The 133,757-nt window shown below is 35.4% G+C and overlaps 6 protein-coding genes and 1 non-coding gene across 8 annotated transcripts; 4 read left to right on the top strand and 3 right to left on the bottom strand.

Annotated features, from left to right (window-relative positions):
- Positions 1 to 8,513: 8,513 nt before the first annotated feature.
- On the bottom strand, positions 8,514 to 18,440 carry Smp_017660 (putative proteasome subunit). Its single transcript, XM_018799038.1, has 5 exons — positions 18,269 to 18,440; positions 16,678 to 16,889; positions 13,714 to 13,895; positions 12,026 to 12,167; positions 8,514 to 8,840 (listed from the first exon to the last, which is right to left on the bottom strand). The coding sequence occupies exons 1-5, from the start codon at positions 18,402 to 18,404 to the stop codon at positions 8,760 to 8,762; spliced, it is 753 nt and encodes a 250-aa protein (XP_018650868.1). The 5' UTR covers positions 18,405 to 18,440; the 3' UTR covers positions 8,514 to 8,759.
- An 18,653-nt stretch (positions 18,441 to 37,093) lies between these two features.
- Positions 37,094 to 67,655, top strand: Smp_017650.1 (family U48 unassigned peptidase (U48 family); the record flags this gene model as incomplete). Of its 2 annotated transcripts, XM_018799036.1 has the most annotated exons (8): positions 37,094 to 37,175; positions 37,208 to 37,297; positions 37,336 to 37,396; positions 40,386 to 40,556; positions 43,349 to 43,417; positions 52,041 to 52,103; positions 56,849 to 57,058; positions 67,513 to 67,655. In XM_018799036.1, the coding sequence occupies exons 1-8, from the start codon at positions 37,131 to 37,133 to the stop codon at positions 67,653 to 67,655; spliced, it is 852 nt and encodes a 283-aa protein (XP_018650867.1). In that variant the 5' UTR covers positions 37,094 to 37,130. The 2 variants fall into 2 exon arrangements, with proteins under 2 accessions (XP_018650867.1, XP_018650866.1); XM_018799037.1 differs by lacking the exon at positions 37,094 to 37,175 and having other exon boundaries at positions 37,182 to 37,297.
- A 2,323-nt stretch (positions 67,656 to 69,978) lies between these two features.
- On the top strand, positions 69,979 to 78,737 carry Smp_017640 (putative nucleolar complex protein; the record flags this gene model as incomplete). Its single annotated transcript, XM_018799035.1, has 7 exons — positions 69,979 to 70,125; positions 71,162 to 71,255; positions 71,720 to 71,805; positions 72,799 to 73,124; positions 74,706 to 74,907; positions 75,383 to 75,586; positions 78,512 to 78,737. 7 exons carry the CDS (start codon positions 69,979 to 69,981, stop codon positions 78,611 to 78,613), a joined length of 1,161 nt encoding a protein of 386 aa, XP_018650865.1. The 3' UTR covers positions 78,614 to 78,737.
- A 6,414-nt stretch (positions 78,738 to 85,151) lies between these two features.
- Smp_131870 (putative syntaxin binding protein-1,2,3) lies at positions 85,152 to 98,213 on the top strand (the record flags this gene model as incomplete). Its single annotated transcript, XM_018799034.1, has 11 exons — positions 85,152 to 85,265; positions 85,301 to 85,432; positions 85,469 to 85,542; positions 85,576 to 85,651; positions 88,011 to 88,266; positions 89,379 to 89,489; positions 90,703 to 90,814; positions 92,286 to 92,492; positions 93,127 to 93,387; positions 96,569 to 96,685; positions 97,824 to 98,213. The coding sequence occupies exons 1-11, from the start codon at positions 85,238 to 85,240 to the stop codon at positions 98,211 to 98,213; spliced, it is 1,764 nt and encodes a 587-aa protein (XP_018650864.1). The 5' UTR covers positions 85,152 to 85,237.
- A 4,046-nt stretch (positions 98,214 to 102,259) lies between these two features.
- Smp_017620 (hypothetical protein) lies at positions 102,260 to 106,943 on the bottom strand (the record flags this gene model as incomplete). The annotated part of the gene is made up of 3 exons (XM_018799033.1): positions 102,260 to 102,328; positions 105,566 to 105,730; positions 106,935 to 106,943. 3 exons carry the CDS (start codon positions 106,941 to 106,943, stop codon positions 102,260 to 102,262), a joined length of 243 nt encoding a protein of 80 aa, XP_018650863.1.
- On the top strand, positions 106,649 to 106,715 carry Smp_tRNA_01780_Gln_TTG.1.1. Its single transcript has one exon. It is a non-coding gene (tRNA).
- Positions 106,944 to 112,209: 5,266 nt separating the features above from the next.
- Positions 112,210 to 132,239, bottom strand: Smp_017610 (putative copper/topaquinone oxidase; the record flags this gene model as incomplete). Its single annotated transcript, XM_018799032.1, has 4 exons — positions 112,210 to 113,499; positions 117,609 to 117,798; positions 125,684 to 125,880; positions 132,234 to 132,239. 4 exons carry the CDS (start codon positions 132,237 to 132,239, stop codon positions 112,210 to 112,212), a joined length of 1,683 nt encoding a protein of 560 aa, XP_018650862.1.
- Positions 132,240 to 133,757: the final 1,518 nt, after the last annotated feature.

The raw sequence follows: 133,757 nt of genomic DNA, 5'->3' as shown, positions 1-133,757 counted from the left end.
TGCCGACCGGATTCTGGAGATCATCAGGATCGCTGGCGCAGAGGTTTATTCCGTCAAACAAAAGCTTCAAACAACACAAAATGACGTTACGGACCTCTGTCATACTCTCACTCATCATATAATTATTCGTCCTAGTCATAGACGCTCCCAGACTCCTCGATGAAGCTCATCATGCAACAGGTCTGTCTCTAGATTAGGAGGGGCAGGTAATCTTGATTGATGTTGGTACCACAATAAGCACGGAAAGTCCAGAAATCGCAGGAAATTCTTTAGTTTCCTAAACTTCGAACCGTACAACACGAAAAATGTACCGGGAAACTTCCCAGCCTGTACGCGCCAACTGCAACCGTAGCCGGTGGACATAGCAATTTGATGTACACCACTGACGTGATCACGAAAGCTCTCTACCTCGTCGACACGCGCAGAATTTAGTGTTCTTCTAGCAACTTCTGACGACCGTCTCCAGGATCTGAATTTCAGCTTGCAGGCAGCAAAGAGAAAATATACGGTAGGTTTTATATGTATCTTAACGTATGTTTACTCGAACTCATTCACTGGGTCTTCGTTGTTGCATATGTTTCTATGCTAATCATCAGTACAGAACTGCTGCAACACCATAGTCTACCGATCAACACATACAAACGGAAGTTAGTAGACGGCAATATTGAATTATCTGTTTAACTTCATTTTCCGGATGTAGATTATCCGCAGTCACTGTGAAGCACATAAAAGACAGATGCTTCGACAGATACTCGATAAGTTCCCCGAACTATGCCAAATGCGGCCGAAATAACCGTGTAACCAACAATGTTATACACCACATCACGGCTACAGGACCATATCTATTCCCGAAAGCGCGCCAATCTGCTTGCGAAAAACGAATTCAGGCACATGATAGACTTGGTAATTATTCGGCCATCGAATAGCCCATGAGTATCGCCTATTCAAATGGTCCGGTGAGACTATAATTTACGGACAAACCAATCACATTTACGATAATAGGTCTTGGATTTTGGCGCGAAATTCACTCAAATACTGGTCATAATGGCGTTTTGGCATTTTAACTGATGTCAGTTCGTGATGTAAAACATAAATCTAAATCCTAACCCTTACCATCAACTGTAAATCATGATCCGTATGCTTCACACTGCTTTATAACACTCATTTAGCCCTGTTAGGTAAATGGATTTTCTCAAGATCACTTTAGCGTCGCTCGAAGGTCTCCCATAAATTATAGTTTCACCCATAGTCCTTAAAATGAACAGTGACGACTGATGTCCAACTGCTGATTATCGTTGACTGAATAAGAAAACCACTCCCGATCACTACCCCTTGCCGCACATTCACGATTTGACAGCTACCTTAAAAGATACAACTGTTTTTCCGTAAATCGGCCTGGGTAAAGTACATAACCAAATTCCCACTGCTGAAGACGATAGTCCTAAAACGAATATCATTACTCCCTTTGGACTCTACGAATTTTTGGGTGCGCCCTTCGGTATAAAGAATGCTGCTCAAACTTTCCAAAGGTTCATATATGACAATTTTCGAGGTCTCAACTTCGTCCGTGCGTATATTGATGACTGCTTGATCACAATTCCGAACATACAATTTCATACCCAGCATCAGGACCGTGTTTTTAATGGCTGCAAAAAAGCACAGAATTACTGTAAACATTCGGAAATGTCTTAAGGAAACCGACTCCCTAAATTTTCACGGACACACTTTTGATGTTCAAGGCAGATGACCTCTGAAAGGCAAAGTGGCGACCAGTCTGAATTATCCAGAACCGATCACAGTCAAGGAAATATGTACGTTCAACAGCCTCATAGGTTTCTACCGACGGCTGATATCGAATTGTGCGTCTCTGATGAGACCCAGTAGGCCAACTCCATCGAAATGCAAGATCCATCAATTTGGATGACAACTCGAAATAAGCATTCCTCGTAGCTAAAAAACTTATTGAACAAGCATTATTGCTCATACATGAAGACACCGAAGCACCCATCGGTATCACAATACACGCATCTGACTCGACAATCGGGAGACTCTTACAACAATGGGTTAACCACACCTGGCAACCATTGAGATTCTTCTCAATACTGTTGTTCAACACCGAATCGAGGCATAGCACTTTCGGTAGGGAACTCTTAGCTATGTATTGTGCTGTATGGCACTTTCGACACTCTATTTAATGTAAAGAATTAACTCTCTTCAACGATCACAAACCTCTTACCTTAGCTCATCTTCAGACGAGTACTCACCTCGTGGGTCTCGACAACTGGACTACATTTAACAGTTTACTTCAGTTATACAACACATTTCTGGAGCAAACAATGTAGCCGCAGACGCTTTGTCTCGTCTAACTCCCTTGGACAGGTTTCAAGGAATCGACCCTCTTAAGGTTACCCAACTTCAAAAAAAGACACTGATCTTCAGCACAAGTTATCTTCGACAACCCTCAAACTGCGCATCAAACAGATGAGAACAGGTAAAAAAACCTTACTAAGTGACACATGCACAGGTAGGGATCGTCCAATCGTGCTGAAACATTATCGACGCAACGTCTTCAATTCGTTGCACAATCTATCTCATCCCGGTGTTCGAGCAACCACCAAGCCCATAGCAGCACGGTTTTGCTGACCTGATATGAATAACGACGTAAGGGAGTGTTCACGCTCCAATGTAAAGTCAGAAATCTACGGTGATTAGGCACAATAAATGTCATCTAGGCTCTCTCAAAATTCCCGATGCTCGTTTCGACTATTTTCATCTGGATTTGATAGGATTTTGCTGGAAGCAATACCCATCATGGACATTACTACCGGAACGGCAGACTGCGCTTTCGTCGAATGGTGGGTAGAAAACTTCGACTGCCCTTCAACTATCATCAAAGACCATACATACCAAATCGAGCCCAGACATTTCCGTTGGCTTATTACAATACTAGGAATCACACGATTTCGAGGGGCCACCTACCATCCACAAGCAAACGTGTCGTTAGGGACACTTTCACCGACAATTGGAAGCTTCACTCACAGCTGTGAGCGTTTCATAGTGGATTGACGCTCTTCCACTCGTTTTGCTTGGTATACAGCAACCATCCTACAATCAATTTCGATTGTAGTCAATTTTGGTTAAGCCCTTTTTATTAACTTACTTAACAGATATTGTCATTCGGATAGTAACAGTTTGCATATATCTTTGCACTGTTATATCACTAGAGCACATGACATTCTAGCCAAAATGTTGACTGCTTAAATATAGTTCGATGACTAATACTCCTTCCCATATATGTATGCATGCAAATACTATTATCAGCCTTTGTTTTGTTTCGCTGTGCCTTTATTAAATCTGACTACAAATTGCCTATGTAATTGCTTGCTATTTGCTCCTTCGTTTCTTCGCTTGATCGCCTGTTCATTCGCTCGCTTGCCGCTCGCTCTTTGATATTCGCTCCGGTGTTGATAACTTTCCGACCTGAGTTATTCGACAATAAACTGTAGTTGCTGCTTTCCTTTGTCTTCTGATTTTACGTACCGTTAAGATTGTAATTATAACGGTTATCGAAATGAACGATTAACGAATCGCGGCACTACAGGTATTTGCTGTGCAGTGAAAGCTGACGTTGGATATGGCACAGCATAACTCGTTCATGGGGCGACACTTGGACCTTCAAGAGAATTGATGGATCCTCCATTTCACTCACTGAGTGTGGACCTAAACTCTTAAACGATCAGTCTTGCGAACACTATGCCTTCAGTTAAGCCTGTTTCCACTCGACCACAATCAACTTGTCTTACGACATATTACACTCGTTTTTGCCAATCTCGATTCTTTACGATGACCTCTCGAAGTGGCATATGAATGAATTGTAGTGGTATTGGTCCTAACCACACAATCCTCAAGGCTGAACATGAGATAACTAGGAAGAAAGATATTTAACGTTTAACACGGACGGAGGCCAATATTAGTGAGCGCGGAGATATTCATTCGGTTGCATGACATGACTGGTCCTTGCAGACGTGTGTAACCTGTTTCAACTCATGCTAAATATATCATTCTATCTTTGGCCTAAATGTATTCTTTACAAAGACCAAACCTTATGTAGCGGATCGCTATCATACGACGAGTCAAAATAGAAAATGGTGTGACCTTCACATGAGAGCTTATGGATTAGGTTTTCACACCGTGACAAATCTACAACTTTAGGATTAAAACTACTATTGGAACAGTACTGATAATGAACTAGACCATAATTTTACAGACTCCTCAAAGTCCATCTCAAATCTAAATACAATATCATCGATAAAAACGGAGCTAACGACAACGTCTTAAAGCCGCGTATTTATAAGGAAATCCTAATAATGTGGATTTTCTTCCTCTACACCTAAATGACTTGAGCCTCACAATTAAATACTTTACTCGATAATCAACAACCACGATGAAACTTCGTTGATATCTGACAACCGGCCTATAACAACGCGCTCTGGAAGAAGACCAGGGTTTTCAGAGCACTTAAACGACTACGTCGTGTAGGACAATGCATAACCTTTTGTTTCATCTCGCCTGTTTGCAATGCTACGTCAAAAAAACATTATTTTCTATACTGTGCTTATATATTTGTGTATGTATACTTCTCTTTGAAAACAATTTTTAATAAATCGATGTGTAAATTTTTTCACGCTATTGCATGTTATCATTATGCATGTATACTTGCATTTTTTTCGTTTTCAGCATGTTTTGTATCTTCACACACTTACGAGTGTATTTTTACATAAACTTACCATTTCCTTTCTTTTCCAGGACGAATGGAATAGATGAAAAACGGAAAACTACAATTAATATAAATTTTCACTGTGCTTTTTTTGCACTGCTATATTATACCACATGTCCTTCTATATTAGGAAAAGATGTCCAGATGCCTCTTGACACAGGAAACTGTCAGAGGAATTCTTACCAATGAAAAGCCCGTTGGGTTTAAACTTCTATATGTCCATGTCACATGGTCATCAATTCCTCACAAGTGATCATTTGTAGCGCTAAATGAATCTCATACAAAGGTTGGTTGACCCAACTTAATACAAATTAACCCAAAGTCTCACTTCTTGTACAAAATCTGGTTATTCCTTACTCAATAGTTGTTGATGCATACTTTTAACTAACTGTAATGATGATGATGAATAGCAACGTAGCATAATTTGCTCTTATTGAATTTATGAATCTTAAGTCAATGATTACTAATTGACTAGATCTCTACATAGTAGTTATTATTGTGCTTGTAAGTGACTTTGAATAAAGAAAGCATTATAGACATACTGCACTTATTCTGGCTTTGGTCCTCCTAGCGGACACTAGTAGCTGAAGCCGGTCGGCTAAGCACCCTGTTGTATACAGGCATAGCTCATGTGGTACCTCCCATCTCCATCTCACCAACTTGAGGTTTCATCTCACTCCAAATCTATCCGAATTCTAATCCACTGTTCCTACTGGTTATCAACACCCTCTTCGAAACACTGTTCGTTGAATGTTCAAAAACAACATTGATTGACTCTGCTGTATAATGTTGCTGAGCCCGTTACTTGATAACCTGAAAAGCATGCCATGCGTACGCCTCTTGTGTTAGTCTATACATATGTATATAAGTATACATAAATTGGTCTTTACGTTCTGATATACACTGTTTAAGCTCGTTGTGACTGACGAAACTCTAAAACTAAGCCAGTGAAAACTCCTATAGCATTACCCTGCAACTTGTGCTTGAGCACGCTAATACAAAAGTGAAGCTCCTCTGTCGAGAGACAAAATTTGGAGAATGTTGGGGAATATTATGTACCGAATTCTCTAAGCTAATATTGGATAGATGAGGGAAACAAAACGATGTGTGGCAACTAAACTGTTCAGGTCTGATATTCTTACGAACTACTTGAGAGATATATGATTAATAGAAGAGATCCGGTTGATCGGCAAAGATTAAATTGACTATTCCATAATAACCATCTAAGACATTGTTTGCAACAGAAAAGAATGGAAAGAAGTTGTTGGACAACCGTGGTCTTATTACGCTTTTAAGTGACAAGTTTTGCCATTCCATCTATTACAGCCTGCCCCTCTACAGATTAGAATACAGAGGCCACAAGAACCTCCCCACTAAAGTAAGCCTAATCATGGAAAAGCCGCAGACATTACACAAAGAAAAAGTCGTTCTCCAGTTTCCTTCTCGTTGCTTACAAAATAATGCTGAACTGCAGGAAACTCAACGTATAGAAGTCTCAGCTAAGAGATTATTTTCATGACGAAATTAAAAATGAGACTTCTGAATGCTGTTAGTACAGTATCACATCGATAGAGCGTCTGGAACATGCAGAAAAATCTGTAATTACTACTAAAGCTTAGAAAAACCACTACGCTGAACGTATTGACAGCAGACTTAGCTGGTAGAGATAGAGGCGTGTTAGGAATCATATACGTAACAAAATATTCAACCTAGCCGCCGATACTAGAGCACGAGTCGGATTACTTGCCGCAACTTTAAATGACCATCAAGACGAAGTTGTTTCCAGCTAATGGATAACTAAACGTTGTGCAGGATGACCTGTAGGTTCATTCCAAAAAGACTTTACATAAAGCGACACACTGGATTCTCGTTAAACTGGACATTTCTTCATCCACTCGAACAAATACTAATTAAGTGTCTGAGAATTATCACGGCAAATGTTTTTTAGTGTTCAATGAATCCAATGCTCGAGCATTTTTTCGTACACTTAGTGAGTGCTGTAAATAAAATAATCATTCTCACTGAAGATTCGGTTTTAAGCTTTAAAGTTCGCTTTGTTTAATTTTTAAATCTTGCAAAATGAGATGTATTATAAGGTCAAATTTACATATAGCATAAGTGCAGATATATACACATAACTGAAGAAAATCCCCCATCAAAACTCACTGACCAGGCGAGAGGAAGAGGAGCAAAAAACGTCAGATATTGTACTTTAATTGAACAACAAAAATGGATGGTTAGCCACACGCTTTGAACATCACAACTTACTTATGTTCAATTTAGACTGCGTAAACACTGATCATTATCCATATATATCTCCCAGTCCCTTCACTCCTGCCTTCTGGGTTAATGTTTTTCAGGACCCTCATATTAGAAGTCCCGGAGGATAGTGTTGTTAAGCATTGTATACCTGTGACATCATTTAACATATTCCACCGCATGCTTAACTTCAGAATAAGTTATCCGCAAATACTTCATGGACGCACCTATTGCACACGGTCCCCGAGAAAAGTAGCGATGATTTGTGTCCTACATGTAGTCATAAAGGACGACAAAAAGCCACTTTGTACAGTCGCTCAGCGCCGTATCCGCAACTTGGTTGTTATGCGGAAAATCCTTAATAATTTTTTGAAACTAGAGTTAGAACCAGATCTCTGTGCCTTATAGTTATACCACTAAAATAGCTATTAAAAACTCATGTGTTCTCTAGAAATATTCCTCAAGTCATTCAAACTGAGAAGCGCGACCTACATTTTTCAATGGTTTGTCGACCACGTATCCCCAGACTTTTATTTACCGCATGCATATGCTGAAAATTTTTTGATTACAAGTTTGGATACATCAATATACCGAAATCACTATTTTAAGTCCAAAAAATTTCAAAATACTGGAATATCGTAAACATTCAGAAATGCAAATTGTAACTAAATCATAGGACATTCCCGACCACTTTTTTGATACCTAAAGTATCTGCCTTAAAAAAGGCAATTATTCTGAAACAAAATTAGGATTGTATTTTGAGGTTTATCCATACAATGTAACAATTTGAACTCCAGAAAAGAGTTTATGTTCTTTCCTTGTAGAATCAATGGTGATGTAAGCAAAATGTGATCCTACCAGAAGAATTGAAAAAACTTTCTGTTATAATTAATGTTCCCAACCAAACATAAACATCTAACTACGAAAGTCCTCAATAACATTGGATCAATCATAACCGGCCAAATTAAATAGGTTTGTGTAGATGTGAACATTGTATTATAACAACCCATTATGGCCATCAATTCGTCCAGACATTCTAAAAACCAACTATTTTACAGCTGATGATAACTCTCTTCTCCTCAGACCTAATCAGTCAACAAGAGGGTAGGAAACTGTCATTGGATCAAACGACTGCAATTCTTCTCATTACGAGCCCACTGTTATGGAACTGTGGAGAGCATCTGGATCATTTATGACAACAGGAATCATGATAGTGAAGTTAGTTTATAATTGGTCAAAAACGTAGACCCCATAGCTAGCTACGATTGTATCCCTTAATTGTAAATTGAAAATACGCTGAACGGTATGTCACAAGCAGACAGTCAATATAGCAACCTGTACCAAAAAAACCCCACCATTTTCAGACTTTTATGGAACCCATAGTTAAGCCGCAATTAGAACGGATCGCTTAATCTTAAGATAAGTGTTTTTCCTTAGTTCGTGGATTATTTACTAGTGAAAAGCCATTTGACGAAACTTAAAGTATGAAACGTTTGTTATAACTTATATGAAAACAAAAATGTTAAATGCTGAAACTGTCTTCGTTTTATAAGCTATATAAATACATGTGTACGATCTTTGTTTCAGCTTGCAAATAAAGATCGCAAGCAGAAAACGCATATAGAAACAAAAGCTTTAAAAATACGTTTAGAACGTATGTATTTACATACAATCAAAATTTCATAATATGAGCAAACACAGAACTAAATCTGGGTTTTATCAATTAGTACATATTGATTGCATTATTGGAACGAGGCATTTTTATACGATCCAAATTTTTTATTATTATATCATGTAAGGTAGCCTGTAAATTTTTAAACAATAGAAAAATAGGCATGATAAATATTAAAATAAATTTACGTCATCATTCTTGAATGAAAAAAAGTTCTCGTGTCGTAAGCTACATTCAATTGATAATCATTAATATGGTTATAAATCTCTTGTATATTGAATAATAATCAGCAATTATTGAATTTACTATCTACTTTCGAGTTCAACATATTTTACAAATCCAGTTTCTACCTGAATACATACGTTAATAAGAGAAGTTATTTATTTTATTTATTTATTTAAACACATAAATATTGGTACAAAGAAGCATCAGATAAATATGCGCCTCACAAATCTCATTCGATTTGTGTGAGGGCTGTGATACTGCCCAGGTGCCCAAACTGAAGCAGGTGGTTTTCTAAGGGGGTCACACCTGGAGCCTTTGACCTAAAGGTCTAGTCCACAAGGCAGTGGAGCATCGTATGGAGATGCAGTCCCATGGTAGCCGGTGACAAACGATCGGTTCATACGCCATTTGTTCCTTCAGGATACTGGAGCCCATGTGCACCATTGGTTTGGAATCAGGGTTTTCCAACTCCCCTAGGTGGATCCTCCACATCCACCAACCCGGTTAAAGCGCCGGACATTCGCTTTTCGTCCTCTCACTTTTGTGAACAACACCCCCGCCACGAGAAGGCAGTGAGTAGGACTTCCCTGGCAGAGGCTATATATTCGCGTGGCCATATGAGAGCATTTTGAGAGGGAGATCAGACTCTCCCCACTCTCGGCCGTACCAGGGCATTTGGGGGCTAATAAGAGAAGATTCTATCTTGATTTTGTAACTTGTAAATTCACAACAAACATATTCGTTAATCTTAGCTACAAGGTGCCTAGATGTCTTCTGATTAGAAAAAAAGAATTAGATGAAGACATACGTTTTTCATACTTTACAAAAAAAATTCAATCACTGGATACCACTGAATAAAATGGAAATCTTCAACAAAGCATTTTGTGAAAATGAATTGACCGAACAATAAATACATGTTATATACAAAACAGCTAGTCACTTGGAAACATACTGGGAAAACAATTAATTGTCAATGTTAGACATTTACTTTGTGAGTAGTTAACTTATACTTTCAAGAAACCAGATTAAAACTTCTTATTTTTTTGTTTGAAGGCACTGACCAATAACTGTAAACAAGATCTTAGACGCAAACAAATGAAATTAGATAGACAGAACATAATTTAACATTTATGCGGATTGACAACATGAAGTCTGAAATAATAACAGATTTTATGCTACAGTAAGAAAATATCAGTATTATTGACCAACTACTAACGAATGATATTTTTTGGTACAAACTACTAGAACGACGCCAATCAAGCCTTTTTTTAATAAATAGTCAGATGAGATATTCATGAGACTGACTTGAGATGAAAGTTCCACTAAAGTCATAGATAATCATTATGTATTAAATAAATCACAAGTAGAAATAAATAATATATTTGTAATATCCCAATGAGTAGAAAAATTAGATTTTCTGACGTTTCGTGACTCAGTGTAAGCCACTTCTTCAGAGAATAAATAACCAAATTAACATTAATCCAAGTTTAAATAGTACAACGGAACAATCCAAGAATATTAGGTGATCAATCAAAAACAGGTCTGAATAAATCAATGTCACTTCATTTCATTTCGGTCAAGGTGATGCATAAGCGACATGTATGTAATTTTGTGTGTATGTATGCACTGTTAATAATGAGAAATGTGTGACCTTCATAATGACAAAGGATAGAGTTTAATTTCACGAATGAAAATGAACATGGTGAGCTACCTTTCTTAGATTGCTTAGTGAAAAGAAATATAAATGGAGTTCTAAATTTATCCATCTACCGAAAGCCTACACACTTTAATCGTTACATCGACTTCCATTCAGCACATCCTTTCAGCACTAAAATCTTGTTAGCCTTAAATCTTTTTAGAAGAGCTGACAAGATCATCACTTCAGAAGAGGACAAACAAAAAGAATGTAATTAGCATCTTACAATTTAATAATTTTCCTATGAAGATTATTAGAAGTATATTAAAACAAGACAATTCAGTATGTAATAATAATAATAATAATAATAGTTCGAATGAAATACCATGGATTGGTACTGCAGTTTTACCATACCATCATGGCACAACTGAAGAACTCCAAAGGATCATAAGACAACACAGAATTAAAGTATATTACAAAACAAAGAACACACTTCGAAATACTTTAGTTCGAGTAAAAGAAAAAAATCCCATTCATGTCTACACAGAACTGCGTCCACAAATTAGGTTGTGTCGATTGTGATGTCTCCTATATTGGAGAGTCATCTCGCGAAATCTTAACTCGCGCCAAAGAACATATCAGGTACACAAAGAAAACTCCTAATAATCCTGTAGAATTAGATAGACTTCAAATTAAATCGGCAATAGCAGTTCACGCCATTTTCAACAATCATCAAATTGATTTCAAAAATATCAAAATACTACAGGAACGTTTTTCCAACTACAAAGAAAGAAGAGTAGCTGAAGCTTTCCATATAATGCTTAATCCCACAGCTCTCAATAGAAAGGAAGGCCTCACCATACATCCTACTTGGACTATCTATCCTAGTCACCTAATCTGATATTATTTACAATTCACACCGTTACATTACAAATTAATCTCTATCCTTTGTCATTATGAAGGTCACACATTTCTCATTATTAACAGTGCATACATACACACAAAATTACATACATGTCGCTTATGCATCACCTTGACCGAAATGAAATGAAGTGACATTGATTTATTCAGACCTGTTTTTGATTGATCACCTAATATTCTTGGATTGTTCCGTTGTACTATTTAAACTTGGATTAATGTTAATTTGGTTATTTATTCTCTGAAGAAGTGGCTTACACTGAGTCACGAAACGTCAGAAAATCTAATTTTTCTACTCATTGGGATATTACAAATATATATTATTTTTATTTATAACAATCTACCCAATACTCAATTTATTCAAAATTATCAAATCAAAACTTGGTAATGATACCTATAAAATCAAAAGTAGTTTGCGACAACAAATTATTATATATTGAATTTCGATATCTAAATTATTTGAAGTAATAGTATTAATGAATAAAAAATGGAAATGATTTTATTCTCATGATGAATAAATGGACATAATAACGCTTACATAGTGATTACGGATTTCCATAATAATATAACGCATTGTTATTGCTTGTTTCTCATCCATATCACGGATACATTCACGATAGTCTTCAATATGTGGATATTTTGCCACTTTACCCACTAATTTTCCTCTTGAGGCATAATATCTGTGTATAAAAGAAAAAAGGAGGAAATAAAACTCAAGTATCAATAAGCACAGAAGTAAATACAATTTGACAAAAAAACTAACTAAATGATAAAACAATTCTGTATCCTATGTTAGAATGATGTGATTGAAACAAAGCATAAATATCAACTGAATACTGTTGTACCGACTTGAGTACGTTGATTGGCAGCCCATGTTAAAGTCACTAATCGCAATTTTAATAATAGTTTTTACTATTCTGCGTCCAATACTTCTTCTACAGCTCCTATTGGTTCACTGTACCCAAACTTTTTTCAGCATATAGCAAACGTTTATGCATCACGAGAAAGCTTACAAGCAGAAATATACAAAAACGCAGTGACTTAAACATTTAAGAACTGATGAGCAAAAATAGAAACAATAACTTTAGATAAGACATCTCCGAAAGTTCATCTTTACTAACAATCACCCTGTTATAATAAATATTATTATTAATAAGGTTAAATGGGCAACTAATATCTGATTAATGTAATGAACTCATTGATCAAATACATATTTATGTACAACTCGAGGCTTTGAGTCACACCTTCAATACTCCGTCATCTAGTTTTCAACATATAAATATGCATTAAAAATAGTTCATAGGAGAAGCGTCAATTTTCATGTAATATTAAACGCTTATTCTGAACGAGGCAAGAATAAAATGGAATTCCTAAAGGAAAACAATATGATTTTAAAGAAGAGACTTTTTAGGATCACAGTTGCAAATCTAAAAACTCAAATGAGTAGGTCAGCTTGTTATTACAACTTATATCAACATCATTAAAATATCTTCAACAAAAAACGTAGGAAGTCTATAAACGAGGAAGGGAACCCAACTTCATATTTCCAACCTGTAATGAATAAATATAATCTATAAATCGAGTATATATATATATATATATATATATATATATATTTGCAAATAGCAACAATCATAAACTGCTCTAGATAATGCTAATCCTCAGTTTGATCCTACGTGGAGTTATGAGTGGGCGCTGCCTCATACCCGGACGAGAAAGTTCAGTCCTCCCCGGCTTTCAGAGGTACCCAGAATCAGATCAATCTGTGACCAATACTACCCACAAAACTAACTGATCTCCACAAAACCACTTTGAACAAACTATAACAGTCAGCTCACCAGTGACTTACTTCAAGACACTCCTGGAGTTTAATGAGAATTTGTGAGTAGTGGAGTTCAAGCACCTCTGGAGTGACGGTGTCACCAATGGCATTAGACAATCATCATCCTATATGGTATATTGAGTGAGGCTAGAAATGTACCACTGGATGCTGACCCAGTGGTTATAATGGTTGACTGTTCGCCACTAAGCCTGAAGGTCCTGAGTTTGATTCTCGGAGGCTTGTGAGTGCACACAGCTGAGGGGCCCATACTGGGACGAAACGGCTGTCTTGTATTCCAACTGAAATCAATCTGTAATAAATACTACCTACAAATTAAACCAATCGCCAGAAAACCCCTTTATATATATACGGGAGAATGGAAAAAGTCGAGAATATAAACAAACCTTGTGACTTGATCCAAGAAAGTACATGCATCCCTCTCGATACCCGATGCTTCACCTAAAATCTCTTCTTGAATTCCTACACCGAAATTATTTCCATCTTCAATTCGTGGTATATTAAATTGAACCCATAAACGAACAAGTTGAGCTTCGATCATAAGTTGAGTTAAACACGGTTTAGTTTTCTTAGAAAATAGAAGTATGATAAAAACTGGTTAGTTAGACTAAACATAAAGTTCATTTCACGAGCTTTGAATTTTCTATGTTGAATTAAAGCATAAGTGTTTTACAGACGTATTGGTTTAAATATATATTGACCATTAAACTAACTCTTTCTTCCTAAATACTTAGAAAACAAAAAATGAAAGTAATAAATTCTAACGAAAATCTGAGTCTGAAACCATTGGAATAAAACATTTACATCACTCATGATTAAATGTCGCACCGGTAGATAGAAAAATATAAAAAATAGAAATGATACAATCACTGAAAGGTGGAGGAATTAAATAAAAGAATTATAATGGAATGCCATAAAAGAGTCTCATATCACTATAAATCATAGTCCACAGTTAAGCTGCTATAAACTTGCGATTTTTCAAAATCTAAGTGTAAATGTATTAATTCTGTAAAGGATAATATCTACGACGCTATTGGGTAATGATGGATCTCCAAAATAACCTGTAAAGTTCACCATCTTGTAGTTTAGTTTATGTAAATTTGAATTCATCGCTTTGCTGGTTTGTAGTTTGCCTCACTTAAAGGAAAGCTGTTACCCTAGTTAGTTTGTTTATGATGTAGACGCTATTTTGTTACACTATCCCCATGGGAGTTGCAGATAAATATAAACACAAGTTGTCTGCTAAATAATCTTTCAGTTGATAGAATAAATTTTCTGGACAAAACTTCCTAGCGGATAAGAAGTCTCACTTATTGACATTTAAGTTGAAGTTAAGCTTTGCCAGCTTAGTAAGTAAATGTATGAAACAATGGAACTAGAACTATTGAAAATGGAGGTCATTATCATTCAGGTGAACAATTCGAAAGTAGACAGATACAAAATACGTGCTTTAACCAGTTCTTGAGTTCTTTGAATGAATGCAGTGATAAATTTTTTTGAAATAAATTTATATCTCTTACATTTTACAGAGTAGTTGATATTTTTCATTGAAATAAACTGATGGCAAAGTGGTTTAAAATGTATAATGGATAGGTGCAGATTGAAAAAATACAGTTTTTTTAAACTGAATACAATGTTTATTTACTAACAGAACGATCAAACGCCCTGACACTAAAAAGTAAAGTGTAAATATGAATTATAAGCCAACTTTTTCAAGTTATAAAACAGTTCCACCGATATCGATTTCTGATGAAAAATTAAATTTCCAATTAACAATATTATTTGTTTAACATCGTTGTAACAGAAATCCTTTATAAAAACGAAACCACTTTACAGGACGATTTTATATTTACTTTTATTACGGTGGTAGTATTGCTCATAAGATGATTATTAAAGTCTTATAGGCCTTTATCAATTATTAGTTTCAAAATGAAATTTTCTTTTTTATATTGGAAATCATGTAAATTTATAATCAGTGTAAAGCAAATTAAAAATGTTTGTAAAAAGAGTAGGATACCATTATCCTACTGGATACCATACCATTATGCCCCCAAATGCCCTGGTACGGCCGAGAGTGGGGAGAGTCCGCTCTTCCTCTCGAAATGCTCTCACATGGCCAGCGAATATATAGCCTCTGCCAGGGAAGTCCTACTCACTGCCTTCTCGTGGCACTACTGTTGTTTACGAAATTGAGAGGACGAAAAGCGAATGTCCGACGCTTTAACTGGGTCGGTGGACACGGAGAGTCCACCTAGGGGAGTTGGAAAACCCTGATTCCAAACCAATGGTGCACATGGGCTCCAGGATCCTGAGGGAACAAATGGCGTACGAATCAACCGTTGATCACCGGCTACCATGGGACTGCATCTCCATACGATGCTCCACTGCCTTGTGAATCAGACCTTTAGGTCAAAGGCTCCAGGTGTGACCCCCTTAGAAAACCACCTGCTTCAGTTTGGGCACCTGGGCAAATGCACAAATCAAATGAGATTTGTGCGGCGCATATGTATTCGGTGCCCTATTGTACCAATATTTATGTGTTCAAACAAATAAATAAATAAGGATACCATTATGGGTCGGTAAATTTAACTGAACGTCTCAATGTTGTCAAAAATTTTGGAAAGTTAACCTAAAAAACCAAATGAACTTTAAATGAAAATATTATTTTCATAAACGTTGACGCAATGGAAAAATATTTTTGATATTCTTATAACTTGTACTAATTTATTCGTCAATTTTAATGATGATAATATATGATTAAATTTTCAGATCTTCACAAAATAAGTTAATTAGCCATTTGTCAAAGTCCATAAAGTAATGTAGTGAAAATGTGTTGAAATGTAACGTTAAATTCCCCTCCAAACGATGTTGAATTGGTTTCTCATAAGTTTTGTTTAGAAATTCCATCTATATTCAATATAATGCGATAATTGAACTCCATAACTAAGGACATTCTGCCGACATTAGATGAAATTGGGCGTATTGACGAAAATTTAGTCACGTTTCATTTCTCTGTGAATCTTGAGAACGATGTATTTTATCACTCAGTTTTTGTCTGTGTTTGAACTTTAACGACTACTGATCCCAAAATTCTTCTCAATTCATTGTTTTCATCTACTATTATTGTAATGATGTAAGGTGATATACAACTTAACTAAATCCTATATCGTATCTATGTGTATCTGATGATAGCGACTAGGCTTATTTTCTTTTTAATTATGTCAAGCAGATATATATGAAGATATAACAAATAGCGACAAAGTGTAGTTTGTCAAAAAGAAAGAATTATCTGAAACACTATCAGTGAGTATTATCTTTTAAACGTTAAATCCATCAAAATAAACACTGACCTCTATCATAGCTTTGATATGTTTATTGTATGACACAGAACCATTTGGTAAGGCGTAGACAAAAGAACCTTTACTAGGAAACTGTTGTTTATCATTGGTCAGCTTATCTGCAGCATTGGATAAATCAGAATCCATATCACCACCAGAATGTAACGAATTATGTGGATTAACAGGATAAGGTACATTCACATCAGAATGGACATACTTCCCCTCTGAACAAACGATGAATAATTGGATGACAAAAAATTTAAATAAAAAAACTAATTTTATTTAACATTAAAAATACAGTAAAACTATGGTCATGGTGTGGCGCATATGTATTTGGCGCCCCCTTGTACCAATATTTATGTGTTCAAATAAAAATAAATGGTCATTTGCACTGCTGAGCAACCCTATGCTAGAACGAAACGGCCATCTATTATTTTTAGGCTTTCAATAGTCTAAATTGGAGTCGACTTGTGATTTCAATGAAATTCAACAATCTCCAAAAACCTATACTGAAAATAATGATCATGCTCGAGTAAACTTTGTAAACTCACTGATGTATATTTGTGTCAGACTTTAAAATTGCTTATAACAGACTATCTTCATACGTTAAGTTAACATGAGGTAATGTGTAATAGCCAGTGAAACTACCCGGTTGTTCAAACCAAAGTTAGTTGAAGCGGGATCTAAACCCTCGATCTACAGTTTGAAACTGGAGTCCTTTCAGCACTAATTCACTGTTTCTGTAGTTTAATGTGAAAATTCAGTATATTAAACTGACCATCAGATTGATCGATGTCAAACAACATATAAAGCACATATTTCAGGTGGAACACGAAAACATACATTGTAATTGTGCAGTCGATAGAACAAATTGATAATTACTTAGTGACAGCAGTAAAAATTCAGATAGATCCAAAAATAGGTGCGATCGTTCAAATAAACTAAAAGGAAGTCCTCTTAAGTGTCCACAAGTAATTAAATGAATTTTACTAAACTCCCCCAACATCGATCATAATAATGTATCCCTTAGAATCGTGAATATTATGAGTTGGTAAATAGAGTTATAAAGTATTGTAGTTGATAACAGATAACTGGTTAATAAATCTAATATTGTAAGTAAAATATGCAACGTGACGTAAAAGTCACTATTCTGAAAGAAAATATTGAGATTACAAGGTCAATATACAATCCGAATGATAAAAAGTCAATGGCTATGGAGCGAATCGATATCACCTAAAATGGTACATGAAGCGTTCATCTTCAAGGTTTCAGAGTCAGTCAGTCAGTCACAATGTAGAACGTAGTGTGTATGTACACCGGTTTAAGTTGCAACAACCCATTAGCGCAAACATGAAACTGGCATGTCAGAATAGTGGAGTTATTAACAACAGTACGAGTGGTGATTGTAAAGATTAGGCTTTAAAGATAAGATTTATGATTTCAGAAAACTTCTTTAATAAGTCCCAACACACACAAAAGCAATACGCACAAGTCCATTAAGAATATCTCTTAACATCCGGGAATGGGTGTTTATGATTATCTTTAAAATATCTTGTCTAAACATTACTGATTTATCTGAGGAAAAATCATTCACAAGACTTACCTAGAAAAAACATGTCCGACGCTAATATGTCTTCCATTTCAAATACACGTTTTGGAAAGACATTGAGTACTAGCTCTTCACCGTCAACTTTAGTTTTTTCTTTGTACGCATTTAATCTACCCACTTCTGTGTTCATAACGTATATCAAGTAATTCAGTAAAGTTTCTGAAGTGAAAGCAAATTTAACAAGTTAACAATATTGATGAATATGTTAAATATAAAAAGAGTGAATAATACAAATACGTACTGCTTCCTTAGATTTGATACACAAATAAAGTAACCGGAGTTTAATGTTTACATCCAAAATCAACTGGATGATAGAAGTCTTTAAACGTAAAAGGACGTTTATATTTACAGCATAAATATGTAATTAAATGGTAGCGACTTATGATGTGTTTTGGGAAATGGAATAAACTTACACAGCTTTATATTCTCAATAAACAAAGATTACCGTTTGATGAATACTTGAAAATCACAGAAGACAGGGTTAAAGTCGACATTTTTAATCATATAACATTAAGAATTTAATGTGAATATTCCTATTATGATAATTCGAAAAGAAAATTGTCCCAAATACGTATTTCTTGGTAATTACTCATCAGGTTTTACAAGTAGAACTATTTATTTAGAATATGAAGACCGCTTTGGTTGGTAGGATTACAATAAACGTAAATGAACGAGAGTGAAATAATTACATTAAATCTACCCAAGTGCTCAAGTAGTTTGTTAGAAGTGTTTGGGTATGGAGTAGGTGTTTAGGAAGTCAATAAGATTTAAAATGTATGAATAATGTATAAAACAGGAATGACAATAATAGCAACGACAATAAAATAACAGGTGTATACATGGATGTCGAAAAAATATTAAGTAAACACTAGAGACTAGCTAAATATAAGACCTATATAGACTATTCAGATATGAATTAAGAACAAGTCAGCTGACAAATATTTAACAGACCGAAAATCCCATGTGTTGGCCCAAAGGAAAAAAAGTTATCTTGTGTGGTATGCATTTTTTTCAAAGTCAATCTAAAATTCAGAAGAACTAGGTTTTCTATCAACCAAGCAGATAATCAGGAAGTCTACAGTGTATTCCGCCAATATCCTTCAGTTGTTTGAAATAGATAGAATTACCCTAGTTCTAACAACAAAATAAATGGGTGAGCACCCGCATAATAAAACCGGCATTGACACTCAGATTTACAAAACAGTAATAGTTTAGAAACTGAAAGCACTGTTGACACCGAGAAAATGGGTTACCTGCATTCGGAATAGAATATGTTTTGCAATGGGAAAAAAGTTGTACTATCTACAAACATTAAGCTCACGGAATATTTTGATTCTACTTATAAATGACTGAGTGGCTTAAATACTTTAATATTAACTGTTTTCCAAAACGATTAGATTTACTTAGGTTATAATCTTAAGTTGCTTACATCTAGCTACAACTCATTTTTAACGGAACTTATGACACTATTGTCCTGTCATTTTCGTAATGACTATGGTGTCGAGCTAATTTAAAGCAAGGGTTATCATAGAGGCAACATGTTGAAAAACTGAAAGGAATGGACTAGTTAGTATGGTTTTGCACAGGAAAAACACGAAGTAGTCAATAATAGTTTAACATTTGTCAGGTATGAATGAGTAACCTGGTTAGAGGAAAATGATATTAGGATTACGTATTACTTCATCTAAATATCTCACTGGTGACAAAATTCCAAAGTTATGCAGAAAAAACTAAATGTCATGTGATGGAATAATAAACAACCAATCAACAACGGCAATAATGGGATCTCCACTGTTAAAGCTTTCAAAAGACCACAGAACTGTCGCTCGTCTGATCTAACCAAAGTAATTTTTGAGGAACTCAATATACAATGTTTTTTGAAGGTAAACACTGATTACCATCACAAATAAATACTCCTATATCTAGAATATAACTCCGCCTGTAGCTCCTCCAGTGGCTACTGCGGGTCCCAAGCCCGGGTAAAGGAGGAAGGTTGGGCATGGGGTTAGCGACCCCATCCCGTAGAAAACCAACTCGCTGAAAAAACGCCAACCATTTAAACTCTGCCCTGGGAGTTGAAGGAATAATTATGACGTCTGATGATGAAAGCCGAGTTCCTTCGGAAGTCATGAGGCCGATGCACCTTCTAACAACCAGAGCAATAATTTTTATAGGTACACGGAACATTCGGACAATGTGGGAGACCGGAAGAGTTTTCCAAATTGCTGCAGAAATGAAGAAATACGACCTGGAGGTGCTTGGAATCAGTGAAACACATGGGACTCAAGTTGGACAACAACGACTATCTTCAGGAGAGCTTCAGTTATACTCTGGTCATGAAGAAGAAAATGCCCCTCATACACAAGGAGTTGCATTGATGCTGTCCAAAAAAGGACAAAATGCACTTATGGGATAGGAATCTCATGAATCAAGGATCATCAAAGCCTCCTTCAAAACAAAGAGAGAGGGCATTACAATGAACATCATCCAGTGCTATGCGCCTACCAACGACTACGATGAAGACGTTAAAGACCAATTCTATGGTAGGCTGCAGTCGATCGTCGAGAAGTGCCCAATAAAGGACCTGACCATTCTGATGGGAGATTTAAATGCCAAGATTGAGATGGACAACACTGGATACGAAGACGTTATGGGACGACATGGACTGGGAGAAAGGAACGAAAATGGTGAGAGATTTGCAAACCTATGTGCCTTCAATAAACTGGTCATAGGCAGCACTATATTCCCACACAAACGCATTCACAAAACCACACAGACTTCACCGGACCACACTACACAGAACCAAATCGACTATATCTACATCAACAAAAAGGTTCAGGAGGACGATGGAGGATGTGAGAACCATGAGAGGAGCTGATGCAGCATCAGATCATCATTTGCTGGTCGCCAAGATGAAACTAAAACTTAAGAAGCACTGGACAACGGCGCGGACAACATCACAAAAGTTTAATACGGCTTTTCTTCGAAATACTGAAAAACTCAACAAATTCAAGATAGCCCTCAGCAACAGGTTCCAGGCTTTTCATGATCTACTCAATGGAGAAGAAACTACTAAAGAGAGGAACTGGAAAGGGATAAAAAAAGCAATCATTTCAAGATGTCAGGAGGTTCTGGGCCACAAGAAGCACTATCACAAGGAATGGACCACTGTTGGTACACTGGATAAGATTGAAGAAAGGAGGAACAAGAAGGCAGCAATCAACACCAGCCGAACAAGAGCAGAAAAAGCCAACGCACAAGCCGAATACACAGAAGCAAACAAGTAAGTGAAGAGGAGCATCATAACGACAAACGTAAATATGTGGAAGATTTAGCAATCACGGCAGAATAGGCTGCAAGAGAAGGAAACATGAGACAATTGTATGATACAACAAAGAAACTCTCTGGAAATTACCGCAAACCAGATCGACCAGTGAAAAGCAAGGAAGGCAAGGTAATCACCAACATTGATGAACAACGGAACAGGTGGGTTTAACACTTCAAAGAACTGTTGAATCGACCAGCCCTACTGAATCCACCCAACATCGGAGTGGCACCCACGGACCTCCCAATCGACGTTGGCTCACCAACAATTAAAGAGATTAGCATGGCCATCAGACAAAACAAGAGCGGCAAAGCAACGTGACCAGACAACATTCCGGCAGAAGCAGTGAAAGCAGATAAAGTAGTGACTACAAAGATACTCCACATTCTCCTTAGCAAGATTTGGAATGAAGAACAAGTACCAACAGACTGGAAAGAAGGACTTCTGATCAAAATACCAAAGAAAGGCGATCTCAGCAGGTGTGACAACTACAGTGGCACCACTCTTCTCTCAATACCAGGAAGTCTTCAGCAGGGTGTTGTTAAACAGAATGAAGAACTCCGTAGACGCCCAAGTTCGAGATCAACAGGGTGGATTCCGTAAGGATCGATCAGTGTACAGACCAAATCGCAACTCTACGGATCATTGTGGAACAATCAATTGAATGGAATTCATCACTCTACATCAACTTTATTGACTACGAGAAAGCATTTGATAACGTGGGCAGGACAACACTATGGAGGGTTCTTCGACACTACGGCGTACCTAAGAAGATAGTCATTATTTTTTATTTTTTATTTAAACACATAAATATTGGTACAAGGAAGCACCAGATACATATGCGCCTCACAAATCTCATTCGATTTGTGTGAGGGCTGTGATACTGTCAAGGTGCCCAGACTGAAGCAGGTGGTTTTCTAAGGGGGTCACACCTGGAGCCTTTGACCTAAAGGTCTGATTCACAAGGCAGTGGAGCATCATATGGAGATGCAGTCCCATGGTAGCCGGTGATCAACGGTTGATTCGTACGCCATTTGTTCCCTCAGGATCCTGGAGCCCATGTGCACCATTGGTTTGGAATCAGGGTTTTCCAACTCCCCTAGGTGGACTCTCCGTGTCCACCGACCCAGTTAAAGCGTCGGACATTCGCTTTTCGTCCTCTCAATTTCGTAAACAACAGTAGTGCCACGAGAAGGCAGTGAGTAGGACTTCCCTGGCAGAGGCTATATATTCGCTGGCCATGTGAGAGCATTTCGAGAGGAAGAGCGGACTCTCCCCACTCTCGGCCGTACCAGGGCATTTGGGGGCAAGAAGATAGTCAATAACATACGGAATTCCTATGATGGATTAAACTGCAAAATCGTGCATGAAGGACAACTCACTGACTCGTTCGAGATAAAGACCGGTGTCAGACAAGGTTGCTCACTCTCACCCTTTCTCTCTCTCCTGGTGATCGACTAGATCATGAAGACGTCAACATCCGGGGGGAATCACGGAATACAATGGACAGTTTGGATGAAGCTGGACGATTTAGACTTCGCAGATGATCTGGCTCTTCTATCACACACGCAACAACAAATGCAGGAGAAGACGACCAGTGTAGCAACAGTAGATTTCAACATAAACAAAGGGAAAAGCAAGACTCTCCGATACAATACAGCATGCACCAATCGAATTACACTTGATGGAGAAGCCCTGGAGAAGTGAAAACCTTTACACATCTGGGCAGCATCATCGATGAACACGGTGGATCTGATGCAGATGTGAGGGCGAGGATCGACAAAGCAAGAGCAGCATATTTACAACTGAAGAACATTTGGAACTCAAAACAATTGTCAGTCAACACCAAGATCAGAATTTTCAATACAAATGTCAAGATAGTTCTACTGTATGGGGGGAAACCTGGATAACTACGAAAGCCATCATCCAGAAGATACAGGTGTTTATTAGCAGTTGTCTACGCAAGATACTTCGGATCCGTTGGCCAGACACTATCAGCAACATTTTATTGTGGAGAAAACAAACCAGATTTGAGCGAAAGAAGCGCTGGAAGTGGATAGGACACATTGATGAAAGCACCAAACTGCGTCACAATACAAGCCCTCACATGGAATCCTGAAGGCCAAAGGAGAAGAGGAGGACCAAAGAACACATTACGCCGAAAAATAGAGACAGACGTGAGAAGAATGAACAAAAATTAGATAGAACTAGAAAGGAAGGTCCAGGACAGAGTGTGTTGGAGAATGCTAGTCGGCGGCCTATGCCCCATTGGGAGTAACAGGCGTAAGTAAGTATCTAGAATATACAGTAGGTTCGATGATCTTAAGCCTACGCTAACTAACGTGACCGTCACTTAATACAACAAATCCTCGGTAATCATACTTGGCATATAAATGTTGAAACTTAGGGGCTTTCTCCAGACCTGGGAAAATTTTAAAGTTTATGTGCCATCTTTCACACGTTTCTATCGTGGCTCCCACACCATTGTTACGACCCAGTTTCCGGATTTTGGGAAATTTTCCAGACCTTGGGAAATCTTGGGATTTTTGTGTCACTTCCCCAAAATTTCCTTAAAACGGACGAAAGTTTCCCGAAAAAAGGGAGATTGGGGAAATACGATTAACCCAATCTCCCTACTTTGTGGAAAAATTTGTCCGTTTTAAGGAAATTTTGGGGAAGTGACACAAAAATCCCAAGATTTCCCAAGGTATGGAAAATTACCCAAAATCCGGAAATTGGGTCGTAACAATGGTGTCACACAAAACCGCAAGCCCTAAGGTATCTTACTAAAAAAATTATGTCATACCGTTTGATACACATGTAGTTGCGAAGGCTGAAATACCACACTCGAATTAGTTGTGGCTATGATGTAGATCAAATTTAAAAAGTAATCACTTTAATGGAATAGAAATGTGGCGAGAATCATACATCGTCAACTAGTGTATTGTGAACACTTAGCTAAGGATGTTGTTTATATCCTATAAGCTGAAAACACTGCAATCTAGGATATCTGAAACCCACCACGTGTAGCACAGTGCTTGAATAAGCCGCTTTGAAACTTCCTCAGACCTCAGTAATAAGATAGTCGGTTGGTGGACCTATGTTAATCCTGACAGTTTTCTTTTCATTGAGGGTCCAGCTTGTCCTTGAAAATGTTCATCGATGAGGCTAATGCCACTTGTTCGGGTGAGGCATTCCAGACAATGATCAATCGATGAGAAAAACGGAACCCCGCATTAAGTTTATTAGATCGCGGTTTATGAAACTTCTTGCTATAACCCCGAAAAATAATAGTGCTGGGGGAGCAAAACGATAGGATACATTTACATCCAAGTCGTAATTAAAGATACTAAATGCCAATATAAGGTCACCTCTCATCCTACGATACGACAAAGGGAAAAGGTTCTGTCGTTTTAGGCGCTCATTGTAAAAGATTTTGTAAAGACCCTTCATTAATTTTGTTCTCACGCTCTAAACTTGCTGAAGTGAATTGGTATCCTTAATCATGCGTGGGACAGCTGCTTGAATATAGTACTCTAATTATGGTAGCACATATGTGGTATATCAAGTTCGAAACATCTCGTCGAAGAATCTGAATGCTCAGCAAAGTGACCATGACACACGAAACGTTTTGGCAGCAGCTGTGTTGCAATTAGTGGTTGTTTTCAAGTCGTTACCTACTACTACCCCTTGGTCTTTATGTTCCTGCACGCATGGAAGAGATGTACCGTTAATATTATACTGGTAACTATTACCGTGTCCGATGTGCGTGAGCACACTCTTTCTATAATTGATCCATAAGCCCCGACATCGGGCCCATCCAACTAATTCGTCTAGGTCAGCTTGAAGACCAAAATGCTCGGCCTCACTTCTTATTGTTCTCCAGATTTTGACACCATCCGCAAACAATAGTGTGGAGGGATTAAGCAATAACAGTAATTCGTTGACGTAGAGAAGAAGTTGGAGACCTAAGATGGTACCTTTAGGCACTCCATTTTTAACCGCCTTCCATCCAGATAGCGTCCTATTAGACATCACTCTTAATCTACAGTCACATAAGAATTTTCCCATCTATTGGTGTACAGCACCTGTTATTCCGAAGTTCAAGAACTGCTGATGACCTAAGCGTGAAACCATGTCCAACGCTTTACTAAAGTACATGAATATCACGTAGGTAGACAGACCATTATCTAGGGCTGCCGTCCAATCCTCTCTTACAACAAGTAAGTTAGTCAAGCATGGATGTTTGTTTCGAAACCCGCATTGCTCAAGAGTTAACAGATTGTACGATTCTATGTGACTTAGTAAGTTAACACAAATTATTTTTTAAGTAAGTTAACGACTATGCTGGTCAGACTGACGGGTCGGTAGTTACACATGATCTGTCTCTGACCACTTTTGAATATGTGGCCGACTATAGCATCTTTGAAAGTGTGGGAAAGGGACATGTTTAAGAGCATTGCGGTTTGCCCTGAAATAATGTCCGTGACGGATGACAGTGATCGTGGATGTAACCCATCAGGTCCCCGTATCTTACAAGGACTGAGGCCAGTGATCAATTGAAGAACGAGGTTACTCGCATACGTGACCAGAAAAAACTACTGGTTATACTATATTTCGATATTAAGAAAGTCTTTGATAAAATACCTCATAATCTTCTTGTTATAACTTGTGGCCGAGTGGATGCCTTGTTATCGTATGACGTGATAAGGCCGCCAATCAGAGAGCAGCGAATTATCAATCGGGACAGTGACACACTATCGGTCCTGCTTCTGCCTAGCCCAGCCAGTTAAGGTCAGAACAGCTTCTGCGGTATGTGTCATTATATCTCAAACATACTGAGTTTATATACCAATCAAACTGACCGCATCGTACCATAAAATAGAAAATAACATTTGTACAAGATTCAGTCAAATTTGGCTGTGAATACGGGAGATAGCAAATGATAGACATGGTGTAATTCACGAATGGTAAATGGTATAATAATAGTCTATGGGTCAAAATAAAGCATATAAGAAGGGTGACACGAATATGAATACTTCAGTTTTTAGAGATTATACGAGAAAAAATATATGCATAGTATTGATTCATAAATAGATCCCAAAGTTACCATTCATTATCCACATCAGGGCATAACACTTCTGATCAACAGACATCAGTCAGTTGGAATTATAAACCCCCTATTGCAATGGATAAGGTCTTTCCCCACAAACATATACCAAATAACCAAGATTAGCTCTACAGAATCTACGCCTTGACCAATAACCAGTGGTGTTGCGCAGGGCAGTGTCTTGGGTCCATTGCTCTTTGTAATTTACATCAACAATATATGCAAGTGCTTTAGCGCAAGTAGGACCTACCTCTGATGACTTAAAAGTCATCTATAAAACTGACATTTGCTATGTAAGTAGTACTATGCAAACAATTCAACATGAACTCAACATGGTGGACACCTGGTGCAAACTATGGAAGTTGGGGCTCGACACAGAGAAATGTGGCTGGCTTAGTATTGGAGACACATCTCTTAAAATAAAACTAACACTTAACAAGAACTCATTGCCCGAACTCACATCAGTAAATGGCCTAGGGGTATAGTACTCAGACAGTCTTAACCTCTCTGAACATATCTTAACCAAAGCATCTAAAATGCGTGAATTTCTTGGCTTCATTCTTCGTAATTCCTTTCAAAATGTATCTAAAAACATTCTTTATAAATTTTGCGAAAGACATATCGTCGAATACTGTTCGTTCTCCTTATTATTATTATTATTCATATATACAGGTCCTATAGCTGGTATCTCAGTGGCGTGATTAAGATTAATATTTTTAACAGTACACGAAGAGAAAACTTCACTGAAATTGTTCGGTGAAGTCTCAGCATTTGTCAGATATGATTCAGCCATAAAACCTAAATTTCCCTGTAACAGTAATGCGGGAATCCCATCACTACGTTTTGTTTTCCGTCCAACGTACTAAAACAATCTTTTCGGTCCAGTACGCCCTTTTATACACCAACTGTCCTTCGTAAATAGCACGGCATCTATCTATGATGTTTTACATACATCTCGGAGTTTTCATAAAATAACGCTTAAATGATTCGGATCCCATTGACAAGAATGAGTCCCAGAAGTGTTTCGTACGCTTCAAAAACTTATAAGTTTTCTTATTAATCCATGGGGGACAGAGCGATAGCTTACCTGGTGACCATGTGGTAAATGGTGATGTTACGGTCTCTAATGTATCCCTAAACTTGTTCCATTCATCTTCGATCGATCCATCCTCATTGATCGATAAGTCAGTCAAGATAGCCCAGTCTCTGATTGCCAGAATATTAGCACGCCAGATATTGGAACGGGGTGGAGCAGATGCAGATTGTATACCGTGTGTCCGAAACCTAAAGTACAACGTGATCACTATTCACTAGCCGGGGAAGGTGCTGAATGCCCATGATATCCTCGCAGTGGTGTATGAAGACAAGGTCCAGCAGTAACGGATCATGTTCCAAGTCCACATGTATCGGTATTGCGATACATTCTACGAATGCACACCGAATAATGGTTGATAGAAAGTCGTCATCGAAACCTCCATCTGAAGTTGTGAGCTCTATCCGATTAATATGTGGTGCGTTGAAATCTCCAATGATGAAAAAAACATTCTGCCTTACTTCAAGAACGGATGTGTCTTAAGATAGAGTCGTCAGCAAGACGACACGGGCTACGCTATATTCCTTCTATAGTCGCTAAGTCGTGTCTGGACTTAATTGTACAACATGCTACCTCACATGTAGCACTAACTTGCGCCTCCAATACGATCGATTGTGCATGAAAGTGATACCTAACGTATAACGTTATGCCTCCTCCCTTGCGACTTATAACCCTATAACTTTTTATACAGATGAAGCCTGAAACGATGGGAGAACAATCTATATCTATGATGAGTCAAGTTGCCATAACAACAATTACATCGGGACTTAATTCGGCTACCATAAGGCTTAGCTCGGACATTTTATTTTGGAGACTACGGGAGTCCGTATAAATGACGATAAACTTCGTTGTTCGGAAGGAGGGTGGGTTGGTTAGAAGAACATTTTGTACATGGCTCAGAACTCATTTACAAGACAAGGCCATGGGCAGCAAATCTTTTGCCGGTCTGACATAGACGAACTACTAGACCTAGAAACTAACGGTTAGTGCTTAAGTCCGTAGTTTTATGAAGCTTTCAAGTTCATACCACATGAAGACGTAAATAAAACATGTAAAATTGTTGAGATGATTTCATGTAAAGTAAGTACATACAGGTGTATAGTCTCTTGAAATACATGAGATCAGATCAGTCACATGATTATCCAATGCATGAGTACATTTCAATTAGTTGTATTGCATCGAATTATATGAATAATGTATTTTTGTGTATATGTCTTTTCATATGCCACCATATGGTGGTCTCATAGGGCGTTCTTTCCTGACCACATTAACTTGAGATTCACTTTCACGGTGATCCAAACCACGGCTCAATCCAGTTTATTTTAACTGAATTCAGATTGTGCCAATCGGCGGTAATTCGAGGCTAATTGTGAGGTTTAAGAGTATTTGAATTATATTATAAACTAGTAATCCCAGAAACAACGCAATTTAATCAAGAATTATTAGATGAACATGAACGAATCTACTGTATTTGGGATTCAAAATCATACAGTCATCAATACAAAGGAACCATTGATTCATGTAAACACCAATCCAATCCAATCCGGTTCAATTAATTGTCAATCTTAGACGAGAGTTTCTACAGTTTAAACACAATTACTGGCCGGTTTCATGATGGAACATTCTCCTTATAAATTTAGCCACAGTTTCATAGACTAGACTTTCACCAAACAACATAAGTACTGGATCTCGACTAATGAACATAACCTTCACATCATCTCAAATTGTGGCAGTCACTCTCGAAGCAATTTGAGCCAATAGCCGCTAGTAACCAACTGGAATCCACATGCAACCGGATATGCCACATAATAAAAGGATTATGCACAAAAACAATTTGAAACTGACTGTTCCACTTAAAGACTGTTAAAAACGAAAAAAATCATAGAAGGAACAGGGACTACACTCAAAAAGCCCTGTGCAGGTACGTTGTCTGTTCATTAACAGTAGGATCATTCAGATAAACAAGAATAAAAACTTTGTGCGGTTCAAATCAAGGGCATCAACTGCCTAAACACAAACGGTGCGAGTTTACACAACAAAATGGACGAGTTGGGTGAACCAAGCACCGTCAATAATACTCATCAATGAAGAATATCCAGGACACAGGCTCCTCAAATTACGGACCAGGAGCTCATGATAATATCAATGTCGTTGTTCTACACACCAAAAAGCAAAGAAAAGGGAAGAGCGTTCTTGTATCAACTATTTGCTCGGTATCACATCAAGTGTACGAACAAGAGTTTATCAATGTTGATGAATCTGTATGGTTGCTCAGTGAGATTATCTAACGCCTCGAGGTGTTCAGTTGGAGTCATCTACTGTTAGACCATTGCTGACACCGAATACGATAGTCGGATGCCGGAGGGATCATGCATCTACATTTTTCCTCGGATACACCCAAATCCTGATTCTCACAGAATTTAGTCTTCTTAATGTCAATTTCTCGGAGCTTACGCACATAGAAGGTGATAGTTCCAATCAAGCTCAGTTCTTCAACTTCATCGAATGTTTGAGGTTATTCGGAAATGTTAAGTAAGCAACTCGATGGACGAACAGTCAGAAACCGTCACATCTAGACTACATATTCACAAACGAAGAATTCTCAATCGACAACCTCTCAAACCTGACCACTTAGGAAAAAAGAGATAATGCCATCATAGGCTACGATTTTACCAGCAAAGCTGAACGAAAACATCCTACTAACGACAGACTTTGGAATTTCAAACGTTTGGGTGTGTCAGCTTTACAGAGCAGTCTTCACCATATGAACTGAGAAATCTGCCCACAATATGATGTAGACGCTCACTGAAATTTCATACTGCACACGTTCTTACATGAAGCTCACAACTATAGGTAACGTACAGTCATGAAGAATCACACTCTTCGAATGATAAAACGCAAAAGTCATTACTGGACAGAACACAAACGAACTACTGGCGACAACACACGTGAACAGTTCTAACATGCAAGAGACCAGGGCACAGAGATCACAAGAGAAGATAGGCTTCAGCATCAGACTAAGCTCGTATGCAAACCTGTCTCCAATCCGAAAATTTTGCTTCGTCATGCAGCCCCTCCTCAACAAGCCAAAACCGGAGTTTCCCAGTTGCTAGGTCCTAATTGTCCAAACAACAATGACAGTATGTCTCTGAACTGCGTAAAGAACGATATTTTCAAACATTTTAACTATCACATTCAAACTACATGGATACGGACTTCACCCTCAATTTAACAGGAGCCTCAGTAGCGAATCTGTGTTCTAACTTAGTGTATCAGAAACTGCAACACATAAACACGAACATGAAGTTCGGGTGTGGTTCACTATGCCATACTGAGAGTACCGGCCTCAACCACGGCAATACCACTTCGTGTTCCCACACTCGCTAAGCTTAAACACAGTCGAACACAATTGGAAGCTGACACACATTACAGCAATTTTTAAGGTAGCTTGATGCATGAACCTTCAAGCCACTGGTCACTTGTACTTCTCTTAAAACCGCAAAATTTATGGAGCCCTTCAGACTTTGAATCCCCGAAAGCTTCAGATAAGACCACTCACATATGTCTCGTCAATAACTTCAAACTGTTAGGTATCAAGTCATTGCTAAATAGTCGGTTTACTTCATATCTAAGTGATAGGATCTTTTGGGTTATACAAGCTTCACTTCTTTATCTCAGGCTACAGAGTGTTCCAGTGAATTCCCCCAAAGAACAACATTGGGACCGCTTAATCTTTAATTCATATGAACGACCTTCCCAGGGTAACCTCGATCGAGTTACTACTATTCAATGATGATGTGAAACCTTGGAAAGAAGTTTGCAGCCAAGATAACAAACTGACACTCCAGGAGGATCTGACTCGACTTCAAGGTTGGGCGGATAACAACGGAATTACTTTCAACCCTCCGAAGTATAAATTGGTCCATCTGAGACAAGCTGCAAACCACGTATGCAACGACACAATGAATCGAACGGCGAGTCACGTAATCAGTCCGGGGACTTAACGTCAAACCTCACGAGGTGCGTCTCAAGTCACCGAAATTTTACCCATTATAGTGTAGGCGCCTGATATGTGACCGTCTAATGATTTGTAGCATCCCAAACACTCCAAAGTATCCCCCTCAAACACCTCAGCACTGCCTCAAGTAACAGATTCCAAGAATTGATAGATCGGTGTGAAAACCTGTATGCCACAGGTATTTTATTCGTTCCGGGCTTTTCCACACGCCTGCTATGTCCCAATACAGTGGGAAGAAAAATATATATTAGGTCCAAAATCATTTCCTAGTATTCTATATATCATAATCGGATCACCCCTTAACCTACGGCAGGAGAGAGTAAAGAGGTCTAGCTTTTCAAGCCTCTCCTTTTATGGTAAAACCCGGAACTCTGTAATTGCACGGGTAGCTGCCCTCTGTACTTATTCCAGGATATACGGGTCACATTTTAAACGGGAACTTGCAGCCTGGACACAGTTCTCAAGCTTAGTTATCACCAAGATCGTGTATACTGTAGCCCATAGGGTTCTAAACCCCTTAGCCGCCACATCCCGTAAATGGGCTATGGTCTTAAGATCATGACTCACTGTCACCTCCAAATCCTTGTGAGACCGGACCAAGGGTACAGACACTTTTCCTATGCTGTACGTTTTTTTCTTTGTATCCCCAAAGTGCATGTAGACACACTTTGTCCCGTCGATAGGCATCAGCAACTCTTTACGCCGACAATCACAATATTTAAGTCTGTCTGAAGTGCGTCTGCAGTTATTTCTCGACAGGTTTTTACATCGTCAGTGTACAATAACACTGGGGACTCTACTATATTTGGGAGATCATTTACATACAGTAAAAGTAGTAAAGGACCCAGAGCAAAACCTTGAGGTACTCCACTCAGCACTGGTCTCCAGGTGGAGCACTTCAAATTTATTCATAGAAGGAAATTCTTAAACCATCGTAAGAGAGGTCCGGGAATACCAAGATTTTTTAAATTTAGGAACAGTCTATTTGTTGTCACCTTGTCAAATAGTTTGCCGAAGTCTATGTGGACTACATCCACTGGTTTTCTGTTGTCTAGAACCTTTGTCCAATGCTCCCTTGCTATATGAAGGTTGGTTGTGCAAGAAAAACCTTTTCTGAAACCATGCTGCCCGCTGTTTAATAAGTTTTTAGTTTCCACAGATGTCTTTATGGTCTTTTCGACTATTCTTCCCAGTATTTCAACTACAACACTGGTGAAGCTAACAGGTCTATAGTTTGATGGAAGTTGTCTCTATCCTGTTTTATGTATGGGAGTGACGATTGCATCCCTTCAGTCCCAGGATTTTGGAGTGCTATTCATCCGGTCATGTTGGCTTTTCCATGTTTACAGTGCCAAGAACCTTAAGTAAATCGTCTTTATCAACGTCCGCTGTGAGCAGATGGTCTACTGACTTTGTATTTGGGTTTAGTTCTTCGTCTAGATAGGGTTCCTGAGTGGAAACTGCCATAAAACAGTTCGCCATAGCCTCCGTTTTTTCTTGATCGTCCTCTATTATTTCAGATCCACTCCCTTCCCCGAATAGGTTGGGAATCCAATGCTGCATCCTTGTTTTGTAATTTATGTACGAGAATAGTCTCTTAGGTTGCTTGATTGCGGGTTGAACCAACTGCATTTCATATTTCCCCTGAGATTCCCGGATTTTAATTATTCACTAGTTTTTTACCGATCTGTAGTTTTCCATTTTGCTTGCTATGCCAAGGATGATGGCGACATTCCAACATTTCTTCTTTGTCTTTGTAAACGTCGAATATCCCGGCCTACCCAAGGATGGCCATGTCTCTTCATCTTTGGGACTGTCCAAGGTATATAAGGTCGAGTTACCCGATTGCATAACTGCCTGAAATGTGTCAATACCTCTTCTCCTGAGGCCTCTGATCGAATTATACAGTTTTCAGACGAGGCTACAGAGTTGATTGCCTCCATGTCTACCTTCCGTATGTTAGGATGAGCCGATGTAACTGTTTGACAGGCTATCTCAGCAATGAATTTGAATAAGATGACTGCATGGTCGCTTCTCTCTAGAGGTTGCAAGAAAGTCATTTGATCGACGTCGTCACCGTGTGTGAAGACTCAGTCGAAGAGGGGCAAGATGCTTCGTAGTTCATATCTGGTGATATCTTTAATGTAGTGGAATAAAGCTAATGTGATTGAGGTTTCTAACAGTTTGCAATCATATGACATCATCGATGACCCCATTTGTAAGTTTACCCGGTTTATGTACGGTGCATCAAACTCGTCTACCATAAGAATTTTGCATCTATTACACCAGGACTCAAGTTCGCTTAGAAGGAAGTCATTTACTACACATCCTGGACTGCGATATACTACAACTAATTCAATATCTTGTCGTCTACAATTCAGCCTGCAACGCATCAGTTCATATGTCCCTGAATCATGTGCCAATGTCTCAACAGTTTGTACGATTGAGGTACTTTTCGTGTACAGGATAATCACGCCTCCCCTACGGTTTGACCTATCAGCCCTACTGGATATAAAACCAGTCAACTGAATTTAATCATCAAACACATCAGACGCCGACCAGGTTTCCGAGACAGCCATAACATCCGGTTTTCTATATCAACCATTTTCATTGCCATTTCATTTGGTAGACTGCGAGCGTTTGTGTAGCACACCTTTAATTCCGTGGAGAACTTTTGCTTATCACCCAGAGTGGTTTTGGGATGGTTTGGCTCCGAACTTTTGTAATGTGAAAACCCTTAAGGACGAGGTTTCCTTCACATTCTTGGGGGGCGCTCATTTATTTCCACTTCTGCACCTCGCCTTTTAATACGGTCAACCAGGTTGAGATCCTCTCGAACACATATTCCGGATCAAATCAGTTTGCGTGGGCTTCTCAGTATTATGTTTCCTTCTTCAACTGTAGCAAACGTAACCTTCATGGGGTGGCTTTTCTGAGTGCTTTCAGAATCCATATTTTGTCCTATTCTATAAAGCTTACAGATGCTAACTCCTATAATTGTTTCTGGGAGTAGCTTGCTTATGAAGGACTTAAAGTGACTGAGATCGTGCTCAAATCTAGCTTTTGGTTCCTTTTCAGAAGATTCTCTTAACTTATGAAAGATGAGTGACCTATCATCAAGGTCCGTCTTACCATGTTGCGGAATTTTAATTCCTGAAATCGCCTCTTCCTTGAAATCCTTTTCCAATTTGACGTCAATCGCAGAGATCGCACACTGTTTCCTTACTTTTCTTTTCATGAGTGTGACTGTGAATCACTCATTTACTTTATTTTGTTTCTTGGTCATATCATCTACACCGCTCAAACTTGGCTCCCCCGAAGTTTGTTTTGCGTTGACATGTAAATCCGGAAATGAAACCGTAGATTCACATACCTTAGCACTGTCTATAATTAGTTTCTTCTCCGCACACTTTTTTTTCCTTTTGATCATGCCTAAATCCGTATGCTTGTTATCTGCTCTCCTGATGGGATCTACCTTTATAGTCTCATTTAAATCCAGAGCTGGGCTCATGATAAGTCTCTTTATTTCTTTGAGAGCAGAATTCTGCTAATCTACTGCTGTCTGTTTATCTGAGGGCTATTTTCTAGCTATGTTCGGCAATTCAACCACCTCTGGAATCAGCGGAGACTTTGTAGAACAACATGCTTTGCACAGCTAGTGTGAAAACGGCTCGCACCATCTTTTATATGCAGCTGGTATGAGTCCGGTGCACACATTGTGACACCATTTTTTGAAGTTATCGTATTGCATCCCGTCATCGACAGGGGAACAGCATGCAGGTCTGCTACGACGATGTTTTACTCTAGATAGAGTGTCTTTTAAAGCTTGATAGGTGATAGACACACAAACAAGAACATATATTTGTAGATAACTGTACCAAACAACAATGAAAAAACAATAAAATCTTCGACTTCGGCAGCTAGAAAAAAGAACTTAACATCTATGGATACAAAAAATACTTAAAGATATACTCAACGAAGAGAAATAAATGCCAGCGCACTTAGCTTTTTTGTATCAGTACTCGAAAAGTACAGATGATAAAATTATCTAGAAAAAAGATGTACTCTTAGGGTTTACTTTAGCTGAAATGAATTCAATGAAAGCTACAATAGTGGTCTTTATACGTAGTTAAACGATCAGTACTACAAAATATAATCAGAGTAAAAATACCACTGTTCTTTTTAAATAAGGCGCGGCTACAAAAACTTAACTATGGGCTCGAAAATATAAGACTATTCTTAAGGGCCAGAAGTGAGTAACGAGAAGTCAACAAGCTTATGCTTAATTGTCACGAAGATATTGCATCGAGGGTCTGAAAATGGAGGGTACTTCAAATTAAACATTTCAGCGGGATTCGGAGGAATTTCGTGAACGACTCTATTCTGTGTAACAAGCTCATTCACCTTACTTTAAGATTTCATCACATGAAAATTCAATTTATAGGCTTTGAAAACCTTGATAAAACAATTCACTTGTGTGGGTGCCATTAAAAACACAGAAGTGTCTTGAAAATCATCCTATCGGCTATAACATGTTTTACAACACCTTCCGGTCATTTTTAAATGTACTCATTTCTAAAAAAGTTTGACCAAAAAACAGAAGCTAGATTTGTTACCTCGCTTTTGGGTTGCGTTTTTCTTGCTTCTGTAGGTTTACTCATGAGTATACAACATATTGGATGCATCCAATACATTGTTGTAATAACTGCATCTGAATTGAATAATAAGAAACGGCTATGATGTAGATAACGGCATTATGTCAATTTTGGGCCTGGAAAACGAGCAGCCCTTAGATATCTTTATATATGGCGTTGTCTTCCACTAGATTTGTTTGTCTCATTCGCATTATTTTCCTTTAATCCGCATGACACAATGTCTTTAATTAGCCTCAAGATACGTGAACTAAGTCAAATGTTCTCGTCTATTTGGTGTATGTAAGTCAGTTGATGAGTCAGATGTCTTCTATTGACGGTAACAAGTATTGTTTTATTCTCAGATCCATTTTCGTGTATCAATCAATCTCCTTAATCTTCATTGATCTGGACATTTCGCTAACTGCTGGTTACTAGAGAAAAATATACTACCACATCGTGTTACATGATCAAGAATTCCACATTTCGGTCGACTCCGCTATGTACGAAATTCTTAATTGCATAGTTTATTCCTTCTTGTTCATATCCGGTCTGTATTTCGCCGGTGGAAAGTTTCCAAGGTAGGTACGCTTGAATAAATTTACTGGTCAATCTTAGAGACCATCCAGAAACAATCAAGAGAAGAGTTGTCTCCGTGTTTGTGACAGGGGCAATTTCCATGACTCATGTACTGACGTACATACGTTTCTATGATCATCCTCCGGTTAGTGCGATCTCAATAATAACTTCTTCCAGTTTCAGTTATCCTCATATGAATTTGGAAAACTATTTATTAGGCTGGACGGCTTGTTAGAAGCAGTTATTATATCTGTCATACTTACTTTGGTTTGTTGTTATTGTTTCTGATATTCTTACAAAACCAGGTCATGTACTTTGGAGTTGTCTTGGATGATATATTTAGTGGAGATATGTTAGTCATACTTGGTAATGATTACTATCATTGCTTTTGTGCGTTTTAGGTTTTCTGTGTTACTTTTTTGTATATTCTAACTCTATGGGCACAATATTTCACAAAATGAAATTAGTATATGAACCAAACTCATAAATTATTTTACTGTTGTGATTAATTTAGAAAAGTATTAAAGAATAGCATATACACCTCAAGGCTTAGTTTTTTCGCGCATAGGGTAGCATAACGCTACTGAAAGGTATATATATCTTTGATTATTATATTATGTACAACTTTTAAAGCTCTTTTTTGCCATGAACTTTAAGTATGGTGAATACTTTATGAAGCTTTGTCTAATTAACTCTGAAATTTCCCGATCACGCCAACCAAGATCTGGTTGTTTTACTACTTGAAGATGAGTTGATTATATTCTGAAAAGTAGGACAAAAACATTATTTTCTACAGAAATTTTGAAATGTAAACTCTCTGACCAAAGGCTTTATTATGACTGTTCATTATAAATTCGGAATAATGACACTATTTTCGCACACTCATGCTATTTGCATCATCTAACGTTTGGATTTAGAAACGAATATCGTCTCTTAAGGTTTCAAAACGTCCAGTCTTCACACATTTACGGTACATCAAAACACAACTCAGTTATAACAGTACCTTGACTTTTTAATAGTAAATAAACAACATTTAAAGTGCCTGGTTTTGTTTTTATCTGATAACAAAGTATATACTACTTGACAAAAATAATCAACACTTCAAACTGGACATAAAGCCAACTAAACATCCGATTACAGGTTCGAAACCTATTTCCTCGGCATCAATCTGGACAAGTTCAAAACTTTATTCTTTTCTTAATGAACACGTACTTCAGCACGCCACTAAAAGTTTCGATCATCGTACTTCGGGGTGTACAGCTGAAAATATCTTGCGAATCCATGAACAGTGTATTATGACACTACATCGTTGATAATTTAACTGCTTGTCCTTCCTGCATATTAAGTTCTTAAAAAAATTAACCGGGCTAAAATACTGGGGTTGTGGGTCTCGTTAGGTTTAAATAAACTCTGGTTAATAAGATGTAAGTAAAATGAAAGGGATTCCTTAAAATATTCTTTGAATGTATCTTTGACCTAAAGTAAAGCACATGTTATAAGTTACCTTTTCCCAACGCTTTTTCCTGACAGAATCGAAATTAGTGTTATAAAATTCATAACTGCGTTAGATAAAAATAACCTCTCGCCAAAACTGTTCGTCAACATTACTTTAGACGACTTAAGAATTACATTGTTTTAAAATTCTTGTTTAGAAACGTTACATAATTTTGTCCTGTGGGACATTTTCTCATCCATTGTAAGCCAAAGTTAGGAGCCACATATATATAATAGATTTTAAAACTCCTATTAGACCAACGAGAAACGTCACCAAGATGATTTCCTTTGAACCCGTTTTTCTCAAGTTTCATCTTTATGAATGAATGATTTAATTCTATCAGTAAGTATTGATAACTAATAATTAGTAATGGAAGTAACGTTTATCTGGTGGCAATAATAGGTGTGCAAGATTTCAAGTGATTTATTCAATGTATACAGCAGAAATTGGATGTGAAATTGGCTAGCGAACAATGTATCATATAGTGCACCATGGTAAAAATAGCAGCTTATTTGTTCAAACTTCTGATTGAATATATTCCCTGTTTATATAGTGGTCAAGCTTCACCTTATGAATCACCCGAACATTTGCTGTTTTGAGTAGTTTAAAACACCTTTACGCCAATATTCGTACCAGTTTTGCCGGGAAAACGTCAACAAAATTAAGATGTTTGCCCACTTAATACAATTTTTTTGAAAATATTTTCATCCATTTTTCATGTCAAACAACTTCTGAACTGTTTAGAATCTAGATAATTTCCGATTGTAATCGTCCACATCTTGTGACTTATAATTACCATGATTAATGGTTTTATATATTTACTCATAAGTTAGTATTTCAGAGTGACGTAAAAATGTATAGTTTAAAATTAAACCGATCTAATAACGGCGAAATGTATACGTATTAAACTCATTGATCGGCATATATGTGTTTGGATGTAAATGTTTAGAAGTTCTATCATCACGATCTTGCCCAAACATATGTTATGTTGTTTCATACAAAACTACCAGTTTTGTTTTCATATCATCCTTGCTACCGTAACTGGTACGATGCCCAAAAGATTAGCTCTAACAGTAAGGTGTTAATTGGTTGGAGAATGAGTGGCCTACAAGCCAATTTCATTCAATCGCCTATGACATTTTATCATGCTTATTTTGTGTTTATATTTTCTTTATAAACATACTACTTCACTACATGAAAAATCGTTCATTTGGCTAGTTATAATGTCTTTGGTTTCAAATCGTTCGGAGGCCTAAGCCAATTATACGGTCACATGAATCGCCATCACTCGGCCAAATTATATAATTACGTCCATCTATCGATTTTAACCGAAAGTTCACCTCGCACAGAAAATTCACTCCATAAAAATAACATGAAAGTAGATTAACATGTGTTTAAATAAGGTAAAATTTGTTGGAATCTCCATATACAAAATTGCATACACAATTCTGACGACACTAAGAGCTCTTAACAGAAAGTTTTCCTCGGTTGAAACCTTCGAAATTGTCTCATAATGTATTATCTGTAATGACACCCCTCTTCAGTTTATACCTGTCTCAGTTTCAAACTGTTTAACCATCAGTTGAATTTGAATGAATAATTTAAAATTAGTGAAACATAGACAATGGAATTAATAATTAAATAATATGAATTTCAAATCAACTAAAACGATAGTCTGTTAGTACTAACAATCGTACTGAAAACAACAAAATTCATGATTAAAAACTCATGTAATCTTGAAGTCATTGTAAACAAAAACTGTGAGTCTGCTATTTCGATATTTTCCTGTTAATTTATCTGTTTATTTTGTGTTTATATCTAATAAAACGAATTGATTTACTTTGGATTTATTACTTATAGATGTTCAATACTGGAAAGATCGTATATTTAACTGGATAAGTTTGAGAAATTTTGTAATAGCTCCTTTGGCTGAAGAACTTATCTTCCGTGCGTGTGTTACATTTCATCTACTTCCTTTGTTCTCATCGTGTGTTATGCTTTGTTTCGTTAGTTCATTATTTTTCTCTCTAGGTAAGTATTGTTTTGAAACTCGTATATAACTAGAATTTGTTCTGATTTTACCTATTTCTTGATAATATTCATTAGTTATTGGTTTACTCTGACGCAGATTTTATAACATCCTTTTTTATGCTTCTGAACACCTCTCTACCTATTGAGTTAGAATTTTCATCGGTGATGTTTTGAAAGTTCAACCAAAGTTTATTCAATTAGCTTGCTATAGAGGTTATGACTTATTGACTAAAGTAGTCAATTTTCATCCGTTTATTCACAAGCCGGAATCCTGCTACATCTATTTTAGATTAGAAAGCTACTTAGTTTCATTCGGTTTCTCACACAGAGTAGGATGTAGCTCAATGGTAACCGCATAAAAATGTACCAGTTTAAATTGAAAATCTGCGTGCTTTCAATAAAGTCGTTGTAGATGGCATCATATTCCCCCCAAAACGCATACACAAAGCAACATCGGCCTCACTGGATCACTTTACAGAGAACCAGATCTATCACATTTGCATCAGTAAAAAGTTCAGAAGGTCAGTGAAAGACGTGAGAACGGAGAGAGAACCCAATATGAATTCAGATAACCGCCCAATGGTGACCAAGATGAAACTGAAGCTAAAGAAGCACTGGGAAACTGGAGAACCAGTATTACTTGGTTTGGTACAGCCTTCCTTCAAGATACTGACAAATTCAAGGTGGCTTTCAAAAACAGGTTCCAAGCCTTACAAGATATACTCAGAGAAGCGGAAACGACTGTGGATGACAACTGGAAAATGATTAAAGAAGCAGTAAGTTCAACATGCCAGGAGGTCCTGGGGCGCAAGAAGCACCACCATAGAGAATGGATGTCCGTCGGTACACTGGACAAGATTCAAGAAAGGAAAAACAAGATGACAACCGACAACAGCCGAACAAGAGCAGAGAACGTACAAGGCAAATACACAGAAGCAAATAGGTATTTAATTTATTTATTTTATTTGAACACATAAATATTGGTACAAGGGGGCATCAGATATTATGTGCCACACAAAAATTTGTCATTTCATTTAATTGTATGAGGGCTATAATACTGCCCGGGTTCCCAGACCGAATCAGGTGGTTTTCTTGGGGAACCACACCCCGAGCCTTTAACCTAAAGGTCTGGTCCACAATGCAGTGGGGCAACGTCAGGAGATGCAGTCCCATGATAGCCAGTGACAAACGATTGGTTCATACGCTATTTGTTCCTTCAGGATACTGGAGCCCATGTGCACTACTGGTTTGAAATCAGGGTTTTCCAACTCCTCTAGGTAAACTTTCCGTGTCCACCAACCCGGTTAAAGCTTTTTGTCCTGTCAATTTCGTAAAAAACACCCCCGCCACGAGATGCAGTTAGTAGGACTTCCCTGGAAAATAGGCGGGTGAAAAGTATCACTAGGCTGGTGAGCTGAAATATGCGGAAGATCTAGCAATGTTAATCGAAAAAGCTACAAGAAAAGGAAATACGAGACAATTGTAAGAGACAACTAAAGAGCTAGCTAAAAAATATTGTAAACCAGAGCAACCAGTCGAGAACAAAGGAGTCAAACCAATCACTGGAATTCAAAAACAGAGGAACAGGTGGGTAAAACACTTGAAACCTATTTGTCGAAGGTATATTGATTTTCAAATCTCTCCCCATTTTCGTTCCTTTCACCTAGCCCATATCTCCATATGGAATCTTTATTCTCGGTGTTGTTCATCCCGACCTTGGCGTTCAGGTCTCATATTTGGTTGGTCAGGGACTTCCCTGGCTATTTCCCCATGATCGACTGCAGCCTCTCACAAAGCTGATCTTTATTGTATCCACTACTTTTTTGGTGGGGCATATCACCGGATGACACTCGTTGTAAACCCCTCCCTCTTTGTTTTGAAGGATTCTTTGATAATCCCGGATCTATAAGGTTCCAATTCTATAGGTGCTTTTCTTGTTATTTTGGAAAACATCAGTGCGACTTCTTGTGTGTGAAGCGTTTTCTTCTTTATGGCCAGAGTACAATGACACCTCTCGCAAAGCTAATCCTTTTTGTCCAGCTTACGTTCAATGGGCTTTACTTATTCTGTGAACCTCCTATTTGTATCTCATTTCTGCAGCTAATAAACCGGTCTTCCTGGTCTTCCACATCGTGCGGACATTCCATGTACCTACATTGCTTGTTTCCGGTTTTTAGAAAGGATAACGTCCTCGTGGCTCCCGAAAAATCTCGAATTTTACCATGAGGTGTCATAATTCTAAATGATGATCCTTCGACTATCAAGACAGAGTGTAAATGTCTTTTCTGGTCAGCGTTTTTCATGTCAAGGTTGTTTTCTATGGGATGGGGTTGCTGACCCCATGCTAAACCCTCCTTTGTCTGGGCTTAGGACTAGCAGTAACCCTAGAAAGACTCATGACGGTTTACCGTACTTAAAATAAACTCTACAAAGTTTTAGAAAATTTCTTTTGTACCAAATCTGTTAGTAAAATTGTGCAGTTTATGGAAGTAAAAAGTAACTGTTAAAATATTATAGACCTTATAGTGAAGGTTTAATTAAAATAACTGCCATGCTTCTTTTTTTTAAATGGTTGTCGTCTACTCTGGTATCTTAAGCTGAGTCATTCGTCCATTATTTTCTCCAGCTGAATGCACACACTACTTGTAGTTCCACTGAAAAAAAGTTAAATGCATGCAACTATGTGTACTAATAAACTGTATACTATATTAAACAGAAATTTCTCTTTCATGAAGTCAAGTATTTAGTAGGCATATACCAATTATTTTTGTCGTTGTTGTTGTTACATGTAGCCCATTTTCATCATGTTTTTGAATCCGTGAAAAGTGGTCAAGATCTGCAGTCTGCATTTAAAACTTCACGTGAGTCCATTTATACTTCATTATTTTTTTCATGAACTTATGTAATGTATTGAATAAAGTAGCTATATTAAATCAACAAATTTAATAGTTATACACGTCATTTATGCTGTGCTCAACTACTCATGTTAATAATATCTCAAAAAGTTTCCCTACATATAAAAGAATTCGTTGCAGACAGTAAAAAAGATTATCATCTCACGAATAAAAGTGCCTAAATTCAGAAAAACCTTTTTTTTAGTTGTTCTTTCGTTTAGCGGATGTCCAGCGCTTTAACCGAGTTGGTGGACACGGAAAGTCCACCTAGGGGAGTTGGAAAACCCTGATTCCAAACCAATGGTGCACATGGGCTCTGGTATCCTGAAGGAACAAATGGCGTATGAACCGATCGTTTGTCACCGGCTACCATGGGACTGCATCTCCATACGATGCTCCACTGCTTTGTGAATCAGACCTTTAGGTCAAAGGCTCCAGGTGTGGCCCCCTAAGAAAACCACCTGCTTCAGTCTGGGCACCTTGGCAGTATCACGGTCCTCACACAAATCAAATGAGATTTGTGAGGCGCATATGTATCTGGTGCTTTTTTGTACCAATGTTTATGTGTTTAAATAAATAAATAAAATAATAATGCTAACATTAAGGATAAGTAAAAATTATTTCTTCTGATCAGTCTGTAAACCGTTATCGACTGAGGTAGCTGAAACATGTGGTACACATGTCTCGTAGACGAAATACTTGTTATTACAAGTCGAAAGAGGCTAGAGGCGGACAAAGCAATTCACAACATCATTTCAGTGCAGTCTTCGGCTGTTATTCTAAACCGTATATGAAAACGCATCCCATAAGAGTGTTTAAATTCGTTCATTTAATTGGAGCTGATTGTGTCAGAGGCTTGTTTGTTGAAAATATTGACTAAATGTATTTTTCTAATCGTCCTGAACAATAATGCAAATGTGTCTGGGCTGTGTTACGCCCTCTCTGAATGTAAAACGTTACTTCAGGACTCACTGGTCTACGTTCCTGACTTGATTGTTCGTATTTATTCATTCATTTATTTGAACATGTAAACATTGGTACAAGGAGGCAACAGATATATATTTACCACACTTCACCATTCGATTTGTGTGAGGGCTGGAAAACCGCTCGGACACCCAAACTTAGGAAGGCTCAGAGAACAAAACCCGACCAAAAAAGAAACTAGTTAGTTTTCATTCTATTTAGTGCATACTAGGCCATTTGACTTCAAAGATCATTCAACTTTTACTGAAATTGTTAGCACCCTACTAAACACTTGAATAGCTTGCTTTTTGTATTCATATTAGAGCCTTACAATCTATACATAACACTCAATAACCTTTTAGTTACTGTTTCGCAAGTTTGGTTAGCTTCAAAAGTTACCATCCTTTATTAATTTCCAACTATATACATAATCAGATAGGACAGTCAGTCAGTCAGCTACAACGTAGGACCAGGCACATATATGCATCGGTCCAAGTTGCCATATCTCGTTAGCACAACAAGATCAACACCGGATTCATAGTAGTTAATTTAGTGATGGTGGTAGTATATAAATTATAGGTTGTATATAAGGATATAGTATAGGAAGGAAGAAAGTTATGAAGCAATTTTAATCTCAAAGTTTAAGGGAAGATAAAGAGTGTATACACCTACGCCATTGTGATCGATTCTGAGCCATGTCACCTAGAGTCTCCAACCATTGGTTACGATAGTCACGCGGACCCCAACCAGGTAGTCTGCATCTGCCAACATGGCTCAGGCTAGAAGTTAGTGACTTCAAGCACTGATGCCATGTTTTGGTTTGGCCGCCCCTAACTCTCTTCCAACCATCCCCTACACTAGTCAGCATAGCGCATCGTGGTAATCGGTGTTCAGGCATACGTAACACGTGGCCCAACCACCTCAGTTGATGAAGATTCATCACCTCGCCAACTGATTTACCATCATTCCCTAATACCCTGCGTCTAACCTCGCTATTACTTACCCGGTTATCCCAGCAGATGCGAGCAATATTTCTAAGGCATCTGTGGTCAAATACTAGTAACCTACGAGTATCTTCTATTCTTGATGGCCATGTTTCACAGCCGTAAAGTAGAACAGAGCGAACTGCTGTGCAGTATACTCGTCCCTTAATTGATAGACGGATATCTCGTCTTCGCCATAGGTGACGTAAGTTGGCAAAAGCCAAACGAGGTTTTTGAATCCGTGCTGAGATTTCGTCAGACACCAACCCATTAGGGCTGATCAGACTTCCAAGATAAGTGAAGTTATCGACGCGTTCGACTACTTCACTCCCTATCCTTAGTTCGGGTGTTGACGCAGGCCAGTCCTGGAGTAACAATTAACATTTGGATGGGGAGAAACGCATCCCAAACATCCTGGCATTATTACTGAGTTCCAACAGAAGACTCTGCATTTTGTCAGCGTCTTCACCAAACAGAACTATGTCATCTGCGTATTCTAAGTCGCTTAGTGGTCCCCCTGGTAGGAGATCAATTCCTGAAAATTCAGTCGACGAGAGCGTTATTTCCAGCAACAGGTCTATAATGAAGTTAAACAAAAATGGGGATAGTGGACAACCTTGACGGACACCACTTGAGGTTGTAAAATCATATGACAGTTCGCCATAAGCTCTCACTCGACTGGTAGTGTTCGAGTAAAGAGCCTTCACAAGGTTTATGTACTTCTCAGGTACATCTTTTAATGAGAGACACTGTCACAGAACCTCTTGGTCTACAGAGTCAAATGCTGCTTTCAAGTCAAGAAAAACTATCATTGTCGGACGCCGATAAGCGTGTCTGTGCTCTAAAACTTGACGAATGGTGAATATGTGGTCGATACAGCCACGACCAGGTCTGAAGCCAGCCTGATTTTCTCGTGTTTGCAGTTCACGAGTCTTAGTTAGGCGCCTGGTAATTATTGAGGCTAGTATTTTAGATGCTATGTTAGTCAGACTAATCCCTCTATGGTTATCGCAGGATGATTTTGACCCCTTCTTATATATTGGGATAATCAGTGATTGTGACCAGTCGGATGGGATTACGTCCGTCTCCCAGATTTTAGCCAGAATATTAGTCAACCTAATCGCTAAAATTGGACCACCATATTTAAAGACCTCTGGAGCCAATCCATCTGGACCAGCTGCTCTTCCTCGTTTCCGATGAGTTGTAGCCTTTTGAACTTCAGGTAGGGTCGGGGGACCTACTTCAATGTTCCATTCAGACTGTCTTGGAATAGTGGGTAGGTGTGCAGTAGCTGAAGGCCAGCTAAACTGCTCCTTAAAGTGTTCCGCCCATCGTTCTAAACGTTTAGGTTGAGAGCAGATAAGGGTTCCGTCTCTTTCCGAGATTGTCTCACTTACACTTGACTTCTTAATTCCGGTTTCTTTTATTAGTCTGAATAGTTGCCTGGTGTTGCCTACAGCCGCTGCCTTTTCCATCTCTTTTGCTTTCGTTGCCCACCACTGCTCACGATCGTTCCTTAGACTTTTAGTTAACCTAGATCTAATTTGTTTATGCTCTTCGTTGTGTCCAGAGCCTGATGGGATGAGTTTACGCGAATCCATCAGTGAAATAGACTTGGAAGAAATCCACTGGTTTTTTGGAGCCCTATGGTTTAAATGACTAATAGATGTAACTGCTGTTTCCACAGCTGTTCGTATGTCTTTCCAAGCAGCATCTGGGTCAGTCTCGTTTACAGAACTGCCTAGATGTAAACTCAGTTGTTCCTGGAGTCTACTTTTGGCTTCGTCGTCCTCCAGTTCAATCCTAATGGGTCTTCTTAGTGTAATTTTCCTGCGTCCATTGAGACGCAGACAAATGCGCGCTCGTATTAAAGCGTGATCAGAGTCTAAACAAGTATTCCAATACGAGCGACAATCTTCTATTGAGCCTCTCCAACGATGACTGATGACAATATGGTCTATTTGAGCCCATCGTTGGTTTGGTGCAGGTGGTCGCCATGTTAGACGATGTCTCTCCTTATGCTTAAAATTAGTGCTTGCTAAAAATAAACGATTGTCTGAGCATAGTTGCAACAGACGATCACCATTATCGGTTCGTTGAACCGGAATACTAAAACACCCACCTAAATGTCTTTCTGTTTGATTTAAGCTGCCTACCTGGGCATTAAAGTCACCCGCTACGACTACTATGTCTGAGCGCTTAGCTTTCTGAAGAAGCTCAGAGAGCTTTCTGTAAAAGTCATCTTTCACTTCATCATGGCTGCAGTCAGTGTGAGCGTAGGCAGAAACGACGAGAAGGCAACGACGTGTGTCCCTATCCTTCCGAGTTCTTACGGAGCCATTTAGCCGGACAGCACACAGGCGACTGTCAACGGGGATCCATTCTAGTAGTGCCTGTTCTGCCCTTGTACTTAGTGCTATGCCTACACCTGCAAGTCCGCGAGAACTAGCCAACGGGTTGCCAGATACACGGAGGGTGTATTTCGTTGGCTGTCCATTTTGGCGAGGTGAGGTCAAGTGAATGACCACACTGGGATCCTGTATGCGTGTTTTGGAGACACAGCATACATCAATGGCACGAGATTCTAGGGTTTTAGCTAAGGAAGCCTGTTGACCGATTTGGCATAGGGTACGTACGTTGAAGGCTCCAATGTGTAGTTTGGAGCGAGGTTTTAGTAGACTTGGGACAGCGTTCCGCGCACTAGAATCGTTGGCTATGGTGACACTTGAGGATTATTTATTTTATTTATTTAAACACATAAATATTGGTACAAGGAAGCATCAGATAAATATGCGCCACACAAATCGAATGAGATTTGTGGACAATTCGGAATAAACCGTCTGTAATAATTTATTAGTCCCAGATATCGTCGTAATTTTTTTCGTGTATCGGGCAACGGATAGTCTCTGATGGTATCGATTTCTGTAGAGATCGGTGTGATACCTTGAGAAGTTACTATGTGTCCAAGGAACTGTAAGGATCCTTTTCCAAACTCACACTTCTCAATGTTTATGGAAATACCGTGATCTCTTAGTCGCGCGAATAATTGCCGTAGTTGCTGTATGTGCTCGTCCATAGTGGAGCTGGCTACTAGTAAATCATCTATGTATGCGTATACTCCAGGTAACCCTCTGATGACCTGGTCAATAAATCGTTGAAATGTTTGTGCTGCATTAGTCAGTCAGAAAGGCATGCGTAAGAATTCATATAGCCCGAAAGGGGTCGTTTCCACTGTTTTTGATATGTCTTGTGGAGCGACCGGGATGTGATAATACGCTCTAACTAAGTCAATCTTCGAGAATACTGTAGGGTATCTATCGGCCATTGTTTGCTTGTTAAGTGCTCGATAGTCTCCACATGGTCATAATTCTCCGTTCTTTTTCGGAGCCATGTGTAATGGGGACGCCCACGGGCTGTTCAAAGGCCTTACTATGCCTAGCCTCATTAACTTGTCGAATTCTTGCTTTGCTATTGCTAGTCTTTTTGGGTATAATCTTCTTGGCCTTGCATTAACCGGTGGCCCGTTGGTTATGATATGGTGCTGGATAGAATGCTTGAGATCCGTTTTACTGTACGTTACTTTTAAAAGTTCGGGAAACTCGTTTAACAACAATTTACGTGGGTCATTGCGGCTTTTATCTATCACTAGATTCATGGAAACAGATTCTGTAAGTGTTCCCCAAATCGAAGTAGTATGAGTACCGTTTATGAGTCTGTGGCGCCGTGAGTCTACTAGTAAATCGAAATTACATAGAAAATCGATGTCTATTGTGGGTACCGATACGTCTGCTATAACAAAATCCCAGCGGTATGTAGCGCCTCGTCCGAAATTTAGGGACAATCTTGATATCTGATTTATTCGCTGCTTTTGGAACTAATGACATGTTAAGGTTCCTTTTATCGTCGCATACTGGGGGTACTACGCTAATTTCCGCTCCCGTGTCCACCAAGAATTGTGTGCCTGTCATTCGGTCTTGTATATAAAATAGGCGGCTGTTTGAGAGCTTTATGTTGCGCGTCTTCTGGAAGCTGATCGGCTTCTACCGCGCGTGCCATCTCGTGATAATTTTCGTGGTCTCTCGCTCTGGGTCAAATCTGTGAGTTTGCGGCACAGAACATCTATCTCCTTCTGCAGAGTACTGATTCTATCATCTACTGTCACGCTGTGTGATTGAGGGCTTGCTTGCTTTGCTCTTTCGTACATTCCATCAGCTATTTTTGCTGTTATCTATGTCAGCGTCAGTATCTCCAACGGCTAAGATTTGCTGAATACTGGACGGGAGTCGGCGAAGCCACAGTTGATAAAATAAGTTATTGTCTATTTTTCTATCGCCTAGTAGACTTTTCATATAAGTTTTTAACTGTGATGGAGTTCTATCCCCCATTTGTACTTGGTTGAGAAGCTGCTCAACAGCTTGTTGGTCACTTAGTGAGACTGCTTTAATTACTGCCTGTTTTAATACATCGTATGGCCTTTCAGTGTCCGGTTTAGATAACGCCTCTCGTACGTTTTCTGCTACTTCGTCTGGGAGGAGAGTGCTTGTGAGGCCGAATTTATCTCTTTGTAAGTTAATACGATTAGCCAGAAAATAGTTTTCGAGTCTAGTGAACCACAGCTGCGGGTCGGTGACCTCAAAGGAGGGGACTGGAAGATTAAGAGTTCTCACGGACGAAGTTTGCTGTACACTTGACATAGTATTTTCGGAAGACATGCTTACAAAAAAAAATTTTAAGTAGTACACAAATATGATGTAAATGTCACAAAGAAAAATGGACGAACAAAAACAATAATAATAATAAATGGTACAATTTATAAAATGGAACAGACTTACTAAATTGTACCAATATATCAATTGTTTGTGAATGATCGTTATTTATTATGAATATAATCGTTAAGTTCAATGTTTGTGAGTTAATGTACGTGTAATTAAAATTGTGATGTAATAAATCCACAATTATGATTATGATACAGATAATAATCCGATTTGAGACGCAGCGCTTTGAATTTTCGAAATTAGATTATATCGTCGAAAATTGTTTTGTGTTCGCTCGGCGAGGCCTCCATTTCTGTGGTGGTCGATATTCGATATTATCCTTAAACTTCGTATATTGTTCGTCTTGATAACCGTTGCTCGATAACGTACTAACGGTGTATAAATCAGAAGGCGAAGACGAAGGGTTGATTGCGTTTATTATTGAACCACACACAGATATCCAATATTACAGGCACGTTAAACAAGCATGAAAGAGCAGTGCCGTAAAGCAGGCGAGTGAGCGTGAGAACAGAATGAATGAGTAAGCGTGTACAATACGATGTAGTGCAGTACAGAGCAGAGCGGTAAACAGGATTAAGATATATATATATATATATATATATATATATATATATATATATAAAGTGGAAAAGCATGAGTCATCGTATCAATTAAGCGATTAATAATAAGGCTAGCGGAATGAATACGTGCGTGGGCAGTAAGCAATGTTCAAGCGTATATAATAAAAGTACAATGGTATAGATAGGTTGTTATTGTATGAATGACTGTCCATTAAATGTTTTTTTTATATTATTATTAGCTTTATTCAATATAATATTTTTGGTACAATATAGAATTCTCATCACAAAGTACTTCAACAAGTTTCCGTTTCTTACTTCTTCATCCATCCTGACGATAAATATTGAGTGATCGCCAGTTAGACGTTAGCAGCCCAGTCAATCGACATCTAAATAATGTGCCTTCTTCTCTCTGCATATTACCAGCAACCATGATATCTCTGATTAGTCCTTCTGTAACCTTCACAGCGAAAGGTTTTACACTTTTCAGAAACGCACCTGAATAGGTTGTGCGATTAATAGGCATAGTGATGTATTAAAACAAACGAAATTAGATAACTTGTTGAAATATCTAGATGTCAGGAACAGGTAGGCCAGATGCTTAAACAGGCTTAGCCAGATTAGATGTAAACAAACTCAATTTTATGTGAGCTGCTATAACTTAACAATGTTTATGTGTTTTTTATAGATTACGTTTCATACTCTGAATATTAAGTGAATATTTCGGGTAATTCAGTGATCACATAAGTCAACAGTATCAAATGAAGCTTCTGCAAATAATTCATTTAAACTAGTAAGACTGCCATGATTAGCAAAATGATCACTGTAGCCATTTCCATAATTTCCTCAAACTGAGCTGCAAATTTTCAGGTGTAATTTTTAGGTGTAGATACCAAATACCTAAACACTCGGCTACTGTTCTTAGTCTACACTTTACTTACTTTCTCTTTGTCTGTTATATAGTATTATTAGACTTCATATCAAATGTATTTCAAATGTATTACGTGACATTAGCACAGATAATCATGACTACTACTGTTTATTCTTGTTCACTAATAAATCATAAACAGCGCTGTGATGATATTTGTCACCTTGTTATTTGTGATTTTGCTTGAAGTTTAACTGATGGATTTTAGTTAATTAGAATTTACTTTTCATTAATAATTTGTAATTTTTATTATTAGTATTATAACCACAAAATCTAAACACATTCTAATTATTATATTTATCTGCTAAGTTTTCATAAAGTTTTTATCGTCTTTTGTTATTCATTAACTTCATTGTCATCATTTAAAACGTTATTTATTTTTAGTTTTCCAAGTGTTTTACACAACATTATTTGGAATGTATTCTGGATTTCTGATGCTAAGAACTGGTAAGTTCATGTATTTTTAGTTGTACAGCATTATTTATTTATTTAAACACATAAATATTGGTACAAGGAAGCATCAGATACATATGCGCTGCACAAATCTCATTCGATTTGTGTAAGAAATGTGATACTGCCTAGGTGCCCAGACTGAAGCAGGTGGTTTTCTTAGAGGGTCACGCCCGGAGCCTTCGACCTAAAGGTCTGATCCACAAGACAGTGGAGCACGTAAGGAGATGCAGTCCCATGGTAGCCGGTGACCAACGATTGGTTCATACGCCATTTGTTCACTCAGGATACCGGAGCCCATGTGCACCATTGGTTTGGAATCAGGGTTTTCCAACTCCCATAGGTTGACTCGCCGTGTCCATCAACCCGGTTAAAGTTGTACAGCATACACTTTTTATGTTCGTGAAGTTATATTCACAATTTTAAACTGTAATATTAATGGTAGATCTAGATATTACGTCACTGTAGGTAATCTGTAATACATGAAAAATACAATCGATGATAAAACTGAGATGTATAGTGGTAAAATTTAATCCCTTAATAACTTTACTTTTCCATGCAATAGGATGATATGTCTCATTGTTTGTACGTTATTACGTGATTTCACCATTGAGTGACGTTACTAACGTACGTATGCAGCTCTTCAGATAGCTTTCTAAAGCTGCGTTACATATCAAGGTTTGGGTAGTGAGTATTGAGGAAGATAGGCGTGAAAATTGTGTTTAGTGGACGCTTGGTCACTCCATTACCTATGTTAAAACTCTAAATCACAATGAAATAACAAAAGTGTAAAAATTAACCCGTAAGCATCGTCATTTTCTCAAGAATCCTCTCATACAGTTTACTGTCATTCTCACTGCAGTTATAGTGATCTATCATTGTGAGTGAAATTTAGAAGCTTATTCATAATCCAGGCCATGATAAATATGCACAAAACATCCTTCTATTTGTTGTAATACATTAATTCAATGTAAAATTTAAGATGAGTTAAAAACTACTTATATTCTCTTTTCATGACCATTTCTATGTCCATTAGAATTTTATGATATTTGAAACAAATCTAGATCTATTCACTTTTACGAATCCTTTTATGAAGCGTTATGGTACTTTATGCAATTATTATAAATTATGCGATACCTTTTTACACATTCTACATCTAAGCTCAGTAATACCTAGTCACTCTATGTTTTATAAAATCCCTCGGTTCAGGTTTGTCTTACGACACTATCTTGTGATTAGGAATTCCTGTTTCGTTTTTTTCAATTTGACTTTACACATTATTTTAACCATTCTATTAATTAAAATGTTCTGTCCATTCATTATTGCCAATTTATTCGAATCGGTTATTTGAACAAGTAGACAAAAACACAAAAGTTTAATTATACTCATTCACAAGTCATCTAGCATTCGTTCATATTCAGTACATGTTTTCCTTCTGGCTTTACCGTACAATCGGTAGCATGTTCAGTAATATAAATACTTCTGTTCTTTTGTTTACCTATGCAGTTTGTTCATTAAACTCTTTAGTTCGAGATAGATTCATACTACAGTAAATTTTTATACTTTAAACTTTGTATAGTAGGCATTTTGATGACACATTTGTTGCTTACAGTAGTTACAAACATGCTTCTTATATACTGAGTCTTTTGAATTAAATACCCAAACATACTATTTAAAATGAATCATGGACATAAAAAATAGGATAAATTTAAAGTTTTATTCATCAAAAAGACGCTTAAAGTGAACTTTATTTGAACTTCAATATCTATCCGATAAGCTAAAAACAAACTTTGGTTGGAAAACTATTCGGTCAAGTGCAGAACTTACATCAAGCGGACAAGATTAAGATGGTATTAGTCATTGCCCAAGGTTGTCTGTCGGATAATAGTCATTCAATAAGGTTCTATGAATGTGGAAGAACTGAAGAAATGGAATGTGTTGTGGTTATAAAAATCTGTCTTTGTACTACTTGACTTTAAATGTAGTGAAACAGTTGACAAAGTTGATGCCGGGCTGTGGGCTGCATTAAGAAGGACTTATCCAACCTCTGAACTGGTCTCATTGAGACATTCGAAAGTTAAAAAAACACTCACTTTACGTTATTTCCAATTTCGCTTACTAGTTTACATGTGTGTGGAGATTCACATACATTTGATGAACACAAATGAGAGTTATTACTCTCATCTCCAGGCGTGTTATTCAGAAATTAGGACTAAGGGATCAATATACTTTGAAATGTGTAATCACCCGTCATCTACTTGATAGTGAACATGACGTTGAAACCCCAAGATCGTTCTGAAATGTCAGTAACCTTATGACTTCGGACTTATTACGTTTTAATCAGGCCATCACTTTCAAACGGCTCAAACCGGATTTATGATTTCAAAAATTTACTGTTTCCAGTCTTACACTGTCCTGGTAAATTCGATTCCCAATACTTAGTTGCGTAACGTCCCACTTTATGTTTGCAATTATAAACTAATTTTCTTTACCTCCTCTCGTATCCTACACGAGCTTTACTCATTTTAATCTTATGATCAATCCATGCTTGTAGTTTTTATTACGTAACTTTGAAAATTTCAGTAGCCTGTCTCTGTGTTTTAAAATTTTCTCCTTGAATATGCATGTTACATAACAAATTTATATTACGTAACATATTGAACCATATGAACATCTCTTATAATTTTTTCATACTTATTGCTACTTTTACTAATTATCATTGATGAAAACTTTTCTAAAATCATGATATAAAATATGTACAGCGTTTTACTTGTAAATACTTAATACTATTATTTCTGGGTCATAAGCAACAGAAGAGAATTCACGAAATAAATTAATTCATCTTATTCCATTACAATCTTTGTCCTGGCTTTATCCAAATTTAGAAATGGGAAACATTGTATGAAATAGGACTTTTAATAACTACTGTGCTGACATCAGCGCTAAATTTAAGTTCATTCTGAATATGTCTTGAGCAGTTCCAGTCTTAGTAACAATTGTATATTTAGTCACCCCGCTATCTATTATTTGGTGTAATTATTGATGACATAAATACGATCCACGACAACTCTTCTGGGTTTGAACTAATGGTTTAGGCACTCAGCCTTTGGTTAATAAATTTCAGGACTCCAACTCCACTTCATCTAATTGTATTTGACCAGCTTATTAGTCCACATAAAATGCGGTTTGCAGCAAAATACGTAGACTTATTTTTGTTCTCTGAGTTGTATTAAAGTCAAATTTAATCGGAAAACTCAAATAAATTTTTTACCATGCTACAGAATAAGGATTATGTTCAATAACTAAATCAATATCATTATGAGGGTTTGTGGAGAGCGTAGTATTTTAACGGTTGAATTCACAAGTCAATCTAAGGGTGCCCATCATTAAAAATCTGGAAGCGCGCGGGATCAGAGGCCTTGAGTTCGAATCCTGCGTGCGGGACCGTGGATGCGTACTGCTGAGGAGTCCCATACTAGGACGAAACGGCCGTCCAGTACTTTCAGGTTTTCAGTGGTGTTCTAGCTCAGATTGACTTGTGAATTCAACTGTTTAAGCTAGATCGCTGTTTTTTAATGATGGTACACACATGATATGATCTGACTTATGCTGAAAATTGATGTAATCACTTATTTATGGTGTGTTGGATTTGAAATTCCAAGTGGTTCACGCTAAACAGCATTTGGTATCATAATTCTTCAGTTGTAATTCTTACAGAAATATTTAACATGGTTACCGATTAAATTGAGCTTACAAATTTCAATTCTGTTTTGTTATATATCCATATTCAAAAAATCAACATTATATATATGAATGTTTTCTTGCTGATATCTGTTTCTGTACACTATCCTTTAAAATATTTGTTTTCGTTGAAGTACTTAATTCCAGTGTGCTTTGTATACATTGTCAAGGTTATTACAAAATAAGCCAAAGACGTAACCTTTGTATATCGATTATAACTGTGTTATGAATATTATTTGATAAAAACGATCAGAATTATTTTATTTTATTTATTTGGGTACATCTTTAGTGTCTTATAAATTGTATGTTTTTTTCTTCTGATAATGTTACCTGCCTCTGTGTACTGGATGATTTAATTCTAAAAGTTTAACTAGTGTTCTACAAATCATCCATCTGAGGAAAATTGGGGTTTCCCTTTTTTCATTGATTCATTATAATTTGTTATTTGACTTGATAATAGGTCGTTACATATGATTTTACAACTTCCTTTCTGTTAATTTTTTAAAGATACATTCTACAATAATTCATCATTTAGGAAGTTGGTATAATTCTTAATAAGATTCTCATCAAGAACCACACTATTTTTGAAGCAGTCAGGAATTGTCGAGTATGTATCTTATTTAACAGTTTACTTACCAGCTTATTTTTCCATACTACCGCTATCAAAATGAACAGAAATGGTTCGATAAATGTATTCTCTCGAAACTTGTAGATCATTATTTGACATAATCTACTGTAGACATATAAAGCTACTCAGTTGTAACTGATATGTTTGTTAAAATCTTCTGAATGAGTGTTAGTTTTGTAATATGTTATGTCTATCTCCAAGTATAAAATTGTTTGTTTCACTTGTAGAAAAATTTCCCTAATGTCTTTTAGTTACGTTGCTAGTATATTTTATAACATGAACTACCTACTTATCTATGTTTTGTTAATCTTACAGTTTAATTTACTAGTTACCTTTTCAATACACATTTCATCATATTTTGTTCACTGTATAGGTAATATTGCTTCAAGTATTGTTACGCACTCCTTGTGTAACTTCTTCGGCTTACCAGATTTAATCGGTGCCATCGAAAGAGCCAAGTATCGTTGGGGTATCTCTGGTCAAATTTTCGCTATTGGATCTCATCTTTTGGGGTTACTTTTATGGGCATACTTGCTATATGGAATAACTGAAACAAAATGGTCCTCACCAAACAACTGTCATTGTAATTGGTATTGAGAATTTCCATATCCATATGAATTATTACTTATAGTATTAATAGGACTGTTAAACTTTTTAACTCTTCTTTTCAATTCGGCTGAAAACTCTTATCTTATATATAAATATTAAATATTTATATAATCCCGGTAAACATAGCAAATTACAGTTCATCGAAGGTACAAATGTAATAGGAATTAAAACAGATTTTTAAAAAATTTCAAGGCCTCACCTCATATTCGCAATTGTATTTAAATTTTGTGCTGCTAAGTATTTACTTGTACGTCATTAGTTTATTTGTTGTTTTAGATTGTAAATGTGTACCATTCTAAGATTTGTTATAATTATAAAGATTTTCTGATTTTTCTGTTTTCAATATACGAACTTATACGTATATTTTAACAATACACAGGTCAATTACTTGTATATTAATTACTGTTGGTGTCTTATAAAACACTTAACTGGATTCTTCAGGTGCTACACAGACATATACTCAGCTGTATGAATTCCAGTAATTTTGTCCTGTCAACTGTAGGTTTTATAATTAGTTGTCCCTTTTTTCCGTGGATCCAGCCTGAATATCACTAAATCTAAGTGTAAATGTTTTTGCTATTTCCTGTCACGGATAATTTTTACATTATCGGCTAGTAAATGAGATTTATATGCTATACACAATCACATGGACGTAGTTTGTGATGGAAAGTTGTTGTTGTTATTCTTTCTCTCTCTAATACCATTGAGATACTACCTTACTAATTAAGTACTCCGGTTTTCGACAGCATGCAATGGAAATCTGGGAAGCCAGCTCGGGAAGTCTTTGTGTCATACGATATTCATATATGTTTAAAAGTAGTACGTAGGAATATATTTTGACACAGACAGTCCAATTTATTTTTCATGAACATCAGGCTCCCTTAGTATCTTCACACTTATTCAGGAGCTCTTTTTAGTTTGGTTTCTGGACAGAATTTGTTATTGAGAAGAGTAAGCCAGAATGTTAACAATTCCGTACACTGGACAATAGTATGAACCCAGTTTTGTTAGATTCGCTGTTGATTTTCAGACAATTCTGGATGTTTTCATCAAACCTAAGGTACGTGTGTACATTTCTAGAACTTTCACAACCAATCTCGATTTATGTTATTCTTTTTGCTAAGTGATTACGTACATGATGTGTCAAATATATGATTCAGTAATAATCCACATGATCTAAAGTGACTACAATGAATAGTTTCGGGAACCCTCTTATTGGTTTTTCCACAAGTGTAACTCAGATTAATCAGCTTACTGACTTGTAAGTTTTAGAGCTTCGCCCCACAATTGCGTTTGTCTACTTAGACAAAAAATTGGGAACGAGTTTCGTATCAAGTTTGCTAGGTGTATTTTTAGCATCGTAGAAATGTGAGTTTTAACCATTTCTATTCTCCATCCTTATAAAACTGACAGTATTAGGTTGAATGTATGTATCGTAGTACCTGGGTGCGTCAACATTTTTGCCTTTGCAATCCTAATATTAGTAAGCAAAACCACAGGAACCGGACTTGTCGCATATTTTGAAGAAATTTCGAACATGAAAATAGGTAAAGTTGACATTTAGTACATTTAGAGTTCAATGCTTTGGGATGTCACACCAGATTCCTAATAAATTCTTCCAGAGCAATGTGATCACAACATCATCTGACGACTGTCTGTGTTTGTATGTAACCAACTGGGGCTGATCTGCATAGTTGAGATGGCTAGAAGGAGGATGTTTGCTGGTAGCGGAATTCCCATGATGAGCTTCGAAATCACCATTTTTCAGATTCTCTGACAGGCTTAAATTGTTGGAACACACGAGGAGTCTAGGTTCACTCACACTACTCTTTTTGGGAGTAAATATGTACGGAAAAGTTCCACCTACTGATTCATTGTATGATAGGACTTTAACGGAAATAATGTTTGAGTAGATCTCCAAACTATGGGTCTCGGATTAGTGTTTCACATTTTACTGTTACTTTTTGGTGGTAGTCCGTTGGGATTCCGGTGCAAAAACAGGCTTCACTTTCATGTATATCTAGGGTCTTGGCATTCGTTTGACTCGCAGACTATTTTGACCATCCCTCTTGAATGTGGGAACCTGAAGTCGAGGGTAAAAGTCCAAATATCTCTATCTGCTCTATCAGTTCCCGCTCACCAATTTTCTGAGCTCTAACAGGTCCAGTGCCTGTTATGCTACTTGGTTGATAGCCTAGAGTGTTACCCAGATCACCAAGCTATATATAGATGTATCTACACCTCTTGGAAAATCAATCCATTCCTTGTTCGATGCCATCTGCATTTCCTTTGGGACATTCATGTATAGCTGAAGAAGGCCCCATTTGACTACTTTTAATTGGCCCACTTGTGATGTTTTGAATGAACCAATGACTTCTTGGTATTGATGACTGTTGTAATTTTGAATTCCAAATACAATACATTCGTTCGGGCTCATCTGATACTTCTTGATTAAATAGCGTTATTCCTGGGATTACTAGTTTATACTACAAATCAAATACTTCTGATAATCATATTGGCGTCGCGATTGAGCCTGTGAAATAATGGTTGGATATAAATTCAGATTTTAATGCTTTTGAGGAGTACATGGAGAGGTTCGAAATCTGGGCTATGACCAAGGAAGATGATGTAGATTTTAATATTGTGACCCATTTCCTTACATTCATCGGAAAAGAAGCATACAGCCTCATAAAGACTTTGGCACTTCCAGACAAACCGATTTCACTCCCCTATGCAACTCTCAAGCAACTACTGTTGGATCATGTAAAGTATACAAATTCTGAATGCGGCAAGAGAGAAAAATTCGATAAAATGACTCGACAGAAGATCAAAAATTTCACTACTTTACTAAGTCGTCGCAGTTCGATGCGTAATCAAAGTTATTCAGATAATACTTCATTGAGCTGTGAAACAGTCCATGAAGATGAGCACGAGTTTAGTAAATGCATGTTCTGTGGCAGGTTTCACCCATGTAATTCATGTGTATTTCGTAATTCTAAATGCTTTAAATGTGGTGAAACTGGACACATTCAGTCAGTTTGTAACACCATGCTTCATTTTGCTGAAAGTAATGCTAAGATGGATGCTTCTAATGATCAGTTATCTTTATCTAGAAGTGGTATAACGTCACATAGCAGTCCAGAGTTGAATGAAACTCAGAATCATCGTAAGACAAAGATTTTTAACCAACAAACTCATCGGATTTCTCATGTCATTGTACCAGATATGGTTTGTCGTAATAATTCACATACTTCTGATGGAATTTCTTACAACTCTGAGAATAGAATGCTGAATGAGTCAAATCATGATCAAAAACCAGATTCAGTCATGGTAGATGCTGAATTCCCTGATGATCCATTATTCTCTAATGAAACTCTTAATCAATTTGGGGAAAATATTTCAGAAGAATCGAATTCTGATATCATATCAAGTGTCAGTGATCCTCACAATCAATTTATCTCTAATGATATTCCTAATGAATGTGAAAAATATGTTCCGAATGAGTCGAATTGTAGTCATATTTCTGATGTTATTGTGTCAGATGTTGGATACTCTCACGAACAATGTATGTTGAATAAAATCCCTAGTCAGGGGTATGATGAATCAGAGGGGATAGCAAAATTTCCCGAAGCAACCAGAGAACCAGTTTGCCCAGAAGTGAAGTTTGCACAAACAGAGAATCCAAATCAAGTTCAAGATTATCCTAATGAATATGAGGCAGATGAATGTTTTCTATTCGATTGTTTCGCAGGTAAATCGAGCCTAGTTGAATCACATGTGTTAATTACATATATCAATGCATACCTATCTGTGTATTCTAATATGAATAACAAAAAGAATGTGTATCATAATTTCTATTGAAGTCAAAGTCACAGGATGGAATACCTCAAATCATATATCAGTGTTTATCCCCAAATACTCACATACATTAATCAATCAGATTTGAGAAGGTAATGCAAATTGGGAACGTCATATTAGTTAAAGCATTGCAACGTAAGGACCCAACATTATTTCGTGGAGGAGGATTGTGTTGGAAAGTCTATGATGCAAATTCTAAATATCAATGGTTTCACTGCACAACCGACATGATGATTGTATACGATTCCGGGAATAAGGTGAGTCTGTTCCGATTTCGGTTGTTAATTCTAATACTTACGAGTGTATTCTAGATAAAACAGAGCCTACATTCAATACACTGTCGAACAGACGCAAGATGAACTTAAGAAGAAAACATACAATCGATTACAGACGTTTACACTCCAATTTGAGCTGTGGAAGATGTGATGTTTGAATGAACCAATGACTTCTATGTATTGATGACTGTTGTAATTTTGAATTCCAAATACAATACATTCGTTCGGGTTCATCTGATACTTCTTGATTAAATAGCGTTGTTCCTTGGATTACTAGTTTATACTACAATTCAAATACTTCTGATTTTCATACCACTACAATCATTTTTCTCAATATGGGGGATAGTCCGACCTTCAGTTAATGCATGTGCATCACAATTGCCGTTACTAAGCAGCAGTTATCAACAGATTTACTCTATCCCGGATTCGTGGCTTCTTTTACACGTACACAAAATGACGACCTTTTTCGGGAAATTCGCTTGAACCCTTATGGGTCCCATGAATTACAGCACATCCCTTCCAGATTAAGAGACCCTGCACAAATTTTCCAGCGTTTCATCAAGCATATGTTTAAAAGTTTAGGATTTATTCGTGCGTGCGCTGACAACCATCTGCTAGCGAGCAAATACAGATAAACTTGCCTCTAGGGTATAGATTTCGTATCCAGATTACCTCATCAACATAATATGATGGACAAAAATATCGAACTTCCTTCAGGAGTCAACTAATATTTAAAGCATTCATTCATCGGGAACACGCGGGCTACTATCCTGGATTATTTGGAAGCGACCTCGATCATGCGGTTGTTTTCTTTTTTAATAGCATCCAATATGACAATCGTATTCCGAATAGGTCGAAGCAGTCACTTATTGTCATAGGAAGTTTTGATCTTTGTAAATTCAGCTTTGACTGCCGATTTCACTGTCAATTTGTTTATTGCACAAGCTATCATTAAAATTTTCAGTCAGCATAAGGTTTCACGGAAATCTACTGTTGTATGGACAAAACTAAACAGATGATGCTGGAAGGAATATAACCGAAGTTTGATGTATGAAATCCACACAAGCTAGCAGTATTTGCTAACCAATCCAGAGCAAACCCTCTGATTTTATTGTTTTCAAAGTAGTGAGCTTTTTACTTCTTACGACGTCTTTATGGGGCAAAGCTGATATCTAACAGTTGTTAGGTCCTTATAACTCAACTAACCCAAACTATGCAACACAGGTGGTTCCAACAATTCAACAAAATGAAGGTGGGCTTTAACCACATCTCAACAGAAACTTATATGGTGAGCCTCAGTGCTAGATGAGTACGTTAGTGTGACAGATATTCGAAGCCTGAAATGCACATTAACCGAAAGGTTTCTTATTAGTTGTCTCTTTTGGATTTCTGATCTATTCATAATTTTAACGTTATATTTGAGCTGAAAGAACACCACGGTGCATATTATACGGGTTCCTGAGATACCTGAGAATACATTACACAAATAACGATAAAAAAGCAACATAAACAGTACCATTGAACACAATAAATGAACTATCTTGGTAATTAAAATACATCGCCATTCACCTCCCAATATCTTTTAAACGGGATCACGAAGTGAAGTCAGACCTTGTATAATAACAAAAGTTCAAAACTCTCGGAATGAATACAGAATCTAGTCCAACTAAACTAAAATCTCTGTGACTAGGTCAAACCACTAAGTTCTTCTGTACACGGTACGAGATCTATAGTCACTCACAATCAGCGGCTAGATCCCAACGATACCAATACATGACCTAGTGACCTAATTTTGGTAGTATCATACAATAGTCTTTAGTAATATCGAAAACTACAAAACACCACATTAATAAATCTCACTAAACGGCCAAAAGTGTCACTGGCACAAATTTATAAGGCCATCATATGATCACATTATCATCGTATTATGAAGACAATTAAGTATGTATCCCATTTAATCTTCTACGCAGTCACAAAACTAGTTTGTGCTTTCGCATCACGGAATAAAATAAACCGAATATAAGGATGACTTTTCGGTATGTATTTAATGTTGGATCTAGAACCGACCAATGTGAGACCGCCATTGAATAGGTAGGAGCATTGTATGGCCATTTCACCGTAGTGCAGTACTCCAAAGAAGTACGCAAACACGATCCTACACAAGGAACTCGAACTCAGGACCTCACGTGAACGTTTAACCTATGGACTACTGAGATGGATCCAACAGCGTTGATGTCTGACTTCGACCACTTCGCAATATTGCGCGACTGTTTGATTATCCACAGTTGATTGATACATCACAACATATACGCTTTAGGTTCGTGTGCATAACATTATATTATACATCTGTCGAATCGGAGAGATGATTAGAAGAAAAGCGATCGAAGATGACAAATGTGCAAATCCATTTTGATAAAGTGTGACACAATATGTATAATAAAAGGGAAATTACGTGACATTTGGCTAAGAGAATAGGTGATAAACCAATATTCATAATTAAGCTCATATAAAAACAATATAAGCTCATGATTGACAAGTTCGAACAAAAGAGTGGATAATGAATAGAAAAATATAGATTTACCAAAAGTGGTACTAAACACTACACACTACGCAGCAGAAGTACTTACTGGATACAAATGTTCAGTACTTGAGAGGTTGTGGAATATTCCTAAATGAATGAGGTCGAGATCCAGCCCGCATGATTCAGTCGGAGTAACATAGTTTTGCATCAGAGAGCTAAAGTGTGCCAACAAAGAAAAAACTACGCTGCAGCCTTTAGTATGTAGTGGTCTACTTTTATCAAGAGAAAACTATTGGTATGACGGAAACAATTATTATTATAACCAATTGTACCAGTGATTGTTTCACTCAACCTGTTTGTTTAAATGTACCAAAAATATACTACTCAGTTGTTTGATGACCCTGCACGAACTCTCGTATGCTCAATAGTCCTGCTTGTGAACTTTGGCACGATCTCCGTATTGTTTAGATACCGTGAGATCTCCAACAAATACCTCTCACATCAACTTTCAATTGTTTTCTGATATTCGGCCTTCAGAGAGATCTAACCTAGCAACTGCCACGTAGTTTCCCTGTAGTGATTACCATAGTCAACCGTGTCTCGTCGCCTACTTCGAGTACATTCCAAGTATCGATTGCTGACCGTCCGCCATCCTGCGATGACACAATGAAATACTAATAGTATCACATAAAGTGGACCAAATCATAAATTTCTGAACGAAGAAATCCGAAAGATTTGGAATCCGGCAACATTAGTCCAGGATACCGTGTGAAAGAGTAAGTATCGGTACCATCAGAAAAGACACTGAATAGACTGACTCTACTCTTACGGTCACAGTCACTGTTTAATCATTAAAGACCAACGGATTTTCAGCCATTAACCTGATTTTGTCCCTTTTTAATAATTTCCAAAATACTCTGCTCTATATAGCCTCCACACGGCATGCAGAGTATTTTAAGGCTAGACGATGATAATCACAGTTATACGGATGTGTTTTTTCGCCCATAATTCACTTGAAGAAACGATGAACTTCATATTGTTTCATCCGTCAACATTGGTCCCTGACAAACAGTTTATTCACATCCTCAAAAAATTTGCCTTGATAAATGTCACATAGGATGAGTCATTATAGATAATTATGTGAATTCAACGTAGTCTTATAAGCTGGGTGGTCATATCATAGCCGTTACGCAATGTGACATTAGGTATATTGGTATATAATTACCCTAATATCAACATAGATCAAATCCTTCAACACGTTTATTACGTGTTACATTTGCCCCAATAAGCTCTGCAATTCATCTCAACATAAGAAATATCTTTTGAGCAGTAAGAGTGACAAATTTCATATTTTAGACGAAAGAAGACACAGTTCATATTAAGTGTAAGAACTGTTTAAGGTCTTCAGGCTTCCACAGATCATTTGAGTGTGAGACCACCTGAAGACAATGTAAGTCCCTCTTTCATGAGATGAATGGACATTAAACACATCCATTGTTTCAGATCTCTTATTTTCATTCTTCTAATCATCCGTATATGTATAAATATACATATAGTATGTAACAAATTTCTAGTGTGCTTCGTTAACTTTGGCAGATTCGATATCTCATGTCACCGCTGCTATTCATAATTGTTGGATTGTTTCATTCTCATGACACTAGAAAATTTTATCGATTGCTTGTATATACAAATGTATGTTCATTGTATATATTTCTTGACACCAACCTCAATGATTTTAAACACAGAATATCCGCGGTAAACCCAATTGTTTAAGGTCGTCGGTTTACTTACTTACCTACTTACGCCTGTTACCCCTCATCGAGGAGCTTAGGCCGCTCACCAGCATTCTCCATCCAACTCTGTCCTGAGCCTTCCTTTTCAGTTCTTTCCAGTTCACATTCACCCTTTTCATATCTGCTTCTATTTCCTGGCGTAGTGTGTTCTTTGGCCTTCCTCTTTTCCGCTTCCCTTCCGGATTCCAAGTTAGGGATTGAGTCGTGATGAAGTTTGGTGATTTCCTTAATGTATGTCCGATCCACTCCCAACGTCTTTTCCTAATTTCCTCTTCAGCTGGAAGCTGGTTTGTCCTCTCCCATAAAACGATGTTGCTGATAGTATCCGGCCAATGGATGTTGAGTATTCTGCGTAGACAACTATTTATAAATACTTGTACCTTCCTGATGATGAACGTAGTAGTTCTCCACGTTTCAGCTCCATATAGTAGGACTGTCTTGACGTTCGTATTAAAGATTCTGACCTTGAAATTGATTGAGAGTTGTTTTGAGTTCCATATGTTCTTCAATTGTAAAGATGCTGACCTTGCTTTGCCAATCCTCGCCTTTGCATCTGCATCCGATCCTCCTTGTTTATCAACGATGCTCCCCAGGTACGTGAATGTTTCCACCCCTTCCAGAGTTTCGCCATCAAGTGTGATTGGGTTAGTGTTCTCCGTGTTGCATTTGAGAATCTTGCTTTTTCCTTTGTGAATGTAGAGGCCTATCGATGAGGAGGCTGCTGCTACATTTGCTGTCTTCATCTGCATTTGTTCGTGTGTATGAGAGAGGAGGGCTAGGTCATCAGCGAAGTCCAAATCATCTAATTGATTCTGAGCTGTCCATTGTATTCCGTATTTCCCGTCAGATGTCGAATTCTTCATAATCCAGTCAATCACTAGAAGGAAGAGGAATGGGGAGAGTAGACAGCCTTGTTTGACTCCGGTCCTTACTGGAAATGCATCTGTCAGCTGTCCTCCATGCATGACTTTGCACTGTAGTCCATGGTATGAGTTTTGGATAATGTTGACAATCTTTTCAGGAACTCCATAGTGTCGAAGAAGTTTCCATAATGTCCTCCTATCCATGCTGTCAAACGCCTTCTCATAGTCAATGAAGTTGACGTATAGTGATGAGTTCCACTCAACTGATTGTTCAACGATGATCCGTAGTGTCGCAATCTGGTCTGTGCACGACCTATCCTTACGGAATCCAGCCTGTTGATCCCTAAGTTCGGCGTCTACTGCGTCTTTCATCCGATTCAGCAGCACTCTGTTGAAAACTTTTCCTGGTACTGATAACAAACTGATGCCTCTGTAGTTCTCACATTTGCTCAGATCTCCTTTCTTTGGTATCTTGATGAGATATCCTTCTTTCCAGTCCATTGGCACTTGTTCCTCAGGCGGAGTTGTCGTCGGTTTACGGGAGGTAAATTTGAACTAAGCCCCTACACCTCTGCTGATACGCGCGGTAACATATCAAACCTTCGACGGCGGTTGTATTTCAATATGTTCTCACTTTTAGATCACGACTTACAATTGTATTGAGATCGTTTTGTTCTGGTTGTTGTAATGACTGTTTCCAATAATGTAATCATTATGAATTCCTCCATTTACTGTGATTATCTTGCAACCATGGATTTTTGACAATTATATGGAGAAGGCGTTAACCCTTCAAAAAATAATATAAAAAAATCATTTTGATTGTTACATTAAAACAGGGCATTTTCATTTAGTGATTAACCAAGTTGCTAGTAAAGTGAAAAGTATTACACATGTACTTTTACTTCGATTGAGAACAGTTATATCATCAGGATTAGCAACTCCGTCTAGCACTATTTCTTACTCAAAATAGTCGAAAAGCTTGTTGCAATATCCATCGTACCCTATATTTCTGCTTATCAGTAGTAATAACCTCAGTTAGGTAGTTTTTCGCGACATTTCTGTACTTGGTTTGTATATGCTAATTCCTGTCTAACACCTCAATTTTTCTTCTTGAACAGATAATGGGGCTATGCGATGCATTAAGAGAAAACGTGATTTACGAGACGATAAGAGTAAGATTATTTTTATAGGATTTTATAACCGTATTGTTTTCACTTTATTGCCGAATAATATGTCCATAAGTCTTTTAATGAACCGTTAGTTTATCATTTATTCACAGTCCCACAAAACCAAGCAGCATCTACTTCATTGTATGCATGTGTAAAATCCGAATTTTCTTTGCTGGAAAAGTTTATTGCCTATTGATAATTCTCTGTTCATTAGCTAATAAAATACTTAATCATATAATCCCTATAGTTTCGGTGCTTTTTCAAATAAAATGACTAAATTGTCTACATTTCACTTTAAAGCCGAAAATCGCCAAAAATATAAATCTATCGAGCGATCAAAATCATTTGAAGGTTGTAAAATATTGTTTAGTTCAAATACTAGTGTATGAAGAAACCTTTTTTCGGAAGTACACTCAATCATGAAAAGTTTATGGAAGATCTTAAATTATATAAGAGATACTCACTAGTTAATAACTATAACTATTAATGTCACAGAATGCACCTGTGTATATTTGCTGTTCAGCTAATCGCGATTTTCACTGAAAGTATTAAAATCCCACATGTATCAAATACACACCTTACATGACATATTCAGTTTTTCACCAATTTAGCTTAAATTTCTGTAAATCAGACGATAATACCAGGAGAAAACTTACAAATACTTCGGTTTGTGTTCCTTTTGTCATAAGTTGTACTTGAGCATCGCACATCTCCAACTGTCATTGTATCCTATTTAAAATCGAAACACATAAAGTAAAAACAACACTACTTCATGTTGTTCTGCATGTCGTACTCAATAATTCCGCAACTCAAACTTACGACCCCAACACCTTGAATAAAGCCATGTTTTTGAGTGACTACTTTGACTTCCATCCTAACTATCATTCATAGGTTTTGCAGCGGTAATCTGATTTGCTCCTTCCGTCGGATTTATTTCCTTTACCTCTCATTTCTAATTTCACTACTAATCCTCATTGTAAATCGTCAAGCGTTAAGTAAATTCGCATATTAACGTAGTAATAGTCATGGCAAAAATCGGAAAAGCAAGGGCAACATCCTTACATTTAAAAAACATATAGACCTCAAAACAATTGTCAGCCAACATCAAAGTCATAATCTTCAATACAAACGTCAAGACAGTTTTGTTGTACGGAACTAAAACGTGGAGAACTACTACAAACATCGTCATAAAGAAACAGGTATTTATAAGCGGTTTTTCAAGCTAGATACTCCATATCTGTTAGTCGAGCCCCCAAACGCCCTGGTACGGCCGAGAGTGGGGAGAGTCCACTCTCCCTCTCGAAATGCTCTCACATGGCCACGCGAATATATAGCCTCTGTCAGGGAAGTCCTACTCACTGCCTTCTCGTGGCGGGGGTGTTGTTTACGAAATTGAGAGGACGAAAAGCGAATGTCCGACGCTTTAACCGGGTTGGTGGACGCGGAAAGTCCACCCAGGGGAGTTGGAAAACCCTGATTCCAAACCAATGGTGCACATGGGCTCCAGTATCCTGATAGAACAAATGGCGTATGAACCGATCGTTTGTCACTGGCTACCATGGGAATGCATCTCCTTAAGATGCTCCACTGCCTTGTGGACTAGACCTTCAGGTCGAAGGCTCCGGGTGTGGGCCCCTAAGAAAACCACCTGCTTCAGTTTGGGCACCTGAGCAGTATCACAGCCCTCACACAAATCGAATGATATTTGTGAGGCGCATATGTATCTGGTGCTTCCTCGTACCAATATTTATGTGTTTAAATAAATAAATAAATATCTGATAGTCGAATACCATCAGCAACAATCTTCTATGGCAGAGACCAAACCAGCTTCCATTTTAGGTGGAAATCAGGAAAAGACGATGGAGGTTAATAGGAAATACGTCGCTGAAATCATCGGACTGTATCACGAGACAAGCGGCAACTTAAATTTCTGAAAGGAGAAGGAAAAGAAGAAGACCAATAAACACATTGAGTCAGAAATCAGAAGCAGACATGAAAAGAATGAATAGCAACTGGAAAGGACTGTCTAGGGTAGATTTCGATGGAGAATCGTGGTTGGTGACCTATGCTCCTCTGCGAGGGGTAACAGGCGTAATTTCAACGTCATCAGCCATGGTTAGATATTATAAACTGTATAGTATCCACTTACCTAAATGAGCTCTTTATCAAAAGTTACTTATTCATACAATATTGGTGTTTTTTCATCTTTTGATAGTCTAATTGCATTAAGGCTCATCAAATTGATAGGCAACTAACAGTTTCATCATTTCTTAAGTAATACCAAGTTGTATATTTTTATAATTCTCTTCTTAACTCATAAATTCTAATAATGTTTCTCCAAAATAATTGAATCAACAGATCAATGCACTTCGAATAATCATATGTTTTATGTTTTATTATACTTAGCCTTATGTTATGTTATGTTTGCCAAATGATTCATTGGCTTCAGAGTCGTGTATTTCTGAATTGAAGTGTGCATCCGCTTACTTGGATTGTACTTATTTCATTCTACGTGTTATTAATACTGAGTTGTTACAGATAAAGCAATCGAATAAAATGAAGGTTAGTTTGTGACTTAACTCGTGGAATCCATGAATTAGTCTTTTTAATTAACTTTCTTGTGTGGGGTTCTAGACCAATGTACCTTATGCCAATTAAACACTTCCCCACTGGCGCTTAGTCACACCGAGTTTTACTTGATGGCTTTGCTTCGGGTTTTAAGTATAATCATATCATTTCGTACATCAGTGACTGTATTGGTAAATAATGCTTTCAAGGTGATGTGATAAGTGCTTGAACAGTGTGGATTGTCATTCAGTGATTAAAGTCATTTTACAATGTTAATGACTTAGGAATTTCGACGTACACTATCATAGTGCTCTTATTATGCATCATTGAACCACCCTTAGACCGAGTAGCAGTAGCAAATATATGGTTAGTTTCGTGAGATACTTAATCATTATGCCTCATTATTATCTGTTTGTAAATCACAACTGTGGTCAGATGCCGAGAGTCCATACAACTTAGTAGTTTACGACACCACCAGTTCCCTCAAGATTACAGGTATACCCTGCTGATAAGTGTCAAATAAAACGAAATGCAAATCTATAGTTTCCTACTAACTATATCCAATCACCTAGTATCTTAACATGTTGCAAATGATAGCTGATTACTTAGACTAGTGACCACATTATAACTTGATTTATAGAATTTGATCAGCACCAAAGAACTAGACAAATATAACATTGTTGACTACCCAGTAATCAGTCAATTGTAATTTACAACACCATCAGTAGTGACTGAAAAATCAGGATTAATGACTATTTCACTGTATGTTTGTCTTACCTTCCCCACAAACAGAATACTAAGCTTATGAAGTCACTCGTGATTGTGTTTAATTGAAATGTTACTTATAGTGTTATTGTTACTACCATTGTTATACTTTTTATATCACTATTTCATTCATCTTATTTCATGTTGGCACATTTGCTTGTGTTCAAAAATATTAATGCCTTTTTATTTTCTTTATAACGTAGTAAATAATAACCGTGATTTAAAAGTAATATCCGTTTTTCTCATCTCATTTTATTGAAACAAGTCCGATAATTTTTACAGAAATATATTATCCATACTTGATTTACTGCTTATACCTGAGAAAAAGCCGTCAGGATTTCTGGGGGAACTACCAAAACGTAAGTAGTCTTGTTTTTTATCCAGAAAAATATTGTTGATATTCGGGTAAATGATTCTCTGCTGTGGTCTTTCATCAAACTAAATTCACCTTTTACCAATGCCAATTAGTATCATATTAAATCATATGTACATCAAAATATCGGTCATTTACTTATGAAAAATGCTTAAACCAATCCTTATAGTTGCACTGAAATTACATCTGAGTAACTAAATGTATACGGTTGTGAACCTATTTAGGTATATCTATCATACAACTAGAATACATCGCCCGAAGTAGATTAGTTTCAACCTTTTATTGTAATCACACTGATTTCTTTTTTATCATTATTTGGTCTATTCCTTGATGACATTTAACAAAAATAACAAATGTTACACCAGGTATTATCATCTAAAACATTTGAAAGCTGATTAATATCAGTTTAATTCTTAACAAATTAATGATATCTATTTCTTGTTATTGTAGCAAAAAGTGATTTATTTCGGCATTCAAAATATTCCCATCTACGTCATTATTTCACTCAAGTATGGATATCGTATCTAAACAACGAAGTAAGTGTTACTTTGTATATTTATACATTATAACTGTTTCTGATAATATTGTAAGTGACCATTAATTTGCAAAAATGCGTAGTTAAATCGGTACATGTACAGTTGATTTGTCTGCATGATTAACTTACAAACAACTGGTTATTTTAACTTTTCCCGTCCACTACTGAATTAGAGACAAGGTAATATCAAAAGGCTGTAAACAATAAATGCGACTTGCTAAGAACTTCATCAAACCTTGTAAGTGAATACTGAGATACTTCAGTATGCTGATGTTAAATACCATAATAAATTCGACAAGCGAACTAGGCAGATGACATATACACGTTATTCCTATTTAAATTCTAATTCATAGAATATGTAAAGTATTAAATGCCTTTCCTATGTCATGACATTGTTTTCCCATTTATCTGCTTGTATCGACAAAACAATGTATGGATTCCTCGACTTCCCACCTTATCAACACATTTAAATACACTAAATCTCTAATGCCAATGTAACCGACTTACCGAATACAGATTTTGTGTAATCTCTTCTGAACTGCACTTTTTGCTGGAGCCAGTAATATGTTCCGCGCCTAATAGGGTAAAGATTAAGCGTTAACTCTACGAATGTCATAAGCTTAATATGATCTAATTGTTTAGAGAAACAATATATATATATATATATATATAAACGCTATTGGTCTATTGTATCTCTTAGTATGCTATTTTGTAACGTTTCCTAAGGACAGTTTTATGCTATATACATGCGTTTGATTTCTTCCTGTTGTGATTGCTTGTGCTTCTGGCTGCTTACGGAATATATCTTCCCCCACTTCCAACTTGGAATTCTCACTCTAGTTAGCAGGGCCTTGGACAACGGATTAGAATAGCATATCGTGTCACTGTGTCTTGATCTTCGTTCCGTTTACCGAGTGAGGTGAACTTGTATTAGCATCAAGCATATCAAGTATTCATCACTTTCATTATTCTCTTTTATTCGCTCATGTACTAGTTATCAGATGACGTACGTATAGAATCTATACGGTATTTGGGTAATGAGGGCATGAATCGCTTAGCCGAAATTCGCTTATTAGCTGATCACATTATACCAATTTTTGATCCTGATCCGGAGAATAAATTGTCTCAAACAGAATTGGCGAAATTTCCAACTAGTTGGTCTCGTGCAGTTTGTCATGCAGTACTCTGTTTGATTCAAAAAGGTGATTTCAATTATCCACGTTTATACATTCGGCTGTATCGTTTATTGGACGAAACTTTGTTTGAATGTCCAGACGTTAAACCTTTTCTGATGGATTTAGATATTTATTTAAGCTCCATGTAAGTGTTCATTCTAGTAATCTCTTAATATGAAACGATTTTAATTCTACTGAAGTAATATGTTTTTTAACTTTCCAATTATAACTTAAGACTACGTAATAAGTATCAGCAGTCTTGATAGAACTTGTTCAGGCCAAGCGAGATTTCCGAATCTGTGCCGAGATTTTATTTACATACCAACCCACAAGGATCAACAAAAAATTTCAAGTAAAGTGGTGTTTTCGCCTAAGTTTTGTAGTATTTAGTCTACAAGCTTTGTATAATAGTCCTTGAGTATCTCATGAAGTTAAGATGTATAGTTACTTAGCTAAGATAAACTTCAAATAATAATAATACTTATACACTCCCAAAATAGGCACTCTATAAGTTTTAATAGACCATAAGATTATTTTTAATAGTTCACCCCCAAATGCCCTGGTACGGCCGAGATTGGGGAGGGCCCGCCCTCTCTCTCGAAAAGCTCTCACACGGCCATGTGTATACAGCCACTGCCAGGGAAATCCTACTCACTGCCTTCTCGTGGCGGGGTGTTGTTTACGAAATTGAGCGGACGAGGTGCGAATGTCCGGCGTTGGTGGAAATGGAGGATCCACATAGGGGAGTTGGAAAACCCTAATTAAAAACCAATGGTGCACATGAGCTCTAGGATCCTGAGGGGGACGTTTGCGTGTGAACCAATTGTTGATCACCGGCTACCATAGGACTACGTCTCCCAACGTTGCTCCACTGCATTGTGGATCAGATCTTTAGGTCGAAGGCTTCGGGTGTGACCCTCTAAGAAAACCACCTGCTTCGGTCTGGGCACCCGAGCGGTATCCCAGCCCACACACAAATCAAGTGACTTGTGTAGTGCACATGTATTCGGTGCCCCATTGTACCAATATTTATGTGTTCAGACAAAATTCTAAAAAAAAATAGTTCTGACTAATCTTTGCTGTAGAAACATTCAAGAATGAATTCAATCCACCCACGTTAAAATGCTTATTACTAATTCACATTAGTTGTTTATCATTTTATAATTATTCATTGTAAAACATCAAACACAACAAAGGTTTATTTTTTGTTGAAAATAGTTTAAAATGTCGTATCCCAACAGTCATTATTCCATTTCTTCTACGTAATCAATTTACTGTTTTTTCTTCTTTAAATTGCAACTACTTATTCGGTTTTTCCTTTATTTTATACTTGTGTTATATAAAGTTTCTTTTGTTAAGATTATTTTAACTTTTGTTATTCATTATGACATATATGTGTCATGTATTTGTTAATTATCAGTGTTTTTATCTTTTAATAATCCTTAAGACATCATTCATCAAACCTTTTATTGTTTTCTGGAATTCTCCATCATTGTTTATGAAGATGGATAGTGGCTAGCATCCATCTTTGCTTATAATGCTTGTGAATTAAGGCTATATCTAGGCAATACGCACAGTATACACATATTGCCAATTAGAGACTGACTAGTTGCAGTCCTAAACATTCATGGGAAGATTCAAACCAACAATATTAAGTGAATTTATTGTTTCTGATGTTTTTAAAACGATTAATCTTAATTTTTATTGTTGTTTTATTTCTCCTTAGACATTTAGCTACATCAGTTGTTGCATCATTCATAAAACGACTATCTCAATTATCTTTATTCAGTCCAATTTCACTTATACCTGCAATACTTTTAATTATTTTCAATGGTTTGAAAAATCATCCTCATTGTCGTGTTTTAATTAACTGTAAACAGAAAAAGTCACAAAAATTAAATAACATTCAATCAGATGATGCATTACATGTAAGTTTTTTATTTATTACCTTTTTTTACAACTAAACAATATCACTATCCTGTTAAGAGAATGAAGATTTTGTCAACACATAATAGTTATATGTTTCATTTGTTGCTTTGTAAAACAAAAATAATTCATATTATGAGATGTTATAAATTCGCTACATTCTACAATATTTGTTGCTTTTATTGTAAAACAAATTCCGTGGACCGGTTGAAGTTAGACATTAACACCGTTGGATGCCGGATCAGTGGTCTAGAAGTTAAGTGTTCGCGTGCGAGACCGATAGGTCCTGGGTTCGAATCTCTCGAGGCGGGATCGTGGATGCGCACTGTTGAAGAGTCCCATACTAGGACGAAACGGCCATCCAGTGCTTCCAGGCTTTCCATGGTGGTCTAGCTTCAATTGATTCATGATCTCAACTATCAAAATAATATTTGTCAAATACAAATAATTGCATATTGTGTCCTGATTTTTTTCTAGGCACAATCAATTGGTGATCCTTATAATTGGGAAGCAGATACTTTTGATTTATCTAGAGCATTAGAAAGTAGTCTATGGGAAGTTTATGCACTAATTGGTCATTATTCACCAGATATCTCATCATTAGCATATAAAATTTGTAATCCTGATCCAACGGATACGTTTAATTCTTCTGTAGCTGATATACTTGATAAACAAAAAAAGGTGGGTAGTAATTCTTTTTTTTCATTTTTTTAACAATATCCGATCATTTGTATGTAGTCCGAATACTCCACCTTGGCTGCTTCATTAACGTTTATCGAATTCCATTTCACTGAAATCCAAGGTTTGATCGTTCAAACTAGTAATTGACTTTTGGTACAATTATATGTGAACGAGCGTTCGAAATTTTTTATCTTAGCATGATGAAATAGATTTCTAGTTGAAGCAATTGCTTGTGTTGTCTGAGTTAGAGGGTTTAATCGTGATGTGTTCATTGTAGTTCTGTATAAAATCATCAACTCCTACTTCATGTAGAATGAGTGGTTTTAATCAAGATGGAAATATAGAATATCAAATTCCGGCTCAGTGGTGTATATGTAAAATCCCTCGACATTTAAAGCTCCGTTTGATTTTGAATAAGATTATAAGTGAGCAATACTGGAGAGTCCCAAACTAGGTGAAACCGCTATTTAATAGGTCCTTGTTCACAGTAGTTATTCAATTGGTTCGAATGTGTGATGAAACACTATCTTCACGTTAACCTAATCTCCCTGAACCTTTCAACCATAAAAATGGAGAACGTTGAAGTGTAATGCAGTCAGTTATGGACAACTCATAAACCTTGACATCACAGTGAATAATCTAAATCGTCAGTTAGTTCTAAATAACCTCTCTAAACCGGTTTATAAAAACAGTAACACCAATCAGAGCACCCAAGTAGCAAGCAACCTTTCTCAATATGTACAGAAGTATGAAAAACGGATGTATCTACAGTTTTTAATTTGTCTTTAATTATTTAATTCCGGTTGTCTAACTTTCGATTTTAGCTGTCTGTGTATCCGATGTAAGAAGCCTGTATACATTCACATATTAGATTATGAACCTCTGTAACATTTAATATCTCTATTATGGGACTTTTTTGTCATGCTATTCTAACTGTTATCACAAAGTAGAGGAAACGATGACCTACTCATTAAAAATTTTATAGTTGCTTCAATCAGTGCAATTTCTATTTATTACTAACATTTACGTCATTCACTAAATTGTTTCATTCTATTGGAAAACTGTTTAGCAATCAGTCATTACCGAACACGTGTTATCCTTCTATTTTATCCTATAACAGTTGTTTAGTACAGCAGATACAGATGTCATATGTGTCTATACTGTCCATTATCGAATTCTGTATAATTCATCGGAAAATATACAAAGAAACTCATGCTAAACCTTCTCTTGTTATCACCAATGATTTTCAGTAAATTATATCAAAATGCTCTTAAAAAAACTATCATGTTATCTGATTCTCGCTAAAGATCCCGCTTTAAGTGGTTATTTACCATCAGGGAATTCAATGGCAAACAAACTATTAAGCTATCATTATAAAATCAGAGATTTTAGCAGAGAATCATAATAAATGTTAACATGTGTAGTGAACATCTTTCACAAAACGTTTTTCGAATGAAAAACTTGAGAAAAACGTCATGTTTATAACTCCTTACGACATATATATTTTAAACAGACTTCCTGGTCAGTTTCTGGGTTAAAATGGAGACGCTCATTGTCTAGACTGTTTTTTAATACGACGTTTCCTGGTGTAGTTGAAAGCCTGTGATGTCAATCACTAGAAAGATTACAAGTTGCTTTGTTCAAATAACCTACTTCCAACTCTTAATGCGAAACCCTGCTCAGAAAATTAACTTCAAGGGTGTGACCAACGGAAAACATTCCATTATACTAAAATAAGGCAATTAGGGCAACTCTTCAGGAAAAAACCCTATACGATGTATCGTCTTACATCACCTACTTCTTGTTTTAAAGTGTTGGCGCCATTACATTGCATGACTCGGGAGAGTCTATAGCGGATCGATTGGCAAGAAGCAAACTAGGTTCCATTCTAGTCATAGATGCTGTAAATATACGTTCATTCACTTTCGCATATATCTTAAAGCAACTGTCATTATCGCTTGACATCAAAAACATCTGTTGCCGAAGTACCTCTAAACAATGCACGAATATTTCAATAATTACTTAAAAATATTGTATTAAGTATTGGATGACATGCGAGTTTTTCAGGTCATATACACGAATATTGATGATCAGAAGACAGTTATGCTAATTTGAAATACATTCAGCGTTATCGAGACAGTGTGTCCCTTAAAACAAACCTATGATACCCGCAATCCTACCTGATCCGATCATGACTTTGACGTATGCTTCACATGTTGCCTCGATGGCTTCCATACCACAAACAATAGAATTGAGTGGAAAATGCGTAAGGATGGTCAGTTTATGATATTGACTTATGACATAAGGGTTAGTTGCACTGAATTCACTTTCATTATTTTACGGCAGCTATCTGAATTTAATTTTATACATCCCACGAATATATGGTCTGGAACTTTTTCATGTACTACCTAGACTACAAACTAGTAATTACTCCGTTATAGTTCCTGATTAGATTGTTCGCAAAGCGTCCAGGGCATCTAACTAAAAAATATATTTTATAAGCAGAGTTGGATGGTGGCTTGCAGTGAAATCCAGGACGCACGTTCTGTCCCATCTGAGACTCGTCAGCTGGACCTACTTACAGCCGATCGAAGAAATTCGCACAGTGTGCACATATGCCGAGAAAGACTGACTGATTGCAGTCCTAAACATCAACGAGGAGATTCAAACAACCAACACAAATGAATTAAATATATCTTAGTCATGTTATCATCTTATAATCATCTATAATATTCCTCTTCAATAATTTTTTTTCCTTGTATCCTTAGAATACTGTTTTATTTCATGTTTTACTTCCTGGTAACTTACTGTACCTGACTTTTTAAGTTAGGCAATACGGTAATACGTTTTGGGTAAATAAAAGAACATTACTTCAAAATAACTTAGCTCTAAACCCAATCATAACTTATCATTTTTTTCTTTCAGAGTATTAAAGAAGCAACCCGTTCTGTGAAGGAAGCATTGTACCTGTTATCTCAAACTAATATTACGATGCCAGAATTACCTCCACTTGATGGTTGGGCGTAATTAATTTTCCTTTTCTTACTTAATTCCTTTTTGGTGCAGAAACGTTTAAATTTTTATACAGCTTACTATGTGTGCAAGAAACATTTTTAAGTATAAATATCTGGTTCTTTTGTAATAATACTGAACGTTTTAATTCTGTTCATATTTTCACCTTTCTACTGTTATATCCAATAGTTTAATTTCGTGTAAATAACGTACACATTCTATGAGTTGCATTTACATGTTACGGTAATTAGTAAAATGTTTTTGTAATTAAGAAACCGTGTTTTTTGTATTTATTTACTTCTATAGTGTTCTCATTTCTTGTTACGATAAGTTCTCGTATAGTACAAATATTTCACTGGAAAATCAAGTTAACAAGACAAACTTTGCGTTTTTGCCGGATGTATTCAAGATTAGGATATTCAACCATAGGGTTTTGCAAATGTTATTCAGTGAAAGTGTCATTAATTAAAATTATCTTGACAATTTTCAGCCTCTCACTTTACTTGGTTGACCTATTAAGTCAACTGTCAAGTAGCTCTTAGTTGAACTGCTTTCTATAAAATGGTAATAAAAATAATAGTCAAGTTTATCTGTCATGTGAGCTATGTATGTTCAGTGCTGGCAAGTAATTGGCCAGAATATCGAAAGAAGTCAGGTTCCTTAGTGTTACGGGCTATCAATAACGTTCAACCTAAAGATCTAAGTGTTATAATGACCTGAAACAGTATCATATTAACCCTGCACTTTTTCAGTTTTCATCATGCCGGAGTTTAGTTCGGGAATATCTGTCCTGTGTACTTAAGCTTGTTGCATCATTGTATGAACTACACGGTGATGTATCCATCTTAATAGATACCAGAGAGTTATTAGAATGAACTGAAGTTATAGAGTAATTTCGAATGCAACCATGTAAAAATAATAACTTGTAGATCAGTATATTACCTATCTTAGGATGTTTAATGTGCTTCATGTTCCTCAAGTGATTTCTTTCTGAAGTCGAGCGCGGCCAGGAAATATTCTTATTCACTCTACGTAGGCGTTAATCAAATTCCTTCAGTGGATTATCAGGTTCTCTAGTTTTGTGACTAATCTCTTATGGCAATGAGCAGCTGAGTATGATGTGTTTCGCGACAACTGAGAAGCAGTCAATGTATTTTTTGACAATAATAAGGGGTCGTCCTAAAAAGGGCTCATGAAGTATTCTGTGAATAACCCATTGGTGCAATAAGTAATCACATGTAATATTCTGTTTTCCAGGCCTCACTAAATATCCCTCAATGTCGAAAAAGCTCATTTTGCGCAATAGATGTTAACGAGCTTTATGAATGCCTTTACAAGATCAAATCTAAAAGAAGTTGTGATTTACAAGGCAAGCCCACACACGTCCACTTTCCTGTACTATATATAGTACTATAGGGTCATATGACGACTGGATGTATCACTGTCATTCTGTTGATTGCTTTGTGTTTATTCGCGTGACTAGTTCTGAACTTTCATGTTTATCTGCAGTATGCACACGAATTCGAATACTTATTCATTAATTTTAACGAAATTGCAATATTTCCTGGTTGATCGCTCGAATTGTTACTGGCTGAAATACGGTTCAGGTAGTACTGATCCTCCCGTTCTCACCGTGTTATTGCGTCACTATTTGCTGTTTATGTTAGTGTCATTAGGAGTTCAAATTTATTAATCCAAACAGTTGAGAGAGCTTAAGAGCCAACAACTACTTTCATTATGTGATAAAAAATCCACAATGATCTGCTACTTATTATCATATAGAGACTAGACGATTTAGGGTTGAATCTTTAGGATTGCTGGTCTTAGTGCAATATTGTAGAAACCACTACATTTAAAGAATTGAGCCCTCACCGAAAAACGAGGATGAAACTCAGTTTCAGGCTTTCTCATCCTGAAATTAAGAAGTTACTGTCTCCCTCGACCTTAGAAAATCCTTTTTTGATTATAAACGTAATCTTCATTTCCTACATAACTAGAGTCGGGATAAAATTAATGTACAAACATCTCAGATCTTTTTTGAGTTGATGTATTGCATATGTTTCAATTTCAGGAAAGATAATATTTGTAGATCACGAGTTCCTGATTGGAATGTTGGATAGAACATGAACGACGCTCTAAGCGACATTTGAGAAAAAGAACTACGGAATATTACTTGCGGCTGAGCGCTTGGATACATTTGATATTTGATGTTTCCGCAGTATACTTTATGTTGCCCACTCTTTAATAAAGTTAGTTATAAGGATTCTTCAAGAGTTGACAGATTTTTTGTAGAAGTATTTACTTTAAAACTATTTTGTTCAAAACACCTTCCTTATTTAAGCGTTTTATGTGACGCCAACTCTCTGTCTCACCTAAGGTAAAGAAGTTAGCATTTATGATAACTTTTACATTTCACTACAGTTTTTGGTTGGTTTGCGCTTAGTATATCTAATTTTGCCCACCGTTTTCGGCTTATGGTCCTTTCTTTGTTATTATGGAATTACTTACTAAATATTTCGATAGCGTTTACTCAATTACTGTCATTTGGTGGCTGATATATAGAGTTACTTTGTTCATAGTCGTTAAGTAAAGCGCACTGATGTCGAAAATGTTGATTGCTCGTCTTCTAAATGAATTGAATAAGTTCATCCACTTGTAACAGAGATACTCACTTTGATTAGTAGGAACACTTTCCCTATTGACAAGTAACTAGTTTTACGACTCTCTTGAAGTACAGTATAGCGTTATTTCTCCAGCGTGAAACTCTTATTTTAAGATCACTTGATTGTACCACTTCTATCAGATATAAATAGGTCCGTATGACTTTTCTCTCGTAACAACTCACGCACATGCGCAATCTGTACTATACATGCATATTTACATTGGCACATGGGCACATTCATATCCAAATTGCCGTCTGTTAAAAAGATGGTGTTTAATTTGCACGTAACGGATCAGTTAAAGATGTTATCCAGGACATCCCAGAATTATAGTGACTCTGGACATATTTTTTACGTCTATGAGCAGAATATGTTAAGTGCAATTAAATGTGGTTATTACGTAATACTTCCTCAACATTAAAACAACATTACCAATAATAAGTGTCGCAAAAGTAAAGGCTCCCCGAAATCACCTTGTTTTTATTTTTTTCTCTTGCGAAACACCATTGATTCACACAAACATAGTGCTGGTCGGCTGAAAAGTAGCTTCGAGTCGTACCAAAATCGTTCAAATACTATTAACTTGCGTAGTTGATCGGTAGAGAAAAGTCTTGTCTCTCCGACTTTGAACAGGTAGATTCATCCTGGGTGCTGTGCGTTTGAGGCGCATGGAATTGGTGAGGTGGTTGTAGTTTGGTAGGTCCTTCCGGTGATGTATTGTTTATGTTAATTTACTCAGATTTTAAAGCAACGGTGCGTCTGCTAGATCTTGGGAGCATAAAATCAAAGTTACAATATGGATTGTTTGACTTCGCGTATCCCAACAATATATCTAGGCTATCCTGATTGCCTAACACGATTCGAAAACGGATGGAGTCCTACGGGTAATAAGACTTACTGGTTGGAAGTAGCCAGAGGTCGTTATTGTGTTCAGACAGTGATGCCATTGTCACACGTGAGAAAATCACGATACTCATCAGTTACTGAGCGTCAGCCTCCACTGTTTAGTATCATGAAATAGAGATGTAGTGGTATTGAATCCTAAACACACAATCCTCAATGCTGAACACGAGATAACAGTGGAAACAGATATTCGACATTTAACACGGAGAAAAGGCCAACAATGGGAGACGCAGTAAAAACCATTCCATTGGCACGGCGTGGCTGGGCCTTACAGGTGTGGTCATTCTTGTGTAACCAACACCTTTCCACAATAAATATATCATTCCTTCCTAGGCAAAATGTGTTCTTCCAAAGCGCTATGTATCATGTTGTTGATTGCCACGACACAGTGAGTCAGTGTAGACGATGCTGAAACTCCCACGCAAGATCTTATATATTATGCGGTCAAATCATGGTATATCTACAGTTATGGGGTTAGGTCTATTATTGTAGTAGTACTATTAACGATTTAAACGATAATCTTACAGAGACATGCTTAGCTAGCTTAAAACCCAATGATGTTTCACTAACAATTCAGCACATTAATGCATTCTGTTAGCATTTAAAATTCTCTGGAAATAACATAAACTGTGCTTTCTTTTTAGCTTCACTTTCGTCTTACTTGTCCCATCATAACTTTTCGCCTGAAAGCACACGGTACACTGGTTTCATCGAAAATTATCTGATCCAGGAAAGAACATAATGTCAAGAAATGTGACCACACAACACTGGGAACTATTAGTCCGAGACCATAAATTATGTTCGAGCTAATGAAATTAATAGTAGAGAGTCCTGAATTTCTGTGCGAAATTTATCCATTTATATAGTTAAATGGAATTTTGGCATAATAGCTGGTGTCACTTTGCGACGCAAACATTCACCCTAGTTCCCAACCTTGGATTGTAACCCTAATTTTTAGTTCTGATTCCTATTACTATTTTACAACCCTCTTTTGAACCGAGAAGTTAGGTGGGTTTAATTAAGGTCACTTAGTCTTTGCTCAGAAGTCGTCCACAAATTATAGCCTCACCAAAGTTAACGCGAGTTAAAATAGTTTGGTAGAAACAATGAAGGATATTTTAATACAACCAAAATCACAGTAGGTCTGAACATGTCGATGCCAAATCCAGCCTTATGATTGATACCTATGGAATAAATATTGTTTTCTAGAGCCCCTATGTATGGAGTTGTATATATTTGGGGTTGTACCAACCTAAAAGATGTGACCACGCACCGAGAGAATAAAAATAACAAAATGGTAACATTTAGTTCCTTCATACTTTCAACTTTCAGCTCAATGCATCGGTTGACCCGGTTTTCGCGTCATGGAATGAACTAAATGGTTAACCAAAGACCTGACCAGGCTGTTTTAATGTGGCTAGATCTCAGCCAATTTTCAACCGATTACTACTTACTTAAATTTAAACTCATTCAAGCTCATTGAGCATGTCACTATCACCTTTACCTGGTGCCACCATATATTTGGTTCCTCGTTGTTATATCCTAGCGAAGACGATAAGTATGGGTAATTTCCAGGACCTATTAATGGACGATTATTCTATATATATTCTTATTGTTTAACTATTAAGTAACTAAATTGTGTATATCTATATTCATCTTATTATAAGCTTCATTTTGACCTTTGGATTATCATTATACGATTTACTATCCCTAAATTATATTCAGTTTATTGATTATTGTATCCCACGTTCACAGCTACATTTGGCTTGGTCTTGTACAAATATTATTTTCTATTTTATGGTGTACTGCGGTCTGTCTGTCTGGTATATAAACAGAGTATGCTTGGAATAAATGATTCGCATAGATTCGTATAGCAGAAGCTGCAGTTGGTGTTCTGGACTTAACTGGAAGGGCCAAGCGAACAAAGGACCAATAAGGACGCTAGACTACTCATACTGGTCGAACGTCATTGAATTGTCACGGTGTTAAGATCGGAAAAGTCGTATTTCGATTGGTGGATAATTCACGTGATCAAAAGCCGGACACAAGACCACAACAAATTGGATACGGCTTAATTTTTTTATAAAGTCGTAACACTCGTAACATGCATAAGTCTAACTTGTGAGGGACCACCGCACAACGGAGCCATGTTAAAAACATGTGTTACTTGGACTTATGAGGGACGAACATATTCCAGACCCGACTCTTTCACTTCAATCCATTTTTCATTTAACCGTAATAAAGTTTAAAATGTATTTGGAGTCCATGCAGAAAAAAGTATTAACAGCAGTTCCCTCGATGGTCTTGTGTATTTTAATGTTCCACACTTAAACAAATTTGATGCCTGCAAAGTAACATAATTCCTTCAAGCACAATTAATCCTTACTCTTTGTTATAAATACACTAACATATACTGAGAATATGCTCAAACAGCTGCCAAATTGACCAAAGCTGGTGGTTTCGATTAACTGAACTACCCACATGGGATATTACCAAGTAATTGGACCCTTACTCCAGCAGCAAATGTACAAGAGAGAAACGATTCACTTGTTTGTGTAGCTCGTCACAGATGATATTAAAGTTGAAAATTAAGGACTGTTTCAATTCAAAAATACGTGGAAACATTAGACAACATCTAGAGACGGATAACGAAATCAGCTCCAACAGCGTATTGTCAAACTCGTAAAGATCTATGGCTACATTTAAATATGACTTTATGATGAAATGTTCAAACCCTATACAACCGTTTAAAACACTGATTAATGACTGCAAAATAATAATAATGAGATCATCTTCGGCCGAGGACCTGCAGAACTATTCATTTTGGGGATTGACCTAAAACTACAGAGTCTTTGTTTCACTTTTTGTTTTCTTATAGGTTAGTCTCTGAATTAAAATAGACACTTCTACATTTTTTATTAACGTAAAAGCTGTTAAACCAGACGTCACGTCTATTATGTTTTCTGTTTTTCAAAACCATTGTGTTCGACATATATTGAAAATTGAAGAAAGGCTATAGCCATTGCGCCCAGTTCGTATAGTTGCGGAATATAATATTTATCCAAACTTCCAAACTATGTCTTTGAAACAGGCTGTTGCTAAAAGTAAGTCTCCTACTATGTACTTTCTATAAATCTAGAATTAATGGATGAAATAATTATCCCCTTAAGAAAGCCTAAAGATTGGAAAGTTCTGGTTCTGGATCGATTAGCCACCAGAATTGTTTCTTCGTGCTGTAAAATGCATGAGATAATGAATAATGGCATAACATGTAGTGAATATTTTTCGATAAATATTTATTTCATAGTGGTTGAAGATATATTTAAGAAGAGAGAAGTACTGCCGATTGAGGCAATATACTTGATCACTCCTACAGATGAGGTAACGAATATTACTATACTTCTCACTCCATAGTCCTTAAAACTTTTAATGGAGGATTTTCAAGGGTCCCAGAGTCAATATCGTTATGCCCACGTCTTTTTTACTGAAGGTAGGTTAACTTTGAAATGATCTATTACTGTATCATATTTGCTCTCATCTCGAGATGTTTTCTGTTTTTTTTTTTGATGATAAACTCAATACCTCTGTGGCTTATATTGTTCTCGGGAAACCTGGTGATATCCACGCGCAGATCCCTAATAGTTTTAGGCATTGGTTGTGAAGCCCGCCGCATATATGCGTTAACCCAGGTTACTGTACCGCAATAACGCAATCAAATGGAATTCCCGAGAAATGATGTAGTCGAGTCGGTATAGAAGCGATAAAAAAACCATGATTGGGTTCAAAAGACATATTAAGTGTCACACATTATGAAATACTGTGAGTGAATGCTCCCGCGAAATCGTGACTGGTACTGGGCTATATCGCGCATATGCAACGGCTGATCGTCGTTGTTGTGCGTACTCCAAGTAGATAGTATGCATCTATCGAGATATCAGTAAGCGGCTTCATGAACGGATACTGTCTTGATTTAGCTTCTCCTAGCTCTCTTCAAACCCACTACTACCCAAACTAACATCGCTCGTCAAGGTAGGCGTGTTTAACCCGTCTTAACCACCTCAGTCAATAGTGGTTCATAACCATTCAACCCACTTTCCTCTTTTGCTTAGTACCCTATGTCTAAGATCAAAATTGCTCACTTGGTCGTTACATGAAACGTGAGCAACGGTTCGAAGACATCTCTGGTCCAAAACTCGTAGCTAATGCATATTTTCTACTTCGAAAGGGCATATTTCGTGGTCATAAAGTAATACAAAATGGACTGCTGCACAGTCCGCTCGCCCTTTGGTTGGCAGAAGGACTTATCATTTAAGCCACAATTGACTCAATTTCGCAAATGTTAACCGACCTTCTTGAACCCATGCTGAGATTCCATCAGACATCAACCCTTAGGTTGTGATATGGCTTCCAAGGAGTGTTTGATGCACTCAACTGCTTCATCCCCTACGGACAATGTAGCAACAATTCGAATTCCAGGAGAGTCAGACGCACCTCAAACGTACTTGCATTGTTACTCAAGATTACCATAAAATCCTCACCAAGTAGGACTACTTCATCTGCATATTGTAAGTCAATAAGTGAGCCACATTGTAGGAGTAAAATCCCTGTGCAGTTAGATGAAGAAAGTGTGATTGCTAGGACATTCAGATCTAAATTAAGTGAAACGAGAAGTAGTAAACAATCCCGACGAGCATCACTTGGGGTTGTCGATTGAGATGACCATTCACCATAAGCTCTGATTCTACCAATAGTCTTCATGTCGAGAGGATTCAGAAGGTATATCCACTTATTTGGAACAACTTTCAAGACAGATGTTGCAGTCAAATTCTGTCTCAAAGTCAAGAAGTACATCCATATTATGACGTCTTTAAGTTTGCCTGTCCTAAATTCTGCGTAGTTGGTACATAGTTAATATATCCATATTTAGGTCTGAAACTAGCCTAGTTTTGTCATGCATGGTCCTCATGAGTCCTCTAATCGTCAAACTATTATACAGGTCATTATTTTAGACAACATTTTAGTCAAATTGATCTCTCTGTGGTTATCGCAGGAGGATTTCTGCCCTTTAAATCTGAATAAGTAAGCTATTGAGACTAGTCAGATATGATTGCATCTAGCTTTTAAACTGTAGCTGGTATTGGAGTAATTTTAGCAGCTAAAACTTAACTACGTCCTTAGAAATCTCTGGGCTTAATCCATCAAGCTTTGATTCTCTCCATCGCTTTAGATTATCCATAGCTTTTTCAACCCGTTTTCCATCCACTTATAGTTTGATGTTGTCCTAATTCTTTCGCTTACATTACATTCAGTGTTTGGATTTTTTTTCAAATAGTCCCACGTACTTTTCATGTTGCTTGTGATTTGATAATTACCTTTGTTTAATAAAAAAACTCTCCAGAGCATGTAATTTGTGTTATGACATCGGTGATCTCATTTTGTGCTTCTGGCAATATACTACCCTGAACGGGCTAGGTATTAGTTTCTCAGGTAGTTATTTAAAAATCTAAACGGTTTTCTTTCACTTGTATAATGGGCGCTTGTAAACTTGGTGGATGACAACTTACATGCACCATTCAGTATTTAACTTAATATGTTAAACACCTTTTCTTGTTTCGTTGCTTCTATTGCTTTGTGAACTGCGAACCAACGCTAATTCGACTGGGTATAATTTCATTTCAAATTTGTTGTCACCGGACTATATTTAATGTAGGCTAAACAGATTTACTTCTCTACAATTTCCTTCCTGTGCTTTGGATATATTCCTAAAGTTGAAGATATATGAAATAAATACTTCAGTTTACATACACCTATGATATTTCAGGTCTTATCATAAACCTCATTGCTTTTAGCTTGCCCGGATGAGTTGTTCAACCGGCTTTGCCAGTCGAATTCCGCCATATTTTTAAAAACGCTCAAAGAAATCAACATAGCTTTCCTACCAGTTGAATCTCGAGTCTTTTCGTTGGATTCACCCATGAGCTTTCAATATTATTTCAATCCAGTAGCCAGACAACAAGGTTCGGGACAACAACTTGAGCGAATCGCTGAACAGATTGCAACGTTGTGTGCCACATTAGGTGAATATCCCGTTATTCGTTACCGCACGTAAGTCATTTTAAATAATTTATCTTTCTAATCTCAGTATTGACTTTACCTGCATGCCATCCGTAAGTTTATTAACTTTGTTTTAACATCGACTAAGTCGTTAGTGTATGCAGCGTTAGGACATTTTAAAAATTATTTACTTTAATATAGCTGTTTTTGTGTAATTGGTATTCGAAAAATGATGCTTTTTGTTTCTATGTAAGTTATTAATCTGCACCATATTCTGGTAAGGTCACTAATACTCTGAATTTAAGTACTCCTTAGAATAGAGTTTTCTATTATCTCACTCTTTCACTGTTTTGTTATCTACAGTACCATGAATTTTCCGTTTGCAGTTCAGGGATTTTATTACTCCATTTCCCTGATCAATCTTTCTTTGATAGCATGTTATTCCGATTTAAACGTTTGTAAATCCCACTGATGTTTTAGTTGAGGTTACGGACGTAGCTATTTAAATAATCATTGAATTATGATAGTCTCTCCTGGCTGATATGATATGTTATTACGATGTTATCTCATTTTAACATCCATGTAGTGTGTCTATATAAGTATATTCCATTCATTAGTAATAAGATATATGAACTTTCATAGATTGATTCAAATAAACAAATGGGGAATTAATTAAGATATTGTTGTTCACTGAGGTATTGATCGCCTTTTCTGAGTTCATCGAATATATTTAATCCGTACATAAATGTATGTATCATAAATAAGAATTTCTATAGTTTATAGACGTTTGATGCACGGATCACATGATTTCCAGTAATCCAGCTTTAGTTAGTCAGTATTCAGCGTAAAAACAGTTGTTTCAATAGTTTCATTCTTTTTTTGGGGATCATTTTAGTCAGTTTGAAAGGAACGCCGAGTTCGCACAGTTAGTTCAACAAAAATTGGATGCATACAAAGCGGATGATCTCAAATGGGCGAGGGTTAGTAAAATAAACTTTCAGTACTCAAAGTAAAATATTATCATAAACCTATTTGAATATCTACTCTATCAAGTTTTTAATATTCTAAATAGTGTTTTCAAAATAAGTCCAATCCATCGATAATGCGATTTGTTTTTTATTAGAAGCGTGTTTTTTGTTCCAGGGTCCACAAAAAGAAAGAAGTCAGTTGATTTTACTTGACCGAGGATTCGATCCTATCTCACCTATTTTACATGAACTCACATTCCAAGCTATGGCTTACGACTTACTGGCAATTGAAAATGATGTTTACCGGTAATCTGGGTTACTTTTGTTCACTAGTTATTTTTTGAGTGCATGATAGTAATTTTTATGGTAATAATAATAATAATCCATTGTACACCAACTTAATGGCTGTGTAATTTGTTTTTGTGGCCTGATTCTTCTGTCTTAAATAATTATTATATTAAATCTGTTACGTAATCACCGTCAACACTGATTGACCAAATAATCAAGTTAATTTCTTAATTTATTAGTACCAATACAAAAGTGGCATAAAAGCATATGACAATTCACTAAACCAGTCATTTTTTAAACATTTTGCGCGGTGATCAGTTTTAATCAAATAGTTTATCCAGGGTCACTGCTTAAAATTTAATGATGAAACAATATAATTTTGTAGCTAATCTATGATTTTTTTATACTGAAAGAATGTTTCCTATTTAATGGGATACATTTAATTTACCATTAACAGTAGTGAAGTTCTAGTAAAGCATGCTTGTTGCGGGTAATATGCAATGAGTAATTTGTTACATAAAAGAGGTACTGTGAAGGATATAAGTCAATTTTTATTCTTAGTGTTCTCTGTAGATAAAAAAATTGCGTTACATCATTTGTTAACATACTCAAATTAACAATCTGATAAGAGGTACAAGTTGTACTTTAGAAATATTTATATCGATTTCATTTTCGTAATTTGTCCTAATGTATGCGTTGGTCCATCAACGCGACTGTTAAATGTATATTAGTGATTTTATAAAAACGTCAGATACATCTTTGTAGAGTCAATAAGTCCTGATTAGCCTTATTATTCTTTTCCATTATTATTCAAATAAAGAGCAAATACAAAGTCACTGGAACACACTTTCTACTGTTTCTAGTACAACATAGTCTAACACATTAAATATGGTTATTTTATTTGTATTCATAAACCTATCTGTTAATATAATTATTGGTTTCATATGGATAGTGATAATTAGTGAAATCCATAGTCAGTATGCTGTCATTAGTCGGAAAACAGTAGCTTAGTAGTTAAAGCATCTGAATTTCGACTGCTGAATTGTAGGTACCAATTCTCGATCAGAACAACCGGTTAGCTTCACTGGCCTTCATACAGTCGAATATATAAATCCAGTACTGACTATTCGTGCAAAAGCAGTAAGTTGTATTAGGATGAAAATGGAACAAATTATTAAGTTTTTTCTCAAATTAATAACTTTTCTTTATTTTGAAATAACGGATATTTCAGTTACATCAACACATCAGGTCCTGAGGAACGTGTTAAAGAAATTATCTTGGATGAAACTGATGAGCTTTGGTGTGAACTTCGTCATCAACATATAGCAGTTGTCTCACAGCAGGTTAATATTTTTGGTATTTAATGAACATCTGAGCGTTTTTAAAATACAAATGGCTTAATGAATAAGAAATGCCATTCAGTAACTATTGTTTAGGCTTCACGTATGGGGGTTACCAATACGTTGTTTTCTATAAGCTTCATATCTGCGACTAAAACCAATTAGTCCAATGGCTTTTTAGCATTCAAATTGTTTATACTGAATATCTCAATGTCTAAATAACAGGGAGACCATAAACCACACTTGTTTCAGAGCTAAAAATACTAACCTGTTACTCTAATTTCATTAGGTAAAGTAGAGTTCAAATAGATACCTAACTGGTTATAAGTTGGCTACTGTAATTGAAAATAACCCAAAGATTCCGTTGTTCAATATTATCGTGTTTAGGGAGTGCTCATATTTTCTATTATTATTAGGAGCGTTACGGAGAATTTATTGATGAGAGAGCAGCGTAAATGCTGTAGTTACAGTGAATATGTCATGCGGAAACCTCGGTAATACCGGAACTTCCAGTTTAGTAGAAATGCAACTACACAATTACAGTCAGGCGGATAAAGTATACATAATTAGTTGTAACTGGTTGAATTCAATAGCATGCGTAGTTAAAATTATTGTCAGTGAATACAACTGAACCCGTAACATTAATCTTTGTGTGGTTATGTAACGTTCGATGTGATTTTTATGTAACTTCTATTGAAAATTTTAAGTTCTGTAGTAGTGTGGTGTGGTCTACTTATATCCATATAAGTAGTATATGGTGTTGGTCAGACATAGAATGTATTTTGGCAGAAGACCGATGAGGAAAGAACTGAAACGAAGCGCAATCGGTAGGAAATTGCATGAACAATGAAATTAGGGAAGAAACGGTGAAGATTGAGACAATTGCTTGTTAATTTGCAAATTGACTGTTCATTGTATGGTTGTCAGAATTTACTGAGATAGTCTGTAATTTTTGCTTAAATACATTCGATTGTCCCCAGTCGTGTTCTGTTCACTACAGTGGAAGTTCTCTAGACGTTGAAAATCAGTGGTTCGATACTCATAAATATCAAGGGATTTTGTATTGTTATATGACTATGGACTCCAAACTTAGAGGAAAGATTGGTATTTGGTTTTCGTTTTTATCGATTAATCTCTAACACACAATGAGAACTGAGACAAAAAAACTTTAGATAACCAGAAATTACAAAGTAGATTTTTAAAGCATTGGTCAAGCAGCCATTTGTCTAAGTTTTATGTTTCCTGTTTTCGAAGCAACAGAGAAAAAGTCTCCGGATAAACCCCCTAAGAGATGATATTAGTTCACAAATTTACCATCAATTTCGATTTTGTCGAGATATATAAGGTTGGAACATTTAGTTCATGAGTTAATCAAAGCCATTAAAGGAGTCTCCATCTTTTTGTAAATCTTAAACATGATTTTGTCATTTATTTCCTGTCCTTGGATAATAATCTTGTTTTTGTTTCCTAATAGGTTACTAGCAAATTGAAAAAGTTCGCTGAAGATAAACGTATGGTTAACGCAGGCGATAAGACTACAATGCGTGATTTAAGTCAAATGTTAAAAAAAATGCCTCAATATCAAAAAGAGTTATCCATGTACTCAACACATTTTCATTTAGCTGAAGATTGTATGCAAACTTATCAAAATCATGCTAATAAATTATGCAAAGTCGAACAAGTAAGTTATTTTTAATAACTTTATGAATCAATAAATAAGTATTTTACGACTAATTTTATACAGATCAGACTAAATAACTTCATTTATTTGAAGTTTAATTATTTACTAACTGGCATTTTGATTATGTAAGTTTACCAATCTATCAGTTGGACTATTAAAAATTACCGCATCAATGTATATGAAAGAGATTATTTGCGTTACTTCGTTCTCGTTTTGTTTTTTAGGTGCAAATATAAACTTGAGTAAACTTTTCACAATCCAGTCTTTATCTTTGAAGTTGTCATAACGTTGTTCAACTTCTAAAGTAGTAGGTCAGAAAAATGACCTGAATCAGTCATTAATGGTTGATCTGAGTCGTTGGTGCAAACCTCCTGACAAAGGTTCACAAGATAGATAGTCTGGTTCTATTGTTGGCGGTTTTGTTTGTTTGTTTACTCATTCCTTTTGCTCATCTTCATCTTAAACAGTATCATCATATAATGCTCTCCCCACGTTGCTGATAGGAGATGTAGTGCCTTGAGCCAATATACAATTTTCAGTCTGTCTATAATAAGGCGATTTAAATTTTCGAGCATTACTTTCAAAAGGTATGATTTAACCAAAGTCATCGTAATCATTTTAAACTACTCTTCAGGATTTAGCCATGGGGACTGATGCTGAAGGTGAACGAGTCAAAGATCATATGCGCACAATGGTTCCTATTTTAATTGATCAGTCCGTTTCAGCCTATGATAAACTTCGCGTGATTCTTTTGTATGTTATACAACGGGGTGGTATAAATGAAGAAAATCTAGCTAAATTAGTTCAACATGCTCAAATCCCATCATCACAGGCGTGTATTGTACGAAATTTAATGCATTTAGGAGTTCCTGCTATTCAGGATGCTTCGGGAGCTGTAAGTATTTTTTCTCTCTAAAAATAAAGCTTCCACTAAATTTCCCAGTTACTACCTATAAATAGTGTGTTAACATTTTTGTCTATGCACTTTTTTAATTACTTATTTAAGGGATAGATTGATTTTAACTCTTAACCTGATAGATCGGGAAATGTAGAAATTCCTAGTAAACTTTGTTCAAAACCAGAAAATGAATGTCAGTTACGAAGACTCTTAACCTCTCTGAATAATCATTTCCATCCAGTTTGGATTTCAGTCGGTTCTGCACACTGAAGTACAAGAAATTAATTACTTTCTATGCGATGAGTGCTCACCGTATTATGTCCAGTATCATACACATTGTTAAATGTTTAGTACAACCTGTCTGACGGATTTATAATAAACTATCATGAAACAACCTTGGTTATAGTGTTAGTGTAGGCGTTGGTATGTTTGGTGTTGCAAATATTATGAGGTTAGGTAACAATCAGAAAATTTACACTGTCGTCATATCATTTATATGTTCTCCATCTTTTATGCTAAAGATGGTGTGAAAAGTCACCATTTTTTAAAACCGTACTTATACTCTTTCCTGTCTCCAGCTCTTATTATTTATTTATGTAGTTGACCTCCCTTCACTCTCACATTAAATGACGTGATAAACAAACGTGTATTCAGATTGTTCAAAATGTATTGCTCTATTAAACCATATTTTTGGATCAACCTTACCTTTTCATTACATCATGAGAATTTATTTAAAAGAGGACTAACTAATATCAAGGTCCTCTGGATAAACGATTATCATTAAAAGTGACATGAAAACAGATTTTTTTTGTAGCTCGATAACTGAGTTATTCATTTGTAAAAGTACATTTTGTCCAAAAAAATATCAGATATACCTTCTCTGTTTTTGGGGTAAACTTTTCAGGTTGCTTATGTCAAGGTAAGGTTACGTACCGTCTCTTAAAACACAAATGACTAAACCTTCTTGAAATTATGTAACATTTTAACCGTTTAATTCCTGCGTTTCTCATTATGTTTCCATTAGAAACTAATCATTTATTCAATATTATGTCTTTACGAAGAAAAAAAACTGTTAAGTGTGCAAACGAAATATAGTAAAAATTAAATGACTATTTGAATGACTATGAAATGATTATTTGCGTTACTTCGTTCTCGTTTTGTATTTTAGGTGCAAATAGAAAGTTGAATAAACTTTTTACAATCCAACCTTTATCTTTGAAGTTGTCATAACGTTGTTCAACTTCTAAAGTAGTAGGTCAGAAAAATGACCTGAATCAGTTATTAATGATTGATCTGAGTCGTTGATGCGAACCTCCTTGTGTATATAAATTTTTACTTGATTAATAATTTATTTTACTGTTCTATGGATTATGGTTTCTTAAAATTTTTGAATAATCTCTAGTACGTAATTGCTATTCTTCTTAATTCTAGTTTAATTACTCCTTTCAATAGTAAATTCTAGTATCTATACACAATGTACATTTTAGAATATAACTCAATTTATTAATGTTAATTCATATAACTATAAATAGATGATTATATTTAAGACAAAATTGTAAATAATAAAGATTAGATGCGTTTTAACGATTAAATTGATAATGACTATGAAATGATACAATGTGTATAATATATGTAGTATTCTAAGCAAGGATTGATAGTGGCTAGCAGTGGAATCCAGGACGCGCGTTTAGTCCTATTTGGGACTCGTCGGCTGGATGTACTTGCATCTGAAAGTTGATCTTCACTCTAGGGCTCAAACCCAGTACCTTTCGCTTCAAACACCATCGCGTTATCCACTCACCTACTGAGTCCTGATAGCCACTTGCTTGTGCAATGGGGTGGAGTTTAAATTCACTTAGTATTGTTTGTTTGAATCTTCTCATTGATGTTTAGGACTGCAACTGGTGGCTATCAGGACTCAGTAGGTGAGTGGATAACGCGATGGTGTTTGAAGCGAAAGGTACTGGGTTTGAGCCCTAGAGTGAAGATCAACTTTCAGATGCAAGTACATCCAGCCGACGAGTCCCAAATAGGACTAAACGCGCGTCCTGGATTCCACTGCTAGCCACTATCCATCTTTTCTTATATGTAGTATTCTGTTTATTTCTTTTATTGATTATCCAAATGATAATACTTGCTTCTGTTAATTATGTAATATGATTAATGAAGTGAATACAATTCCTGTTAACAATTATTGTGTTCTATTCATCTATATTTTTATAAGCTTAGGTCAGTGATAAATAATGTAGATAAAAAAGTAATCAATATCCTTTGTATTGTTTTTCTTTGTTTTTTACCAGTGATAACCATTAAACTCTTTCTAAAGTAAATCTATCTGTATGTTACTGATGTGTAAACTTTGAATATCTTTAACTTGAAAATCTCAATCATTGAACTGAAACACTATTATCCTCATAAATGTTTTTTTCTCCCTTGAAGTGTTTTAGAATATTTATTACTCCTTCAAAATACATAATGGCGTGCGTTTATGTGTCGTGTTAACATTTCAAGTTAATTATCTTGTTAAAAGTTTCTTACTTCATATCATGTGCAAAAGTGGAGTATTTAGTCAATAATATATTTGAATCACCACTATTATGCATTACAACTCCTGGGTGGGTAATGTTAGGATTCGGCTGAATGATTTGGAGTTGAGGTAATAGATCAACTGATGAAATTATAAGTGAATCTAGTCTAACATAAGTAACACACTGTAGTTGTTGTTATCATTGACTTTGGTTTAATGGTTTGTCAAATAACCCAAAATCGATCGCTATTTCACAAAAATGGTATTAATATCCATCCATTCAAATATTATGCTCAATTATCAATGATCCTATTGATTTGTATTGAAATAATAAGGAGAAGGCTCAAGTGTTAATAAAAGCTAAAACAGTTTTTTATTCCTTCAAGCTACAACTAACGTTTCGGTGTAACTTTCTGCTTCATTTTTACTTAAATGTTATCTTTTTTTCTTCAAATTGAAGCAGCTATGATTCCACTTTTCCCCTTTCCAATTGTTCATTAGTTTTCACTGTAAACCTTAAGTTTTCTTTACTTCATGTTATTAAAAAAAAGATATATAACAATGTAATGAAATGTTCATGGCGTCAATCATCAAAAGCATTTATAACTATTGTTGTCTAAGTTTGTCAGTCTTCTTTTTTTGTTAAAATAGGGTATAGGTAGGCGTAAACTTCCTCAGCCTTATTTGCCTGCTAATCGACGTCAGCGGGAGGATGGTCCAAGATATCAAATGTCTCGATGGACACCTTATATCAAAGATCTTATGGAGGTAGGTAATTTGACTAATAATTTAAATGCTATTTTGCTTCGTTAACGACTAATGTGATGTGCTAAGACGATTCGTTGTCGAGCAAAGATTGAACACACACTACTGATAATGTTGATATGGGAAAAAGCTAAGCGGAATCATGAAAATGTTAGTTAAGGAAAATGAATTGTAATGAATATCATAGGTGAATGTTTTACTTTCTCCAATGTACTTAAAATAGTAGCATAGTGTGGTGATTTTGTCGAGTTAATATTTTCGATGTGGCAAAAATAGTTCAATAGTGACTAAATTACCTGAATGAATAATAAAATTACTACCCTTAGGATTGACACAATGTACAACACTATTAGGAAACAATTACAAAAAATACCTACAGCTGTACAACTGTAAACAACTATATATATACATCTTTAGGTAAATCTATTACTAACCTAATAATGATTAGTGAGAAGGATTACTACAAAGTTCAGTTGTATCAGATATTCTAAGTATAAATTAAATCGTCTCTTTAACATTTTTAAGTTACTATCTAGTATTAGATTCTAATAATAATGAAGATATTAGGACTACTATAAAATGGTGATGAAGTGATATCAATACAGCTACATTTCAACTGTTATACTCCTGTCGTATTATCGTTTGTCTAACATCTGACTGTTTGATCCAAAGAAAAATGTTTTACAATTTGACTGTTGCTTTAACTCTAGATTGTTTGTTCTATTTTGCAATGAGAATTGTTTAGGACGAGTGTGTCATAAATAAAAGTCAGTTATATATTACTTGTTCAAATCTGATTGGAGGTTGGTCAGCTTTTATATCTCAGCTGAATAACTAAGTATCAATGCAATAACTCAAAGACTATTCGTTAACGCAGAAATCGATTGGTTCTTTTTCATTCTATTCATAGATCAAAAGCTTTGCTAACATTTAGTCAGGAGAGAAGTTCTGGAAACAGATGTATTTTCGAATTTCCTATTACTTTTATCCTATTCTTTTTCAGGTAAAAATTATGAACATGGTAGTAATGTAAATTATTTTCTGCATTTTACATTTCATCTTCTACCTCTTATTTTGTTGTGATTTCTCAGTGACATAATATAAGCGTACTAATCACTTCGACGTTTTTTTTTAACTTAAGGATGCTGCTGAAGACAAATTGGATCCGAAATTATTTCAGTACTTTGGTGGTGGCCCTGTTCGTGGTCCTGGGACGCGTACAGGAAATGCACCAATGTCTGCAAGATATGGAATGTGGCATCGGGATAAAAGTCAACAACCACGTTCTGGACCTAGATTAATATTCTTTGTAATCGGTGGAATATCGTATTCAGAAATCCGTTGTGCATATGAATTAACGAATACTGCACTAGGTAAACAATGGGATATTATCGTCGGTGGTACCCATATACTCGTGCCGGAAGCATTCTTAAAGGATTTGGAGAAACTTTCTTATCCACCAGGAACAGTGCCTCCATCGGCTAGCAGCGGGACATCAGTTATTGTAGGTGCTGGTGGGGAACCAGTGTGAAATCAGTATACTCCATGAATAATTTATATTTCAATGTGTAATTCACAAGAGATTACAAGAGATTTCTTTATGATTTCCACTCAATAACAACTTTATTTACTCATATTGATTTATCTTTCGTTGCACACTTCTTCGTCAGTCAATACCATTTCACCGATGCTGATTATTATTATTATTATCATTAATATTACTGCCAACAAGAACTTCATATGTGTTTGGCACTTATCTAATCACTCACAACATTCCTCATCATTGAAGCTTTCGTTTTTTTTTCAACGAAAGACGTACTGTGTTACAGATTACATGCTCAATGCATATATCTGATACAGGACTATCCGTTTATTTACATTTTTTTGGAATGGTGCATTACCTTTTATAATATTTCCAATAAGTCTTTATTCAATTACTATTTGTGTTCAATATTTGTTGTTGTATTCTGTGCATTTCTTTCATTGATAATGTCTGATTCACTAATTATTTTAATTTCATACTTTCATTATATTTAATAGTTGTTGTGTTGTGAAATATCTCAATCTCATCTATCTTATTTCTTTGTTCACTAAAATCTTTGTTATCTCTTTGTGTTTTTGTTTGTCGATCTTCTGTAAACTCATTATTAGAATCGTTTCTGTTGGCTTGTTCTATCAGGGAATTATTGTATTACCTTATTATTTCACTATAAAGTTTCATTGTCTTTATTCAGTTCATCTTTATAATTGAATGTGAGCATTGACAATATTTCAATATGATATGCATAATTAATATTCTCATGAATACCATTTCTCCAAATAATAAAAGACATTTAACTAACATTCAATTAAAATAATGAATTAAAGTTAGTTTATGTTCTAATTCAGATAAAGTGTATTTTGTATGGTTGTGTGTATGTGTTTGCGTATAGTCTGTTCGCTTACCTATCTAGTCGTTGTTGTATTTCACTTCTTTGAATTAAATCTCTCCCTTGTTCTACAATCTTTTTCTTTTTTCAGACATCAGTGTTTGTCTTAATTTACTCTTTTGTGCTTAGCGTATTTCTTCTTCCAGTTACAATATTCCTTATTATTATTATTATTATTACTAATGGTCATCACATTAGTTACTTTCAACTTTTTATTTTGGCTATACCAGGAATTTATTTCGTTCTAAATCTTTTTTCAATTTTCATTAATTATTACAATCGGTTAAGTCTTGTTGCAACGTCATTACCTTGCCTTTCTACGACTATATTCATTCGAGCATAGTTGTGTGTGTGTGTGTGTGGTTGTTTGTAACTTTTGAGTATATTTTCTTGTTGCCGATCAACTTGTTTTCTCATCTCCTTTCTCATACACATACACATATGTAACGCCCTACAGATCATTGACTTAATATTATCAGAAAACATGACCAGCTTTGTTTATCTATGTTTATTTAGTTATTTATTGGTTTGTTCATGTTCTTTTTGATATTTGCTTATTTATTACTTCCTCCAATTTTCATATATATATATATATACAGTTATTAAATTAGTATTGATCATAGAATTTTTGTGTCAATACTACGTGCATTTGTCGATAATTATGCCTTTTCTCTTTCCCTCCTCAATCATACTGTTTCTGAAGCCTACGTGACATTCGATGATTAGTGTGAATCACATCCAATGCGTTATATATATATATATCCAGTAGTGAAAAACGTTAATTTTAGAAATGTTTCTCTTGGCAATCACATGTAACATTACCAATCACATCAGTCGGTGAAAACTTAACCTAGTCAACACACTTTCTATCTTCTCTGTTGTACCTTAGCATTTCTTACTGGGTGAACTCAACATACACCATCAAGGCTTGGGAGGCATCTGTAGTCGAATATTAGTAATTTACCAATGTTCTCTATCTCCGAAGGCTGTTTCACAGTCGTAAAGTAGAGCAAACCGAACTGCTGTGTAGTGTACTCCTAGCTTTGCTTACAGATAAACCTCTCACCTTAGTCACAAAAGACGTAAGTTGTTAAAACCCTGGAGAACTCTAATTTCAGCACCGAGATTCTTTCAAATATCAGCTCACCAGTCCTGATGAATCTCCAAAGATTAGCGAATTGGTCAACTTACTCAACTACTTCACTCACTAATAATCAATGTAGGCAATAATGTGGATCAGTCTGAAGCATTTTGGATTTAGAGGAAGAGAGACACTCCAGACATGCTTGCATTGTTACTCAAGTCTAGCAAAAGACTCCTTGTTCAATGTCTTCACTGAATATAACTATGTCATCTGCGTTCATAAGTGAACCACTCGGTAAGAGATCAATCCCTGAAAGTTAGATGAAGAAAGTGTGATTTCTAGGGAGAAATGTTTGAACTGAAAAGGAAGATAGTGAATAATTCTGATGAAGGTTACTTGGAGTTGAAAATTAGTATAGGAAGGAGGAAAGTTATGAAGCAATTTTAATCTCAAGGTTTAAGAGAAGATAAAGAGTGTACACACCTGCCCCATTGTGATCAATTCTGAGCCATGACACACAGAGTCTCCAACCATTGGTTACGATAGTCACGCGGACCCCAACCAGGTAGTCTGCATCTGCCAACATGGCTCGGACTAGAAGTTAGTGACTTCAAGCACTGATGCTACGTTTTGGTCTGACCGCCCCTAACTTTCTTCCAACCATCGCCAATACTAGTCAGCATAGCGCGTCGTGGTAATCGGTGTTCAAACATGCGTAACACATGGTCCAACCGTCTCAGTTGATGAAGATTCATGACCTCATCAACTGATTTACCATCATTCCCTAATAACCTGTGTCAATAATTAACAGACGAAATGATAGCTCACTGATTATCAACATACTTTTGAATTTAATCACTTTCATAATAGTGTATAAAATACTTTTTCTATACATATGATTGTAAAATATAACTTAGATAGTTAAAAGATTCAAAGTGAAGCAACTATCTCTATCTCCCTATTTAATAAAGCATAGATTGCCATAACATTAAGCAGGAAATTTACTATCATCATTTAGCACTTATAAACGTGAAATTTTTTTGAAATATTCTAAGTTTCCTAACTAATAATTAAACCTCATTTATACCCAAATAAAAAAAGGATTGTTACTGTATATTTTAATTAATAGTAAATGAAAATCACTATGTAATCGAACAGCAAAATGTTGAACTTATGATGAAAACAATCCATCATTGATTGATCACTGGATGGTGATCAATGTCATGCGTGCCAGGTCCTTCTTAGAATTGATCGAATGCTATCGATCGAGTTGCAATGTGGCCACCAGTCTAGGTGGCTCGACACTGCGTGCACTATATATTGAGGTAGATGGTGGTTGGAGGTGGTCAACAGGAAACCCTGTTGACCATCTTACCTCAAACAATCCACCATTAGTCAGTAGTACTGTATCTGATTCTAATATATTATGGCTTATTACTTTAAAGAGATCCCTGAGTATTTTTTTTACTACCAATTGATGATGAAATATAAAATAATAAGACTACCTGACAAGTGCGGTCAGTATCCAGTATCATCTGTGAGTTTTTTAATTCTAACTTTTTCAACTATACATAACATAGCTTCCCACTGTATGTTCGTATAATCTACTTCGAAGTTAGTCATTGATGAGAATGGGACTAGAATTTCATGAAGTTTTTCAATACTTTGAAGATTATTTTCATCATCAAAATTACATCAGGAAGGATTGTTGAAGTGTAAGCAGCACCAAACTATGACAAAAACACTATTTACTGCTCTTTGGATTTTATTAGTTTTCTATATGATCTCCATTCACAATGAAACGTACCAGCACAGCGTACACAAATTTCCATCAATAATCTATACATACATCCCCATAATTCTATATACAAGAGATATTAAAGTGTAATATATGGTCTAATGTAATACATAGTATACTGTATAATTCATGGGAATATATCAATGATGAGTACTGAATTTAGTTACTTATTATGCAATATATATTTACAGATGTTACCATCGAAACTGTTTTTTTCTAGAATGACATTTATTCGAGATGAAATAATGCGCTAATCTTTTGAAATATTATAACATTGGAATTGGTTCCATTTGACATTCTTCTTTTATTTGTGGTCCTGTAATCCACTCATTCAACTAGAAATAACAAAAGTGTAAAATATTTACCATATGTGTATTTTCAACAGAGTAATAACATTATAATATAGTATAATTATTATTTATATAAAATTCGAAATCTAACTGGTTTCGTAACAGTTTGAATCACTTTTACATTGACATTTTTAGGCAAATTTTATAATTAACTACTTTTAATATCAGAAGCGGTTTTATGGATATTATAGTTATTTTAATAGTTGAGATCATGAATCAATTGAAGCTAGACCACCATGGAAAACGTGGAAAAACTGGACGGTCATTTCGTCTTATTATGGGACTCCTCAGCAGTGCGCATCCACGATCCCGCCTCACGAGATTCCAACTCAGGACCTATCAGTCTCGCGCGCGAGCGCTTAGCTTCTAGACCACTGAGCCGGCATCCAACGGTGTTAATGTCTAACTTCAATAAATCCACAAAATTGAGCGACGCATCCACCATTGTCTTCAGAGAGTTACTATCTCACAACAGACCTGGTTGAACTCCACTGGTCACTGCTTCTCACTAGAACTCCAGGAAATACCTCTTGAATCCAGTCACTAGTAAGCGTGAGACTGATAGGACCTGGGTTCGAATCTCACGAGACGGGATCGTGGATGTGCACTGCTGAGGAGTCTCATAATAGGACAAAACGACCGTCCAGTGTTTCCAGGTTTTCCATGGTGGTCTAACTTTAGTTGATTCATGATCTCAACTATTATAATTACTTTTATTTTACATAAATCTAACTGAAGAATAATTTATGAAATAGATAAATTTGATGAACAAGAATCAATGTATTAGATCAACTTTTGATATCGTATCAAGATGAATGTTTAATTGTTAAAATAATTCATAACTGAAAAGTAACTTCTTGAAATGAATTCAATAGTGAATTTGTAAACAGTTTACAAATGTTTAGTTAATCAATAAAATGTATAATTATTATTCATTGTCTCCATCTTTTCTAAACTAGATCAATATTCGTTAATCCAAAGTAGTGAATATAACTCTTCCATAATTTATTGACAATTTTTATTGTAAAAAATGAACAATCCTAACCACTAGGTCACAGTGATGATTATTAGTGTAGAGGTAAAGAGTTCAGTAATAGGTTAGTTCATAAGTTGACTATACCTAAGAATGGAATTTAGAATCCACGTCCTTTTTTCTATTCTTGTTTCATAGTATTCCTGACGTCAATAAAAGAACCAAAGTCAGCCATAAATATCAGTAAAAATAAAAAAAATATCATCCCTTAGGGCTGCTTAAACAAATTATATCAGCTAGACAAGTTGGCGATTACAATAATCCCAATAGTTTAGTCTATAACTCTTTGACACTTAAGGTGATGAGTACTTGGTCAATTCCGACTATGAGACTATATTGATGGATAAAAATGTCTATACGGAATAGAAACTAACTTATTAGAATCATTCCTTAAGTAAAAAATCGACCTGTCTTTATTAACTTGTATGTGATTGGAAATCATTAATATACTCTCTGCAGCTTATTCCTATTCTAATTCAACGATCCTACTGCTATACAGAAGGATAATGAGTTTTAAAATCAAATAATCCACTTCACTGAACATAGGACATACTTAGAGCTTGTCAAGAATAATCCTAATAAATAAAATCGTTTAATACTTACAAAAGTTAAAGTAAGCCTTTTGATCAACAAATAAAAATAAGTCAAATTCACGAGTCGATTTAAGCTAGACAACCATTGAAAAGCTGGAAACACAGGACGGCCGTTATATCCTAGTATGAGATTCCTCAGAAGTGCGCACCCACAATTCCGAACTAAAGGGACTCGAACCCAGGACATTGGATCTCGAGTGAGAAAGATTCAGCTGTAGACCACTGAGCTGGCATCCATTAGTGTTACATCTTGAATCTAGTCACTAGTGAGAACATGATTATTATCATTATGGGGATTTGTATAGGTTGTAGTATTTTAACATCAGAATTCATGAGTCGAGTGGAGACAGTTATTCACATTAGACATTGGATGAAAGGTTGAGTAATATCGTGGATTGATTGAAGTAAGACACCAACACCTTGATATGGTCTAGAGGTGAAGCGTTCTCACTCGAGACCAAATGTCCTGTGCTCGAGCCCCTTTGGTACGGGATCGTCTATGAAAACTGGCAAAGATTCCCATACTAGGACGAAACGGCCATCCGATGCTCCTAGGTTCTCAATAGCTAGCCTGCTTAGACTGACTCGTGAATTCAACTGTTAAAATACTGCGATCTCCACAAATCCCCATAATGGTAATAAAAATAACCTGATAAGAGCTGACTTAACTTGAAATTTTCTTATTTTAATAGGATTTACACTAGGCATTCGGTAGTACTAACCGCCTTGCTTGACATTAAATCTTCCTCAGTTCTATCCTATGTGTGGATTGACAGGTGCGAAGTTAAGGAAAAGCAGCTGTCAAGTTTCATTTGGATTTAAATGACTTTCTAAATGATGTTAGTTTATTAGAAATACCATCTTCCTCAAATAAATATCGACAGACAATAAACGTCAAAAAAAACGCTCATCATAAATAATGGTTCTTTACTACGACAATAAAGCTTTCTGTATAAATGAATATACTCTCTGTTTGTTCAGTTTCCGGAGTTTTCAAGAATTAATCGTTTTCTTCTGATGATTAAATATAACCATAAAGACATCATTAGGTTATCAAAAACATAACACAAGAAAACTTGATTATTCCATGTCAGTAAGATAGCTAAGAATCATTAGATGCTGTAATTCAATACAGTGTGCAGTTTCATCAAAGTATTTAGCGCTCAACCAACTTAATTATTACTTGCGGGTGTACTGCTTCAATGTTAACTGGTTGTCAATCTACTAATAAACTATGCATAATGGTAAACTAACAACCGAGAATGCGCATGTTTCTAGTTTTCTATTCTGATGAAATTCAGTTCACTGTCTGAAATAATCGATCAAAATTAAGCATTCTCAGTTTTAGTACGATGTAATACAGTAATAAACTATCCGAGAAACCATTGACTTTTTTGGAAACTACAGAGGATATCCTCCTATTATGATTAAATAAGTATGTAATTGTTCAACTACATCTAACTATAAAAAGGGAAAAGTTATTAAAGACAAGGATGATCTTTTTAATTGTTATCCAATCTATTACTGATGTTGTCTGCATAGAAAATAAAAGAAGCATCATTATTTTTAAGTTAGATCAATTAATTAATGACTTACCGATTCAGTATAAAATCGATTACAACCGAAAGCATCTGGACTATAAGTGAATAAATTGTGTGGCATTATAAATATGGATAACGGGCCACCACTGGTAGCTGTATTTGGTAGATCTTCATGTCTTGGCAAATGATAATTACCAACAGTTAACCACAAAACAAGATCCTATCCATAGAAATATGATCAAATACGAAGAAATCTATATTTATTTGGACTTCTTTGTCTAACTAAATATACTACTGAAATCAATAGTAAGTAAGCTAAGTGTTCTAAAATATTTTCAATGTCCAATGTAAACAGAATGTTACTTCTATCGTAATGACTTGTTACCCAAACTCATATATGAGTAAGGTAAAGATTGGTCATACAATTTAAACAAAAAAATCAGAGAGTTTGATATTAGATATAAAACATTGTGGAAACCAAACGTCACTGTATTATCAGTATTGTTGGAATCAAGAGTAATTTGTTTCAGTACGTTGATTATTAAATCAACCTTTACTTAAAAGATATATTAAAGGTTTAATATCTGAGTCATTCACGGATGCTAAGTTGAAGGATATACTTCCGAGTGTCATGTATAATCGTAAAACTTTGTGGACCCTGTAAATATTTACTGCAATTTTCATAATCACACATTTACCCAAGTATCTAATGTATGGAATAATTCAAACTTTGCAAATAAATCAATTTCAGTGCACAACTAGTGATTTTATATTCAAACGAACAAACTCTGTTTTTAACTCATCATAATTTTTTATCAGTGTGTATGACTTCAATCATTTATATCATTCAGTTATGCCCATTAGATCTCCTCCTTGAAAATACACTGTCAGCCAAAAGGAAGATTTGTTTAATGTAGTTAACTATTAAACAAGTCTTGGGTTCCACTGCTAGCCACTATCCATCTTTGTTTATAATGCTTGTGAATTTAGACTATATCGAGGCAATACGCCTAGTGTGCACATATACCAATAAGAGACTGACTAGTTTCAGTCCTAAACATCAATGGGAAGATTCAAATAAGTAATACTAAGTGAAATTAAACTTCACCCCATTGCACAAGCAAGAGGCTATCAAGACTCAGTAGCTGAGTGGATAACGCGATGGCGTTTGAAGCGAAAGGTATTGGGTTCGAGTCACAGAGTGAACATCAACTCCGGGAGATGCAGGTACATCCAGCTGACAAGTCTCAAATAGGACGAAACGCGCATCCTGGATTCCACTGCTAACCACTATCCATCTTTGCTTATAAGAGTTAGTGTTGTTTGTAAATAAGTTCGCTTGATCACAACTTATTCTTTTAAGAAAGATCCCTACATCCTTTTGTTATATATATATATATATATCACTGAGTTAAAATTCCTACTTTTTCCATTAAATTTTCGACTAGTTGTATCATTCAAATGAAAATCAAACAGCCCAAAATATCATTATCCAGAAATAAAAATCTGAATCACAAGAAAATTATGTCAGAATATTATCTGTTCACTTTCACTGCCAGTGTTTAATACATTTAAGTTAGTCTGATCTTTACTATGAGAAAGAGACAGAGAGGGAAGGAGAGTTTAACTTATCTTGTTATTTCTCTAGATTTTATTTGTTTATGTTATAAATTATAATTTTTATCAAAAAATTTTATTGCCATATGGATTGATGTTGTTGTCTACAGAAATTAACAGTCATAATAATTTACAAATGGTCACCTCTATGCACTTCTACCAGCTCAACTGCTGTAATAGGGCAAGGGATATAGACCGTAGCTAGTGCCTGTTTGCAACTTGAATAAGAGAACATGTTCCAATATGGTTCTACAAGGGTGAGAGGGACACGGATAAGGTTTAAATCCTTAAACAGCTGAACGATTCTAATAACTCCACTGATCCATAAATTTATTTTAAGGCTTTTTATGCAATTCATCCTAATCTGCCTAGCTTTCTTTGTATCCAACTCTATAAATCAGCAGAAGCTTTTGCTATTCATAAGTTGAAGCCAGAATTATGCGTACAAAAGAAGTACGTCTTATTGTTATCGTTAGCTTGGCCTTAAACTTATTATTATCGTTATTATTATTACTATTATTAGTAATACATACAAAATATCGCCCACTCTCTTCAATTATTTCCCATCTGCTCATGATTTTATTCATAATTGTTTCTGATATTAATTCATTTAATTTTATCATAAAATTACCTTTGATTATTGTAACGAAAAACATTTTAATCATCTTACTCCATTCACATTATAACCCGCTATAAACCTATTCATTTTCCAAGGCTTTCTATTTGGAGCTTGACACTGAATTCGTTAAAAAGAGATCTTTTCGCAGAACTTTGTATTTTTATATTTCGATAATATAACTTAAGCATTGTTGATATTTTCATTTTTTGAGTATTCCTCTTATTATATTTTAAACAATTCTGTTAATTTTATTGGAAACTAAGAGTGGCTAAACCAAAAATTGGTCTCGTTTCATAAAGACATTCATTAATGATTTCAACAATGTCGTTGTGGGTCTTGAGTGCTGTTAGAGGTATGAGGGCAGTTATCACTTCCCGGTTGCCCACACCGTAGAAGGGTTCTTCTAGAGGTACCTGAAAAGGAAATTGGGTTAGAAGTGGTCTTAATGACCTGAGAGCGTGACCGCGGTGCCCAAGGGACAACTGCTCGTTCACACACAACCTTTTTGTGGGTAATTTTTGTGTTAGCTTCGTATTTGTTGGGATCTGACCGCCGGAGATGGAAATCCGTGGGATAAGGCGAGGTGTGCATTTTTAGGGTCGACCTTTTCTAACCCCATCCCTCCTTGTGGGAAGGCAGCATCGCTGTCATGCTGGTTGTCTGAAGGAAGCACCTTACTGTCGTCACACGTCTGTACAGTCAGCAGTACGACTTCGCCTTCGGACCTTGGGATTGCTGCTTTTAGTCTTACCGCTCTTCAACCGACCTGTCTGGCATGGTAGGACCTTGAGGAGTGATTGTTCCAGCCAATATAGCTCGATTGGTTCATCACGACAGGCAAGCTTGACCACCACGTCAAAGTAGCAGCAACGGTCAGGGTAGACTACATTATTGTAGTCTGCATCATAATCCTGAACAGTAATGAGAAACGTTGGATGGTATTGATGCAAAATAGATCAAAATGACGCTGAGACACTCAATTTAGCATTATCATTCCTTCATGCATATATTATATATATTTTTTAAAATTTCAAGTGTTTAGTCTTTCTCAAGATTGTTACTAAGTGATTTCGACTCGTTTTCTATTCATCTTATCTTGCTGTCATGGTATGACACTATGCTATTTATAACTGAGTGTAAATTTTTATTAAACACCTCCGGATACTACACAAAGAATTTTTAGAGAATAAACTTCGGTCTTTAAGTGTGAATGATACATTGTCAATACATTTAATAAACTATTCATGTAGTAATTTAAACTAACCTCATTGAATATTGACTCATTATTTGAACTGAATTTTGTAAAATCAACAACTGGTGAATTCAAATCAACTCCATTGAAAATTGATGATGCAAATGATTCATTATCATGTTGCTGAGTAACATAAAGTTGATGCCTAGGGATTTAAAAAAAGATCAGAAATTTGTTTCATTACAAATAAGTAACACCAGTTGATAATAAAATACTCCAAAAGTATGAATACTTTAAAATTCAAACTAATTTCACCACGAGTATAACAAAATATGTGATCAAGTGACTTTAAAAAGTTGAAGTTAGACATTAACACCGTTGGATGCCGGCTTAATGGTCTAGAGGCCAAGCATTCGCGTGCGAGACCAAAGGTCTTGTGTTCGAATCCCGCGAGCGAGATCGTGGATGCTGAGGAGTCTCATACTGGGACGAAACGACCGTCCAGTGATTCCAGGTTTTCAGTGATAGACTAGCCTAGATCAACTCATGAATTAAACTATTAAATTACTACAACCTCCACGAAACCCCTTTGCGATATTACTTTAAAGAAATAGACCAAACATAATTTACAACACTGAGTGGCTTTTAATAGACGATGAATAAAACGTATTTCTCACTTGACAGTTTTTTGTTTTAGTTTGAGACTCCACAGCAATATGTGTACATGTCCCCATTAGGAATGGAATCCAAGAACTTATGGCCTCGCTACAAATTTGTTACTTTAGTACATCTGAGTTAGGACTTAATGATGCAATCGGCTTGAAACAACATTTAACAGTTCTATGGTTGTCGAATTGAGGTCAGTCGATGATACATAGTATCTTTAATTTAACAAACTTGAAGAGTACCTTATCTTAATAATCAATAACAGTTAAACAAAGAATGTATCAACACCTAGGAGTAATGTTAAATAATATAAAAGAACAATAAGAAAAGAACTTTGGAGGGACTTTTGCGTTGTAAATATGTGCACGGATTTAAGGTGAGATTTTAAATCACATTATCATGATATGACTATGCATTGAAATCTGTCTAGTATAATTAATCTTTTTCAAATAACTAGAAAATGGTTTTTAGCCATTTTGAATATACACAAATAAAATTATTAGAATATAGAATTATATTTCTCTGAAGGCGCCCCGAATAACCCAGTCAAATAGCCGGAAGTATATGACATGCTGAAAACGACGTCAGAGAGTACAGTAGGAAAATAGTCAGGATTGTTTGCTTGTTTCGGGGTTCCAGAGATCTTCGTAAGTGACAACAGTACTCAGTTTATGTCATATGCTTTTAAACGGTTTTGCAGCGAAAATAGTATGGCGCATCTACAGTCTCCTCCATACCATCGTCAGTCAGATAGCCAAGCAGAAAGATTTGTGGATACGATAAAAAGAGCTCTGGTCAAAGGGGGAGGAGAGTGTATTCCAGAACAAGCGGTCAGTAAATTCTTAATGTCTTATAGAGTTACCCTCAATCCGGTAGTGCCAGAAGGAAAGTCACCAGCTGAGTGTATGCTCGGAGGGAAAATTCGGACAGTATTTTGCGATATTTGTCACCCAGCAAGACAAATACACCTAAGAGCGAGTATCCGATGATAACTCGCAGCTTCCAGGTGGGCGAAAGGGTACTTGTCAAGTCTTATCAAGGTAACAAGAATTGGGAACTAGGGATTATAGAACGTCTGATTGAAAATGTACTGTACTTAGTCCGGAGAAATGTCGGGACGTGTATAAGAAATACAAATTAAATTCAAAGGGATGACAGAACATTGGTCGCACAAAGCCAACTCCTTTTTCGAATGCTCGTGGATCCATCTCAAAAAAGCCCTAAGGAGAACGAATGTAGAAGATATAAAAGGCGAAAGGGCAAAACAGCACAACCTTCAAGAATGATGAAACTCAAAAGGAATGACGTAACCAAGTTTCAAGTGGACCCGAGTAAAAGGTCTTGCACAAGGGACTTTGAAGAGGGGAGGTGGGAGGGCGGCCCGGATAACCCGGTGGTGACGTCTCTGACTGTGAAGCTGGGTGACACGGTATCGAATCCGTCAGGGATCATCAGTTCCGTCAAACTCAACCAATTTCTTTTATACCCAAGAATATGTTCGAATTACATACACACTTTATAAGTAAGTCACCGTTTGCATTTATTTGAAGTTTTGTATCATCAATGTTGCCGATTATGTTGAATGTTAACAAAAATTTTTTGAGGAATAAATCCAATTTATCAATAATTTCTTTCGATTTCTTATTTCTGTCTTCATCATTCATTTTCGTAAGTTTTATTTATAACATATTTGATTACTCATAAATTTGTCTTCTTCATTAAAAGTATGAAGATAAAAAAGGTGAAGAACTGATTTGGGTAAGTAGTATAGTGTGGTCTACTTATATCCATATAAGTAGTATATGGTGATGGTCAAACATAGAATGTATTTTGGCAGAAGACCGATAAGGGAAGAACTGAAATGAAGCGCAATCGGTAGGAAAATGCGTGAACAATGGAGTTAGAGAAGATGAACTGATATTTACAGAAGGAACAGTGAAGATTGAGACAATCGGTTGTTAATTTGCAAATTAACTGTTCATTGTATGGTTACTAGAATTTAGTGAGAGAGTTTGTAATTTGTGCTTAAATACATTCGATCGTCCCCACCTGTGTTCTGTTCACTACAGTAGTAATGTGAAAGATGTGTTTATAAATAAAGAAATTTCTATAGCTCAGAGTAAAGACGTTGGAAGGATTGTAATAATTTCGAGGTATTGTTAAACTAAAACATGATGATAAATCCTTGAAAAAAAACATAAGTGTTTATACGTTTCCTGGTCCAATAAATCATCTAATTTATGACATAAAACATTCCATACACGCATCCTATAAATTTCTATGTTTATGTGACGACTTACAATTTGTCTCTTAATCAAGTTGGTTCTTGAGGTACTAGTTTTTTTTCTATAAATTAGTAGATTGAAAGCTATGAACATCAGTTCCTAGTCAACTGAAATGCCTTGCCAATTCTTTTATACTACCTCCGATAAGTTAGAGTATTACATCACTCATGGTAACAGTGAGGAATTATACCCCTGACACATTCAAAGAGTTATTCGCCAACTATATGCCTGAGTTATACAAATAAAACGTTTGCATGATGATACTCAATTCACTGATTTCATTGTTAATAACAATGTTAATTTACAAATAAAAGAAATAATCACCTGGACCAAGCAAAAGATTTTGTATATTGATCACTGAAAATTGTTTTAACTTGACCTTTATTAACAATAACTAAACATTTATCATTTCTATAATATTGACTTGTTTTATTAAACGATCCATTCATATTAGAATTCGTTGAACAAATTAAATATTGTTTAGGAAATTCAAATTTTGTTGAAAATCTAGCTTCCATTTCAGTTTTAGGAATATCTATAGATAACCATAATAGTTCTGAATCATTTGATCCATTTGATCGATTAGTTGTTTGTTGTAAGGGATCAAGCTTTATTTGATCTTCTGTTAATGATCCATGAATTTTAACTACTTTAATAAAATTCTCCTTATTTACAATGTCTATATCAATTTTAAAATGAAATAAATGATGATGAATAACCATATAGATTGGATTGATTACAGCTGGGAAACCATATTTGAAATTATATTGAAAAGGATCTAATTCTACATCAACATGGATGTAACCAGTTGGTGTTACTGAAAATTCAATTACACCAGATGAATAGAAAATGATATCAAATATATAATCATAATTAAATAATGTTGATATGGTGCGTACAATTAATGAATTACTTGTTATACCATGACCAAAATTTGTGTATTTTGCATCATTTTTTTCACCAAAATAATCATTAATATGAAATTCAAAATGTCGTCTAATTGGACCATGATAAGGATTAGTTTTCCATTCAAATAAACAAATACCATTTTTTATCAATTTAGGACCAGTTTCACCTGAATCAATTAATCTTACTGGTAAGTAGATAGCATTTTTAGGACAATCTAAACCTGGACTTAATTCTGAAGTCATACCGCCTATTCCAAACACTGATTCTAATGATGTCATTGCTTGCATAAATGGAGATTTACCCCAATATGAAGTGACTGTTTCCTCTAAACCAGCTTCAGATATCAAGCTAACATTTGCAAAATATACATTAAATACTCTAAGTCCTGTATCTCTTCTAACAGTTACATGAAAATCCCATCTGTCATATTGAATTCGACGTCTGTTTACATGAATTAAATTGCTTTTACGATTAGCTGTTTCAGAATTACTTTTCATGAATTCATTGATATGTGTTGTGGATTGTTGATTGGGTCCCGGCTTTAACTGGTTATGATACATATCTATAAACGGATGCTTGATCACTTTAAATTCACCAGAATGATATTTACTTAAAAGTTCTTCAATTGATGTGAACATCTGACCTTGAAACCAAATACCCAATAATTCCCACTCATCTGGATCCAATGATGTTTGATCGATCTGTAAATAGAAATATTTAAATGGAAAAATATGCTCATGTTTATTATACAGATTACAGAATTCTAAATTTTATATATATATATATATATATATATATATATATAACCTGTATATGTATTCGAAACCATATTCCTAAGAAGAATTGTTGTTCAACAAACTGTATTTCAGGCCATTCAGTCCAAAAAGTTATTGACCCTCGAATAATTTGATTATAGGTCCTTAAAAAATCCAGTTTTCCGGCGTTTTGCATCTGCTATTTATATACGAGTTACCGTCTAATTAGAGTAGAATTCTATTACTAAAGATTATGTTCATTTATTAATTGTATTCACCGTTAGTTCAGAAAATGACCAGGAAATTTCCGCCAATACATTAATCTGTTTATAGAGGTTTTAGAATTGATATCAGTTAAAACTACATCCGTATCAAATTAGGCGATAAACCAATTGTATTAATATGAACTAGAGGATTTGTTAAACATGGAATACTTTGTCTGGGATAAATAAATCAAGACTTCATGTCTGCAGTAAAAGCGTAGAAACATTATTAGTAATCGGTTTTGGAGATTATTAGACTTCCTTAAAATTATAAACCGATCTAGGCCAGACCACCATTGCAATCCTGGAAGCGTTGAACGGCCGTCTTGTCCTAGTGTGGAACTTTCCAGCAGTGTGTACCTAAGGCTGAGGACTCTGGAATCGAACTCGAGGTCTAACGTCTTGTGCGCAAACTCCTAAACTCACCAGAACTCAGAAATGTTTTTTGCGAACCTACTCTCCTTCAATATAGTTTTGTAGAGAATGTTGAATTTTGTTGAAAGTTGTGACCAGTAGAGTTAAACTGTATTGGATCTGAAGCAGTTACTCAACGAAGGCAACGAAAAATGGTCACTTAATGCCATGGATTGGTTGATATTAAACATTAACACAGTTGAATATCGATTCAGTGGTCTAGAAGTTAGGTGTTTGCATGTATGAGTTCGATTTTCGAGCGCTGAGCTCTGAGTGCGCACAAGTTAAAAGTCCCGCACTAGGACGAAGCGACCATCCAGTTCTCCCAGAATTTAGACTATGATCTAACTTAGTTCAATTCATGATCTCAATGTAGTTGTTTATTTTCTTCGGGTTGGCTCGCTTATTCAAACGATTTGAATCAAATAAATGTACTACTAAAAAGCCATACCGTGAATGAGGTTTAAAGCTTTGAAAATGATGGTAGTTTATCCTAACAGAATTTTATTGACAATTACGTATTATTAAATAACTCTTTGTACAATTTTACTGCCGAACCAAAACATCAGCAGAAATTGATTTTTTCAACTAAAAGGTAATGGGGCGAATTAATTTCTTTGATACCTTTTTTGTGCAATACAGTTATTATTCGATGTCTGTTGAAAAGCAATCATCAAAATGACCTAAGCCTATGCTTTTTGTTAAATGGTACTCATCAGAAAAGTGTGTCTCCAAATGTGAGGTAAATGATGCAAACTCGTCATGTTTAGACCCATGTCTCTCAGTCTCGTATTAAGGCAAGTTATCCCTGAGGTTTTTAGGTCTCGATCAATTAAATAATTTCATTTCACATATATGCAAAGGCGAATTTCATTTGGCCTTTGTGAGAAAAAGCTTATTTTTTTCATTTGGATATCACAAACTGTTTTGAAATGTTTAATATACTCTGATGATTATTTTCTTCATTATTTGCCCTATTTTGAAACTCTTCTTTAGCGCACACAAATAAAATAGGAGAATAGAGTTAACAACAGTAATAGATTAATATCAAAGTGAAGATAAATATTTCTTCTGTAAATAAAGTCCAAACTTCATCACATAAGTAGGTAAAATGCCAAAGATATTGTAAACGAAGGGATATAACGTTATTGATATGAAACACTAAGGTTTTTTAATAACGAATACTGGTTGTTGCCAACATCATTTGTTCTGCATGAACAGGTGAAGTGATAATTATCCATTGTTATCATCGAAATTACATTCTATAGTACTATAATCCCTTATATTGCTTTATTATGATTAGTCACTGCCTACGTTTCTGAATAAAGCTTAGACCTTAGGTTGTATATGTATTAGAAGAATGTTACCGAACAGGTTAGATTAAATAATATATTCATCAAGATATGGAGTTCATTTGATGACTCATTGACTGATGAAGTGTGTCTGAATGAACATATCTGCTAATTTAGATCTATACGATAACTGCATAAAGCTTTAAAAAGTGGATTGCTCGAAAGTATTTTCGAAATATACTATTACTTCATAAGCTGAAGAATTTAAAGTCAAGTTACATTGGTCAGCTGTTCTTCTCTTTTTTTGAAACATTTAACCATAATAACAAAATTGTCATCTAAATACTGAAAATGACTGTCTAGTATTTGCAAACCAAACTGAAAGTGAGATCCGTTGAAGTATTATGACCACTACTAAAATGTACGAAAAACATGGTGGTTAGGTTTTTAAGAAACTTACACATCCTCACTTTACATTCCGCTGACTTGATTTTCTTGTTGATCGTTAACAAGTTTACACGACACTGTTTAATCATGAGATAAACACTAGTAACCATGAGAAAGGGGATTTCTAATAACTGGACATTATTCCATTTATATGTGTAGACTTGCAAAAAAATTTGACGAAAGAAACAGAATTATTTTCCAAAAATGAAATATTCTTTCAAATGATTGAATCATCGAAAATCTGAAAGCTCTAAACAGTTGTTTTCTATTAGTTTGGAACTACTCAGTAAGCTTTTTGCATAAAAATATTAAAGTCAAAGTCAAAACCTTCTGTTTTAGTGCTGATCAACTTACTTTTAGACCATTTAATCGGGATCCGATAGCTAGCATTTCAAACTTCTCATAAAAATGTCTATAACTCATATTGAAGTTAGTCATCAATAAGCACATAATTTGTTTTACTTTATTGGTTAACTTGCTTGCTACAAGAAATAAAGGTCTTAAGTTCATTTCTGTATAGAGTCGTACATGTCTATTTCTTAATAGTCTTAAACTAAAAAGAAAGAAATTGATGTTCTTCTGTTTTACATAGTTCTTCAAATGATTACAATTACTAACTGAAGTTAACTTGACAAATTCCTCAACATTTTAAATGTTCGTAATATGAAAAATGATTATTGAAGTATGTGTTTGTTGGGGATGTTAAGTCCCCAGAGCTTACTTATTTTTGTAATTTTATTTTGAAAATTTGAATTTCCTTGTTTTCGCGCCAAGAGCGCTCCTTTCACCTTCGAGTCGTATTCGCCACATGGAAATATCTTAAACGCTATTTGTCCGTTATATCTTTTTAGTGTGCTATTTGTAATGCTTCTCAAGGACAATTTTATGCTGTATATATACGCTTGATTTCTTCCTGTTGTGATTGCTTGTACTTCGGCTGCTACTTTGTCTTGGACCTCTCACTCTAGTTAGCGGGGCCTGGGAAAACGGGTTAGAAAATAGCCTGTCATGTCACTGTGTCATCGAACTTCGTTCCGTTTACCGAGTAAAGAGAAATCGTAATTAACATCAAACATATCAGTGTTTATTTGTTTATCCTACTGAATGAAGTGTATATATATATATATATATACAAAGAAAAAAGCAAGATTCTCAAATACAACAAGGAGAACGCCAGCTGAAACGTGGAGAACTACTACATCCGTCGTCAAGAAGGTACAAGTATTTATAGACAGTTTTTTACGCAAAATACTCAACATCCATTGGCCGGATACTATCAGCAACAGCGTTTTATGGGAGAAGACAAAACAGCTTCCAGTTGAAGAGGAAATTAGGAAAAGACGTTGGAAGTGGATCGGACATATATATAATAAGGAAATCACCAAAGTGCATCACGAGGCAAGCTCTAACTTGGAATACTGAAGGGAAGAGAAAAAGAGGAGGGCCAAAGGACACATTACGTCGGGAAATAGAAACAGATATGAAAAGGATGAATGTTAAATGGAAAGAACTGGAAAGGATTGCCCCAGGACAGAGTTGGATGGAGAATGTTGGTGGGCGGCCTATGCTCCTCAACGAGGGGTAACAGGCGTAAATAAGTAATATATATTTATATACGAGTAGTATAAATATAACTTACATGAAATTGAATATCTACAGGATATTGTATAAATGGAGTTACTTGTCTACATAATCTTATCCAAATACGACGTCTTTCAGGTGCTTCTGTTGTAATCATTGGTGAAGCAAATATAGGAATTAAACAATTTGGTCTTCCTTTATTAGTATTATCATTATTATTATGAATTGACTTTTGACATAATGAATTCCTTTCATTAAATTGATTAAACCATGTATTATTATATTTATATAACCAATAATTATGTAATGGTTTATACATAAAATAACTTGCTGAATATGTTTCCATAATAATATGATTCATACGATTGGTTTGTATAGTTAAATAATCTAATACCATTTTATATTCAATATTTGTTAATGGTCTTTTATAATATGGATAAATATTTAAAAGTTTTATTAATTTTGGTTGTTTTAATGGACCAATTAAATATTCTTTAATTTTAGGTATTTTATATGAACCAAATAATATAATTGCTATACCATATCGTTCGAATGAACTAGATCCATTATTATTATTATTACCATTACTATTATTATTACTATGATTACTATTACTATGATTATTATTACGTAATAATGAATTGAAATAATTTGATCGTTCTTTTTTATTGGGTATATATAAATTTAAGCTCCATAAGTAATTCATTTTAAGTGGTTCAAATAATGTTCCATTATTATTATTATTATCATTACTATCATTATTATTATTACTATTACTATTATTATTATTATTCAATGATTTATTTGTTTTAATGAATGAATTAAATGCATAAATTGAATTAAATTTTAATTTTAAAAAATTTATAACATTTTGATATTCTTCATTATTTGGTTCATCAAAAATACCAAAATCTAAATTTATATTATTATTATTATTTTGTTTTATTGAATTATATTCATCCTCATTTATTGTTTGAATTGATGGATTTAAATATGAATTATCAATATTATAATTATTATTAATGGATGATAATATAGAATCATGGTTATGATTTGATTCTGATGTAATTATATTACTCTTTATATAAGTAGTATTATTATTATTGTTATTATTCATTAGATTATTTGTATGACAATGAATGAAAGTGTAACATAGAAAATAAATTGTTGGAAATATAATACAAATAGAAATTAATAGTAGTATGATTAGCCTGTAAGAAAAAAGAAGGAATATGTATATATTGATGAAACATGCTCTTTTTTTATTTAAAGAAATATATCTCATAATTGGAAGTATTAAATTCAATTAAAAATAGTATGGAAACTAATAATTTAAGCAGTTAAAAAAGCAATATAAACTAAATGAAGAAATCAAAGATGGATAGGGGTTAGCAGTGGAATCCAGTTTGACGCGCGTTTCGTCCTATTTGGGACTCGTCAGATGGATGTACCTGCATCTCAGAGTTGATGTTCACTCTGGGACTCGAATCCAGTACCTTTCGCTTCAAACGCCATCGCGTTATCCACTTAGGTACTTAGTCTTGATAGCCACTTGCTTGGGCAATGGGGTGAAGTTTAAATTCACTTCGTATTGTTTATTTGAATCTTCCCATTGATGTTTAGGACTGCAACTGGTCAGAAATTATAAACAAAGACGGATAATGGCTATCAGTAGAATTCTAGTGTCGATTATTATGTTAAGCCCCATATACTTTATTTTTGCTTCTGTACAAGCCAATTTACCTATCCATTTTGAGTCATGTTTCGACCTTGTTAATTATTCACTTATTAACCCTATTTTTTATGAGCGTGTGTGTGTACACTTCTTATCCTATTCATCACATGTCTGTTATTTATTTTTATCTGACTATAAATATTGATTAACGCTTGATTAAAGAGAGTTGGCTTACCCGCCATCTCCAATGCATGTCATTTTCGCGTTGCTCTCCTCTATTCGCTTCATCCCTCTGATTTCCTGTCCAGATAAAGTAGTGTACAAAATATATGTCTTCGAAATCCATTCTCGTATTTGACTTATATTATTTCGTTATTCATCAACGCGGATTCAGTCATGTATTATATACGTGGATAGACAGGATGTATATTTTGACAACAATCATTTATATGATCCAACTGGATCCAGATCTGGCTTCTACAATAATGGTGAGCCGCATTTGGAACACGCACCATTTCTCAACTAAAAAATCTAGGACGTGCGTTTCATCCTATTTGGGACTTGTCATCAGCTGGATATACGTGAATCTCAGAGTTCATGTTCACTTTGCGACTGGAACCCAGTACCGTTCGCTTCAAGCAGTATTGCGTTATCCAATTAGCTACTGAGTCCTGATAGCCACTTGCTTGTGTAATGACGTGAATTAAGACAATATCGAGGCGATATACACACTATGCACATATGCCAATAAGAGACTGATCAATCTCAGCCCCATACATCAAATGAAAGTTTCAAGTAAAGAATACCAAGTGAATTTAAATAAAGACATATTTCAATTCTAGTCATCTTTAATTATTGATTGTACACATGAATGACTGAATAGTCATATTGAAATATGAAACTAATAAATTGGAATAGATTACTAAAAAGTAGCCATCTGACAGTGTCTTAATAAACATAGTAAATAATGTACATTAGAATTTAAAACTAGAAATATTGTTTCCATGGTATTTGCTTAAAATAGGATCAAAAGATTATTGATACACCTTGCTGATGAATGTCAATTAGGAAGAAATATTGGTTTCTTACCACTTACCTTCAACTGAATAACATGAAAACCTTGTACATAATAATAAAAAGTAACTTAGACTAGTGGCCATATTACAACCTGGTCAACTGAATTCAGTTCGCGCTAACTACCAGACCATATGATATTGTTAACTACTATGTATTCATTTACCTTCAATTCTTCAGTCCTACAGCAGATCAACATCGACTGTGAGGTTATAATATTGACATAGCCTATTATATGCATAGAAGATGTTTTTCAAATAAATCGTTAGTGTTATGAATCGTTGATGAATAAAAACTTTAATACATAGACATCTGTTTCGAGCTGTCTTCAAAAGTTTAATACATAACACCAGAATAAATGTGTAGATATTCCTAAACAAACCAATGAAAATCAAATGAATATTTATTAGATGCACTATGTCAAATTGGGAGGTCTCGTACAAAGAAAATATTCTAATAAATTAAAACAAAACAGCTTTGAAAGATTTTCTTCCCATACACTTTTCACACTAGACATATTCAACTGTTATTTGATAAAGACACCCCTATTTGAAGAAGTATCGTACATTAGCTGCATTTAATATTACCGACATAGATAAACTGATTCAGATAATTTCTTGTGTAATTTTCTCACTTACTAATAATAATCTACACAATACAATTAGTTAGACAAATAAAATTATTCTCAGGATCACCCTGTCTTCCATTACAAGTTGAAGTGTTTATTTCAAGTAACTGAAATCATGAGTCAATTGAAGTTAGACCGCCATGGAAAACTTGGAAACACTGGACGGCCGTTTCGTCCTCCCGTGGGACTCCTCAACTATGAAAATACTGAAAGATCCACAAAATCCCTTCTAATTAATAAATTTATCAAAATGCAAATAGGTGATCTTAATATATCACAGAAATATTTTGATCATTGGATGAAAAAATGTACGTGCCACTAGTTTTTTCAACATCGTATTAATTAATTCAGTTCATTTCTGATATGTCTACTGAAGTCAGTATTCCATTATTTGAAATATATAAAGTTGTATTGAGATTATGATTGATTGGCACTAGTTCAGATCCGTAAACTATGAGAGAGACCAAAATATATGTATGACGTTTGTACGGGATCTAAGTGTTTTTTTGAAACAGATATTTGACGCAAAATTATTAAAATATAATGATAATTAGTCAAAATTTAAAGGTACATTTTTTTAGAAACTTTCTCGGTTATCTTAATTACTGTTACTGAATTAGTTACTTTTAAGCATTTGTTCCCAGGCGGGACTCTCTAACTAGGTATGCTTACAATTTAGCGTTGATGTTTATAACGAGACTCATACATTTAAAATGATCCACTTAGCTATCAAATCCAGACAGCCACTGCTTTGTGCAGTGGAGATAAGTTTTATTGCATTTGTACATAAGAAAAAAGGTCACTTATGATTATTGAAAAGCAAGTAGCAGAATAACACCCGGACGGCCTTCTTGAATATCTGGACTACCTGTTCTTGCCATCTAGACAATTCAACAAGTTTTCTGCTTCCTTGTTTTTTTTCACAGATCATTAATTAATTGCATAACCTATTCAGGTGAAAAGTTTACGACCTTTCGCTGTACAAGTTACAAAAAAGTACAGTCGGAGACATCGTGATGGCTGGCAATATCCATTGAAAAGAATAAATATTATTCAGATGTCGACTTCTGAAATGCTAATATCTGACGTTCACTCAATATTTATCGTCAATATCGATCAAGAAATAAGATACAAGAACTTGCTGAAATACTTTGTGCTGAAAATTCGATATTGTACCAAAAACATAATATTGAATGAAGCTACTACTAATAATAATATTTATCTGACTCTACCCCAATATACAGCAATACGTATGTATTTTTACATACAAATAAGTAAAATATTAATCCAATCAGGATAATTTACAACTCTATGATAACAATGAAAACGAATTACGTAACTAAGTATAATTACACGAAAAGTACAAATTGATAATGAGGTGATGGGTATATAGTAGTAAATATATAAATAATAAACACCATGATAACATGAACAAATATACTGATGTAGGTTACAACTTTAAAAAAAAAGAACTTAATAATAAAATAATCAACATAATTACGTAATGACAGTTGTATACGAATAGTCAAATTAAACAACGTAAGGAGTGAAGAGGCGACACGTAAAGTTGGGGGGGGAACTATAAATAAATACATCAGTGATCGACTCGTGAATCCAATTGTGAAGACATCTGTGAAAACTTAATAGAATCATTTATCAAGCCTTATTCAGTCAAGGAAGAGTTAACGGGATGTTACTAATTTGACCTACTTTCTATGTCAGTACGTTTGTTTATATTATCATGTTGTTTATTATTCATTTATTTGCTATTATACCTATCACCTCATTATCGATTTGTACTTTTCATTTATTATAATTAGCTATAGAATCCATTTGACATTGTTTGATGAAATCTTCCATTTATTGTTTAGGACTCCATTTAATCAGTCTCTTATTGGAATAAGTGTATTCTCTGCGGATTACGTCAGTATTGCCTTAAGTCACGAGTATTACAAGTACATATGATTGATTGCTAGTAGTGGAATCCAGGACGTGCGTTTCGTCCTATCTGGGACTCGTCGGCTGGATGCACTGGAGTGAACATCAACCCTGGGATGCAGGTACATCCAGCTGACGAGTCCCAAATAGAATGAAACGCGCGTCCTAGATTTCATTACTAGCCACCATCCACCTTAATCATAGACTCCGTTGTTATTTAGAGCTGTAAATTATCTTGATCGGTTTAATATTTTCCATACATGTGTATGCATATATTGCTGTATGTTATGGTAAAGGTTGGTCACTAACTTTGTAAAAATTATTGTTTATTTGTATATATTACTCTCATTTACACTATCGGAATTTCTTACATTCTAGCCATATATCAGCACACTATTTGGTGAAGAAACTCTTAACGATTTCTGATATTCCAATTCATTTTATTCTGTATCTTCATTGATCTTATTGTCATATTTTATGAACCATAAATAAACTATTGTGTTGATGCCGCTACTTGATAATAACCAGCGTTATACTTCACGATCGGTATCGACTCATCTCATTTAGAGGCTTCATTGTATTTTCTATCAATAAATCTTAACTACCATAGAAAGGATATGTTACATGTAAATTTATGTTTCCAAAATATTCACATATTTACAGTCCCTAACGGTTTTTATAATAAACTTGAAGTAAATAAGGAAATAATAATAAATGAATGGAAAAATCTTAAGATTGGCATTTACATTCTATGTCCCCCCTACGGTATTTGCAAAATAAATTTTTTACCTAAATATTCTTTACTTTAAAAAGAAAAACAACAGAAAAATAATCACAAAAAATAAGAGAGTGACCATTTGCAGTCCTAAACATCAATGGGATGATTCAAACAAACAATAGTAAGTGAATGAAATAGTCATTCGTTTTCTAGTATCTTCATAAGAATTAAGATTTTTTTTATATTTAAAAGAAGATTTTGGAAGCTTCAGTCAGTTTATTTAGTCCTAATGGTCATTTAAAAATATCAATGGAATTACTTTACAATATAATTATTTGTATACGACTTAAACTAAGATATCCTCTTTGTAATAAAATGTATATACATGAGCATGGATACCAAATTTCCTGTGTTTTTTGGTTACCACTTGTTTTTGAGTTTTTTATCTACAACTCTAATCTCTGATTTTGTTAACTAGTAAATAAAAAGTAAAAATTCCGAAATAGTTATAACAGATCTTGATAAGTGATCATCTTAGAAATCATAACGAAATCATTTATTTAGTTGTCAATCAGAACTTCAAGTTTATTTGTTTTTAAAAACGATGATTTCAACTATAAAATTACTGAAATCTCCACAAAAAACCCTTCTGATAATAGCATACTTAAAATTAAATAACTGTTGCTGCATTATACGAAACTATACATACATACAAGGTTTTTCTTGTATTCTTTGATTCGGTAATCTTTTTAATATACATATTTTCTTTTCAAGGCTAAGCATCACTATCATACAATAAATATCTCTCTTATTCAATCTACTTTACTCGGGCTATAATGCATAGTTTTGAAAAGAGAGTAAGAACAAAGATTTTAACAGAATAGCACGTAATTGTTTTATTTTGTTTAGTACTCATCAGGTACTTACAATCATCCTCATTACAAAATATATTAGTTTAGTCTCTGAGATTTATCTACACTCTTGTTTTACTATACTGATATGTAACTATGTCAGTTTTCAATTAAACCCTTTCATATGAATAATATGAAACCATTTTGTAATTATGGTTTTTAAATTTTACTGTCTATAAGCAGTGGATGAGAACTAAACAAAACAAAGTGAATTTATGCTATACTACTAAAATCTTTATTCTTTCCTTCTTTAGGATAATAAAAAGTAGTATGTATACATAATGTATAATTCGTTTGTTCATCAGATTAACATCTTTTCCCTTAACAACTACATGGATCTTGTAAATGTTTGCATTTTATATCTTAATCAAATAAGTTTTAAAATGATTAGTTTGTTTATACTTCTTTTCTGAATTAAGTTTATGTATAAGTTTGTTATCAATTAAATTAAGAAAGATTTCCTGTCTCGACTCATTCACTATCATCACTGATAATTATGTCAACTTTATAAATAATTTGAATTCACATAACGCTGAGAATCGGTGAAACAAAGTGAATTATAAATCTGACCTTTGGGGGAAATCTTTATGACAATGTGGCACTGGATTTAAATAAAATCAATAGAACTCTTAACTTGGTATCAGTGATTCTCCTTAATTAAGGGTTATTAATTATTTTATTATTATAATTAGATGTTGTTTGAATAAAGATAACAGGTTGCGAAGTACTGCTAACTTGAAGTTAACTATCACCACAAATCCAATTACAATCAGATAGACATTAAATATAAAAGAGTTTTCAATAATTGTTATGTTACCTTATACTCTTCTTAAAATATAAACAAAATTTTCATTTGAATTCATACAGTTTTACAGTCAAGTATCATCGTTTGTCGTTATATCAAGGCCGACGGGGACCTCTTTTGCAGTTTATCTGTAAGCTAGATTAAATCATCTTTCCAGAAATATGGCCAAATGTTTTGCAAGGCTCTATAGTATATACAAAACAACTTCAACCCTCATTATAGCACATTGGTTAGCTCAATGTGGATAAAAATTAACATTAGAGTATTTAACGACTAACTTTGAGATAAAAAAACCCCCTTAATTTCTTTTTTGTATGTCATTCGTCAATTAATACTCGACTATTGCAAGCAAATCTTTTGATGCAGGGTTAAAAATTTACTTACTTCAACCAATTTTTTTGAGGAAAACTTCTACCACTATTATTGTTAACATTATTTGGCCCAATATTTGTTTTGTCACTGAATATTGATAATTCTTGTGAATTTGAATTTTCTGGCAATTCTCTTTCCACATTTAATAGTTGATGATATTGATCATAATGAATTTCATTAGATGATTTCAATTTGAATTCTGTTCCAGGCTACAAAAAAAGAAAAGCAAACATATTCAATATTATCATAGTTTTAATCACGAACAGGATTTAGTTGGACAAATATTGAAAGCCTCGAGACATAGGACGGTTGTTTTGTATGGAACTCCTCAGTAATGTGCTCCCACAATCATGAACGCGAGAATCAAACCCAAGACCTTCACTCTCGCGTGCGAATACCTAACTCCTAGATCACTGACATGGCATCCAACTGTGTTAACGTTTTATAGCAATCAATCCATCGCATGACGTGACCATATCCCACACACTCGGCACAGTTTAGCTCCACTAATCACGGCATTCTGCTAGAACTCCATGAGTTGTTTCTTATATCCATCCACTGGTAAAGTTAAAATATTACATAAAATATTATGGTGTATTAAACACATATATTTGTATCAGTATGAGGGTTGTGGAGTTTGTTGAATTCTATTTAGATCGTGAACCGACCTCTCAGTGGTTATCTAACTTAGGTTGGTTCGTTACCTCAGTAACACATATATATATTTCTAGTAACGATAAATGCTCCCTAAGTATCTAGTAAACTTCAAAATCGCTTAAATACCAATTTCACTGATTAGTGGACAATATTTATTCTTAATATATATATATTCAACAATAAATGGTTAGTTCTACAATAACAGACTGAAATGATGATATGAAAATGTTTTAAAAAAAGCGCATTACCTTTTATTTACTCAACTGAAATACGATTCACTTAAATAAAGAATGTATAACTTAACGATCAATTTCAATCAAAATTTGGTTGGAAATTTATTTCATAAAATAAAATTTTGATGATTAAGATAAATTTTAAAGAATGAAAATATGAAATTCACTTGGTATTGTTTACTTGAAACTTTCATTTTATGTTTAGGACTGCAATTGACCAGTCTTTTATTGGTATATGTGCATACTGTGCATATTGCCGCGACATTGCATTAATTCACAAAGATTATAAGCAAGGATAGATAATGGCTAGCAGTGGAATCCAGGACTCGTGTCTCGTCCTATTTGGGACTAGTCAGCTGGATGTACCCGGATCTAAGTGTTGAAGCTCACTCCGGGACTCAAAACCGGTACCGATCACTTCAAACACCATTGCGTTATCTACTTAGTTACTGAGTCCTTCTAGCCACTTGGTTGTGCAATGGGGTGAAGTTTAAATTCACTTGATATTGTATTTAAGTGGATAACGCAATAGTGTTTGAAGTGAACGTTACAGGGTCTGAGTCCTGGAATGCACGTCAACACTTAGATGAAGGTACATCCAGCTGACGAGTTCCAAATAGGACGAAACGCGCGTCCTGGATTCCATTGCTAGCCACTATCTATCTCTGCTTACGATACATGGATTTTCTTTTTATCTAATAATCAGTAAAATGTTATTACGATAATGCAATGAGAAGACAAAGTTTATCAGAATTATGTGATATATTTACGCAATACATTTCGAACAATCTGATCACACATAACATACTTGTTAAGACATTTTTATATGAAAATTTAAAAGGTCAACTAAACAGATTGAAGGTAAGCCGTAACAAAGAAAGAAAATAAATAAAGTACACAAAAACAATGTGATAACCACTCTGAGTAATAAATCGGCATTACCAGGTTAGGTTAAGGGTAAGAATAAATTGTTCTCGAACACATAAAGAGGGTTTCAGTTTCCGTATACTAAAGGCCTCAATAAACCTTAGTACGCGTTCTTGAAGGCTTTTGTACAATACTACCAATGCTGACTTGATGTCAACCTGATGACCAGTTTCAGTTATTAACTTTGAATATATATATCGGAAATTCACTCTCTTATTAACTATTTATATTCAGTAAGTTAACTAGACAATTACTGTAATATAAAATGAACTATATATATGTTCCCTTTTCCAGGGTTCTGCCCTCTTTCATCTCTTATCAGGTCTTAACAGTAATAATGATTAACTTGATAAATAATATTTCTTAATCGTAATATAAAATAATAGATGTATGTTGACCGAAAGAAAAATTATGAAATACAATAAACAAAAGTCACATTATAGATTCCCTAGACAACTATTCACAGAAAGAAAACTTTTTTTATTTTGTATGTTACAATTAAATAGTTGAATAGATACATGACTTTAAGTAATCAAACTTTCTAGATCAACTGCTTAAATATGAATTATGAAATGAAGTTGAAATGTATAATTCTATGGTTGAAATCGAGTAATGTAACAATCAAATTAATGAATGGATGAAATGTGATGATGAACAGAGAACGCAGTACTTGAACGAAGTACTGATCAAAACCATAGTCAAAAAAAATATCAAACCAAAACTTGGTACTGATACCTACTGATGTACAGACTGTTTTTCATAAAAATATATGTTCTTGTATATGTTAACTGAAAATAAGATTACCATGATTAAACCAGCTAAATATCAGTATAATTATACGTATCAGTATACTTTATTTATCTAAAAATGGAATGAGTTATTTTTCATTGTATGATATAATACTGTATATTACAAATTAATTTAATTGATTGATTAAAGAAAACCAACTAAACATCATCTAGTGTAGGATATAGTAACATTAAATTCTTAATAGTGATTTTGTCACAAATTAACATAGTGAGGACGATCAGACACCTCTAAACAATTGTTTTATATTAACACAATCTAAGCTAGATAACCATTAAAAACCTAGGAGCACTGCATGTCCTTTTCGTCCTAGTGTGGGACTCCTCAGCAGTGCACATCCACGACCCCACATCAGAGGGACTCTAACCCAGGACATTTGGTTTCGAGTGAGAACTCTTCACCTCTAGACCAATGGTTCGGCATACAAAGGTGTTAATGTCTAACTTCAATTTATTTATGATCAAACTCAATCTTTCATCCATTGTCTAATGAAGGGTTGCGCAAGATCGTGGATTGATTGAAATTAGACATTAACACTGCTGGATACCGGCTCACTGATCTAGGGGGTTGAAGCGTTCTCACTCGAGAACAAATGTCTTGGACTCGAGTCTTTTTTGGTGTGGAATTGTGGGTGCGCACTTCTGAGGAGTCTCAGACTGGGATATGACGGCCGTCCAGTACTTCCAAGTATTCAATGGTCGTGAATTCAACTGTCAAGATTCTACAATTTCGACAAATCCCCGTACTGTTTTATATGAGCATACGGCTTAATAACGATGCACAACTGTAGCTTCGCACACAAAATCAAACCTTATGAGCACTTTAAATGGATTACATGTCTCTGCGTTCAATATAGCCAACAAAAAGAAGTCGAAATTCAAAGGTAACGAGTTCTAATATGCAAAATAACAGTTGTAGTAATTCCTGGAAAATTGGTACTAGCCAGTAAAAAATCGTTTACAAATTTTTGATATTCATTAACGGATATTTTATGGTCATCATCGTTGTTAGGGCGAAAATTATTCTGGAAAATGCTTAAATATTTAAACCACATATTATTCTATTTTACATACTACTTCATGTTATGCAACGTCTCCTTACCCAACTTTAAAGTCAGGTTCGTTCTACTAAAAACTCATTGATGGACTCTGTTTGAATTCATTTTAAATTTTCTATGTATATTGATAATTCAGTGTTTAAATTCATCGACTTCGAAATATTTATCATTTAGTTAGTTAACTAAAGTTTGGAATATAGATACTTGAATTGTAATTCATTTGGTCTAGAGAAAAAAACTGTAGCTCTGTAGATCCTACATTTATGAAGTCACCTTTTCATTTGTTTCTTAACTAACAGAAGGGGTTTTTTGTGGAGATTTTAATAATTTTATGGTTGAAATCATGAGTCATTTGAAGCTAGACCACCATGGAAAACCTGGAAGTACTGGACGGCCGTTTCGTCCTATTGTGGAACTCCTCAGCAGTGTGCATCCACGACCTCGCCTCGCGAGATTCGAACCCAGGACTTACTAGTCTCGTTAACAAGTAAATCATGAAAAAAAATCATCCTTAAAAAGATATACTGATATCTCTATAGAATTAATTAACTTTGTAAATTAATATATTAAGTAGGAAGAATATGTTTGTAAAACCTTAACGAATGGATTTGAAATAAATCCAACGTTACACCTGGCAATCTGGTCCAAGCTTTTTTCCTTGGATATACTTCAAATTCATTCAACTGAGATTTTACAAATATATTCTTCCTATTTAATATTTTACATCAACTTGGTGCCCAAATACTGTAAAACTATTAGCTCTAATTAAGACGAAAATTCTTATATATTTATTAAATGAATAGTTATAATAAATAATCGAACCTTTGCTTACCATATTTCATGAAGTACATTAGAAACAATCAAAGTTCAATTTTCATTATTTAATATTCAATTTGAAATGCTTATCTACTAGTTATCTATTTGTTTATTTATTTATTTACTTGTCTGTCCAATTGGAGAAAAACAAAATAGATTTTTTTTTCATTATTATTATTATAAACAGTTAATAATTGTGTTGATTTCCATCTCCCTTCCAATGTTTTACATTTTTTATTGAATCCATTGAACATGTTCAATGAATGAAGAATTCTATTCATTGGCTTAATATAAATTATTACATCGAGCCAATCATCCCATCATAAACTTCTATATTCTTTTTTTAGTTATTGTTTACTAACAAGTTAAAAGTAATATATATATCTATTTCAATAGTATAAACCAGACAAAGAGAATATTATCTAGATATATATTAAGAAATCTATAAGTAACTATGGATATACAATGTAGTTTATGAAGATTATATATCTATATGATTTGCACATCCAACTGATGTGTAAATGACATGCTAAAACGTCTTATATACACATACACACACACATGCAAAATGATGTTTGTCCAATGATGTGTGCAAATTTCTTTCAAATTATTTCACTTCTGAAAAAAAGAAAATTATTTTTTTCTGTTTACTTATAACTAAACATCAATGATTATCTTAGTAACATATTTATGATGTAAAGTTTTACCAAAAAATAAAAAAAGGAAGAAAAATATGACTCAGATTATCCTTTCTCAGTTTAGTGATAGACAATAAAATGAATGAACTAGACTATGTAAGTAGATATTCATTAATATTTAAGTATATATATATGTATATGTTTGTGTATAATCAGAACGGTTGAAGAAGGCAAATTATATTTGAAATTTTTTCTCCCCTTTTTAAAAAAAAAAACAAAAAAACTGTTAGTAAATTATTTCAGTCTCTTGACAACAATAATGAAATCAAAATAAAAAAAACTGAAATGAATAAATATGACAGGGAATTTTTTTTCCTTTATTTAAATAGATGATATTGGTATTGTTTTAAATTCTATAATGAATAAATAGATATTAATAAAGATGAGTATACCTTCTCTAATATGATGAGGTAACTTAGATAAAACTACTACATCCATCGTCAAGAAGGTACAAGTATTTATAAACAGTTGTTTACGCAAAACACTCAACATTCACTGGCCGGATACTATCAGCAACAGCGTTTTATGGGAGAGGACAAACCAGCTTCCATCTGAAGAGGAAACTAGGAAGAGACGTTGGACATGGATAGAACATACATTAAGGAAATCACCAAACTCCATCACGTGGCAAGCCCTAACTTGGAATCCGCAAGGGAAGCGGAAAAGAGGAAGGCCAAAGAATACATTACGCCGGGAATTAGAAGCAGATAAGAAAAGGATGAAAAACAACTGGAAAGGACTGCCCAGAACAGGGTTGAATGGAGAATGCTGGTGTGCAGCCTATGTTCCTCCACGAGGGGTAACAGGCGTAAGTAAGTAAGTAACTTAGATACAATTGTTTCTATATAATCGTACAGATCGAAGTTTGTTTCTCACCTTTTTTCAATTAATTATGTAACTACACATTTAAGGTGTGAAGTAGGTATATGTTCCTTTTGTCAATCGATCAATAGTTGGATAAACCTTTGTTAGGAATTAGAGCGAAATTAAACTATGATTCTTGGAAGTAAACTAGTCTTAAAAGTATGGAATTGTTTTTAGTGTTAATCTCCTTAATTGTAATGGGAATGATCTGTTAGGAGAACAACATAATGATAATGTACAGTTGTACGATCAAATAAAATGGAGCTTACATTAAATAAATTTATTACTGAATAGTAAATATATCAGTTTAAATATTATTTAGATCTACACGATCTATCCAACATATAAGTAAATTGAAACATTGAAAAAACTTAGGGAATTCATGGAATATTCCAGGTTATCCATAAATATAGGCTGATAAAGAAAAAATAAAGCTTTATGAACGAGATTGAGCTTCTCAGTAAACTCTAAAAAGATTATACAGCACAAGAATTATGAACTACCTTCATAATTGATAAAAAAGCAATCTTGTGTGATCTCTCGCTTTTCCTGATCATTGATTCACAGTCCAGACGACTGCTGATGAAATTTAATTTGCTAAAAATTATCTGCTTTTGCTGCTGTCGGAAAATATTTTTGGTTGAGAAAATTGTTAAGTGATGAAGTATCTAAAATTTCTGCTCTCTAAAGATCTCGATGAATGTTTGAATTATGGATGTAACAAATGTTTTGAAACGAATAGAGAGTATTTTCAAGGGGATAAGATTAATATACCCCACATCTTGTTAAAGTTTTTATGACCACAGTTCTTGAATTTACTGGACAGACTACTTATTTGTGATGATCAGTAGTCAAATGATAGGTCTTGCTCTTTTAAGGGGGTTTGTAGTTTAAATGTAACGTTCATTTTTAGAGCATCTCAACGGATATTTTAAAGTTTACTAACGATCTGTTTATTGTTTCCCAGAACCTCGTAATCATTTATTTTCAAAAACTGACAACTTGAATTTAAAATTTTTCATTAGATATTTGAACTTTAGTGCTTCAGTATTTTTGATTGAGATCATCAATCGGTCAACGTCTGACCACTAATGAAAACCTGGGAGCGCTGGGCGGCCACTTCTTCTCGGTATGGGACCCCCAGCAGTGAGCACCCACGATCCCGCACGTTTAATTCAAACTCAGGACCTTCGATCTTGCGCGCGAATGCTTGACCTCTAAACCATTGAGCCGGCATCCAACAGTGTTAATGTCTAAATCCAACCAACCTAATTCAGTATTCGTTTGTCAAAATCTGTCTGGGGGTAGATTTTGCCAAAACAACCAGGTACAGATTCGAAATAGCGACACATTATTATAAATACTTAATCATAAGATCTGATAGTTAGTCAGGATTTGTTTTTATATAGTTAAGTTGTATTTTTCTCTGACTGTCCTTCAATCAATAACGCCCTTATTTTTCTGTAAATCTAACTCGTCATTTCCAATTAATCATACAGTCACTTAATTCTAGGTAATATAGTTACAAATCAATCCATCTTCCACTCAAACACTCTATGATGCATCTCAGGATACCAAACTGTAGTGAAACACTTGATATCACAGCGATTTTGATGTTATCTGCTCTGTAAACAAAATAGTAATTAGTCATTAAAACTTGTTTAATATAATAATAGACATTCTAATACGCAGTTGCGAATATTTTAGCGTAATTATTACTCTTCCGAATTACACTTTTACGTAAGTACAGTTTCCAAGTCTCATCATAATTTAGAACTGTCTTTTTATTCATGAAAGTTTGTTAGTATTGAGTAGACACTTTTATAGATAGTATCTACTTGTCTTTATTTGACTATAAACCAAGTAGAGATAGACAGTTCTTCTGTTTTTTTTATAATAAGTCTGTTTACCAGGGGTTGGTCATTGAATCATTTTATTCTAATGAAAAATCAGGTCTTAGAGGAAAAAGAATCTGAATGTACCCAACAATTTAATAACTCTTATTTATTTAAATACATAAATATTGG

This window comes from Schistosoma mansoni, chromosome 3 (genome assembly GCF_000237925.1).
Source record: "Schistosoma mansoni strain Puerto Rico chromosome 3, complete genome".
Taxonomy (NCBI): domain Eukaryota; kingdom Metazoa; phylum Platyhelminthes; class Trematoda; order Strigeidida; family Schistosomatidae; genus Schistosoma; species Schistosoma mansoni.
This window is presented reverse-complemented; position numbering and strand designations above follow the sequence as displayed.

Bases quoted from the DNA above. Each gene is read 5' to 3' on its own strand.
- Smp_017660 (XM_018799038.1), bottom strand. From the start codon at position 18,404: ATGAACACAGAAGTGGGTAGATTAAATGCGTACAAAGAAAAAACTAAA. The intron at 13,896-16,677 runs GTCAGTGTTTAT...CTATTTTCTAAG, and splicing joins ATATCAAAGCTATGATAGAG to AAAACTAAACCGTGTTTAAC. The intron at 12,168-13,713 runs GTTTGTTTATAT...TTTTATACACAG, and splicing joins TTCTTGGATCAAGTCACAAG to ATATTATGCCTCAAGAGGAA.